Source organism: Peromyscus leucopus, chromosome 12 (genome assembly GCF_004664715.2).
Source record: "Peromyscus leucopus breed LL Stock chromosome 12, UCI_PerLeu_2.1, whole genome shotgun sequence".
Taxonomy (NCBI): Eukaryota; Metazoa; Chordata; class Mammalia; order Rodentia; family Cricetidae; genus Peromyscus; species Peromyscus leucopus.
Window position 1 is genome coordinate 81,229,696 of NC_051073.1, and position 104,900 is coordinate 81,334,595.

General features: G+C 41.6%; 1 protein-coding gene across 1 annotated transcript; it reads right to left on the reverse strand.

Moving 5' to 3' along the window:
- Positions 1-1,637: 1,637 nt before the first annotated feature.
- On the reverse strand, positions 1,638-71,350 carry Pkp2 (plakophilin 2). Its single transcript, XM_028894699.2, has 13 exons — positions 71,068-71,350; positions 60,222-60,334; positions 59,310-59,878; positions 55,224-55,359; positions 46,519-46,726; positions 40,344-40,521; positions 19,440-19,557; positions 18,095-18,259; positions 17,118-17,291; positions 9,587-9,740; positions 7,866-8,055; positions 6,894-6,981; positions 1,638-4,098 (listed from the first exon to the last, which is right to left on the reverse strand). The coding sequence occupies exons 1-13, from the start codon at positions 71,288-71,290 to the stop codon at positions 4,030-4,032; spliced, it is 2,385 nt and encodes a 794-aa protein (XP_028750532.1). The 5' UTR covers positions 71,291-71,350; the 3' UTR covers positions 1,638-4,029.
- Between the last annotated feature and the right edge of the window lie 33,550 nt (positions 71,351-104,900).

Genomic DNA, 104,900 nt, shown 5'->3' on the forward strand with positions numbered 1-104,900 from the left:
CTCTGTCAGGTCACAATGCACCCAGAGCTTTCGAAGGAAAGCAGGCCAGGCTTCCATAGGCCACAGACACAGACAGAGGCACTCCTCTCTTTGGTTTCGGGGAGAATCCTGGAGGGCAGCCAAGCCCTCTGCCTCGGACAGGCCCTCTGTAGCTTTGCATTGTGACTTTAGGAATGTGATTCTCTCTGCTTCAGATTTTCCCACGTGTAAATTTTAAAAAAAAAAGCATGAGGAGACTGGGATACCACTGAGTGTCTGCTGGTCTCGCTGGCACAGCCTAGGACTGTAGTCCAGCTACTGGGTGCAGTAAAGCCACAGTGTGGTCTTTAAACACTTAAAGTGGTAACACAACACCCTGCCTCAGCTTCAGAATGGCTGGATTGTCTAGTAAGTCTCCCAGTCTACGGTCTTCAGAATGTTTTCCTTTCCGATCAGATTTTAACCACTGTGATACTAACAGATGGCAATCTCTTTTGTTAATGAACACACTTATCCCAAAGACATATTTTGTCATACAGGCCTTCAAAGGCTGGCGTTTACTTCATCAGAGACCACTGGACCTCTGCAAACTAAACTGTTAACCTTAAAGCAGAATTGTATTTTGAAAAGTTGGTTCCTCTTTTTTTCCTCTCCCAACAAATATCTTCATACCACATTACTGAATCTTAAAATGGGATTATACTGGGTGTTAGCTGAATGAATGAGTGCATATTTGCTGCTGCCATTAGGATTGAGTCTTTCTTCATGCAAGAAGATACTCCAAAAACGACTGGGTGTCTTCTGAATTATCTCCTAATCCTGAGTCATTCTCACTTCAGTGTGAAAATTTGTTTGATCTTCGTTAAGCAGAATTCTCACAACATATAATATATATATTATATATATAAAATATATAAGTTATATACACACACACACACACACACACACACACACACACACACACACATATATAATTTTGTTTTCTTTTAAGGACTTACTTCTGTAGAGGGTGACTGACTCGGCATTAGTTTGTCTGCCCTGGCTAATTTTTCTCCCTTTGACATGTTAACTCCCTATTTATTTTGTGGATAACCTTTTCAAGATAAATAGGGGTGACGACCGGTCAGGTGAAAACAAATGCTCCTGCATTGCAATCCCAAGCCAGAAACCCCCCAGTCTAGAAAACTATTTAGTATTCTTGGACACAGAGCGGCCCTTAAACCTCAGAGCACAAACAGATGAGGAGGGATGCAGTGCTTTTGGGGCACAGTCAGGAAACAACAGCCTTAGGTGCAGACCATTGGTCAAAGCTGGTGCCCATCTGTACGAGGCCCTCCCTAGATGTGCTAACCAAGAGCAGAGGAGGGGCTGTTTGTAAACAGAGGAGCCAAGCAAGAGACGAGGATAAAGCTGGCTAATTTCTCAGAGACTCAGACCCATCTAATGTACAAAGCCTTGTAAGAGTGAACACAGTTGTGCGTCTTTCAATTTTTATATACTTTGGTCATGATGGGAAAATTTTCTTGGTAAAGAATTCAGAACTTTAATTTGGAAATAAACATAAATAACTTCAGGCAATGTCACTTTCGCTCATTTTGTATTTAATATAACTGAATACTGTATTAAACACCTTAAGACACCAAAAGCAAACAAAGAAATCCACAGAAACTTTTAGGTTTTTATTACTTATCTGGAGAAATAAATGAACCCTAAATGCTTATTGTTAGAGCTTTGGTGAAATATTTAGTGTTTTAAAAAAAAATAAACTTCTCAACCTAGGCTAATTACCGAAGCTGAAACTTTTAAAATTAAACACATTTAAAGTTCCAACATAATACAGAATTAAATACACACTTAAATAGATAGAAATGGGGATTTGTTTTGTGTTCCTTTTTTTTTCCCACCAAAGTAGCCGAAGGGTTATTTTCTTTTACTTTCCTATGCAAATGATGTCAGACTTCAAAGGATCAATAAACAGCAGAATTGTAGTCGAGGACTAATGGGAAGGGAGGGCTCTAATTACTGTCTAGTTAAAACTGCATTTCCCACAGACGCACCTCCCTGGCTGCTGAAGGCTGGTACTTCTCAGGTTCAGCTACAATAGCTTGCTGTCCCTTCTCCAGAGCCCCCTTGCCTTGTGCCAGCGGGGAGGGCATGAGCTGCAGCGGCCCTGTACCACATTTTCAAAGCTGGACAAAGTTGACACTATGACTCATTAAAACCAGCTGCCCTCGGTGCCCTTGTCTGGTCTCACTGCCTCGGTGGCCCTTGGCTCCTCTTGGAACCTTGCTGAAGAACAAAGCGTTTTTTATACAAATTCCAATGGGCAGAAAAGTCCAGATCACACTGTACCTAGCGAGATCAGCACCCAATAGTGACATTACACGTAAATGATTTCTTGAAGTAAAAACCCCATTTATACAATGCATAGGGAGATCATGGAATTTCATAACCAATATTTGTTTTTATGCATAGCCAGACTTCCTTTTTAACATAATTTTTTGAGAATTTCATATCCTGCACCCCAATACCATTCATTTCTGAGTCCTTCCTTGTCCACCCTCCATCATTGCAGCCTCCTCCTCAAAAAGAAAAGAAAAAATAATAAAAACGACCACTTTGCTCCTCCTTGCCCACCTCTCCATCATCATTCATTCATCGTTGCAGTGGCATTGGGAGCTGCAGTGTGTCGTGCAGCATACCTTTTGCCCAAACAGCTTTACTTGCAAATGTTCACTGCAACAAGCTGTTGGTCTGGTTCAAGGTCTGGCTTTTGCTACACCATCAATACTGGACCCCGCTGAGACTCCCCTGGGACACCTGCTGCTGCAGTTATGGAGATCCTGTGCTATGGTCCTGCAGGACCAGTCCCTTCACACGCTCCAGTGGGTCATAGATGGGGTAGATGTTGGGGTGGGCCTGGGTGGTAGCTGAGTTGGTCAGCCCAGGTCTCCACTGGGAACCCCCACTCAGGTGAGAGGCAGGGTCAGCTTCCCTGCAAGCAGCAGCCACGGAGGGGTGGGCCAGCTCCCCTGTGAGGGCCAGGCAAACCCTCCCAGGGCCATGGAGGGGCAGGGCCAGCTCAGCACAGCCCTTGGGCATCAACATGGCTTTGGGTGGCAGTCCAGGCCATGGGTATCCACGTGGCCTTTGGAGGTAATAGGGGCCACAGACATCAACACGGACCCCCGGCTGCCATAGGGCCACCTCTGGAGCAACACAGGCCAGGACATGACTTGGCTTCAGTGGCAATGTAGGCCCCTCACATTAGCCTGTTCCTCACCACGATAGTGTCTCCAGTTCCGCCTCTCTCCACAGCACATGAAGCTCGCTTCTCTTTCTCTCCCATTTCTCCACCACATATTTGCTCATCTTAGTGGTGCCTGGTGGGCAGACCTCTGTAACCCGATGGTTTTAAGTTTGTTATGACCACTTCTCAGTTCCCTTGTCTTATTGCCATGCAGCTCCGTAATCTACATTTCTTACATTCATTTGAATTACAGGAAGAAAGATAAAGCAAAGCAAACCAACCCAAGAGGGTTAAGAACAATCACAGATTAAACAATTTGCCATCAAAGCTTTATTCTTGTCATCTCTGTTCTGTTCAATGTCATTGAACACACGTCTGGGGTTCAATGAAGTAACATGCAGATGAGTGACAAGAATGAAAACCAGACAAAGGGTAGAAATGTCAATCACACTTTAAAAGTCTAGTCACACAATCTCTTTCCTCAGGTATTCCTTGGATGCTCACTCACATGAACTCATATATACCTTAACTGTGGATAATGGTGTCCATTACCTCTACAGGGAAACACAGATTCCATAGCAAGTTCTAGCAGCAACCTTGTAAAAGTCTTCAGGATGCCTAACAAAATTATATCGTGATTATTCATTCTCTAGATTTGGGGGATAGAAATAGAAAAGAATATAAACAAAGCATGCTTTTGAGGTTTCTTGGGTCAGTTAGTAGAAAAATAGGTGTTTCTTTGGGGAGTTTTTATAGTGGAGAACTCGGAAGCTGAGTCTCTGAGCTGATTTTCACCTTCATCAGTCTTTAAGGGAGTGGTAGGCTTTGGTGGTCCGGCTGTTGACAAAATCTGTCTTCTTAAACTGAGCCTTTGGAAGAAGCAGACAGAAATATAAAAGGCTATTAAACCCTCACGTAAGAAAATGTCTCATCCATTCATCAGCTGAAGAACATTTAAGTTGGCTCCATTTCACAACTGTTGTGAATTAAGCAGCAGTAAACATGGCTGAGCATGTGTCTGGGTAGCAGGACGTCAAGTCCTTAGGGCATATGTCAAGGAGTGGTATAGTTGGCCAGAGGTAGACTTATTTTAGCTTCCTGAGGATTTCCCACACTGATTTCCAGAGTGGCTGCAACGGTTTGCAATCCCAACAGTGGATGAGGGTTCCCTTCCCCCAGTCCTTATCAGCACTTGCTGTCAACGGTACTCTGGATCTTAGCCATTCTGATTAGGGTAAGAGGAAATCTCAAAGCAGTTTTAATTTCCATTTTTCTAATTGTTAAGGCTGTTGGAATATTATTTGAAACAACCTAAATGCCCTTCAGCTGATAAATGAGTAATAAAAACAAACACATGTACACAATGGAATTCTATTCTGCTGTAAAGAAAAATGAAGTCATAAAATTTGCAGGTAAATAGATGAAACTAAAACATATTATACTGAGTGAGGTGACCCAGACCCTAAAAACAAGTTACATGTTCTCTCTTATTTTGTGGCTCCTAGCTCTTAATCTTTAGGTGTAAGTAAACAGCCTGGAGTGCCTGCAGGATCAGGAAAGCAAAAAGAGGCCAAGGTGGTTCCAGGGAGTGAGGAAAAGGTGGGGGCTGGGGAGTGAGGGAGAGGTGGGGAGTGAGGGAGAGGTGGGGGAGTGAGGGAGGGGTGGGGGGTGGGGGAGGGGTGGGGGTGGGGGAGAGGTGGGGGTGGGGGAGAGGTGGGGGGTGGGGAGGGGTTGGGGGAGAGGTGGGGGTGGGGGAGGGGTGGGAGTGGGGGAGGGGTTGGGGGAGAGGTGGGGGTGGGGGAGGGGTGGGAGTGGGGGAGAGGTGGGGGTAGGGGAGAGGTGGGGGGTGGGGGAGGGGTTGGGGGTGGGGGAGAGGTGGGGGGTGGGGGAGAGGTGGGGGGTGGGGGAGGGGTGGGGAGTGGGGGAGGGGTTGGGGGAGAGGTGGGGGGTGGGGGAGGGTTGGGGGAGAGGTGGGGGGTGGGGGAGGGGTGGGAGTGGGGGAGAGGTGGGGAGTGGGGGAGAGGTGGGGGGTGGGGGAGGGGTTGGGGGTGAGGGAGAGGTGGGGGGGTGGGACAGGGGTGGGAGTGGGACAGGGGTGGGAGTGGGGGAGAGGTGGGGTGGGGAGAGGTGGGGAGTGGGGGAGAGGTGGGGGGTGGGGGCGGGGTGGGGGGTGAGGGAAAGTTCTTGAATGGGAATGACAGGACAGAGGTGACATGAGGTAGAAATGGAAAGCGGGGCGCTTTAACGGGGAAGGGGAGGCAATGCGGAGGAAAAGTGGAGGAGGAGGATAAATAATACTAAGGGTGTTTGAAAAGACACAGGAAGTCACACTACTTTGTTTCCTAAATTACCTGTGATATCTGTGTACACATACATATATAGCTTACAGAAGGTACACCACCTGGACTATCTTCAAACCCCCTGGAACCATGCATGAGAAATCTCCTCTTGATTTGTTGGTCAGAGGAGTCAAGAGACTCCCAAAGCAATGTAAGCTATGACTGTTTCGGTGGCTGCCTCCAGATTTGAAGGTAAGTCCCTAGTGCTGAAGACACCATATGCTTCGGGACACAGGACTTGGAGGAATTGAGCTGGAACTGATTAGGAAGTCTCTTTCCTAAGGAACGGCTCTCACATATTGGAAGGTGCTATGCAAGTTTCCAACAGAGGAGATCAGTAGTTCTACCCAGATGTAAAGCCTGTGTGCCACGATGACTGACCTGGCAAGATATCCATAATGCTGCAGAAGTGGCACTTTCATCTTGGAGATAATCAATAACTGTCTAATTGGACTTAAGGATCACTCAATAGGACTGATATCATATCTGGTATTGTAAACTCTGGAGAGGTCATTTCACTGAGAGGAGAACCTACTACTGCCAGATCCTAAACCAATGTAACTTTCAATTGTATTCTAAATACTTTTCCCTATAGCCACAGATAAGTGTAGTTCTTACTTCTCATCAAAGCTTCAGTTTGCAACATACAGAGGCTATTTTTTCCTCTATACAGAGACTATTATCAAAATCTGCATTGGTCAAAATGCATAGAATAAGGGACTGTGGAACGCCTAGCCATAACTGATAAATCTTCAGTGCAACCCCTGTATCTAAGGCTCAGAGAAAATCATGGAAGAAGGGACAGAAAGATTTTAAGAGCCAGAGGGCCTTGATAGATTGTATCCCCTAGATATGGCAGGGAAAATGAACCCATGGACTTTCAATAATAGTATTGTTTGAACAAGATCAGCAAAATGGCACTACCAGTTGACGTACCAATGTGGACAGGTAATTCTACATCATTCTTCTCCTAGATGAAGAACTGAGAGAGGGAAGCTGAGAGAGGGAGAATCAATTGCTTCCAGGGATGAACTCCTATGTAGGCTGACAATTGCATGTGGTCAGCCTTGGATACAAGCAAAGCTAAGTGGACTCAGTAGGTTACGTGTACATGTATATATGTACCCATACATATATGTATATACATGTAACAATAATACTTAAAGAACGGAACCTGAATTTGGGAGGGACAATGCAGTGCCCATGTATGAAATTTTCAAAACACAAATCTAAACAACAGCAAAACTATTTAAATACAAAAAAGAAGAAAGTGCAGCTGTATGGTGATTTCTGGTGAGGGCAAGGCCAAGTGTCAGTGTTCTTACCTTCTTGTAGGCGGTATGGAGTTCCGTATGAGCCCACAGAGAGTACAGAAGGACCGAAGCAGCTTTGCTGGCCTTGTTGGGGGCATAGCTGAAAAGAGAGAGAGGCCTGTGGGTCAGCGAGAGCGTGGAGCTTTGGCCATTCCCTTCACATTCCTCAAGTGGCTTCAACAGTTGCCACTTGTCACACACAGAAGATGAGCTTTGCAAGCCAGATTTCACCTTTTAAGAGGCTCTTTTATAACTCATAAGGGTAGCACTAGTAAATAAGTGATTTACAGAGAAAAATCCACACTATTTATATATGTTTTAAATCTTCCAATTTACTTATAGTCTTTACATTTGTATATTTATGGTATATATTTACAGATTCTAATGCAGAAAAACAAGTGAAAATGTGTATGCCTCTGAGACTAAAGGACCCTACCATTGTAGGGGCAAACCAATTTTTTCCATTTAATAAAATATACTCTGTGGCAGTACTTGTTCAAATAGTTTTCAAATCACTATGTCTGTAGTACAGAGTGACAGAGAACTTACTGTCACAGCCCAGTCCCCACTGCATTTGACACAGCACTGGTTTCTGATGTTCCAATTCTAAATGTGTCCTCAACTTCCCATTTCTGGCTAGAGGTCAGTTTCTTTTTAGATTTCATTACCTTCTATTACCTACTAATACACAGCTGTATTTTCTTAAATCGTAACCATCGCTCTGCGAAGCTAACTCATTACATCAGTAATTACCAGAATTCACAAGAAAGAAAAATGATGGCATCTGACTTGATCTTCTAAAAGAGAATGGATGGCTGTATAGCTTGGTTGACTCAGTTCTTTCCTTGCCCAACCACCAAGAACTAGAGGAGATACAGCCCAGATCTGTGATGCAGACTCAGCGAAAGGTCCCTGCAGCTGGAGCACTACACAGTCATGGTGGCGGGAAATGGAGACAGTGATGGGCAGGTACTAAGGACTTACCCTTCTCCTATGCTGATGGTCATAATCTTCTGCAGGCCTCCAGTGTTCAGAAGGTCTCGTGCATTCTGGTAGCTATTCTGCATTAAATTGTTCAACGTATAGCAAGCAGAGGCTGTAGTTTCAATGAGGAGGTCAGTACTTGGGACTGTATCAGGGATTATGGAAACCAAATCTGGTAAAGTTTCTTTGGCTACAAATTGAAAAAAAAAACAATGCTTTGTTAGAAAGATTTTTTTGCGGGAGGACAGGTGTATGCGTGAACATGTGTGCTGCACACACATGAGTGTTCAGTTTGTGTGCCTCCTGCATATGCACATGGAAGTCAAACAGGGTGTCGGCTGTCTTCCTTACTCCCTCTCCACCTACGGCTTTGAGACAGGGTCTCTGACTGAACCAGAGCTTGCTTTCTAGGGCACTGGCTGGCCAGTGAGCTCAAGGGATCTGCCTCTCCCACCCCAAGTGCTGGGGTCACAGGGCATTAGGTGACAAATGTATGGAAAATGCTGGGTCTCTGTAATCAAATTCGACAACCTAACCCCCACTCTCAGTGTGCTGAGAACCCTTCCAAAGAGAAAAATATCAAAAATTTAAAATTTCATACTCTTCAATCCAGAAATTCCATTCCACCTTAAAAGTGGAAAAAGATTCTACAAAGATATTTTGGATAGAGTTATCTTGACTGCAGGGTGGACAAGCTATCCCCTCTCTGATGAATGTCTCTAACTTTAATACTGAAACGCTACCTTCCTCCACAGGTTGTTCTGAGTGAGCTCAGGAGTCCCATTAATCGTGGCCACACATACTAAGCTCTTAAGAGGTGTAAGTTATTATATGAAGGTTAAACCACAGACTAAAAGACCTTGGGAACATGAGTATTCCTTTCACAACTTATGTGGACAACAAGGAAATAATTCTGAACCAAATAACAGGAAGGCTCCAGCCCCGCACCGAGAGCTGTGCTACATCCTTTTCATCACCGCGGCAGCAGGCCCCTTCTAAAGTCCAAGGTTAGGGAAACACATACTGTCAAGGCTGAGGGAGAACAGCAATTAAAGGAGTTGTCTATTGTATTTAGTTGTCTTAGGAAAGTACACTTACCAATAAAATGCATTCTACAATATACTATGGGAAGGCATCCATCTAAACCTATATCTACAATATATTCATTCTCTCTCTCTCTCTAAATAGATAGACATACATACATACATACATACATACATACATAGATGAATAATGAAATAAATGAAAACCTACCTGGCTAGAAATCTCATTAAAAACATAACATGTATTGAAATGGATTTTTACTTATTCCTGGTTTTATTAAAACTCAGAATCAAGATGAGTCCTATTGCTTAAATTACATATGGAACATAAAACCAATTTGCAATTTTAAAATTGCAATTACACAATTATGCAACTGCAATTATGTTGCTGACAAACACACACATGAGACAGACCCACTGGATGGAACTGCCAGTGGGTGAGAGGCGGCACACAGATCGAGGGTCTCACTAATGAGTACGGTCCAACATTTCTTTTCTGCAAATAATCAAAGCAAATGAACGAAAGGCCGGATGTTAGGACAATCCAATGTCAGTGAGGGAGGGAGCTTGCCCCACACCCCACCCTCCCTCACTGGAGCAAAGCCAGGCCTGTTGATCACTGGCTCTCCTGCACGTGTATGTTCAGTAAGCACCTATGACATGCAGCCCTCAACTCACCAATTTCATTCTGCAGAGAAAGATTCCGTGACAAATTCCTCAGCAGGGAGACGGCAGTCTTCTTCACACTGGGATCACCTACGTGCAACATTTTCCGGGTGTGCTGAAGACCATTTTCCTTCTGGACAACCATTCGAGCTACTGATGTGGGCATCTGTTTTGAGACACATCCTATGAATGCTACCACATCTGCTATCAGAGAAATACGTTCTCTGTAGAGTTCAGAGGCTGAGAGACAATAAAAGCTGGAATGCTAATGAAGGCACTTTACATATATTTTCTTTAAATTCTTTTAGATTTTCAACATAATTGTTGAATAAAAATATTTTTCCAGCTGGGCAGTGGTGGTGCAGGCCTTTAATCCTGGCACTCAGGAGGAAGAGACAGGCAGATCTCTGAGTTCTAGGACAGCCTGGGCTACACAGAGAAAACCTGTCTTGAAAAACAAAACAAAACAAAAGGTTACTCGTCACTTTTTGCATCTGTGTTTGTAAGTAAATAGGTCTGACTTTACTTTGTACTACACTTAAAATTTTAATTTGTGTGTGTGCCCACCCTGTACACGCTTGTGGAAGACAGAGGAGGCCAGCACGTGTTTTCTATCATCTCCACTTTATTCCCTTGAGCCAGGGTTTCAGTGAACCTGAATTTTGGTGTTTCTGCTAGGCTGGCCAGCAAGCTCTGGCCCATTCTGGCTTGGTGTGGGTGCAGGGCAGTCAAACTGAGGTGCTTGTGCTTGCAAGTGAGCACGTGTGGCCACTGGGCACCTCCCAGTCCTCTTGTACTGAGCTTTTGAAATCAAGGTTTGAGCCATTCAAACTTAATAGGACAGCATTTTTCTATCTTCTTGAACTATTCATCTAATACAAGCTCATCTTTGTGGATTCGGTCAAATTCGGCCAGGTAGCTGCTAGCCACTGCTACACTGACCCAGACTCTTTGTTTTCCTAGACTGCCCACTGAGGTGCGAAAACAAAGTTTCCTTTGTTACCACTTGGCTTCATTCATTAGCTGATGTTTACTTAATTATCATTGCCGTTTCTTCTGGTTCAAGATTTGGTAACTAACATATTTCAACAAACTTGTTTACTTCTAAACTATAAACCCAATGCATTATAAAAAGAGAATTGGGATTTTTGAGAAACATTTTTATTAACTCTGGGAATTTCATATGATGTATTTTGGTTATATTTATCTTTCTCTCCTAATTCTTTCCTGAGCCACCCTCACCTCTGCCCTACCCACCCAGCTTTGAGTTTTCTTCTTCTTTTAAAACCCCATCTTGATATACTGCCTCTCTGGTGTACCCACCAATGTATTTTAAAGTTGCCTTGGTTTATGACTTCTTTGTTCTGTAAAACTATAAAAACTTCATGAATTGCTTCCGCACTGGAATGTGGGATTTGGGGTGACCTAAATCTGTGTTCCCGTGCCATGACCACTCGTAGTGGCTCCAGAATAAACTCTCATTCTCCTTTAAAAAGAAAAAGAAAACAGACGGAAAGAAACTCATTGAGTCTAATAGGTGCTGCCCAACTACTATCAGATGTGGGTCTGCCTGGGGATGGCCGACTCATCAGGGATCATAGCACTAAAGAAAATTGACTTTCTTTTCCTCAGCAGCTATCAAATACCAACAGCTTTTCAGCTAGAGGTGGGACTCTACGGTGTCCCTCCAGCCCCACCACTGGGGTTTTCTTCTGGCTTGAACGTGTGTAGGTCTCACGCATGCTGTCACGCTCCCTGTGAGTTCCTGTGTGCAGCTGTCAGGTGGACATCGCTTTTGAAAGTCAGCATGCTGCAGCTGGATTACATTTCCTTACTGTGTAGCCCCTACTTCCACTGGACGTGCTCTGCAGACCAGGCTTCCCTCGCACTGAGGTCTGTCTGCCTCTGCCTTCTTAGCACTGGCAGGGATTACCGTAGTCTGTTCATCCGTGGCTCCCGCTGGCCCAGGTCTAGGAAAATCTTACTCAGGATCTAAATACTGACCTGGCTCTTTCTAGCATCAAGAGATCTCAGTGCTGTAGCCTTAACTTGTGTCTGTAACTTTATATGAAACTTCCGTTTGAAGTTAATATGAGGCTACCATGACAATAATTCTTGTGATTCTTAATCATTCTTTAGGATGTTTATCTTTTTTTTTGTCTCATATAAACACTGACTCCTACCACCATCTGTATTCTTCATTTTCTCAATTCTATTTTCTAGAATTGACATTCTTAATGTAAAGCTGAGCACAGATGGTGGAATATGTAGGATCTCTAAAACTATTTTTGTGTTTATAATCAATATTCCTCGGGAAATTGTTCATCACTTTACTAGAGTGTCAAAGTTTCCATGGCTCAAGGAAGTGAATTATTAGTACTTTAAATAGTTGTTATGTTGTAATAACTATTTGTCTTCCTCCACCTGTTATCCTCTAAGAAGTTTCCTTCTCCAGAGCTACCCAGAGAGGAAGCTGTTTATTATGTACTATCTCAGGCCTCGGGTCAAGAGGAAGGAGGGGCACTCCTCTCTCCCCAACGCCATCTCAATGCACATTTTATCTGAAGTCTACGAAGAGTGGCTGTCAGCCAGTCCTCTCCTTCCTGTGCATGCAGCTGAGCAAACGAACAGTTTCACACTCCTGGGCTTCCAGCTTCGATTCTTTCCATATATCAACTGCTCAGTCTCACTGTCACACAGAACCAGAAAAACATCGTCCTATGTGGCGTAGAGCTCCAAATAGCTTCTTGTTCTTGTTCTCTGCCCATTTATCTCCATGATTAATCCCTTTATCCCACCCTTTAATCCCTAAACCTCACATCACCAACTGTCTCCTGTTAGCATCTGTCCTAAAGCCAGAGTTCCCTGAGCTATTACACAAATGCCGTCCGTCTACCCTTAACAATGTTGTCATTCCAAGAAAATAAGTGAGAAGTTTAGGCTGTTTGTGTTGTTTTGTCATAGTATAGTTAGAGTAATTACCTAATCAGGAAGCTGTGGGAGGTTATGCTAATTCATATATTTTTAAACTTGAGAGTCAGATCAAGGGGAGAAGTGTGAGGGAAAAATAATTTCTAGCGTTGTAGTAGGTTGAGATTTTGTATGTAATCTGTGTCGTATGTGCTGGATACTTTAACTAGAAGGGCTAGTCCTACAGCTGCTTCAAATGCCTCAAAGACTAAAATTACGATGGCGGCTGGGAGTATTATTATTGAGTGGGAGTTGAGGAATGTAATTGTAGCTGTGATGAATAATGAAAGTAGTATGCCTTCAGGACATAGGAGGGTTGATACGAGGTGAGATCTGAGTTCCTAGAAGGGAGAAAGTGAAGGCGAATGTGATGCTGAGAGCCACAGATGTCATTTTGGTAATTATGATTAATATCATAATCTAATGAGTTGAAATCATTAGTTTTAGTTAAACTAATTACTAATGTTATTTGGTCCATTCTGGCTTTTTTGTAGTCATTTGTAGTTGAGGCCCAGATATATACAAGGATAAAAGCGGTGAATGTTATAGTTTTAAGATTGGGTGTTTGAATAGCTCAGGGTAGGGGGAGTAGGAGTGCAATCTCTCTCTCTCTCTCTCTCTCTCTTTTTTTAAAGATTTATTTATTTATTATGTATACAGTGTTTTGCATGCATGTATCTCTGCAGGCCAGAAGGGGGCACCAGATCTCATTACAGATGGTTGTGAGCCACCATGTGGTTGCTGGGAACTGAACTCAGGTGCCACACCAACTCCAGTGTGGTCCGTGTGACATGAACAATTATGTCAATAATAGTGGATGGGAGATATGTGTCCCATGGGACTAAGCTCCCTGGAGGTCCCTGGCAGAGTGCCCGTGTTATGCCTCCTTCTCGAAGGAGACGTGCCTCACCAATCATGAGCTCTCTGGGCTATGGGTTCTGTATAACTGCTTTTCTGATAATGTTCTAATTAATCTATAAAACACAGCCAAAATTAATGAATGCTTGGGTTGTGAACTGTGGAGAAAAGGGGAAGCTGGACATGGACCTTATTTAGATATAGCAGAATGAACTATTCCTTAAAGACCTCAAGCCTCAAGCCGCTAGATAATAGAAAGTATAATAGTTCAGGCACTTCTAGGGAATGAACACTCACCCACTAGGAATCCTTTAGGAATCCCAACTAAAGTGATTTATGGCAGAAAACATTATCTCATAGGAGGCAGATGGTGGGCCCCTCTGTTGAGGAAGTTCAGCATAGAAAACTTAAGGACTACAGCAGAACCCCTTCCCCTTACAGGTGTAAAAGTACAAGTGTCCATATTCCAGCAGGTAAAAAGGTTTTATATTAGAAGAGATTTATGGTAAAGAACTGAAAAAATACTTAGGGACGATCTGCAGCATTCAAATTGGCTAAGTGGGTCATGAGAACCAGAAAAGTAAAAATGAATAATAAACTAGTGAGCGGCTGAGATAAAGATGAAGGACACAGCTGCAAGAAGCCTACACAAGTCTAGGAACTGTACTAAGTTTAAAAAACAGACTGCTCTTTGGGTCATAAAGTTCTTGTGGGTGAAGGGATATGTCTAGCGCCGATTAATAATTATATGCTTACTGTTTTTAAAGATGATGTAATTGAATTATTGCCAAGCTCTTATTTTGTTCCTTGTATGACTTGATAGTTTTCTTTTCTGTATATAAACTACTGATTTGCAGAAGTAAAATTGCAGCAGATTCAAACCACTTTTGAGTGTGTTGTCTGTCTGTCAGTCACCAATTCCTTGCCTTCCTGACTACCCAAGCCCTGATTCTCCTACGGTTGTGGTGCTCCCGGTGGGCCAGTCCGTGGCACTCAGGACCTTTGGAAGAGCAATCAGTGCTCTTAACCTCTGAGCCACATCTCCAGCCCGAGTGCAATCTCTTATGTCAAATAGAAAGAATGCAATTGCTACAAGAAAAAAATTTATAGAAAAGGGAAGACAGGCTAAACGTATAGGATCAAATCCACATTCGTATGGATTTGCTTTTTCTGAATAAATGTTAAGTTGGGGGAGTCAGATGGCAATGGAGACCAGGAGAAGTGAGAGGGAGACAGTGATGAAAAGTACAATAAGCACATTAATGACCTTCTTCTAGGTTAAATTTTAGTTCTAACTACTGGAAGTCAACTGTACTGGTTATACTAAGGAAGTAGGATCCTCACTAATAAATAGATACACATAGTAAAAGTCAAACTACATCTACGAAGTGTCAACATCACGCTGCTGCTTCAAAGCCAAAATGGTTTTTGGATTGAAAGTGGAATTTGAGTTATCGAAGGAGGCACTATAATAAATGTAGACCCAATAATTACATGGAGGCCATGGAATCCAGTTGCTATAAAGAATGTGGATCCATAGATTCCATCTGAAATGGAGAATGGAGTTTCAAAATATTCTGTGGCTTGAAGATTTGTGAAATAGAGTCTGAGTGTAACTGTAATAAGTAGGGCTTGATTTATGTGGTTGCATTTACCTCCTATTGGGCTATGGCAGGCTCATGTAATAGAAACCCTGGATGCTAGGAGTACTGATGTTTTGAGAATATGAGAAACTGATCTTGGGTTCATTTAGCTTTTGCCTTGTCTGATTTTTAGATTTTTACATTGCTAGAATAAATAGTACATTTTCAGATTAGCATCTCTGCAATCTCATTCATCCAACCTCTCCATGACCTCAATGGTGCTAATAAATTTGATGCTTTTAGGCCAAGTGGTATTGACGCACACCTTTAATCCCAGCACCTGGGAGGCAGATGCAGGTGGATCTCTGTGAGTTCAAGGCCAGCCTGGTCTACATAGTGAGTTTCAGGACAGCCAGAGCTATGTAAGAGACCTTGTCTGAGAGAGAGAGAGAGAGAGAGAGAGAGAGAGAGAGAGAGAGAGAGAGAGAGAGAGAGAGAGAGAGAGCGCTTTGTAACCAAGGATCTGGAGGGATATAGCTCTGACATCTCTTCCAGAGGACCCAGGTTCAATCCTAGCACCCACATGGCAGCTCACAACTGTCTCTAACTCCAGTTCCAGGGGATCTGACACCCTCACACAGACATACATGTAGACAAAACACTCATACACATGGGAAAACAACAACAACAACAACAACAACAACAACAACAAAACTTTCTGATTTTAAACACAATGGCAGATCTGGACTAAACCTTCTTTCAAACCCCATCTGATTTAACCTGTAATGGTGTCTGCTGCCTTCAGAATGGTGCTCAGACACTTTGGTGTGGCTCATGCTGTCCTTCCTCACATGGCTCCCCTTCCTTACCACTGGTCTGCAGTTACCTAGGTAAATTACTTTAGTCCATATTTCCCTTGCTAGACCCTGAGTTTCTGGAAACAATGGAGTTCTTCCTTTCTCTTTGTTCATAAGCATACTTATGACAAATCAAATAAATGATGGTTTGTATTCTTAACGGCAGTGTGATGGTAAGATGGCTTTATCATTTCACAGTTTCATTTAAAACAAACAAGCTTCTATGTTAAGACACTTATATTGGGAATGAATACATTTTCTCAAATGTTTCTGTTCCCTTGATGAGTGTTTTAATCTATGGGGATATATAACTGAAGACTGGCTATGTAATGAACTATTTTGGACTGATTACTTCATGATAAAGGTAACCATAAGCTTAGTTCTAATAATGATTTAAAATACAACATAGAAACACGTAACAGGAACACAATATACGGCACAGACAAAAACCTTCCGCCATACGCTTTGACTTTGATGACAGAAAGTAAGTCACTGGAAAGAGAATGAGCTTTGCCCTGTGGATGGGTTCCCAAGACACAGATGCGCAGACGCCCTTTCAGATCCCAAGCTATTCTAGACAGCACTGCTTTTACCACGAAGAACGCACGACTTCTTTGGTGTGAGCACACTGTTCTGCAAGGGAGCATTTCTTTACAGGCAGTGCAAGAGGCAAGTGACCCTGCAGGGCAAAGTGCTGGGCACTTTACCCAGACCAGGCCAATGAACATCACAGTCTCCTCCCAGAGCCCAGCTGAGATACAAATTGGGCCGGTGAGACACCTTTGCTGAGTTCTTAATAGCACTATTTGTGAGGACACCAGGTTGTTAAGATGTACGTCTGTGGTCATTCCTAGCTATCCTCATTACCATATGGGCACCCAGGAAACAGAATCTAGAGACAGAGTGAGGCATTCAAGACTAATCTTGAAAGAAGACAGACACACCCCAAACATTTGAGTTCCACGATATGAGAAATTCCTTCCTTTCCCTCTATATTTTTCTTGACTAGCTTGAGGCAGGATTCTGAGGACTGTAATGGAAGAACTAAGCAATATAAAAGTCAATGTGCTGTTTTTGTAATTGTAGTCTGATGCAGCTTTACAGAAACGGAGGCTCAAGGTAGTGGAGGGCTGAGCCCCTGGTGGTTTCTGAGAACTGTCATGGCTGGAAGGAGGAAATCCTTGCTCCTGCCTGGTGGCTTCACCTCCGCACCTAAGGTGGATAGGTCTACAATGCCCTCATTTTAAGAAGTAGAAAAGCTGGCACAAGACTTACCGGGCCACTTCCTGCTGTGAGATTCTGGAGAGCTCCTAATGACGCCTCTTGGGTATAGTTTCGGGCACTCTTGGCAATTAAGGACAAATACATCCTTATCACAATGGAATGCCACAGCCACTCCATGCCCCGGGGGCTACTCTTCTCCTCTGGCATCGGTATGTCTTGGTATTGCTAAACACACAGAGTAAATGGACTTCAAATGGTGTCTGCAATTCTGCAGCCATACCAACAGACCAGAAATACTGTCTAGAAAGACTAGCAAATCAGAAAACCAGTACACATGATTTTCAATTACTTAACTTTTAGCTCACAATAATTACTTCTTTCTAAGAAACTCTCACACTCCCCAACTTTACACTTCACAGTCAAGGGATTAAATACAGGTCCTTAAGATTTCCAGTTGCATTTAACCTAGATTCTAAATGGTCGCTATCACTTTGAAAATAAGGAAACAGGTCTGTTCCCTCAAAGGCTTATAGAATTGCTTGGGATGGTGGGATGGTATCAAGGGCCTTCATTTAGCAGCCATTTTCCAAATTCAAGCATATCGTAGACTAAGAATACGGTAGTTCACGTTCTTTTCACTTTTATGTCAGTTCTGAAAGAGATACGCTATCTTTTCTGGGAATTTGCTTTGAATGTGTTCACAGTTTATTTTTAGGATGCGAAATGAAACATGGGGGCTTCTGGTAATGCTTAGACAACGATTCTATCATTGCTCACAAAGGACACAGGGCAGCATGGTTTAATCACTAACTGCACAAATCTGGAGCCAGATTAGTGGGGACTGAATTTTATCCTCTTCACCCAGTCACTGAGTTGATGTAGGAAAACTAGCGAGCTTTCCTGTACCTGTCTCCTTACTGCTGGAGCCTCCTGGGAGGACTGCTGTGAGAACTAAATTAGAAACAGTAGGTGACATATACTCAGGAGTCCTTCACCCCCGTCTGTCTCTCAAAGACCTCCTGACGTACCTCTTTTACTTTCCTACTTCGACTGCCAAAACACCCAACACTTTTGTTACTGTTAGTCTGGATAGTCCGGTTTTGCATGTAGATACTCTGGGAATACTTCTCCGGGAGCTCTGCCTCCAGCTGGTAGGAGAGGTTATGAAGAATGCACACACAGTTCTCTGTGGCCTGTGGAGAGAACATGAATACTGTTCATATTCATATTGACATACCTTTCACATGACTTACCACAGGTTATTTAGGCTTCAGCTCTTCAAAGGCTTACTGCATGCAATTTAGTATGCTTGGACAATACGGTATGCAGGAGTTACTGAGGATAGCTGGAATGGCTAATGTTAGACCATAAGCAAATGGTCATGAGTACTATGCTAAAACACAGAATCTAAGTTTCTCAAAATAATGGGTAACCTCCACCAATCCTTTTTTTTAACATATCTGGAGACTGAACCCAGGGCCTCTTGCACAGGGGACAAATGCTCTACCCATGAGCTACAGTTCTAACACCGTAGAGTATTTCTAAAAGACGTATGTCCAGAACAACGTCAACATCCCATACATAAATTAGTAGCCACACTAATATGGAGAATAGGATGGAACACTGCGATCAATTAGGAGGCTACTATAATAACCAGTGTAAAGGACACACAAAAGGAAGGGCAGATATGGCACTGGAGAAGCAGCATATGGTGTACAGCTTGTGCATGCAGGGTGTGAGGAAGAGGGACAGCCCACAGTCATTCATATCTCAGTCTTCTTGGTAGATGGTGAGAGTTCATCTGTCCATTCATTCTGTCTAATTGAGGTGTTATACATGTCAGGCCAATTTCACCGCCAACCTACAATCTCTAGCCACTGATATGCTGATTATTAGAAAGATTAGAAAGAAGATGCACAAGATTGGGGGGATGGAAGAAAGGATTTTTTTGTTTGGTTTTTCGAGACAGGGTTTCTCTGTGTAGCTTTGTGCCTTTCCTGGAACTCACTCTGTAGCCCAGGCTGGCCTCGAACTCACAAAGATCTGCCTGGCTCTGCCTCCCGAGTGCTGGGATTAAAGGCATGCGCCACCACCGCCCGGTGGAAGAAAGGAATTTAAGCATTTATTGTTAAACATGCAGTGTTTGTGTTCCTGATGAGCATCCACATTGAGTTGTTAAAAAGTGTGCTGGAAATTTGGGTCTGGAAAAAACTCTGAGCCTAAGGCTAGAGACAGAAATTTAAGCATGTAATGAAAACCTTGGGCTTGGAAAGTAAGTCAAGGCACAAAACTACATCAAGTTAATTTTAAGTTTGAAGCATCTTAGTAAGTCATAGTGGGTAATCTGGTGTAAGGATGTTTAATTCTTGTTACCTTATCGTCTGGCTGGTAGTCTGCAATAGTTCCTCTGACATAATGGACCAAAGAGTCAATGAGCCCGTCACATCTTCTCATTGTCTTCCTCCCATCAGGGCCAGCTGAGCTCATGTTTCTTTCAAGAACAACAAGAAACTGTAAGATGTATTTTATCTAATCCCACAAAGGCCTGTGTAAGTCATGTGCTATGCGCCCCAAAGGCCTGTACAAGGCCTGTGCTGTGAACCCAATAGGCCTGAGTTTCAAAGCTTCGTTTAAGGCTTCTTCCAGCTCTTTGGAAACTGGCAAACAAGCAAAAATTTGAGAGCTTATCATCAGTACAGTAAATCATCAGCTGCCTAATGTCAAACTTGAAACCATAAGCACACAATCACAACAGTAAGTTTTCTACCTGCTGCATTCCATGTTATCAAGTCCCAAATATGATTTATTAAATCTTGCCCATATTTTTGAGAAGCAGATATGAGGCAAATGTTTGTAACTAAAGGAACACAGCACACTAGACATAAGCAATATGCTGTGTCCAAGTCCCAATTTGCTCCATGTCTTAACTCTAAGTAACCTGAAGTTGTCCTGGGTCTCATTTTCCTCATCTGTAAAAGTGTATTGGACTCTGTTGCTTGAGTCTTGAAGGTTTTATACAAACTGCTATTGACAAATATTAAAAACTGACTCTTAAACATGACGGTTCTCTCCTTCGCACACTTTCCAGGGTCTGTGACGCCTGACCTATAAACATCTTTGTGCTTAACCTTCTAATTTTGCTAGGTCATGAGCACAAGCAGAGGCTGCTTCCTTATAGAGAAATGCAGCTCATCAAATATGGTAAAGCAAAGTATTTGGTGATCACACTGCAGACTCAGGTCATATCTACATTTGCTGCTAACCGCAGGAAAACGTAATGGAATTCAGCTACTATCACAAAGCTACTACTTGGAAAAGCCAAGGACTTCTCCTAAGGTCAAGCCATGGCTTAAGAAGTCTTGCTGATATTTTAGCTTTTGTATGTATATTAGCTGGTTCCTAAAATGATTTTCTTGTGTGCTTCCAATAACTCCTAACAGTGTATTTATCTAAAATACTTCTCAAGCATCCAAGGCCAAAGGAAACAACACCTGTCTCCTAGGTCAGGGGATAGCTTTATTTCTTGGGCAATTTAGGGTGAGACCCTCCTTTCTTATGCAACCTTACTAATAGTCTCCTAACTTCTTACCTAACCACTTCTACAAATATAGACTGAGCACATAGACCCCCTTTTTGATATACTAACCCATCACTAGCACTCAGTTGACCTCCTCTTTTACCACTCCCATTTTGGCATACACATAAAATAAAAAGAATACTAAAAAAAAAATAGGGTTTGGAATTTGAGAACTGCCTCCTATTCCTTTTGCCAACTTTAACTGAAAAAAAGATTGTAAACTATGTCATGCCTGTTTATGGACAAGTAGAATATCAAAAATACATTAAGGAGTTCTTCATAATGTTTCAGACAGTGTTACTGTAAGACTAATAGTTCAAGAACTTCTGGGGTCTTATTTAAAAATATAATTGCATTAAGTGATTTCAAAATACTTTTGTATCTGCAAACACTGCTTTCAAAGGAACAAATGTGCCCAGCATTACAGCAAGAGCTAAAGGGAACGTGTGTGTGTGTGTGTGTGTGTGTGTGTGTGTGTGTGTGTGTCACATTGCAGTTGACGGGGGTCCTATCTATAGGCTGATCTCTGTGAAACCAACAATGCTTGGCCCCTTTTAACCACGCAAATGGCGCTGTCACCATTCATTCCGCTTGGCAGTGGAGAGAAGGCAGCACTAACAATTCAACGGCTGTTCAATGGACACAACTGAACAACTGGACATTAACAAAATCCCTTCAGTGGTTTTGATTCCTCAAAAATTTCTTTATGTTAATTTTTGCTGCATGTGAAAATCCCTGTAACTTTGTCAATTACAAGACAAGATAATGAAGGCAGTGAGACAGCTTAGAGGTGAAGGAGCTTGCTGCCAAGCCTGAGACCTGAGTTTGATAACTGGTACAAGTTGTGCCCAGGTTGCAAGACCCCCAAGCAAGACCACCACAGAGCCAATATCCGATGCAAGCACACAGAGGTTTTTAATAACAAAACAAGCAAGCTTGGTCTGCCATCCAACATCCGACACAGTGGGTGGAGGAGAACAGCCCTGAGCACTCACTTGAAGGGGTTTATATAGGAAAAGTTTACATGCAGTTTAGGATTGGTTAAGGGGGATAGGGATGAGGCAGTTCTTTGAAGTTACTGGCTGAACTATAAGCATGGGGTTACTGATGGCTAACAGGATTCAGGGTATCTACAGAGACATAAATTTTTACTCCCTATGCCCTGCTTTTGTTGAACCTAGGATATAGACATTCAGATTTATTGTTCCAGTTCTACTTTCCTCTAAGGTCAATTTCTGGTCAGTTGAGTCCATTACTCCCCATATCTTGTTTTGCCAAGTCCAGGATACATAGATTTATTGTCCCAGCCTTACAAATTCAACTTCTAGTCACTTCTAAAACTGCTGGTCAGCAAATACCTTTGGAAGAGGGGAGGGGGAACCGTCTCTCAAGATGGCTACTGATTTTTCCCTTTCAGTACACACACACACTGGAGAGAACTGACTGGCCAACTTTTCCTCTGACCTTCACACACACATCCCTCCCAGTAATAAATACATTTTAAAAAGATAATGAATGAGTTTACTAAGTGGAAACAAAATCTCTTAAGAAATGGTCATTTAAACTGGCACCATCTATCTCTGTCTGCTTGGGGCCATTACGAATCCTGTAGTCTGTTAAGAAGCATGCTGATCATTTTAATCCTTCATTATACACTCCTGTTGGGTGTCTCAGACCATGAAGGTAGCTAAAGTTTATCATTTTTCTTTTCCACTGTCAAGGCCAGATGAGGGTCTGGTCCTTGGAGATCCCCTGGGCTTAGGAGGAGCTCCTGTCTCCTTTAGCCTTAATTTTTTTTTTTTAACCCTCTGTTCATCTGTTGAGAAAGAACATAGACTTTGGAGGCAATGAGAAAGTTCGGCAGTGTCTCTCCTGTACAGAGTGGACACCAGGTAGAGTCAGCCTGGGAAGAATCATAACAAGCTTCACAGGAATTGAAAACACATCTTTTTCAGTCTCCCAGTTTCTCACATGAAGAAGCCACCAAGAAGAGTTTAAGTTACTTTTCCTGCTGACAACAAATAAGTGGTCATGTAGGACAGGAGGGCAATTTTTTCCATTTTATTCTTACTGTATGGGTCTGTGAACCATGTCCACGCAGTGTCTGTGGGGGTCAGAAGAGGGAATCAGATCCCCGAGAGCTGTTAACTGCTGAGCCATCTCTCCAGTTCTATAGGAGAACTATTTTTTTATTCTATGCAGAGTGGTACAGGAGAGAGAAAACCTCATCCAACATTCATTCTTCCTGCTCTTTGTTTAGCAAATATCAGATGTCCCCAATAACAAGAAAATGTTCTTTATGTTTCAAAGCTTCTGATATTTTCCAACCTCTGGATTAGAGAAATGAACCTTTAAAATTGCCCTGACAAGTCAAAGGTCAGTCTTGTTCACTAGCTGGATCTCCTGCACAGTTTGCAAAGGGGTTTAGCGTTGTGTAACCTGAAGTGTTTACTCTGGTCCGGATGGTAACGCAGGGCACTGCTGCCAGTCTCCCAGCAGAGCTGTTATCTGGTCGTCTTTATTGTCCAGACACTGCTTGTTGGAAACAGGACTTATCAGGAGTTTCTGGCAGTTGATACCTTTGCTGACAGGAAGTGCATGGAACCCTGATGCACAGTACTGCCCCTGCATATCAAAAATATTTCCCATCTCACTCAGCTATCCAAAAATATAACCAAGGCCAGATTATCCCACTTTACCTGTGGACAAAAGTCATTAGACAGAAAGTAATTTACTATTTACTACTCTGATAAAAACCAATTCATGTAAAATGACATTTATCTGAAAGCATTTCTCAACAGTTAGTCTTTAAAGTCTGTAGGAAACAGAATTAACTTAGACAGAATGTATCCTTTTACAATGTGCCTCCTGAATCCTGAGAAATACTTCTTATTATTCTTTCTTGTATGTAACCCAATGGAGACTTAACATGGAAAATACCTCAGAAGTATAAATTAAATACAACAAAATAACCATCCTATTGCAAAGTAAGAATGAGCTTCTAAAGCAGTCCTCAAGAGCAAGTGAGCAGCAGATGAGTGGACTCCACGAAGCCCAAATGTGTTATCTGCAGCCCATGACTGATCCAGGGCTCCCCTCCCTCCCCCTCCCCCTCAATACAGCTTTTACTAGAGTCAGGGGATTGATTCTGACCTCTGTGCATCTCTGAAGAAGTCTCAGACTTCACAGTTTTCAAATATTTCAGATTCCTTTTCTGGGAGCAAATCTGTGATTCTGGACTAACTTCAAGATCGTTTACCCTCACACTCCTGAGTCAAATGAAGAGAGCAGAAAACACCTTGGCCCTTGCTAATATGAAAAGGAAGGCTAGTATGTCTCTGTTACGACTAATGGTGTCATGATGGAATCACCATCCACAGAGTCAACTAAAGAATGAGAACAGAATTCCAATAGCATAGCAAACAGCCCCAAGAATTGACAAATGAAACTACATGAAATTATAAAGTTTCTGTAAAGAAAAAGAAACAAGCCGGGCGTTGGTGGCGCACGCCTTTAATCCCAGCACTCAGGAGGCAGAGGCAGGCGGATCTCTGTGAGTTTGAGGCCAGCCTGAGCTACCAAGTGAGCTCCAGGAAAGGCGCAAAGCTACACAGAGAAACCCTGTCTCGAAAAAACAAAAAAACAAAAAAAAAAAAAGAAAAGAAAAAGAAACAATAAACAGACAGAATGAGAGAAAAAAAAAGGTCCAGCTGCACCTCAAACAAGGGCTTAATTCTAGAACATATAAAGGACTTCAGAAGTTTAAAACAAAAGAAACAAAGCTGCCCATCAATAAACAAGCCAATGATCTGAACAGTTTTCAAAAGAACTGCAAGTGGGCAATAAACCACTAGGGGGCACTAAGTGGGGACCCTGCCTAGCATTTATGAAGTCCTAGATCCAATTTCCTGTAGCCATGAAACAAAACAACCCTCCATAAAACAAAAAAAAAAAATAGAGATAAAAGGTCCTAAAGGAGTGGCAACAATTTTAAAATTACTTTTGCTTCAGAGTATGAGAAAAAAAAATTCTTTTGATGATAGTTATAAAATCACCAAAAATGGTTTCTACTCATTTAGTAGAGCCCAATGCCCCTAATACAGTGGTGCCTTTCCGGACAGGGTCCAGCAGAGGAGGGTGGAGCTGGCTGGTGGCTGCTCCTAGGGAAGGGGAACCAGGGCAGGAATGTAGAAGCGGCACAGATGGGGTGGGCAGGCGCTGACAACTTCACAAAGACAACAGGTCTCTTCTGCTTCCATTCCTAACCTTCTCTTCCTTCTGCTAGCTCAGACTTCCAGTTCCTAAAACTCTCTCGTAGATGCTGTGAGGGCTAAGGAGCCTCCACTCGATCAAAACAGAGGAGCTGCTGTGGTCAAATTGTCCTGTGCTGTTTAAGCCAAAAAGCCGACTCTGGAATACGGATTTAGTCCTCCCATTTCAGACTGAAGCAAGGTTGTTTTCTCTCCTGGGTTAGACAGGCCCTCTGGCTCTGTGACAGGGAGGAGAATGAAATAGCCCAAATACAAAAAAAAATAAAGCTAAAACTGCGCTGGTAGCTTTGCTTAGAGAGACTTAAAGCTATCTCTCTGTTCCCTCTCTGCCAATCACCATATCTCTGGGCTCAGCTTCCTAGAGCTAAAAAGATATTTATTTTATACTTTTAATGTTTTGTTTTAATTTTGATATAACTTTTGCATAAAAAACAACACTAACATTTTAAGGTTGACAGATTAAAAAAAAAAAAAATCAGGGCAGTCGCCACCCATAAGTGAGTTCCTGGCTTCAAGCTGGATCAACATCACCTACTGGATTATGTTCCCCCAAGACCCACTTGTCTGCCAACCCCACCCATTTTATCATCCTACCCGTGGCCAGCCCGGCCTCGCAACTTCTGCGGATTCCACGACACAGGTACAGCCCACACCAGTCTGAAGAACTGGTCTGGTCTCCCAGCTGAGCTGCCCCAATCTCTAGGCCCCAGGGCACATCCCATGCCCCGCCCCCTCCCATTTTAGCACTAGCAAGGTTGCTGGGCCCTACCCCCCAACTCTGGTGGAATTCTACTGCTCTGGTGAAATCCCCACCAGCCCTTCCCGCAACTTCAGTAGACTCCATAGGCCCATGTACAGCCCATACCAATCAGAAGAACAGCACCTGCTCCACTGGGCTCCATATTCTGGTCTACAACTTTGGCTTTACTGTAGCCCAGGCTGGATCTAGGCACCCAAGACCCCACAAACACCAGTGGAGTCACCCTACTGAACCTGAAGACTTGCCAGTCACCAAAACCGTTGATCACTTAGGCTAACAGACAACAGAGGAAACAGAAAACAGAGGAACAAAACACCTTTCTAATAAAGACAAACACAGGAATCAACACCTAGACCTACAATCATCCCAAATCTAGATGCCTAGACACCAGTGTAAGAAACAATATCTATCCATAAACCCAGCCCTACAGAAGGTACTAGAAGGAAAGCTCCAACCCAAGCAAGTTAGCTGCACACACACAAAAATATAGGCAACAGTCTAACATCAGTAAAACCCAAAGAAGGGAAACACACACACACACACACACACACACACACACACACACACACACACACCCCACTACACCACCACCACCACCACCACCAACAACAACAACAGCAGCAGCAGCAGCAAAAAATAACAGGAATTAACAGTCACTGGACATTAATAACTCTCAATATCAATCATCTCAATTTGCCTATAAAGACACAGGCTACCAGAATGGATAGAAAATCAGGATCCATCCTTCTGCTGCACACAAGAAACACTTCAATTTCAAAGACAGACATTACCTCAGAGTAAAGGGTTGGAAAAAGATTTTCTAATCAAATGGACTTAAGAAGCAAGCTGGTGTAGCTATCCCAATATCTAACAAAATAGACTTTAAACTAAAATAAATCAAAAGAGCTAGAGAAGGACATTTCATATTCATCAAAGGAAAATTCATCAAGATGAAGTCTCAATTCTGAACATCTATGCCCAATACAAGGGCACACATGTTTGTAAAAGGAACATTACAAAAGCTTTAATCACACATAAAACCCCATACATTAATAGTGGGAGACTTCAACACCCCATTCACCAATGGACAGGTCTTTCAGACAGAAACTTAACAAAGAAATAAAGGAACTACTAATGTCATGAGTCAAATAGACCTAACAGACATCTACAGAACATTCTACCCAAACACAAGAGAATATATCTTCTTCTCAGCACCCCTTGGAACCTTCTCTAATATTGACCACTTACTTGGTCACAAAGCAAATCTCAACAGATACAAAAAAAATGGAATAACCCTCTGTATTTTATTGGATCGCCACAGGATAAAGTTGAAGTTCAACAACAGCACAAACAACAGAAGCCTACAAACTCATGGAAACTGAACAACTCTGAACTGGGTCAAGGAAGAAAGAAAAAATTAAAGACTTCTAGAAGTCAATGAAAATGAATACACTCTCGGGGGCCTAATGAATACACGACCAGGTGGTGGTGGCGCACGCCTTTTTTTTTTTTTTTTTGGTTTTTCGAGACAGGGTTTCTCTGTGTAGCTTTGCGCCTTTCCTGGGACTCACTTGGTAGCCCAGGCTGGCCTCGAACTCACAGAGATCCGCCTACCTCTGCCTCCCGAGTGCTGGGATTAAAGGCGTGCGCCACCACCGCCCGGCTGGTGGCGCACGCCTTTAATCCCAGCACTCGGGAGGCAGAGCCAGGCAGATCTCTGTGAGTTCAAGGCCAGCCTGGGCTACAGAGTGAGTCCCAGGAAAGGCGCAAAGCTACACAGAGAAACCCTGTCTCGAAAAACCAAATTAAAAAAAAAAGAAAGAAAGAAAGAAAGAAAGAAAGAAAGAAAGAAAGAAAGAAAGAAAGGAAGAAAGAAAGGAAGGAAGAAAATGAATACTTAGCACACCCAAACTTATGGAACACAATGAAAGCAGTGCTAAGAAGAAATTCATAGCACTATGTGCTTGCATAAAGACTTTGGAGAAAGCTCACACTAGCAACTTAACAGCACATGTGAAAGCTAAAGATCAAAAAGAAACAAACTCACCCAAGAGGAGTAGAAGGGAGGAAGTAATCAAACCAAGGGCTGAAATCAATAAAACAGAAACAAAGGGAACAATGGAACACGGAGTCAATGAAACAAAGTTGGTTATTTGAGAAAATCTACAAGATAGACAAATCCTCATCCAAACTAACTAAAAGGCAGAGAGAATATCCAAATTAACAAAATCAGAAATGAAAAGGAGGATATAACAACAGACACTGAGGAAATACAGAGAATCATTAAGTCATACTTCAAAAAACTGTACACCACATAGTGGAAAATCCATAGGAAATGGATAGATTTCTTGATAGGTACCACATATCAAAATTAAATCAAGATCAGATAAACAATTTAAATAGACCTATAACCCCTAAGAAAATAGAAGCAGACATAAAAAGTCAAAAAAAAAAAAAAAAAAAAAAAAAAAGGCCAGGGCCAGATGTTTTCAGCACAGAATTCTACCAGACTTTCAAAGGAGAACTAATACCAATACTCCTCAAATTATCCCACATAATATAAACAGACAGAAGGTTGCCATGTTCCTTTTATGAGGCCTGTCACCCTGATACCCAAACCACAAAAAGACTCAACAATGAAAAAAATTACAGACCAACTTCCTTTATGAACATTGATGCAAAAATACTCAATAAAATACTTGCAAACCCAATCCAAGAGCACATAAAAAAAGATTACCCAACATGATCAAGTAGGCTTCATTCCAGAGATGCAGGAATGGTTCAACAAACGAAAAATCTATCAATGCAACCCACCATATAAACAAACTGAGATAAGAAAACAACAAGATCATCTCATTAGATATTGAAAAAGCCTTTGGGAAAATTCAACACCCCTTTATGATAAAAGTCTTGGGGAGATCAGGGATACAAGGACATACCGAAACATAATAAAAGCAATACAGCAAGCCAACAGCCAACATCAACTTAAAAGGAAAGAAACTGAAAGCGATTCCAATAATTTCAATATCAGAAAAAAGATAAGGCTCTACATTCTCTCCATATCTATTCAATAGAGTACTCAAAGTTCTAGCCAGAGCAATAAGACAACAAAAGGAGATCAAGGGGATACAAATTAGAAAGGAAGAAGTCAAACTTTTACTATTTGCAGATGATATGATAGTATACATAAGTAACCCCCAAAATTCTACCAAGGGAACAGCTGATAAACACCTTCAGCGAAGTGGCTGGATACAAGATTAACTCACAAAAATCAGTAGCCCTCCTTTATACAAATGACAAATGGGCTGGGAAAGAAATCAGAGAAACAACACCCATTACAGTAGTCACAAATAACATAAAATATCTTGGGGTAACTCTAATCAAGAAAGTGAAAAACCTGTATGACAAGAACTTCAAGTCTTTGAAGAAAGAAAGTGGAGAAGGTAGCAGATGATGGAAAAATTTCCCATGCTCATGGATAGGTAGGATTAACATAGTAAAAATGGCAATCTTACCAAAAGCAATATACAGGTTCAATGCAATCCCTATCAAAATTCCAACACAATTCTTTCCAGACCTTGAAAGAACAATACTCAACTTCATATGGAAAAACAAAAATCCCAGGATAGCTAAAACAATATATTATTCTGTATAATAAAGGAACTTCTGGAGGTATCACCATCCCTGATCTCCAACTCTACTACACAGCTATAGTAATACAAACAGCATGGCATAAAAACAGACAAGTGAACCAATGGAATCAAATGGGAGACCCAAAAGTAAATCCACACACCTATGGACACCTGTTTTTTGACAAAGAAACCAAAATGGAAATACAATGGAAAAAAGAAAGCATCTTCAACAAATGGATGTCAACATGTAGAAGAATGCAAATAGATTCATATCTATCACCCTGCATAAAACTCAACTCCAAGTGGATCAAAGACCTTAACATAAATCCAGATACACTGAACCTGACACAGGAAACAGCCCTGAATGCACTGGCACAGGAGACAACTTCCTGAGTAGAACACTAGCAGCACAGACACTGAGATCAACAGTTAATAAATGGGACCTCATGAAACTGGAAAGCTTCTGTAAGGCAAAGGACACAGTCAATAAGACAAAATGGCGGCCCATAGAATGGGAAAAGACCTTCGCCAATCTCATTTCTGACAGAAAACTGACCTCCAAAATATATAAAAAATTCAAGAAACTAGGTATCAAAAAACAAAATAATCTAATTAAAAATGGGGTATAGATCTAAACAGAAAATTCTGAACAGAAGAATCTCAAATAGTGGAGAAACACTTAAAGAAATGTTCAAAAACCTTAGCCATCAGGGAAATGCAAATCAAAAGGACCCTGAGATTAGATTCCATCTTATACCAGTCTATGATTATACCAGAATGTCTATGATTAAAAACACTAATGACAGCTTATACTGGAGAGGGTGTGGAGCAAGGGGAACACTCCACCACTGCTGGTGGGAGTGCAAACTTGTACAGCCACTTTGAAAATCAATACAGAAGTTTCTCAGAAAATTGGGAATCAATTTACCTCAAGACCCAGCTATATCACTCTTGGGCATATACCCAAAGGATGCTCAATCATACCACAAGGACACTTGTTCAACTATGTTCATAGAAGTGTTATTTGTAATAGCCAGAACCTGGAAACAACCTAGATGCCCCTCAACTGAAGAATAAAGAAAATGTGGTATATTTATACAATGGAGTACTACTCAGTTGTTAAAAACAATGACTTCAGGAAATTTGAAGGCAAATGGATGGAACTAGAAAAATATCACCCTGAGTGAGGTAACCCAGACCCAGAAAGACAAACATGGTATGTACTCACTCATAAGTGGGTATTAGTTATGAAGGATAACCATGCTATAATTTACAGTCTCAGCAAGGCTAGGTAGCAAGGAGGGCCCAAAAATGGAGATAATGGAGACTATTGTGGTCCAGCCCCTCATAGTCCTCTCCCAAGGTCCAGGAAGAATCTGCAACCAGCTGATAATTTAATCTTTGAACATAGAAAATAAATCCATGTACACGAAACTCCTTAGTCCATACACTTTATTATTCTGAGTCAGTTCTCTTCTACAAGCTTCTATTCTACTCTTATGCCTAGCTCCTTTCTTGTCTGATTTCTCTCTACATTTATCTGCTGTTCCGGCTAAGTTCTATCTTAATTCTCTCATCTTAATTCTGCCTCATCTAGGTACTTCTCATCTTGTTCTTAGCCATCTCATTCTTCCCCATCTGGCTCTTCCTCATCTTCCATCTCGTCCTCTAGTCCTCTCTTCCAGCCCTTCAATCTAGTTCTTCCCCATCTAGTTCCTTCCTCTTCAGTTCTTCCCCATCTAGTCCATTCCTCTCCAGTTCTTCCCCATCTAGTCCATTCCTCTCCAGTTCTTCCCCATCTAGTTCTTCCGTTCTTTTTTCCTCTCTCCTCCTCTTAGTCTCCTTATTCTCTCAGTTCTCCATCCTCAAGTTCTCCACTCCTTTCTTCCTCTTTGGCTCCTTATACCTCTAAATCCTCTCAAGTCTCTGAGGTGTACAGTTATAAGCCCAAGCTATAGCGATCCTCTGGCAGAGTAAGGTCACCAGGCTTGAATTCTTACAGGTCATAAACACTTTTCCTTAGGCAGTGACCTTTCTTTTACAACCCAAATGAGTGCTAATGATCAGTTAGTCAAGAAGAGAATTTATGTGCTCAATCTACATTCCTAGAAGTGGTCAGGTAAGAAGTTAGGGGTCTATTAGTAAGGTTGAATAAGAAAGGAGGGTCTCATCCTAAACTGCACAAGAAATAAAGCTATCTGCCTGACCTAGGAGACCTAGGTGTTTTGTTTGGCCTTAGATGCTTGTTAGGTATTTTAGATAAATACACTATTAAGAGTTCTAGGAAGCACACATAGCATTACAAGAAAATCACTGTAGGAACCAGCTAATATACACACAAACGCTAAAATATCAGCAAGACTTCTTAAGCCATGACTTGACCTTTGGAGAAGTCCTTGACTTTTTCAAGTAGTAGCTTTTATGATAGTAGCTGAATTCCATTACATTTTCCTACAGCTTACAGCAAAAGGATGCATGGATTTCCTTGGGAAGGGAAAATAGAAGAGATCTGGGTAGACTAGGGGCTGGCGGGGACGGGAACATAAGGAATTGGCTTGGAAGGGGGTGGGTATAGGAGAAGAGCAATGAAAGAGATGTCTTGATTGGGGGGGAGTGCATTTTGGGGTCAGGTAGAAATCTGGTGCAAGGGAAACTCTCATCAATCTATAAAGATGATCCCAGCTAAGACTCCTAGCAATAGTGGATATATAGTCTGAACTGGCCATCTTCTGTAATCAGATTGGTGACTACTCCAATTGTCATTAGAAAGCCTTCATCCAGTAACTGATGGAAACAAATGCAGAGATCTATAGCCAAGATCCTGTAGAAGAAAGGGAGGAAGGATTGTACGAGCCAGGGGGGGGAGGTCAAGATCACACAAGGGAACTCATATAAACAACTTAGTTGGGCTCATTGGAGCTCACAGACTCTGGACCAACAGCTAGGGAGCCTTCATGGGACCTACCTAGGCCCTGTACATATGTGTGACAATTGTGTAGCTTGATCTATTTGTGGGACTCCAGTGGTGGGAGCAGGGCCTGTCCCTAACAATCTGGCTGGATTCCAGGAGCCTATTCCTCATACTGCGTTGTCTTGCCCAGCCTTAATACAAGGGGAGGAGCTTAGCCCTACCTCAACTTGATGTGCCATGCTTTGTTGACACCCATGGGAAGCCTGACCCTTTTAGAACAGAAACAGAGGAGGAGTAGATTGGGGGCGGGGGAGAGGGAGCAGGGAGAAGATGAGAGGAGAGGAGGGAAGGGAAACTTCAGCCAGGATGTAAAATAAATGAATAAACTTAATAATAATAAATAAAGTTCTTTAAAAAAAAAATCAAAAGATAATTACAGTTGCTTTCATCAAAGAACTGCTAAGATTGGTGACTACCCTAATGTCATAGAACCGTCATCCAGCAACTGGTGGAAGCAGATGCAGAGATCCGCAGCCAAGCAGAGGACTAAACTCTGGGAGTCCAGTTGAATAGAAGGAGGAGGGATTATATAAGCAAGGGGAATCAAGATCATGAAGGAGAAACCCATGGAAACAGATGACCTGAGCTCACAAGGGAGCTCACACTCTAGACTGAGAGTTGGGGAACCTCCACGGGACTGACCTAGGCCCCCTGCATGTGGGTGACAGTTGTGTAGCTTGGTCTGTTGGTTGGGCCCCTAGCAGTGCACCCAGGATCTGTCCCTGGTGCACGAGCTCTTTGGAACCTATTCCCTAGGGTGGGATGCCTCGCTTATCCTTGATGCAGAGGGTAGAAGCTTCATCCTGCCTCAACTTGATATGCCATGCTTTGTTGATTCCCATGGGAGGCCTTACCCTTTCTGAGGAGTGCATGGAGGGGAGGAGAAGTGGGAGGGGAAACTTTGGTTGGTATGTAAAATAAATAAAAAAAAAACTGCTAAGGTAGGGTCTACTGGGTCTTCATGACTGAAGAGATAATTGCCCCAAACAGGCCAGCCAGCCAAATTTTTATTTCAGTAGAAAAATGGGACAGATGGATCTATATGATTATATTATCTTATGGTATTAAATAATAAAAATGCTATAAACTATAAAAAATATTTTGTAAATAACATTTATTTTGTATACACTTTTGTTTTAGTACCCTAGGACTGGAGTTACAGACAGTTGTGAGCTGCCATGTGGTTCCTGGGAATTGAACCTGGGTCCTCTGGAAGAACAGTCAGTGCTCTTAACCACTGAGCCATCTCCCCAGGCCCAACTACAAAATATTTAAATAAATAAAGGTTTAAATATAAAATTGAGATGGTTATATGTTTACAGAATGAAAACTCAAAGCCTCCTGCAAGTTATAAAGGTCTGGACAACTTATTTGAGGTACATAGAAGATCAAAGATAATATACATGATATAAAGTTTGTAAGGTCTAAGATAAGCAATTACAAAAATCTGGTTAAAATGTATGTCAAACCAATGTTTATTTAAAAATATTTAGCTATTAAAATATTATATCAGAGTTGCAAATATCAGATTGGTGTAACTGATCTTCTGTTATTCCTCATGTGGTACCTATACTACTTTCTCTAAGTATACTGAGATATCATCTACTATTCCTATTTGACTTTTATGGGTCTACATAAATGTGTCCCTCTCATCTGAATGACCCATAAGGCTTATGGCTCAGGAGTCTGGGAGGGGTGGTATTACAGTTTTTCAAACATTACCAATTCATTCATTTGAGTTTTTCCAGTTTCTAATCACCCACAGGTTACCCCACTGGATAGACATTTTTCAATAGGTAATGACAATCCAGCATCCCGATTTTTAATGGAATTCCTTTTGGGTGGCATGTTCCATGGTTCTAAAAAACTCTGGGCCTCTGAATGATATGCTGTTTGACTTGTCCTGTGGTAGTTTGAATGAAAATGGGCCCCATAGACCCATAAAAAGTAGCATTATTTGAAAGGATTAGGATGTATGGACCCATTGGAACAGCTGTGGTTTTACTGGAGGAAGTGTGTCACTGGGAGTGGGGTTTGAGGTCTTAGAAGCTCAAGCCAGGCCTAGTGTCTCTCTCTTCCTGCTGCCTCTCTAGCACCATGTCTGCTTGCACCTGTCATGTTTCCCACCATAACAACAATGGACTAATAAACCTCTGAACTGTAAGCCAGCCCCAATTAAATGTTTTCCTTTATAAGAATCACAGTGATCACAGTGTCTATTTACAGCAATAAAACCCTAACTAAGACACGCCCACTTGCTCTGGATGAAGACAGCTTCCTAAAATCCCCCCACTGGCCACATCCCATTACAATGTCTCCAGAGAAAAGGCTCAATCAAACTTCTGATTGTCAGCCACAGCCATGGAAAATGTGGTTGTCTAAGGGACAGATGGAAAAGATAAACAACTGTCACACAGACATTCTTTTGTTTGGATTCACTGTTAGTGTTATCCCTCCACATATATTGGGAGTCCCTCTATACCAAAAAGTGGTAGGCATTTCAAAATTATCTGTATCAATTGTTCTATAATTGCGTAGAGTCCCCCTATAAACTGACCAAAGATTTGTAGGCCAGTTATGGGGATTTCACCCTTTACATCCTTCAACCTTCACTCAGTATTATGATTGGAATACTTATGTTGATGATCCTTTTGATGATACTAGAAGGCATTTATTGGTTTAGGGGATATAGGAGTCTCTTGGGCATCCAAACATGAGTAAATGCATCTGCCTTTAAAAAACAAAGAGGGGAATTGTTGAGGGCTGGACTGATCCAAGGCTTTTCCTAAAGCCTGATGTATACAGAGAGGGGACACAGCTCCTTGTTTAAAACCAGAAACATGCTGGACATAACTCAGTGCTTGTGCAAAACCCCCTGACCCCAGTTTTTGTCTTCTCCATTGTCTATCTTCTATCCTTCCCATCCTCTGGCACTTCCTCAATGAAGAACGACCTGCTGGTCCAGGTCAGTGCGGTGAGCTGAGGGAAGACAATAGAGCAAAGAAGTGGAGAATACTGGACAGAAGAGCACCACAACTATGGAAAGGCAAGGAGATAAAGAGGGAGTGGGAATCAACCAAAATGAAATATAAGATTCCATATGGAAACCTACTTTATAAGCTAATTAAAATATAAAAATAAAAAAGTAGTTTGCATTAAACTGATAGGAACAGCTATAATTTAGTGTGCATGCTAAACATGATGGTGGACAATTCATCTGTAAGTTTCATAAATTTTCTGAAGTGATGGTACCTTAGAATTTCACTTAGAATGATGATAATAGCATTTAAAGTCAGAATTAACTGCTTCCAATGATATTTCCTCTGGTCCTTCCATGCATGGATGTCTCTAGTAATGCTCTGGTAAGTTCTCACGGGTGTCTTGTATGCAGTATGAGGGGGGAGAAGGACCGAGGGAGGGACAGGGAGATCCTTTAGCTCAGCTTTTCCTATATTTTTTGAATTTTTCAAAAATCATCTGAATATTCAATTCAATCAGAAAGCATGGAATATACATTGTTTGGGGTAGAACATCAAGTTCCATTTAAAATTGATTATAAATAGTCAACTGTAACTTAAACAATATATATTTGTATAAACATTTTTAACACCTAAAAGAGATGTTTGGATTGCCAGTGGATGGTCAAAGGATTTATCTAAGAGTTAGTCATAATATGCAGGTATTTTCTACCTCTACACCCACTGAAAAAGTTTCCAGTTGTTTTATATAAATCTACTCAATCTGTTGCTTTCAAAGAGAAAGGCTTCATGTATTTTTGGAGGTTCTTTGTCTTATAACACTGAGTCAGGGAATCCTACAGGTCCTTTGTATATACATCATGGCTTCCAGTTTTGTGTTTTTATGGGATTTCTGCGTGTGAGAGCATGTATGTCTCTGTGTCTATCTGTGTTTCTTGTGCTTTTTCTTCGGCTGTTTGTTTTATCTTATTTTATTATTGTTCCTTAATTGCCTAAGACAGAGGGTGCAGCTCCAAATGGAGGGAAGTGGGAGGGAAGTGGCAGGAGCAGAAGAAGGAGAAACTGTAATAAAAATACACTGTATAAAAAATCTCTTTGCAACAAAAGAAAAGAGAGTCTTGAGGATTGGGGAGGGTGTTTCCAGGCAACCTCCTGTTTTAAATCTATTTATTTTTCATATGTGTGGGTGCCCTTGTGCCACGGAGTGCATATGGGGCCAGAGGACGACTTGCAGGAGTCTGCATTCTGGAAATATAAGTCAGGCTGTCAGTCCTGGCAGCTCTTTTACCCACTGAGTGATGTCATCAGCCAAACCTACTAATTCAAAAATAATAATGAAATTTAAAATGTTCTGGTTAGGATCAGCCTCACATTTTTTATAAAAACATATCTGCTGTTATAAAACACAGTTCACAGGATACTACCTATAATTTAAGTTATATATACACAGCCATCTTCCTTAACTCTTAGGATGCTTTTAAAAATATTTGACAATGACATTCTTGGGAATTTTTTCCCCCCAAGATTCAACTTGTAAACTAATCAGCGAAGAAAGACCAGTGAAACAAATTCTCATTATATAAGTAAAAATTCTTTTCCTGTGGCTGGTGAGATGGCTCAGCAGTTTGTCTTTGCAGAGGACTAGAATGCAGTTCTTTAAGCACAACTCCAAGAGACACAATGTCCACTTCTGGACTCTCTGGGCACCTGCTTCCATGAGAACATACCCACACACAGACATAATAGTTTAAAAAATTAAATGGAGACATTCTTTTTCACAGAGTTTCTAGCATCAGTATTCTAAATGAAACTGCTTCTAGAGCTGGGGATGTAGCTCAGGATGGAAGCCCTGATATGTGCGTGTGTGTTTCTGTTAAGGGTGATGTACACGTTGACTTAATCCTCAGTACTGCACAAACCAGGATGGAAGCCCTGATATGTGCATGTGTGTTTCTGTGGTAAATTTGTCTCAATAAATGTATAATAAGCTTTATTAGTATAACATTCTTTTATAAATTTTACAGCAAAAAGTGTAACTTAAAAGAAACACCCAATTCCATTTTTCACTATAAATCTAGCTGTGTTAAAGGAAGCAACTACTTTTTGAAACAAAGCTGTATCAGTCTTATTCTCAATCAGGTATGAGTATATTTTTTAGACGAGATCTCACTGAACCACCAAGCTGGCCTTGAATTCTTTCTGTTGTTGAAGTTGAGCTTCCTCCTACACACAGATGTGTGCTCCTCTGCCTGGGTTTGTGCAGTGCTGAGGATTAAGTCAACATGTACATCACCCTTAACAGAAACACACACGCACATATCAGGGCTTCCATCCTGGGTTTGTGCAGTGCTGAGGATTAAGTCAACGTGTACATGCACCAGATCACATTACAGATGGCTGTGAGCCACCATGTGGTTGCTGGGAATTGAACTCAGGACCTCTGGAAGAGCAGCCAGTGCTCTTAATCTCTGAGCCATCTCTCTAGCCCTGCTTTTCCTCTTTCAAAATAAAATAAAAATTGTTTTATTTTATTTTTTGTAAGTTCTGAGGACTGAACTCATGAAGGGTAAACATTCTACCACAAAACTATCTCCCACACTGTGTTTTGAAGCAGAGTCTAACCACTACCTGCTCCAGACTAATCTTGAACTTAAAATCTCCCTACCTCAGTCTCCTGAATGCTGACACCAGAGGGCCATCACCAGCCTGGACTGCATTTGCTCTATAACTGGCACATAAACAAATGAGAGATGCTGGAGTGGCTTTGGCTAATGCAGAACCAGATTGCTTTGATAAGTTTAGGGCAGCAATTTTATACAACCTTCTCTTAAGCCTAATATTAATAATAGTTGTAATTCAGGAAAATAATTTTTGAGCTTTATCAATAATAATGCTAATAATAGTAAATATTATTATTTGTTTTTTTTGAGATGAAAACCAAAGTGTGGCTTAGGCTATTCTGGAACTCAAGATTCTCCTGTCTTAATCTCAGTTCTTCGGACTAATTAATATTTTTAATATTACTGTACTTAAAAGTGATAGAAAAATGAAGAATTGGTTCTTTCAAAAGGTAAACAAGGGGCTGAAGAAACAGCTCAGTGGTTAAGTGAATGTATGGCTCTTGCAGGGGACCTGTATTCAGTTTCCGGTCACCATATTGGGTCCTCACAAATGCCTGTTTTCCCAGCTCCAGGGGTACACCCATAAATTCTCACCTTATTTATGACTGCCCAAACAAGAGATGAACAGGACACAATAATAGACATGTCAACAAGGAGGGATAAGCCCACAAGGCTTTAACCCTACAGAAAGAACTACAAGCAACTAAGCAATGTTGGGAGCAGGAAAAATGGTCTTCCAGGGAAGAGCTCACCCAACTGATAACCCAATACCAAACAGTCAGTCCTGAAAACACACTTACAAGTAACTTTATACAGACAGAGCAGGCTGTTAGAAACATGCATATACATATGCAATAACAAGTAATACAAAGGGGGTCATTAATTTGAAAAAGGACAAGTAGGAATATATGGGAGGGTTTGGAGGAAAGGGAAGGTAGAAATGTAATTATAATCTCAAAAATTTTAAAAAAGGTTTAAAAGGGAGACACAGCTTTAAAAGGGTTTATCCTTTAAATAGGTGGCGATAGGACCACTGAGTTTTCATAATATCTTTATCTGTTTCTTCTTTGAAAAAGGATGCTTATGGAGAAATATGGCTGTACTCCCTACTTATTTTTTGATGTTAAAATAATCAGCTTCTGCAAACAAGTACGGTAGTAATCATCTGCGGCAGTTATAGGACATGGGGTACAGGGTATGGCAGCTTTCACTTTCCTCATGGAAACACTCTCATTATGGCTGGTTCGTAGCTACAACATAATGTCCCTCAGTTGCAATGACATGTCAACAATTACTTGCTAGCTCAGTACTCACACTTGTCACCCTTTACTGACTTGGATTTTACCACCCACTGCTAGTCTAGTGTCATAGTAACTTTCCTGTCACTACTATATTTTTCTTCTCTAATCCATTCTGACTCAGTGGGTTTAACATGGGACACCAGCTAATTTTGCTGACAGAAAAAAGAAAAATTAACTCCTTCCTATCACTCCCAGTGACTCTGCAACCTGTCCTTAGACGATGTTTCCAGCTTCTGTTTGATGACTTTCTACTACTCCAAGCTTCATAGGCTGAGGGTTCCTTCAACCTAAGGGACTGTGCATGCTGAGCAAGACTCCATCCTGAGCCTCAGCCCTTTGTTCTTGTCAGAGGCGATGGTTCCCCAGTTTTCCACATACTTCATTTGTGCATTCACTCTATCCAAATACTTTATGGCTACTCGTTATTTTGTCACTGTGGTTTATTTTACTATTTTATTTAAGCCAAGATTAAGTAAATTTATTATTTACTTATGTATTCTCCGTATAATCCCCAGCAGTGAACACAATGCTTTAAATAAAAGTGATATTTGATATCATATTGGATGGTTTTACGTCAACTTAACTGACAAGCTAGAGTCACTGGAAAGGAGGGAGCTTCAACTGAGAAAATGCCTCCATAAGATCAGGCTGTAGGCAAGCCTGAAGGGCATTTTCCTAATTAGTGATTTATGTGGGGAGGTCCCAGTGCATTGTGGGTGGTGCCATCCCTGGGCTGGTCGTCCTGGGTTCTATAAGAAAGCAGGTTGAGAGAGCCAGTAAGCAGCACCCTCCATGGCCTCTGCATCAGCTCCTGCCTCCAGGATCCTGACCCGCTTGAGTTCCTGTCCTGACTTCCTTCAATGATGAACAGTGATGTGAAAGTGTAAGCCAAATAAACCCTTTCCTCCCAACTTGCTTTTGGTCATGATGTTTCATCTCGGCAGTGGTAACCCTTACTAAGGCAGGTATATATCAGTGCGATTAACTAGACAGAAACATCTTCCTATAATAAATTTCCTCAGTTACCACCCAAGCAGAGTCTGTCAAAACTAAACTGCATAATTAGAAAAAGGATCCAAAATAGAATACATTTGACTTCTCTTTCGGTGCCTAATTGATTACATCTTCTACCTAAAGGGGTGGGTGGGGGCACAAGGTGGCATTACCTTAGGCATCCAGTGACATTGTAGAATATATCAAAATCCAGCAAGCCATTTGCTTTGGGGTAGTCTCCTTCAGGCCACCCTGAGAAGGGGATGATGACACTCTCTGTCAGGGTGAGCAAGGCTTCCGTTATCATGAGATGCTTGAGTTTGTCACTAGAGGACAAGTTCCAGAGCAAACCTAGAAAAACAGCTACAATGAGAACAGTGCTCAACACTCAAGGCCAGGCCACCAGCTTCAGAACTATGAATGGGTACTTAAAAAAGGATGCAGGGCGAGAACCTGTTTGGAGCTCAGTTGATGCTAATAAAAACTGATTCCTAAGAACAATTATCTACTGCTTAATATGCAAAATCATGCAGCTTTAAATTAACCAGGAGTGTGAATAAAATAGCATGAATTTGAAATATCCCCCAAAGGATCATGTTTTGAGGCTCACCTCCCAATTTGGGAGGCTGGCTGGAGGAAGTAGGTCACTGGGGCAGGTCATTAGTGGATTCTTATCTCTTGCTCCTTCCTTTCTCTGTGTTTTCCACCAATGTGTAGAAGCAGCTCCATGACTCCACTCCCATCACGATGAACTATATCTTGATGCTCTGAGCCCAAATAAACTCCCTTAAGTTACTTTTGTTTGGTATTTTATCTCAGCAGTAAGAAAACTAACCAATGTATACATAAGCTTTTATTGCTATTTACTTTACAGACCCTACCACAAAGCTGACCTCATACTCTGATACCATCACAAAGCTGGTAATATACTCTCGGTCCATCAACATGGAGGTGAGAAACAGCTGTTCTGTAACTACTATTTCAATAGTTTAAAGGATTTTTTTTTCTTTCCAAGAAACAAAGGGAGGCAAGCAATGTTCCTAACCACTGCTCCTCACTACCTGTAAAATTGACCTGCTATTTTCTGTTCCATTCATGGAAGGAGTTCCTGCAGAATGCTTTTCTCTATCCCATTGCAGTAGGCTGACCAACACTCCCAGTTAATGTTTACTAACTGCAGCCCAAAGATGGGATTTGTGCCTTCTATACTAAGCATCATTTAACTTCTTTTAGAGTTTGGCAGTAAAAGACAATGTTATGGCCAAATACAACTTTCACTTTCCCCTTGAAGCCATTATTAAAGGGAAAGGTTTTATATCCAACCAGGAAAAAAATTAAAATAATAAAATACCAGGGTTTTCAGGGCATTTACACATAGAAACTGGAGCTTGGTGCTGAAAGATAAGAGAAAATCACATATACAAGTAGGATTTTTAAAATGTAGCTCTGGTACCCAAATACTTCTCAGTGGAGGAACTATGGCCGACTCTTTGCTGTGACAATGGTCCTGCCCATGTGTGACATTGCCTTGCTCTTTTGTTCCTCAGGAGGTTGCTCCAACTCACTGCCATCCAGGAAAGGGCAAAGAGAGGCAGAAAAGAGAAGGGTGATCCTTCCTTCCATCCTCCTGTCAGTGATTCCTACTTCTTAAATGCACTGCAATGAGAGCATAGACATCTAGGCTATCTACTTTATGACAGGAGGTACTGTCCCCCTGGTACCACGAGGGATTTTAATGACTGAATTAATGGTCTATGTAGTTAAAGCTTTGTAATTATTCAACACTATGTGTATTTGGTCCAATCAATTAAAACACATCAAGCCTAATGTCTCAGGCTTGAACAGTTTGCTTTGGTTGTGTATCATAGTTAAGTTTTGAAACAGCAACCAGATTTCCATGCAGCCTATACACAGCTTCCATTAGATATGATCACGGTAGGACAGATGTCTGCTGAGAACAGGATTTCTGGACTTCAGGAAGTCTTTTCCTGATCAAACTAGTGTTTGGGGTTAGTCGGGAGCAGTGTCTCAGCCGTGGGTTCTGCAATACAATGGCTTCATCCCTCTCACTTCATCTTAAGAGGCCCTGGAAGGGGGACAGAGAGAATAACACTCAGAAGGTAGTTGGAGACAATGCAAAGGCAGGCCTGAGGCTGAGTTTTGGTTACTAAGCTACAAAAGAAAAGAGGAGAGAAACAGGAGAGAAAGCAAGAGAGAAGGAGGGGAGGGCGGACGGACGGGACTTCCTTGAGTTCAAAATAAAAACAAACCAACAAGCTTGTCTGCCTGCCAGTGGCTTAAAAATTCGACACACAATGAAGTTTCCTCTTTCTACAAAGAACCACACAAAGCACTCATAGTGAGCTTACATAAAAACCAAACAGGATTACTTTAAACAAAGGGAATGGAATTTTCCTTTAACAGTCAATATATATTCTTTTTAGCTTAGCATGCAACATTATTTTTACAGAAGTATATAAATTTAGGAAGTTTTGGTGTAATTAAAAAAAATTAATGTAAGATAATGTATAATTAGGCCATGGCCACCAAATTTCTGGATGGCATGACACCAGAAGAAGTGTATTCTTTGGAGATAGAGTTATGCACGTACCCTTCTGCACATACTCACACAAACTCGGTAAACAAGCAAGTAGAAATAGGGTTACTATTTAGCACAAAACTTAAAGATGTTAGGGCTACTGTACATGGGGGTGCTTGTTACAGACCCTAAGAAAGGCTGAACTAAAGGGATGAAGAACACCCTCTGTGATTATAGGAGGCAAAGCTAGAATTACTAACTGAAATTTTAAGGAGGGAAACTTTGGGGGACCACTCTGTAGAAACCAGAAAGATCTACTTAAAAGATCCAGCTTTATAACTGGGGTCAGTAGAACATTAGCCCACTTCTTACTGAAATGTTGAGAAGGATTTTAATCCTTATGTTAGTGTTAATTGCACCAGAATCTCAAAATGGATTAAAAAATTCATATTTCTGAATGTAAATTCTGGGGAGGGGGAGGGGTGGAACCCACATCTATATTGAACAGTCTATGAGACTGATTAAGATTTCAATGATGGCAGTGAGTTAGGAGCCAAGTTGAGCGATCTTTAGTACCTTTAATAGCCTGTTATTAACTACTATGGATGGCCTAAAATCCCTGAGGCTTAGTTAAAATCCTTCTGGAATATACAGACTCCAGTTTCTACCAATTCAAAGACTAAAAATGTCATCAGGTAGTATCTGAGACTTCCAGAGACTTCTTCAGTTAGCTTTAACCCACCCATCTGATGCTTGCACCAATGTATTTAACAAGTACCTTGATTCATGGTTTGTTTGTTCTGTTACTGTCAAAGCTTCATGAAATCATTATCACATTGGAACATTTGGAGTAATATATATCTGGGTTCAGGTCATGTCAGTCATATCTGGCGCAGAGAAAACTACACACGCTTTGGGATGAGAGCCTTGCTTTTGTGTGGACAATTAAGAAAAATTTTTTAGCCCAGCAGTGGTGGCACACGCTTCTAATTCCAGCACTTGGGAGGCAGAGGCAGAGGCAGGGAGATCTCTGAGTTTGAGGCCAGCCTGGTCTACAAAGTGAGTTCCAGGACTACACAGAGAAACCTGTCTTGGAAAACAAAAAGAAAAAGAAAAAAATTCTTTCTGGATATGGTGCATTTGCTTATAATCCTGACACTTGAGAGAATGAGGCAAGTTTAAGGCCCGTCAGGGCTACTCGGCACACCTAGGGAAACAACGTGCATCCTTAAAACCCCCAAAATTTTGGCACCAGGAAACCAATGATCTAATGAGTGCTACTGTATAGCCTCATGACTCAGAATAGATGTCACTAACTCGTTAGACTACAGAATCAGCAACAAAGTATTTAGGATTTAAGTTTTTATTTGCCTCTATTTTAACTTTTTGTTAGTTTACTCATGGAAACTAAGTTTTCTCAAAAATTTTTCCTTTTCTTTTCCTTTCTTTCCTTTTTTTTTTTTCCTCAAGTAGATTGACCTGATTTCTACCAATAGGTTCTCATTTTAGCCCAAAAGAAAAGGAACCAGATTCTGGCCAGTGATAATCTGATACATAACAATTATAAGGGCTATAAGAATTCCACTGTCCATAAATTTATGACCAACTGTGATGATATAAATAACTGACAAACTAGTAAAGGCAGTGAAGGGATCTTATAGCTACTAAAGCACGTTTTACTAATATTCCATTCCCAGAGGAAATATAGCTATTTAAATAAATCTCCTTTAACTTTTATATAGCAAAATACAGATTTTTACATTGAAGGAGCCTTGTCATCTTCACTGAAGAGTAAACATCAGAAGTGCCAGTGGCACAGACAAATGAGCAGGGCCAATAGAGGGAGGACTCACTACAGGAGTCTTACTACGCAGACGTGTCTACGTTAGAGCAACAATTCCTTCCTGAGGCCTAGAAACCACTTATTTAGTTGTTCTAGAGCTAAAGGGAATAATTTAGGACAATTTGTAGCAAATGCCAAAGTATCAGTTTAGTTCAATTAATAAAATTAAATGCCCTCCTGTAGAGGTCTGGCTTGCACTCCATTCATCAGCTGTACATATATCCCATAATGCCTGGATGGTTTCTGTGGCAACAGCATCACAGAATGCTCTTTGATTTTATCCTTCTATCATATGTACAGGAGAAGTATGGTTTGATGGATTATTTTCTCAAAATAACCCCCCTTTCCCAATTTTCCCTGCTACTACGTATCCTAACCCAATCACTAATTTCCAGGTTTCCTTTACATGACCAGACTTGCTCCCACCTCCCTTCTAGTCATGTTCACTTTGCCAAGAATAACTGTCATTCTCCTTCAAAACACCACTAAGGCCCTTACATCCCTTTAAAGACCCACAGTGAGACAACCTCCTCCCAAGAGTCTTTTCTGACTATGAAGAGGAGAATATTCTTGATTTTCTTTTTTTCTTTTTTTTTTTTTTTTTTTTTTTTAAGATTTATTTATTTATTATGTATACAGAAGAGGGCGCCAGATCTCATTACAGATGGTTGTGAGCCACCATGTGGTTGCTGGGAATTGAACTCAGGACCTCTGGAAGAGCAGTTGGTGCTCTTAACCTCTGAGCCATCTCTCCAGCCCCCTCTTGATTTTCTTATGGTTCATTGCTACATGAAGAAAATGCTGGGCTTTTATCACAGTCTTTCTTTATGTGCTAGTTGGACAGATGGGAAAACAAAACAATTCCCCCAACCCCAGGCTCAGTGCCTAACACCAAAGGTATGCTCTGAATGTTGGCTGAACGAAGGCATCACTGTTAATTTCTGCAGATATTCCCATGTAAGTGACAGACCTGAGAGGAATCATATGGGACACAGCATGTTGACAGCAGGGCAGCTTTGTGTTACCCTTCATATAGTTTATACTGTTAATATATCAAAGTAAGGGCTAGGTATCCCCAGCTCAGCGTGTGCAAGGGCCTAGCAGAGTTATCAGAGTTATATATATATATATATATATATTAGGATATATTGGTAAATTTTATAGAAAAAAATAGATTTGTCTAGCAACAAGCTTGTCAAGCATGAACAAGGGCCTGGGTTCAAGCCCTGATAGTAAGAAAAAAAGTATTTGCCAGAACACTGACAACTACTATTAATTCTTAAAACCTTTTGATAACTTCATTCTTCGAGCCACAGTTTCTTTGACAGTAAAACTGAGGTTTAACACCTCATACTATCTCAAAAATCTAAAGTGATTTTGGTGATGACTACATTTCAAAATCACTGGAGCTATGAGGCTGCAGTAAGCTGAGTCCAGGTAACAGAGGATACGAAAATGGCTCTGTGCACTTTGAACAATTTGAACAATGAACATTTATGAACCAATCCATTTCACTCCTCTCACAGATTCAGAGTGCTGATTATTGAATAAACACTTGGATGGACATGCTTCTTCCCACATTCTAAAACATTCTAGAAAACATTCTAGAAAACATTCTAAAGGAATGTTTTGAGATACCCAGGATAACATCACATCCCCATACATTCTCAAACCACAGAGCTGGCTATGAGTAAAGCTAAGTAGAATTTTCACATAGTCAACCTTGTCAAAAAGTTGTTTTGAAAACATTCAGTCATAGGTGTACAGAGTTTCCAATTTAAAATATTAAAATCTTCAGAATATTTTCTCCTTCCAAAGAAAAGAGTTCAGATTCTGGATATAAGCCAAGTGGCATAGTTCAATAATCCTATTCATCATCTGTTCCAGGAAATTTAAGAAAAACACATGACATAAAGCCCCTGGCTGGTCGCCGCATTGCTGGGCTCTTACTGGTTAGTGGGAATACCTGTTATTTGCTTTTTTGTCTCCAAGTCTCTGGTCTGCTTCAGCACCTGGAGCAGGCGAGGTACTCCACTCAGCTCAGCCACCTCCAGCTTGTTGTCATTGTCTTCGAACACCAAGTTCCTCAAGGCCCCACACACAGCCCGCTGAACATCTTCGTTCTGAACTTTGAGCAGCTGTAGGAGCTTAGGGATGCCTCGAAGCTGATTAACCTAGGGAAGAAATCAATGTACATACCCTCTACTTATTAATTTTGATGTGGCATTAAGGCATTCAATATCTTAGGAATAGCTGTTCACTGATTATAATACTTGTCAGTCAGCAACTATATGTGGCACAATCGGAGACTCATACTGTACAGATGACCTGTTCCGATAGCAAAAATCTGTCAATGAGCTTGAAGAAGAAAGGTTAAGTAACAAAGGATGGGTAAAAGAAGTTTAAATAGAGGAAAAAGAATTTGTTAATAAAGCCTGGAAAACAATAAAAATAGGATAACCTCAAATCTGGAGACTAGGAAAGTTTGATGAAAGAATACAAAATTATGCAAATTACATGAGTGCTTTTGCCAGAATGAAGTTTTGTAGTTAGTTAAAATGAGTAAAAATTACCATCAATAGTAGGAAAAATGCTTTTATTGTGGCAACAGTAAGAGCCTTGAAATATACTTCCAAATCTAAGTTACTGTCAACTGCTTAGAGTATTTAAAAGGATGCCATTAGCTATATGAGAATTTTAAGTAAAAACAATTATATCTTTTAATGTGCTATTCAAAAACATTTCTTCTACTCATACATGCAAGGAAGAACATGCATGCTGTCTACTAAGAGAAAGAGCCACAACTAGGAAGGGAAGAGAAGAATAGACCACATCGTTGAGTATGCCAGTACACGCCTTAGTGAACTACAGCATGTAACCCTAGCCTTTGTTCTTCACAACTGGAAGCAGAAGGCTGGCAAGCTACAAAATGAGACCCAATCTCAACAAACAAACAAACAAACAATAAAAATAAAGCAACCAAGATAAGTGAAAATAAATGAATTAGATTCATACATTGTGGAAGATGAAAAGAGACTGAACAGTGAACAATGTCAATTTGAGCAGTGATTTCATATTTTAGGCTGCAAATACCATAAAAGAAACCAAAAGGTGGACACGTCATCTGGAATGTTGGCTTACAGTCCAATAGTTGTCCTCATCATTGCCTCCATCTACACCTGACTTTTAAATGTTCAAGTTGGCAAGGGCTTTTGTGCAGACCTCACTCATTTGCATCATCATAATGTAGATGTTCTTAGATGTTTTTATGACTGACCCTGGGTTTTGCTATCAAGTGAGGCACACAGGAACCTGAACAGCCAGCTCTCTGCACAGCTGGTGCCAATGGCATATTTGCATGTTATCAAACTCTAGCTACCCTCCTTCATACAGAAAGCATAAGCAAGGACTGGCAAGATGGCTCAGTGGGTAAGGTTACTTGCTGCCAAGCCTGATGACCTAAGATTGACCCCCTGGAACTCACACAGCAGAGGAAGAGAACTGACTTTTACAAGTTGTCCTCTGATTGCTACTTGTGTGCCATGATACACGTGTGCAGGTATACATGAACAGTAAATAAATATGAAAAATTAGTAAAAGCAGAATTTATGGGAAGAATCTTCCAATCTTACAATTTCTTTTGTTAGGATTGGGGAAAAGACCAGCAAGACAGGAATAAAGACCAGCATTATACAATAATCTAAATAGTAAATAATAATAATAATAATAATAATAATAACTATTAAAATAATAGTAACAACTCTCCCTTCCATTCTACCTGCTAGAGGTATCAGCATAGTTTTGAGTTTCATATGCACTATCTACTTCACAGCTTGTGATAACATTAAGGAAAGTACTTTTTATAAAAGAGTTACATAAAATCCAAAAATGGGGCAGACATTGTCCGAGTGCTTGGGTGGAGATTAGGTCAAATTTGGGCATCACAGAGAGGACTTCTATGGGGAGTATTGTCTAATATACCCCAGCCTGAAGCACAAAATGGACTAAGAGATCAAGGTATAAATAGATGTTAGGCTAGTGCTCACGTACTGGAAGGTCCGCTATATGTTACCACAGGAAAAAGGTAAAGTCCAACCCCTGCTCAGCCATTATTGGAGAAGTTTCTTCTTGTAGTAGATGGTAATTAACAAAGAGATCAACAACCGGACAATGTGCAAAAGAGCAAGAGATTTTAGAGCGCTTGGTCCTAAATGGGATGTCTCCTCTAACCCCCCTCAGGGCTCAGGGAGCTATGTGGAAAAGGAGACAGGAAGACTGTCAGAGTCAGAGGTGAGGTGATGGAGACTCCAAGGAAAGTGTCTTCCAAACACAACAGGAGTGATGCACATACGAACTCACAGAGACAATGGGCAGCATTCATAAGGCCTGAACATGTTCAAGTCAAATAAGGTCCCAGCATTGAGAAGGGGAAGTGGACACAGCATCCTGACCTGATGAAGAAGCTATCTACAGCTGATACCCACTGACAAGTGGCAAATCAACATAATATTTAATAATGAATTGGTCATTAAAGAAATCAAGAAGGAGATTTTAAAAAGTCCTGGAACTGAACAAAGACAACACATACACAGTGTGTGGTTTGAATGGGAGGGGCTCCAGTGGGCTCCCACTGGAGGAACTGTTTGGGGAGGATTAGCAAGTGTGGCCTTGTTGGAGGTGTGCCACCGGGGAGGGAGGGGTTGGGGGCTTTGCAGATGAGGGACCGCTCAGGTACTGCTCAGGGCCATGTTGGTCTGCCTGCCTGCTGCCATGGTGTCTGCCATGATGGTCATGAACTCACCCTCTGAAAATGCTAATTCCTAATAAACTCTTCTTTTTGTAAGTTGCTTTGGTCATGGTGTTTTGTCACAGTAATAGAAAAGCAACTAAGATAAAAGTTAGTACCAAGAAACAGGCTATTGTTGTGGCAGGCCTGACCATGCTGTTCTTTAGAAGAATGTCGAAGATTTGGGGATCGTGAACTAAGAAAGTAGCTGATCTCTAAATATCGCTTAATGGACCACCTTAGTGGGAATGTAGAAGACAGTAGTGCTAAGAATAATGTGGACTACAAAGGTCAAGCTCTAGGGATTTCAGAGGGGAAAAAAATATTAGTAACTGGACTAATTGTTATTTCAGCAAATAATGTGGCTGCCTTTGCCCTTTTCCTAAGAATCCATGTCAGGCTAAATTGAAAGTTTTGGACTAACTTTATTGGTTGAGGAAATTGTGAGATAGGCTAATACTGACTCTGCTGCATGGCGATTAGTGACCACTTGCTGCAGGGCTACAGGAAAGGAGCAAGAGAGCTTCACTTCCCTTTCCTCCTCCAACTACCATCTCCTAGCTTCATCCCCAGCTCTATAGAGATCACATGCTGCAGCCTCATCTTCTCTGACCCCATCTCCAGAAGATCACATAGACCTTTTACATCCTTCTTTACTACCCATCCCTTTGACTCAGACACCAGCTCCCTCATGCATTCCCTGGGACCCACTGGCTATACTGGCCAGGAAAGCAGATAGGCAAGCTTCACTTCCCCTCCTTCCTTCCAAATCCAATCCCTCAGCCTCATCCCCAGGTCTGTAGAAGACCACCTGCTGTGGCCTCTTCTCCCTCTATAGCCCCACTCCCAGGGGAATATTCAGATCCTGGAGGCACATTCTGCTTCCTTCTCTCCTGTGGACCCTGTCACCTTTAGCCCATCCACATTCTTGTCAGATCACAGTACCTAGAAACATATTCTCCCTGAAACCCCTAGTGGCCACACCTATCAGGATCCCAGAAATATTCCCAACCAGGCACACCACAGCTACCATATTCTCCTAAGAACAAGAGAGGGCAACAGAAACCAAAGAACAAAATGCCCACTCAACAAAGACAAGATTAGGTATCACCACCAAGAATTACAATCTTCCCGAACACATCTGCCTAGACTCCAGCATAAAGACACAATAAATAATAGCCAATACAGTATCTCCACTAGAGCACAGCAACCCTAAAGTAGGCTCCAGGAAATGCAATATCACTGAAGTACAAGATAAGAGCTTCAAAATACTCTTCATGAATATGTTAGATGTCCTTAAAGAAATTATGAATAAATCATTAAAGAAATCTATGAAAACACAAACAGTGGAATGAAGTGAATAAAACAGCTCAAGACTTGCAAGTGGAAACAGAATCACTATTTGCTTGATATATACCACTTACCAAAGTTAAATTAAGATTATATGAGCAATTTTAACATTTCTATACCTCCTAGTGAAATAGAAGCAATAATTAAAAGTTTCCCAACCAAAAATAAACCCCAGGGCCAGATGGTTTTAGTAAAGAATTCACCAGACTTTCAAAGAAGAATTAAAGCCAATATTCCTGAACTTAGTATACAAAATACAAAGACTATACAAAGAATTCTACAAAATTCTACAGAATGGACATTGCCAATTTATTTTATGAGTCCATAGTTACCCTGATTCCGCAACCACATAAAGACTCAAAAAAGAAAGATAATTACAGAGCAATTTCCCTTATGAACACAGGTGTAAAAATTCTCAATAAAATATTTGCAAACCAAATCCAAGAACATATTTAAAAGATCATAAATTAATAGATGTAACCCATGGTATAAAAAAACTGAAAGAAAAAAAAACTAAATGACCATCTCATTAGTTGCAGAAAAGGTGTAAGAAAAAATGAAACACTTCTTCATGATAAAGACCTGGGAAGAAGAGGTGTACAAGGGACATATCTAAACATAATAAAGGCAATTTACAATCAGCCCATAGCCAATGTCAACGCAGACAGAGACACTTGAAGAATGTCCACTAAAAATCAAGAACATGACAAGGCTGTGCACTCTCCCTACACCTTGTCAATATAGTACTTGAAGTTCTAGTTTTATTGCTAGAGCAATACAACAATGGAAGGAGATCAAGGCAATATAAAATAGAAAGGAAGAAGTCAAAGTATCTTTATTTGCAGATGATGATATTATACAAAAATGACCTGAAAATTCCATTAGGAAACTCCTACAGCTGATAAATACAAAGTAGCTGGATACAAGATTAATACACCAAACTCAGGAGCTCTCCTATACAAAAATAACAAACATACTGAGAAAGAAATCAGGGGAACACCTTCCACAATAACCTCAAAAAATATAAAATATCTTGAAGATAATTCTAACCAAACAAGAGAAAGTCCTGTATGATAAATTCTTTAAGACACTGAAGAAAGAAATTGAAAAAGGATCAGAAAATGGAAAGAGCTTGTGGACCAGTAGACTTAATATAGTAAAAATGGTCACCCTACCAAAAGCAATATAAAGATTCACTGAAATCTCCATCAAAATTCCAACACAATTTTTCACAGAACTTAAAGGAACAATTTTCAGCTTCATATGGGAACACAGAAAACCCAGGATAGCTAAGACAATCCTGACTAATAAAAGAACTGCTGGAATTATCAACATCCCCACTCTCACATTTTACAACAGGGCTACAGTAATAAAAACAACATGGTATTGGCAACGAAACAGACATGTTGATGAACTCAATTGAACTGAAGACCCAGAAATAAATTCATACACCTCTGGACATCTGATTTTGATAAAGAAGACAGAAATATACCCTGGAAAACTTCAAAAACTAGTGCTGGATGGCTGTACACAGAAAAATACAAATAGATCAATACTTACCACCCTGTACAAAACTCAACTCTAAATAGATCAAAGATCTCAACTTAAGACCAGATGAACTGAATTGGATAGAAGAGAAATTAGAGAATAGTCTTGAACACATTGGTACAGGATAAGACTTTCTGAACAGAACATCATTAGCACAGGCACCAAGAACAAAATTAACAAGTGGGGACTCATGAAATTGAAAAGCTTCCGAAGGCAAAGGACACTATCATTCGAATAAATGACAGGTTACAGAATGGGAAAAGATTTGTACTAACTATATATTATAACGAGTCTTTCTCTGTCCCACCAGCCAGTTCCCAAATAATGACGTGGAGACTTACTATTAATTATGAAAGTTCAGCCTATAGCTTAGGTTTGTTTCTAAGTAGGTCTTATAATTTAAATTAATCATTTCTATTAATCTACATTTTACCATGTGGCCTTTTACCTTTCTTTCATTTTGTATGTCCAACTCTCTGTGTTGGTATCTCCTCTTACTTTTTCTCTCTGCCCAGAAGTCTCACCTGTACCTCCAGCCTAGCTATTGGCCATTCAGTTCTTTTTTAAACCAATCACAGCAATAGATCTTTACACGGTGTATAAACATTCCACAACAACACAGCCAATAGAGGGCTAATCCCAAAACATACAAAACGTTAAAAAATGAACATGAAAAAAAAAAAACAACTAAAAATGGGGTACAGATCTAAACAGTTAATTCTCAAAGGGGAAACTCATCAGGAAAATCCAAATCAAAACTACTTTTGAAATTTCATCTTACACCTCTCAGAATGGCTGTGATCAATAAAAATAAATGACAGCTCATGCTGGTGAGGATGTTGAGTAAGAAAAACACTTCTCCATTGCTGCTGGGAGTGCAAACTTGTACATCCACTATAGAAATCAACGTGGCAATTTGTCAGGAAGGTAGGAATAGTTTTTTTTTTTTTTTTTTCTTTTTCCCCTGAGACAGGGTTTCTTTGTGTAGCTTTGGTGCCTGTCCTGAATCACACTCTGTAGACCAGGCTGGCCTTGAACTCACAGAGAGATTCACCTGGCTTTGCCTCCCAAGGGATTAAAGGCATGCGCCACCACTGCCCAGGAAGGTGGGAATAGATCTACCTCAAGAATCAGCTATACCACTCCTGAGCATATACCCAAAGGATGCTTCATCCTGCCACAGAGACACTTGCTCAACTATGTTCATTGCTACTCTACTCATAATAGCTAGAAATTAGAAGCAACCTAGATGTCTGTCAGAAGCAACCTAGATGTCTGTTAACAGATGAATGAATGGACATTATAAAATTTTGGTATAGGTACACAATAAAATATTATTCATGCATTTAAAAATAACATCATGAAATTTGCAGGTAAATATGAGGCACTAGGAAAAAATCATCCTATGTGAGGTAACTCAGACTCAAAGATAAATATGATATGTATTCACTTGTATGTGGTGTTGGCTGTTCATTCTTCAATAAGCAGGCTATAATCCTTATAACCACAGAGGTTAGGTATACAGTAAGGGATTAAGGGGAGGGATGGATCTCCCTAGGAGTGGGAAAGAGAATAGATATGGATGGATGGGGGTGGGTGGGTACTGGAACAGAGGATCAAATAGGGAGGGGAAGGAAAAGGAGGGAGAGAAAGGAAATATGGAGGACAGCTAAAACTAAGGGCCATTTGAGGGGTCGTATGGAAACCTAACACAGTAGAATCTTCCTAAGATAGATCAAGTCAGTCTAAATAAAATTCCCAAATAACAGGGAGACAGAACTCCAACTGGACGTCTCTCATCACGACACGAAGCTTCCAGTGCCAAGAATGGGTTACGTCTCCTTGTATTTGTCTTAGTTAGGGTTACAATTGCTGTGATGAAGTCTCATGACCAAAAGCAAGTTGGGGAAGAAAGGGTTTATTTCACTCACAGTTCCATATAACAGTTCATAATCAAAGGCAGTGAGAGCAGGAACTCAAGCAGGACAGGAACCTGGAGGCTGGAGCTGACTCAGAGGCCAAGGAGGGGTGCTGCTCACTGGCTTGCTCCCTACAGCTTGCACAGCCTGCTTTCTTACAGGATACAGGACCACCAGCCTAGGGATGGCACCACCCACAGTGGGCTGGGCTCTCTGTCATCAATCACTAATTAAGAAAATGCCCTACAGGCTTGCCTACAGCCTGATGAAGGCGGTTTCTCAGTTGAGGTTTCTTCCTCTCGATGACTTTGGCTTGTGTCAAGTTGACATAAAACTATCCAGCACAGTGTTCTTGGCCAAAGGGGTCCCATGGGAACCCTCAAACAACCCAGGCTGTTGTCATACATATTTGTTGCTCTCCACAAATTGACAGTAAGGCCCTATTATTGAAGACAACACCTACACAACTCACTAAACACAGAGAAGTCAGGGTACCTACCTAGAACCTTCACTCTTACTGACTAGACTTTATGATACTAGAGGGTATTGTGCACACTACCAGAGAAGAAAGGTAAACACCAACCGAGCCGCAAACCCTGTGATCTACAATATATGCTGGTATAATTGTGGGTCAAAGCTTTGTAGGAGTAACTAACCAAGATCTGATTTGATTTAAGGCCAAGAACCTGAGACTAGATAGGCTAGGAACCTAGGGAAAAATCAAAAACTACTTTTCTGCTAAAAGAATGTAGCAATAAAATGAGTCCTAATGACTTTCTACTATATTCATAGATCAGTGCAGCTTAAGATCTCCTTAAATTCACTGTGTAGGCAAGAATGAGCTTGAGTTTCTGATCTTTCTGTCTTCACCCCAAGTGCTAGGATTACAGGTGTGCACTCTGGTCAGCACTCTGGGTTTGTGTAGTGTTGGGCTTTGTGTATACTAGGAAGCACAGTATCAGTCTTTGGTGAAAAGTTTTAAGTTTACATTAAGGACTTGTTTTGGTGTGCAGGGTCAACACATCACTGACGGTTTGCTAGATTTACATGGGCTTAGAGGATACTCACCCTTTTCCGTGCTTCAGATTTTTGGAAGCTCTCGTGCTGTATAAAAGTAGCTGCGGCAGAAATCCTGGGCAGCAGTACATGGTCTGCATCGAGCATATTCACAGCTCTCTCCAAGGTCATCTCCATGTCTGCATTCCTAGACAAATAGTCACAGCTTTGGTGAGAATGCAAACCATGCCCTCTTGATTGTCCGGAAGTGACTTAACTAGTATTAGAAGCACCTTCAACATCTGCACTCTAAATTTTCTTTAGCCTAAGAAATATCAGCACTGGAAATCAAAAGGTATCAGGAGCTAGAGGTAGAATTTCTGTGCTTTTCCTTAACTGGTCTCTGAGGATGTTGTAGAAGAGAGAGACAAAAAAATGCAACTCTCTAAGATAAATAGGTATAGTGTGATAATTATACACAAAAAAAAAGACTTAAAAATCCCCAATAAACCATTTCAATACAATTTAAAGAAAATTCGTTCACAGAAAGTAAAAACCATCCCTACTCTGGGAATTTCACAACTATAGTAGAAACATCTCCCCCACAACCAACCAAAAAAATTTAGATTTTTCTCAGAGTTGCTCAGAGTCTGCTCTTTCACCTGAAAATACAACAGCAACCAGAACAACTCACTTTTGTTGTGGTGCACTAAGTTATGGTGGTGTGACAAAAGCCCCAGGAAAGGATGCTTAAATGACTTCCAAACCCACTCTGCCCCCTTCGCACTGCCACCAGTGGGTTCCGGAGCCTGAAGGACATTTGTCCTTTACTCTCCGGTGATGATGAGTCATATGTAGTTGGACACAGAGAAGCTCCTTTATAGAAGACATGACTTGTGAAACAATAACCCCCAACTGATTCACAGAGCAACACTTTGCTCTCTTTTTTAATTTCTGCTGTGAAGGTGACTAGATTACTAGTAATACAAACACAAAAGACATCTTGGGAGACTGTTTTCTAACATCTGCTAGCTTATAAGTTCAGTATGGATATTCTCTATCAAAACAGTCAATTACTACATGCCTATGTGAGAAGTGAGTGTCAGTGGAACAGGGGTGTCCCTGCGTGGAGGGTGTGCAGAGGGGAGGCAGTGACCACTGCGAGCGGTGTCCCTGTGTGGTGGGTGTGCAGAGGGGAGGCAGTGACCACTGCGAGCGGTATCTCTGTGTGGTGTGTGTGCAGAGGGGAGACAGTGACCTGGTGGGTGTGCAGAGGGGAGGCAGTGACCACTGCGAGCGGTGTTCCTGCGTGGTGGGTGTGCAGAGGGAAGGATATAAGAAGCAATGTAATGAATTTTCTGTAATACATTTTCATACACAGAAATTCAGAATATGCCACCTCAAACTATGAAGCTCTGGCTACTGTTCATGTTGAGCTGAAAGGCTCTTCATGAGTATAAAGGTATTTAAAGAAAAGCAGATCACTGCTGGCCTCTATACTGAGAACTATATAATAACCTCAAGTTTGAAAACATACTTCAGAAGACGATTGTAATTAGCTAAAAAGGAAGGCAGGCCAGAGCTAGGTTCAGCCTGGCATGCACAAAGCCCTGTGTCCCCTCCCTATCACCAGTGTGGTAGCACAAACCTATAATCCCAGTGCTTGGGAGGTAGAGACAGAAGGATCAGAAGTTCAAGACCAGTGTGGGCTACAAAATAACACTTCCAAAGGCCCACAGAAATATGACTTGATAGATGCTGTTGGGGAGATGGGTGAGAGATCAGAAAGAACCGTTGTCCCCTGACTGCTATCTTCCAAAGCAGGACCTCAAAAAGTGCCCCTTTCAACTTCTATAGTTATGACTCTCAGTGTAGATCAGCTGAGGTGAGAGCTTGATGATGGCATGCTTCCATGGCTTCCACAGCAACACACACACACACACACACACACACACACACACACACACACACACACGGGGGGGGAGAGAGAGAGAGAGAGAGAGAGAGAGAGAGAGAGAGAGAGAGAGAGAGAGAGAGAAACTTAACAAATGTAAATAACAAATACAACAGGAAGAACACAAAATGCTATTGGTTAGAATAAGAGTCATTACAGAAAATACTGCGCCCCCGTCCCCCAAAAAATCCTAGAGATTTTTTTGTGTGTGGAATGCCTGACTTATGTTCCTGCCACACGGTTCGCCCTAGTCTGGCTCTTCTGACATAAGCATCTCTGGAGCCATTGGCTCCTGCAAGTGTTGTCAAAAGGAAAAGTCACCCGGCTGCCCAGAGTGCAGTAAGAATGCTGCCGTGGAAACGCGCCTCAATCCTGTCAGTGCTTCTGAGAGCACAGCAGAGTCGAAGCCCAGGCAATAAACCTTCAACTAGGAAGTCTGACAGGAGGAGCCCAGGGAAGGCAAGTGGCGGAGATGTGGTTCCTCAGCGGCCCTAACGGACGTCTGCACAGCATGTCAACGTGAGGAGAACCAGGGACAAGGAAGACAGCAAACAATGCGGTTGGCATTACATAGCAAAAGAACAACTGATTATTATTCATAAATTATTGATTAAAAATAAGAAACAGAAGTAGAAATAAGAACAACAAACTCTGAAGTTCAGAATGTGCCCCCTCATTCTAGGCAGTGTCGGTTACCGACTGTCGGCTGAAAGGCACTGGAAACAGCAGCTAAGAAGGGAGTCTTGGGCCTCCCTGCTCTACTTAGGTCAGGCCACGAAACTAACTTCCCAGGAGATAGGCACCCTTGCACAGAAGAGGATATTCCTGATCATTAGAGACAAGGGACGAGGCTAAAACACCCTTACAAAGGATTACAATAACACTCATCTTGTGTTAGCTTTCTGAGGACGGTTCCTGGTCTCTGCTCCCCAGCTCACTACACCGACTCAAAGGCTCTTCCTCTTGCTATACACATTTATCATTCTTGGGTGTAAAAGGTATATAAACACAGGGTCCTTTGGGACCTACTTTCCTTTCTAAGGACTTCTCTTTTATATGTTAAAAATGAGGATATATGATTTTCTACTGTTAAAATAATAATTATAATAAACATGATGTGGAGGACAGTCAGTGTGACCTGTTCTTTGCTCTCAAAACCTTGCCTGGTGATCTGCTGGAGATCCTCTCCTTAGTCTCCATTACTTGGTCCCAGGGTGCACTGCTCTGCATTCTCTGAATCATTTGGCACAGAGCTGTTGCTTACAACACACCGTGCAGATTTTCTGTCCCTCTCCCAGATGCTCACCCGTCATTCAGTTTTTCTCTCTACGGGGCTTTATAGCAGTGCAGGACACAGTGGGAATGTCTAAGGTTCATTTATTGAATTATTCAATTCTTAGAAGTACAAAAATTCCACTTTTGGAAAACTCCATACAGAATTTTTCACTTTCTCATTAGTCTGTAGACAGTCAATGAGTATCTCCCCTACCCTGAGACTGTTTCCAGCTGCATCAGCCACTGCCCGATGCATTTCCATTCTTCTGGAAGGACAAACCCAGAGTTTAGTACTGTGCATCAAAATGCCCCACATACATGAAAAAAATACTTGGTGGGCATAGAAAGGTAGAGACTGGAAACAGGGTCTGGCCAGAGGTGAAACGTAAAACAGTGGAATAAGGGGAGAGGACTCGGAGGGGTGTGGGGCAAGTGTCTCTGGGAGCAGCCAAGAGCTCTGAACTGAGTAGGGGCACGTCAGCGGGAAGGGCTGTGCCACTGTTTGCTTCCCCGTTAGAGGAAAGCCTCTGGCTTCTCTCCCTCCATAGAAGTAAAACTTTCCCTTCAGAAATCAGAGTTACTCCTAGTCTCTAGAACTTGAGGATCTCAGGAAGAAATTATTCTTTGAAATATAATTAAATAATCTATTAAAATTACACTGTCTGTTAAAACTATCTTCTGACACAGCCACGGCTAGTGATTGTAGAATTTAAGCAACAAAAGGATCCAGACAGCAAAAGTAGTTATTTCATCTCACTCTTCTTTCATGATACATTTTTACAGTGTCTACTGTGGACCCGCATTGCTCTTAGGGTTCTGAGAATAGAAGGATGAATTGGACATTAGCAAAAAGCTAAAGACTGGGGGTAACGGGTAAGTTATAATACATTAACACAATGTAAAATGTGAGGCAGGTTCGGGAGGCTCACCCGAGCTGGGCATCAGTGAAGGCGCTCCTGTCCACATGTGCGTCCCCGCTGCCCACAGCCGCCTGGCCAGCGGTGGGCAGCATCCTCCCTGGGTCCCGCAGGGTGCTGCGGACTGAGCTTCGGGGCCAGGAGGAGCGGGCAGCTCTGCTTTGCGCGCCCAGAGGCCGAACTTGGCTCACGCGCACGGTCTCCTCCAGCAGGCTGCCCGCGCTGTGGCTGGTGCCCGGAGGGTGGGGGGGCATCGTGGGGTTGAGTGGACCATTGTCGAAGACAGCATCACTAAGCGACCCACACGCGGGTGGCCTGCGGACTGTACCCGCCTGGCGAAGGCCCAGGATCTCTGAGCGTGCGTAGCGTGGCAGGGTGAGGCGCCCACCAGACACCCCTTGGCTCCTCCAGGCAAACTGGTACTCGCTGTGCGCACAGCGGGCCCTCTCCGGGCTGCTCTCGGGGGAAATCTCAAGTCTCCTCAGAGGCTGCCGCCAGGATCTCTCCTCCACTGACTTCTGGGAACTGTACTGCGCTGTGCCTCTCCCCCAGCGACTTCCGTAAGTGGCAGTCATGCCCGCCTGTGTGAGAGAAATAAAATTTAAATGAAGTATAACGATCGACTTTGGCACCAGATCTCATTACAGATGGTTGTGAGCCACAATGTGGTTGCTGGGAATTGAACTCAGGACCTCTGGATCTCTGAGCCATCTCTCCAGCCCCCAATGATCAACTTTGGGATTACAATTTAACAAGTCTATTTCTTTGAATAAGATGGAAGTCAGTCCCTTTGGGCTGTCTCAAGTCATATTTATTTGAATGAGACCACTTTAGAGGATAACACCCCCCACAACCTCTCCCCCCACCAAAAGATGTCTGAAATGGTTTTCCTGAAAATCTGATCAGAGATCTCTGATGTCCCACCTTTAGCATGTCATAGTCCCTAGTGACAGGTGATTGCCTTCCAACAAAGTCATTCTCAACCAAGTGCAGTTTGTAGACATACTCAGGAACACTGCTGGTTCGGTGAAGATTCCCTGAAATTAAGAAAACATTAAAATAATTTACAATAAAAGTGTACCAATCAGCAATTATCAAATGCACGACAAGCATTTAAGTTTACATATAAGTGTTTGGAAACGCTGGTTGAAAGCTGTCATCTGGAAATGACAAATGATCAAAGGTTATCAAAACATTTACAGGGTGTTTCCAAATGCCAGGAAGTGACATTACAGCATGACTGTAATGCTGAAGTCCTGATATCTCTCTCTTCTGAGTGGAGACAGCCTGAGTGAAATCAGGCAAACTATAAAAACCAAACAAACAAAAACTCCAGACGAAACAAGAAAACCACGGAACCAGTACAGGTGAGAGAGTTTTATGAAAATGCAACATGTTGTGATGCTGACATTTTCTATGAATCACTGATTGGCCCAGGTGCCCCGTTAGGTACTGGAGAGCTGGGTTTCTCAGGTCAGAGGTAAGTTCTGCTCGCAGGGTAAGAGCTCAGGAATTTTTTGCTGCTCAGAAGGCACAGGCAATGAATACATCCAAGTGCTACTAGATAAGGGAGGCTGTGTGACCAGGCAGTGGGGTCAGCCTAGGCAAAGAGAACAAACGCGTACCAACCAGTCTAAGGCCGGTTAAGGTGTTGGCAATGTGATTAGGTAGTTAAGAAACGAACCTCTCCTCTATAATGACTGTGCCTGTGGAACCAGGACACTAGCCAACCATCTCACACACACTTCAGGGGAAAGCCAGGTCCTGTGCTCAGCGGTGCATGTCCCATGCATCTTGAATTACTCATCTCTAAGGAGTGTGGGGTGAGGACAGTACCGTGTCCCTCTCCTGCCTCTTTAGCCTTTTCCTGGCATCTGTCTCGTAATCTCTTTAAAAAAGAGTCTAAAATCTTTTTCCATTTTTTATTTTTGTCACATAGCATTCTTCTACACACATGAGGAAGAAAGACACTCTACTGTCCGAGACTTGAGAGCCTCAAGAGATGCTTGAAATAGAAGACAGGCAGTCCCTTTCAAAGTGATGGAAATGATCAACATACTTCCCAACAAAGTGTTTAAACGTTACAGTTTCAAGAGACTAATAATATATTCTCAAGTTACTCGGAGGAGAATGAAGATTGTTACCAGAAAGCTAAACAGTCTGAATCCATTTGAATTATGTACATGTGTCTATTTCCTGATGCCAAGCATTTGGTCTAGTTCCTGAGGGGAGGCATCTGCAGGCTTGTAATATCATTTTCAAGACAGCAAAGTATTGGTTAGTCAGAAATTCGGATTCTAGGAAGCCTGCATTTTCCATGGGGCCTGGAGAGGGTGATGCAGCAGGACAGGACAGGGTGACCAGCTTCTCTCTGAGGGATTCACTGAAGCTCCAGCCAGTGAGGAAGCAAGAACTCCAGCACAACTAGCAAGTTCTGAAGGCCTTTCTCTGGAAACTCCATTTGCAGGGAGAGGGTATGTACCAATCTTCTAGTGCAGCCCTGGTGGCTGCTCTTTTATCTTATCAGATCATAATTCTATCCAAAGAATCTCTGGAGCCACCCCACTTATGTCAGTTATAAAAAGAGGAAAGGGTGGGGTGGAGGGGGGTAAAAGGCTTAGCAACTTTTTGAGGTAAAACTTCAGAGAGCCACAAAAATGGCATGGATGGCTAATGCTACACAACCCTGGCTCTCCCTTGAGGAGCCTACACCCGTGCTTGGGTGTGTCTCGCTTCTCATCTCCATGCTCTCAGGCATATGCAACTTCTATCTGAGCACCTTGCTTTCTCTCTTAACCCTAATTCCCAGGCCAGTATTGAAATCTTTTTTTAAATAAAATCTCTAATTTTACTTCACATCTGCTATGTCTGAATTTCTTTTTTGAGTTCAAGCAACAAACACTAGTTTGCCTTGTATCAAGGTCTCTAAACAATTAAGGGAACTTCTCAGGCTGCTGAGGGAGAATGCATGTGGAGCTGTCTCAGTCCCCATACTGATGACACAGTGGCTCCTTAGCTTTTAGCTTCTAGGACAGAGTGCCTAGAATCTGGACTGAGAATGAGGGAAAGGAATTCTTCAGGCTAGGAGAGGTTTCAAGGACCCAACTCTCAGGACCTGGCTCCTCCCAGGCCAGCTAATCGCTCTCAAATCTGAATTCCTGGCTTTCCTTCACTCCCTGGTCCAGCCCACACTGAGACCACCAGGAAACAGGCGCAAAGGTCCTGCTGGCCCAGGGCTGGAGACTAGCAGATAGATTCAGGGAAGCACAAGGGCTTTGAGCCTCTGAGGGAGGTATAATGGAAAAGGTTCTAGTCCTCCTGTCTCCAAAGAAACAGAAACTTCCTGCAGAGGCTGTAACTGGCAAATAATTACTAATTAGCTGATGGAGAAGAAACCACATGTCTATTGCTATGATGAGACAGACACCATGACCGAGACAGCTTATAGCAGAAGGCATTTAATTGGAGGCTTGCTTACAGTTTCAGACAGTGAGCCTGTGATCATCATGGTGGGAAGCATGGCAGCAGGCATGCGTGGCACTGGAGCAGTTGCTGAGGGTCTTATCCATGGAGGCAGAGAGAGGAGGGAGACTGGCCTGGTGTGGGATATTTGAAACTCAGAGCCCAGTGACATAACTCCTCCAACAGGCCACACCTCCTAATCCTTCCCCCAAACTCTTCAAACAACTAGGGACTAGATGTTCAAATGCGAGCCTAAGGGGCCATTCTCATTCAACCACACCAGATTTACTGTTTTGTTTTGTTTTACAAAGTAATTTAGAGCTGGGTGTGGTAGAACCTGCTCCCTGCCACTAGGGAGGCTGAGGCAGGAGGAACATTTGAAGCAACAACCAGAATAGCTGAGACTGCCTCAAAACAGCACCCAGATACGGGTGACAACAACTACAGTGTGTTAATTCTATCTTCAAGCAAAGGACTAAAATCAACAATAAGTTATTGATTTGCTGTCCAGTATCATCACTGTTTCCAGCTGCCACCCCACCCTCTGAAGTAGTTTTTTCTGGTGCTGTGGGGATTCACTGGGGATCTTAGCTGTCTGATTATTGTGGCTGTATTTTTTTTTTTAACAAGTTTGTTTCATTTTATTTTTTTTTATTTTTATTTTTTTTAATTTATTTTTATTTATTATGTATACAGTATTCTGCCTGCATGTGTCCCTGCAGGCCAGAAGAGGGCACCAGATCTCATTGCAGATGGTTGTTAGCCACCATGTGGTTGCTGGGAATTGAACTCAGGACCTCTGGAAGAGCAGTCGGTGCTTTTTAACCACTGAGCCATCTCTCCAGCCCCTGTGGCTGTATTTTTAAGCCTCCACATAGAGATGGTATGACACTGGGCATGATGACATGTGTCTGTAGGTTGAACTGGGAGGATTATTTAAGTTCAGAATTTATAGTGCCTTCTGGCTCACTGAGAAAATCTCACTTCCAAGAGGAAAAAAAAGGATCACTGTTGAGATATTAGTTTGAAGATGGAGGTAGCCTTCAAGGAACTGCCTGAATTGCCCTTAGAACGTGAGTGGTAGGCAGGGTAGCACAGGCCAGTAATCACAGTACTTGTGGGCAGATCTGTGAATCTGGGGTCAGTCTGTCTACATCGAGTGAGTTCCCGGCCAGCTATCACAAAGGACTGGAAACAAAAAACACGAGTAATTCTTTTTTATTGCAGAGCTGGCTACATCCCTGTGGTGATGTGTCCCAACAGTCCCAGCTGCTCAGGATGTGAGCAAGGGTACCTGTCCAGCTCAGGGGGTGAAGGCTAGACTCTGCAAAACAGCAAGTGTCCATGAAACCTTCAGGTAAAAAAACAAACAATTACAATTCTTCAAAATGATTTTTTTTTTTTTAAATAAGGAATCTCAAGCCATTACATCTCTTAGCTTTTCACGGGCTAGGACCAACATCTTTCTTTACTGAGCCTAGCTGCTCTTCTTTTAAAAATATTCCTTATATGACAAAGGCATTTCCATAGACAATTTGCATTTTTATGTTTATCTCTTGCTGAAACCTATGATTCATGATTATCAAATTCTTTAATTAGTACTCAAAATATTCATCTCCTATATACAGCAGAAAAGAATGGGGAAGGCCACATACAAAGTCACACAACTGAACTGAGTTAACTAGGCAAAGGGAAAGGGGAGGAGGGAGCTGGGGAGGGTGGAAATAACAAGATAACTCTGTGTGTGTGTGTGTGTGTGTGTGTGTGTGTCTGGTGAGCAGTGGGGTGGTGGTGACAGGAATGAAGTGTGAGAAGTTGCAGGCCTCACATCACAGAGAACTTGGAATGCCACGCGGAACACAGATTCTTCTCCCAGAGATAGCAGGGAGACCCAAGGCATTTAAGAAACAACCAACGAGAATTTAAGAGTCTTCACTTGGCAGCTGCCTGGGAAATAGGCCAGATTAGAGCAGCCAGGGGTCCTTATCTCAAAGTGGACTTTTCCTCCTTGACATAAAGAGTCGTTCGTATCTCATACTATACTTCTAACAGTCCTGCAGTAGCACGTGACAAGTTAAATGTTCATTAGTTATTCTACTCAGACATCCAAAATAGCCTACCTACACAAAGTCAGCACGCAATCTTGCAGGCTGACATTTCTTCTATGCATCACCACAGCGAAGCCAAAGATGTGAGGTCAGTGGTCACGCATGTCCTTGTCTTAGGCGAATGGCAGGTGCCCGAACATCACTTCTCCTCTATTTCTGGGTATGTGGTAAGGGAAACTGCTCTCTACAAAAATGTAGAGGACTCTTCCTGGGTTATCAGAAAAACTGATATTTTGTCTAGGTTGATTCTATACTTAGATAATATATATTTATTATTTTCTTATTTGTATGACTTGTACATTTACCTGTGGTCTTTTGGTACTCTATGATGAATTTATTTTACCTATCAAGAAAAACGTTCATTAGTTTCTATCCTTCAATTTAAAAAATGGCAATCTGGGGTCTGCTCTTTCAGAGGACCTGGGTTCAATTTATAGCATCCACATGGCAGCTCACAACTGTCTGTAACTTAAGTTCCAGGGGATCTGACACCCTCACACAAACATACATACAGGCAAAATACCAAAGCACATAATAAAAATAAATAAATCTAAAAAAAAGTTTTAAAAAAATTCTTTAAAAGAACAATAGCAATCTGGGACTGAAGAGATGGCTCAGTGGTTAAGAGCACTGGCTGCTCTTCCAGAGGACCCAAGTTTGATTACCAGCAGCCACATGGTAATTCACAGCTTTCTTTAACTTCAGTCTCAGAGTATGTGACGCCCCCTTCTGGCCTCTGTAGACACTGTACCCATCCACATGGTGTAGACTTTCATGCAAGCAAAACATCCATACACATAATAAAACAAATAATTTTTTGAAAAACTTACAAGATTCAGTAAGTTGATGTGACACTCAGTTCACAATCCCATCTAATGTACATGTGTGAGATTTAGGACTCAAGGAAGTAATCAGTAAGCTTCTAATGTGCAATGTACTTTCATTGAAATTCTGGAAATAATGAAATTATAGAATTTGGTTATAATTGCTCTGGCCAACTAACATTACAATACTTAAAGCTATATTGCAGTAAATATGTGCATTCCTTGGACAGTGATGGTGCACTGTGTTTTTAAATGTGTAGACTGTTTCTAAACATTTTTATTAAGGCCTATATACTAAGCTGCCAACCAGATCTTTAAACACTTAAATTTGTACTTCCCAGCCCCATAGCCAATGTATAAAAGGCATATGGTAGATTTTTTTTAATCTTTCTGTTATAAAAGGACTTTAGACATTGCTTATTCTTAACTTAGTTAAAGGGAAGGTGTTCCTCTGATACAAAGATTTAAAATTCTCTTAATTTATGGTCTATATCCAATCTTGCTGGTGCTATTTAGTGTTTCCTTCCCAAGAAGGAACATGGGACTCATGCGTAAATACATTTGGATACACGCACACAATAGAGTTCTGCATATATCTCAGAATTAAATAACTCAGATTATTTTGAAGACCATTTGAGCTGGAACCAAACACTCTCATTGTAGACCACATTAGTCAAGACTGGGGGTTGAGTCATGTTATTTGTTATTAAGTTCCATATCAATATTAATGTTGAACCATCTGAAGACAAAATAAGCCTTATTTTAATATATGAGAAAAAACCATTTTAAAGTTTGAGTAGGAATGGCCCCCACAGACTTATGTGTTTAAGTGCTTGGCCCATGGGAAGTGGCACTATTAGGAGGTGTGGCCTTGTTGGAGTAGGTGTGGCCTTGTTGTAAGAAGTGTGTCACTGTGGGGGTGGGCTCTGAGGTCTCCTATGCACTCAAGCTATGCCCAGTGTGGCGCACAGCTGCTTCTGCTGCCTGAGGATCGAGATGTAGCATCTCGGCTCCTTCTACAGCACCATGCCTGCCTGCACACCACCATTCCTGCCATGGCCATAATGGACTGAACCTCTGAAACTGTAAGCAAGCCCCAACTAAATGTTTTCTTTATAAGAGTTGCCGTGGTCATGGTGCCTCTTCACAGCAATAGAAACCCTAACCAAGACAACATCCAAAAGGAAACTGTAAGAGAAGGAGTCAACAAGCCACAGATAGCTAGCATAAATCAGTTGTAACGACTGGCCGTCAGTTCCCATGACCTCAGCGCAGCCGGTACAGGGTGGCTATGATGGAAGCAAACACATTTCTCTAAGGTAATTCCTGCTCTAATCTGTTATAATCAGATTCTGTGGCTCTGGATCTTTGTGTGTTCTTACAGTTCCACTCATTCTGAAGCATTCTTACCACTCTCCAACTCAGCATTTTACCACAAAAGGGTATGTTCTTCCCATTGTAGTGGTGAATCATTCTTTCTAACCATTATTTTGTTGGTATTCTGTTTTATTTGACAGAGTATAATAAAAAGTTTGTAAAGAGAGAAAACTGTCACATAATTTTTTTTCTCTACCAAATGTGCCAGAAGTGAATGAAAAAGTGTCCTGTGGGCTCCATGAGGCTAACATGGAAGTCACTACACCCTGAGGTGTGAATGACACATCACATTCAGAACAGCATGACCACAATCCTGACGGCTTTTCCCCATTCCTGTTTCCTTCTACCTAGTAACTGACTAATCCTCTCTCCAGAATGACTCATTCATGTAATGCCCTTTAGCAAAGGAGTCTTACAGTGTAAAGCTCTATGCTATTTTATCTCCGGATAGTTTACCATTGATTTTACATTAAAATTGAATTTCTAATCTAGTTTAAAAAAATCATTATAAGCTTTTCTTTCCCTCTCTGAAAGGGCAAGTCTATTACTGGCAATTATCTATGACAGTTATGAAATAATTTCTCTTTGTAACAGCTCCTATTAATTGCCTTTGTTTTAGGAACGTGGTTTTATGCTATAACTTAGGCTTGCCTTGAACTCACAGCAATCCTCCTGCCTTAGCTTCCTGAGTGCTGGGATTATGAGCATGAGCCATCACACTTGGCTTTTGTTAACTGCACCGCTTGACACACAGAATGAATTTCTATTCCTCTCTCCAGAACCTATGATAATCGCCAACATTGAAAGCAGCTTCACCAGGAAATCATGTAAGTAGACAGGATGGTTGATGTTTTTATAGTAGATTTTCAAAGACCTTGTAAAATGAATTGGAATATTGTTCACTGTGTATTATAAGCATTATAATACCACAATTTAAAACAGAAGTTTCTTCATATTTAGGCACTCTAAAGAGAAAATAATGATGTAATACACTAAATAGTATTTTACAGTATAATAAATTTCTCTTTGCTAATCTTAAATGTTTCTGCTCTGACTTTTGTAAGATTTAAAAATTTGATACAATATATGGATATTTTATAACGCAGCCACACACCTTTGAACCTAACCCCACCTAAGATAAAACTGACTTTAAAATATTCAAGAGTTTAAAATCATACCAAAAGCCAATGAGTGGTTCACAGTGAAAAACACCCACTTGTAAAAAAAAAGAGACGGAGGGTTAAAGAGCCTTACAAGGTATTAACTACAGATCTGCTGCGTTTATCTCCTCTCTTTCGCCAGACTATCTGCTGCCTCATTCTTTCTGGTATGTCAACAATCCAGAATTCTCCTGGGCACTGGAGCTAAGAGCAGTAACATCAGGGTCACTTTTTCCAGATCAGCCCTGTTTCGGACATGGCTTGTGTTTCAGCATTAGAGACACAATGCAAATGTAAGGAAAATATAAAAATAATGCAGCTACCCAGAGACTCAAACCCTTTCAAAGTGCTTTTTCATTAAACAACACGAGAATCACCTCATGTTGCTGTCCCACAGCACATGGATGTTGGCTCCTTGAAGCCGACTTCCTCTCAAAGAAAGGGTCCATTACCTTGCCTAAGCTGCACTTCTGCGCAGGCTGCCAAATAGCTGCTCTTTTAATCAAAACTAGTTCAAGGGCTTTATTATATCTGAGTTGGAAGAGCCACTAATTTGAGCAGAAGCACCAAGGCTGTGCCTTTGGTCAACCATATCAACTCTATGAAATATTACTATGAAACATTCATGCTCATCTCTCCTAGAACAGCACATCTCCAACTACCTCTCATGCACAATCCTAATGAATTTTTGAGATTTAAAAATCTCAGTTTTGGTGTAGGGGGCGGTGAGGGGCTAATATCACAATTCTTCCAAAGTTATCTTCAGCTAGGAAAAGTTAACACTCACATTCCGTAACACCCTTGCTGTTCTCTGGATATGCTTATTGCTTTTGATTCAGGGCTGCATTTCTTTGGATTTAAACTTCTTATTACAAAGCACACCAAATGTGTGTTTAATTCAGCACCGAAAATGCCCTGCAAAAATAAACATATTCAGTGGCAGTGGCTGAATTCACCAAACAGCTCCTGTATTATTTTGGAGAGGAGAGACCAATTTTGTGGTGCTCGGACCAAACACCCTATGACTGTTGATAGACACACACCTCACACTTGAAAAGAATCATCTTATCTATCTCCTCTACCTTTCCAATGCCATCTAAGGATATAAGAAAACAGAATACATGAGCTTGTAGAGGAGAGTCTGCCATGATCGGCGCTTAGCAGACTGTTCCTTCTGCCCTAGGCTCCACACTGACCCCTCCATTTGTTTACTAGTTGGTGTCTGCTTGCTCTTCTGTGCTAGCCACTCTTACAGGATAAGAATGAACCTCTAATATGCACTGTGTTCCCTGGACAGAAGAGGGAGGCTACTTTAGTCCAGTCTAGCATCGGGCATGAGGGCGTTCAGACTGCAGGAGCAATGACAAGACTAGCCAAACACTGGCCTCAGGGTCCTCATATCTTTAGCCAGAGTCCTAACCCTCAACTTTGGATCTTCTCCCCCAGGGACTACAGCAGTTCTTTCTTAGGCAAACCTCCCCATCCTCTCAGAACTTCCTCAGTTTTACTTAAGAGGAAAATGGGAAGGAGTCACAAGGACACTTGGGACCCGAATAATCTCATTTTGTGTTAGTAATCAAAACACTTAATGCCATAACTAAGGACCAGTTTTAAAACTCCAGGTTTTGGCATTTAAACACCAGCTCTGCCACTTTCTATCTGGAATCCGAGTGTGATTTATTTGCTTAGTTTCCTTAGCTCCAATAGATTCCCCAGAAAACCCAGGTGGTTCATCCCTGTAATCCTAGCACATGAGAAGCAAAGTCAGGAAGTTTGAGACTGCAGCTCAGAATAATAATAATAATAATAATAATAATAATAATAATAATAATAATAATAGAATAATAATAAAAATAAAGAAAAGGAAAGGAAAAAGACAAAACTAAAATGCAAACCACATAGCCTAATTAGGGACATTATAGACACTCAGTTACATGAGCTTACAATCATTAAACATCTCTATTTTTCAAGTATGCAAACATCAACTGCCTTAACCTTTAGACAAATTGAAGAGGGCAGCCTTCCAGATTCTGTTTGAAATCCACAGGATGCACTATTATTATTAAAATGCATTATTATTCCTAATGGGAGCTACATTTGCCAGAGCTTGTGATGATCAACCACACTTCTGTCAACTAATCTGTGTACTGGAGTTTAATATTTTTATTTTATTTTATTTATTTTGTGTGTGTGAGCAGTCCTGCACCCACGTGTCTGTTGGTGCTCATGCTGGTGTGTGGGTGTGAGGTGGACAGGCGCGGTTCAGCCCGGCCAAAGTCTCCTTCTTCCTTATCCTCTGCAGGGTGTTGAGGTTGTTCCCAGGCCCAAAGTCGCCTCGCCCAATTTGCTCATGTCCCAGACCAAACACTGGCCGCAGATACTAAGTGGATCACTCCCAAGTACCTGGGCGAGGTAGCCCTACCTCAATTTAGAGGTTGTAGGAGCTGCAGGGCTTTCAAGATTTCTTTCTAAAAATATTTATGGAGAATCATGAACTCTAAAACATCTAAATAAAAGCCAAAAAGCGCTATTTTACAGAACAACCACGCACACGAAAAGTCTGCATACAATTTCCAAGTGCTTTTGGAATCCGATAGCACGGACCGGGAGCGGCGGCGCAGGGTGAAACCGACGGAACTTATTAATAAAGACAAGTGTGTGATTAACATAAGAATAAGGTAGACCTGAGCCAAAGTTCAGGAGAAAGAGCGTTTCCGCGGAGTTAAGCGGCCAGTCAGGAGGCGCGGCGGGTCCTGAAAGGGACGGTGAGCAACAGGTGGACGGGCGAACTCGGGTCGCACCGCCGGGCGCCGCGCGCCGCGGGTGGGGCTCGACTCACCGCTGACCGCAGAGCTCCGACCCCGGCGGGCCAGGGTCTGCTGCACTTGCTCCTGGATCCGCTGGCTCCGGGCCGCCGCGTCGCCGCGGCCGCTGCTGCCCACCAGCCTCAGCCTGGCCTCGGAGGGCAGGGCCAGGCTGGAGCTGTCCAGGTGTCCGAGGATCTGCTGGCCCAGCACGGTCCGGATGTAGCCACACTCGGCCAGGGAGCCCGGGACCGCCATCGCGTCGGCGAGGTGACCGGCGAGGGACTGCCAGGACCTGCCGGCAGAGCCGCGGAGGCGTGGGGACCGGACGCAAGTCCCGCCCCGCCCCGCCCAACGGGGACCCAGGCCCGCAGGGGACAGGGGCGTGGCTCCGGCAAAGCAGGCGCACTCAGCCCGGGGCGAGCACGTCCTCCCAGGCCCCACGTACACAGCGCTCGCCTCGCGAAGGATTGTGGGAGGAGCTGCCCTTAGGACAGGTGCAGCTGGGAACTTCGCCTCGTGAAGTGAGTAGCACGTCTAGTTAATGAGACTCAGTCACACGGTTCCAAATGTTCACTGGCGATGGAAGGTGTGTGAAATACAAGTCTTCAAAGCCTTTTTTATTCTTAGTGCAACTTCAGTACGACGTGCTTTCCGCACAGATGGAGTCCCAGAAACATATGTTCTTCCTCAGTGAAAGCCTCTGCTTGCTCTTGCAAACACACAAATTGTACCCAGTGCGCTCTTGTCCACCCACTTCGTTCTTAAGGAACATGCCCACACAGAGAAACTCCAATAAGAGGCTCAGAGAAGAGATGAGTTTTAATATGCTTTTTAATAGCCCTCCTAACGTTGAGTAAGTCCTCTTTATGACAAGCTCTTTGTAGGGGAACCCATGCAAGGGGCCTCTGACATTAAATCCTCCTCAACTTGAGTTTATCATGCTATTAATTATGGTTCAAATGCAGTTAAGTAGTGAGAACTTAAGAGCTACATGCAACAGAAGGATCCTTCACCTTAAAAGTTAACAACCAACGGCACTCCTCATATACTGGTATTTAGACTTGGGAGAAGAAAAAAAAAAAACCATCTGTGTTTGGCATTGGAGCGAGGTCTTCCCTTTGGTTGCTTGGGTTTGTACCTTTGTTGGAATGCTAGAGAACGCAGTCTCTCTCCTCCCCAGGTTCCTAACCAGACAATTAATGTGCTTCCTGTTTTACTGAGCATCAAGGGAGTGAAGAAGGAATCAGGGACTAGTCACCCTTTCTCAACAGGCCTCATGGTCGGAAGTCATACAGAAGGCACTGAGAAAGTGGGAGCTATGAGGACAGCAGCTCTTGGAAGCAATTATGCCAGTCTTTGGGTAAATTACACCTGCGAAGCTCGGCTTGCCCAGCCAGGTGTAAATGTGCAATCGTGATGCTGAGATTTTTACCGAAAACAAAGAAGACAAGAATGAGCTTGAAGGCTATAAAGGTTAAGTTACAACCATAAGTTCTATTGCACGTGTCTTTAAACCCATCCCTCTTCCTCTCCTCTCTTCCAGCTCCTTCTGAAAGTCCCAGGTCTGTTGCTTTAAAAGATGACCCCACTTCTCCAGGGCCAGTAGGTGTATTCCCTGGCTTTTGTACCTGGAGAACTGTGACTTATGAGGTCCCTCTCCGCCTTCTGCCGCAGGGAACTGGCGAGTAATTTCCCATTTATCTTAGGAAAGTGTAGCTTCACTGTCCTGTTTCCTTTCATATCACTTTTTAAAGTGCTGTTGTAACTGTTCCAATAAATGAGGACATCTTTATTGGCAATTAAATGATTTGATAGAGAAAGGCAATTAGCTTATGAGTGAAGGATATAGCATCCAATGTTAGCCCAACTTTTGCAAGTGCTGTGCCATAAACCATGTTCTATATATTTTTACACCTCAATTCTCCTGTCTGCATATGGGAACAACAAATATACGTACATAAAGTGTTGCTGTGATCACTAAACAAAGAATTGTACATAAGAAGTGTTCAATAGCCCTTAGGAGTCCATTCTGGATTCTCTGACTTTCTTCAAGTCTCTTCCATAGATCACCATCTTACTTAAAAGTTATGCTTTCACAAACACACATGATTGAGCATTGGTATGTGCATGCTGGCACACACACCGTTCACAATGCACCATTCACACATACATACACACACACTATTCACCATTCACACACACATACCATTCACACACACACATTATTCACCATTTACACACACACACACACACACACACACACACACACACACACACCATTCACCATTTCTCTTCTCTGCGTATTTCTTTTTCTATAGCTCTTATCTTCATCATGTGTTCTGGTGATTTGAACCAAAATGACCACCATAGCCTCATATGTTTGGATGTTTGGTCCCCAGTTGGTAGAACTATTTGGGAAGGATTAAGAGGTGTGGCCTTGATGAAGGAGATGTGTCACTGGGGGTGGGCTTTGAGGTTTCAAAAGCCCATACCTGGCCCAGTCTCACTCTCTTTCTGCCTGAAGCTTGTGGATCAGATGTGAACTCTCAGCTGCTTCTCCAGAGCCATGCCTGCCTACCTCCTGCCATGATGATTATGGACTAACCCTCTGAAACTGTAAACAAACCCCCAATTAAATGCTTTCTTTTAAAGGGCACCTTGCTCATGGTGTCTCCTCACAGCAACAGAATGGTGACTAAGACAGAGGCACTTCATGTTTTACTTGTTAATTGCTTCCTTACTAGAATATAAGTTCCAGAAAAAACAGCAGGTACTTTCTTTTGTCCATTGCTGTTCTCCAGGACCAAGTAAGGAGGTCTACATTGAACGAATGGGTCAACCAGGAGAACATGCAGTACCTTACATACTGAATACACAAAACTGTTAGTATAATTATTTATGTTTTCAAAACTCTTGCTACATAAAGTTACATAAATATCAGTGTAACTCATTTGCTCTTAGAGGTTAAAAAATAAACTAAACCAAGGTAATGCTTTAAAGTTTGAACTCACAGAACTGAGGGATTTAGTAAAAGACAGTCTCCTTGAAACTAAGACAAGCACACAAGCTTCTGAGAGGTACTTTTGAAAGCAAGAATCTGCTGCAGGAGCAATAGCTTAAAGACCGGGAGAGGAAGTTTTCAGACCTCAGCACCGTGAACCCAACTGTATTGTAGATATTTCTATATCTGAGCAGAGTGCGGGCCCCGCCCTGTTCTCTTTCCTGGGAAAAGGCCTATTGACTTCCTAAAGAATGAGCAAGCTCTGAGATAACTCTTGAAGGTAGCTTCTTCCCAGCAAATTGAAACATGGAAACAAAATGCTAGGCACCCTTTATGGTGCCTGGCTGTTCTGTAATCAGCTACCTTTTAGTATTTAGGTTCAGTTTCAAAAACTTCTCTTTTTCTCTTGACTTTCAACAAAATACAATTTTGAAAAAGTAATCCACAGAAATGTTAAAGTGAATGTGATGGGTAGCCAGATGATCAGGTAATGTCTTATCCTGATTGTTCGTTTTGTCAACTTGACACAAGCTAGAGTTACCTAGGAAGAACCTCAGCTGAGAAAATGCCTCCATGAGATCCTCTATGGGCAAGTCAATAGGGCATTTTCTCCATCAATCCATGTGGAAGGGCCCGGGCCACTGTGGGTGGTGCTGTCTCCCGGCAATTGTTCCTCTGTGGATAAGAGGCAGGCTGAGCAGGTCAGTAAGCAGCACTCCTCCATGGCTTTTGCTCTAGTTCCTGCCTTCAGGTCCCTGCTTGAGTTCCTGTCCGGATTTCCTCTCATGATGGACTACAAGCTGTGAGGTGAAATAAGCCCTTTCCTTCCCAGGTCCCTTTTTATTGCAGCAATAGAAACCTAACTAAGACTAGTCCCTTTTGCTGTGAACCTGTGATAAGAGTTCAGGGATTCTTGAGTTTTCAACTTACTGTATTTCTTGTGTGTGTGTGTGTGTGTGTGTGTGTGTGTGTGTGTGTGTGTGTAGACAGGATGTTTAACCTACACTCACTTTGAACTAGGTATGTAGCCAGGGAAGACTACGGTATTGAGGAGTCAACTCACTGCGTTATGCAGGCCACCAGCTAAGCTACATTCCAACCCCATGATTTACATACACACTATCTACTTGAAGCATTTTTCTGTCATTGTTTTCAATTATATAGTTAGGTTTTCTCAAAGTTATTTTTATTTTTGTTAGCCATATACAAATTCTTTTATGAGAATTAGGGTATATTAAAAATTCAGAAAGTTATTTGAATACTAAATCTATCACATCTTTGTGTGTCTGTGTGTGTGTGTGTTCCTGTGTGCACATGTGTATGCAAATGCTCCTTGTGTACATGTATATGTGGAGGTCAGAGGTCATCATTAGAAGTCTCCCTTATTATTTAGAACATGGTCTCTCATTGGAATTCCCCTGAGTAGACTGGCTAGCCAGCAAGTCCTAGGGATAGCCCTTTTTCATCTTCCCACAGAACTGGTGTTGTAGGCATGCACTTATGATATTTTTAGACTTCAAGCATGTCCTCCAGTGTAGATGTAACCAACCGTCTTATTAAATAAGAAACACAGAACCAATGTAAAGAAGAAAGCCAAGAGGTCAGAGCTCAGAGCTAAAACCTTACCCTTCCTCCTGCGGTGGTCCTACCTCTCCAAAAGAGACCTACTTTCTGTGTGTTTGTCTTGATATATTCTTTCTGTTCTGCCTTCTCATTGGTTGTAAACCCAAATACATGACTGCCTTGTCACTGTCTGTATGTACAGCCCTCCAGGTTTTAAAGGCGTGTGTCTCCAATGCTGGCTGTATCCCTGAACACACAGAGATCTACCTAGCTCTGTCTAAAAGTGCTGGGAATAAAGGCGTGCACCACCACCGCCACGCTCTTGCTATGGCTCTAATAGCTCTGACCCCCGGGCAACCTTATTTATTAACATACAATTAAAATCACATTTCAGTACAAATAAAATACCACCATACTCCAGTCATGATGGCCATTGAGGTGGAATGAGACAAGGAAAATATGCAGACATGGGAAGGGAAAGAAGCCTCTCACCCTGGAGTCTAGTGATGTCTCTTCCAGGTGAGAAGCAGAACCCCCCCCCCAAATAACATTTTATGTAAAGATTGTGGACATAGAGATAGTATTTGTTTCATAGATAGATATTTTATGTTAAAATACCAGTGAATACATTTTAAGGACTGTGCTGGATAGTATTATGTCAAATTGACACACGCTAGAGTCATCTGAGAGCAGGGAACTTCAATTGAGAAAATGTCCCTGTAAGATCCAGCCGTAGGATATTTTCTTAATTTGTGATTGATGGAGAAGGGCCCAGCCCACTGTGGGTGGTGCCATCCTGTCTTCCTTCAATGATGACCAGTAATATGGAAGTGTAAGCCAAATGAACTCTTTCCTCCCAAAGTTCACTGGTCATGGTGTTTTATCGCAGCAATATTAACCCTTACTAAGATAATGAGGTATTGCTCTGACAGACCTGAACATGTTTGGGGAGGATTGTGGAAGGACTTTGAAACTCTGTGCAAGAAAAGCCATTGAATGCTCAGTGCTTGTTGAACTCTTCTGAAGAAGCTTAGAAAATAAGAATGTTGAGAGCAAAGCAAAAGATGGAGGCCTGGCTTGTGACATTTCAGAGGGAAGTTTAAAATCTCTATCTGGACCATTTGTTATTTTGAATGAAGATTCTGGTTAGCTGGGACTGAAGAATCAGCTCTAATTGACAAAATACCAGAACTACTGAAGTGAAACCTTTGCTTTGCTGGGATACTTGATGTTGGTCAGCTAGAGCTGAGAAATTAGTGGTGATTAAGAAGAGACCAAGATTGTTGAGGTGAAATCTTCTGGAAAGTGTTTTCTGAGAGCACAGAGAAGCAGTGTTAAAGAGGTGGCCGAGGCTGTACCTCACTCTAGCCACCAAATGTGGTCATGTAAGAGTCACCAAAGTGGTACTGGTTTTGAAGGCATGAAGGGGTCATGGAGAGCAGCTGAGGTTAGGCACTGTGATAAGCCAGGCAAGGCCATTGGTGAAGTTGTAGCCTCAGTTGGCATTTGAAGGCCCAGAACTGAAGGGGTCATGCAAAGAAGTTGAGACTTGGCACCATGAGGTGAAAGTGCAGCATGGTTGCAACAGAAGACCCCAGATTTTGGAGATGACAGTACCATGGGATGACCACCAAGAACAGCAGCAGCAGTAGAGTGGAGCCAACCAGAGCCTAGAAGACAAGCTGTGTGTGTTTCAGAGGGCTGAGCCAAAAAGTGACCCAAGCATCTTGGAGGAGTCCTGTTGTGGAATATTACTTTAACTATGTAACAATGTGTTACATTGGTTTATGCTGCATTTGTTTAATGATGTGAAGATGTGTTGCTTTACCTGCCTATGGCACCTGATTGGTCTAATAAAAAGCTGAATGGCAAATAGTTAGGCAGCAGAGGGATAGGCAGGACTGGTGGGCAGAGAATATGTAGGAGGAGGAATCTCAGCTGGAAGAGAGAGAGAACAAGGCTGGAAGAGAGGGAGATGCGCAGGGCCAGCCAGCCAGGCAGCCACCAACCAGCCAGCCACACAGAATGAAAGAAAGGTAAAAAGCCCTGAGGCAAAATGTAGATGAAAAAACAAAACAAAACAGGTTAACTTAAATTATTAGAGCTAGCAAGAAACAAGCCTAAGCTAAGGCCGAGCATTCATAACTAATAATAAGTCTCTGTGTCATGACTTGGGAGCTGGTTGGTGGTCCAAAAGAAAGCCTGCTACATTTGGCATTCCAATGTGGGGCCCAAATTTCTACATAGGGCCTGAGAAAGCTGAAAAAAAAAAAAAAGAAGAAGAAAAAGAATTTAAAAAAAATGGATATATAGCCAGGCAGTGGTGGTGGCGCACGCCTTTAATCCCAGCACTCGGGAGGCAGAGCCAGGCGGATCTCTGTGAGTTCGAGGCCAGCCTGGGCTACCAAGTGAGTTCCAGGAAAGGCGCAAAGCTACACAGAGAAACCCTGTCTCAAAAAAAAAAAAAAAAAAAAAAAAAAAAAAAAAAAAAGGATATGACTCCTTTCAGAGGCTCTGCTGTACAGAGAGCACTTGAGTAGCTGGCACATAGAGTAGAAACAACAATCTAATCTAAGTAAAACACCTGCCACGTGAGAACACCAGCTTCCTAGAGCTGGGGCAGTCAAATGCAGGTGCCGATTAAACACTTAATGGGCTTAAGGCTAGAGACATGCAGTAAAGACAGGTTCAGATGGAAAAAACAAAAAACCTATAAACAGGTTACAGTGTGTTTAAAAATGTGCGTAGGCTTAAGAAAAGAAAATAGGTATAGACAGTCATAGGAAAAAGTAAGTAGTTTAAAAATAATGAAGTGAAACCTTTAAAGAGAGAGTAAAGTAATATAAAGGGGGAAAGGCATGTACAGATGGGAAATACATTGGGAGTCTGGATCCTGTATGATGTTGTGCTGACTTTAAATTGTTTGAATGCTGATGAGTGAATGCCAGCTGCTGAGTGTCATGGGACTGAAAAGGGACTGCTGAATTAAACCAGCCTAGGTATTTTAGGGATGTCTTAACTTTAAAATGGAATTTAAAAAATGTATTGTATTGAGGGAGAGGTTATACTTTTGTTTCCACAGGAAATGAAAGGCTGTGGATTCCTTCAAGGTTAATGGAGATCAGATTTGATGGGAGAGACCTGAAAATCTTGGCTACAGATATGAAGAAATAAACCAGGAAAAACTACAAACAGGTGACACATGTACTGATCCCTCTGCATGGGAACAGTTCTGAGACCGGACAACGAATGTTACAACTAGTTTTCCCAGGATTTGACCATTATCTAAATTTTTTCAGGGTTCCTCAAAGATGCCATCACCCTCAGACAACAGGAAGCAGTCTAGAGAACACAACACCCACATTCCCAAGAGATGGGGTGGGTGGTTCTTGGTCATTCGGTGAGTTATGGATGTCTGTCATCATTTAGTGGGGATATAGGATAAAAAGAGCTATTAGCTTCAAATATCTAACATTTGATATGGATTTGGTATATTGATACAAATTTAAAGTTATTTCTGTTATACTGTATATATGTCTCTACTCTTATTTGGGGTATTGTGCTTAAACATCTCATTTTAAAATGTAATGTACAATTTAGAAATACAGGTTAGTAGTTGGTCATCTATAATAATCAAACTTACAGTAGTCATGTTAGGTATGTTTTCAAAGTTAAATAGATATATTTTAGATAGATGCTCTCCAAATGCTTCAGAGACCTATAGAATATGGCATTTAAGATGTTTCATAACTTAAGGCTTTTCATGACAGTGCTCCTGGCAGCTCCAATGTACTTCATAAAAGGATGATGGGCATTGAAGAACCTCCATATGGAGTTTGTTTTCATTATGGCAAAGCTAGCCATTTGGGCAAGAAACTGCCCTTCTTGCCTTCAAACTGGTCATGCAGGACACAAAGGAAAAAGATGGCTGAACTTTGTTAAAACAAGGAGGGACAGTCCTTCAAAATTCCTGCTTCATAGAAAAGTCTGCCAGATATTCTAAGCCTGTAGGCCAAAGAGCAGAACCTTGGGTGACTGTCCAGGTAGCCAAATGTCTCTGTCATTTCTATAGTTTTGGAGGTGGCTTGCATTGTACTTCCTGTTTACTGGGGAAATATTATATTCTTCTGGGGTCTTTGATGGAGTTGAAGACTACATAATTATAATTACAGTTTTCCTTAAATATGATAGAAGGTAAATTAGATAAAAAAAAAAAAACTTTGAACTCACCAAGATAGGATAAATAATGGAGTATTTTCTCTGAATTTGCTAAATGTAAATGTAATTCTTACTTGATAATTGTTCTTATTGCATATAGTGTTACTATGTTAAAGTTAGAACCTTTCTTTTTTATTTAGACAAAAGGGGGGAATGTTTGGAATATTACTTTAACTATGTAAAGATGTATTACATTGTTTATGCTGCATTTGTTTAATGATGTAAAGATGTGTTGCTTTGCCTGCCTAAGGCACCTGATTGATTTAATAAAAAACTGAATGGCCAATAGCTAGGCAGTAGAGGGATAGGTGTGGTTGGCAGGCAGAGAGAATAAGTAGGAGGAGAAATATAGCCACGGGAGAGAAGAGAGAGAACTAGGAAGGAAGAGAGGGAGAGATATCTGGGGCCAGCCAGTCAGGTAGTCACCAGCTAGCCAGACACAGAGGAAAGACATACAGAATGAGAGAAAGGTTTAAAGCCCCGAGGCAAAATGATGAGGAGAAACAGGTTAAATTAAGTTATAAGAGCAGGTGACATAAGCATAAGATAAAGCTGAGCAGTCATAACTAATAATAAATCTCTGCATCATGATTTGGGGGCCTGAGTCCAAGAAAGCCTGCTACAGAGTCCTGAAGATCCTCAGTAGATCCAGACATTGGAGTTTGATTCTGCTTTGACATAATTGTGACTGTGCCCTGTTTCTTCTTTCTTGTTTTACTTTCTTTTGAAATAAGAAAGTATTTAACTTAATTTTTATTTTTACAGCAGCCCACAGTTCAGAGACCTTGAATTTTAAAAGACTTTTTATTTAGATTTTTAGCATTATTTACATTTTTAATGTGAGATCTTCAGAATGAAAGGAAGGAAAGGTTGTGGCTTAATGGTGATGTGTTTGTGTGTCAAGGTGACAAGGGGTCAACTGTGCTGGATAGGTTTATGTCAACTTGACACAAGCTAAAGTCATCTGAGAGGAGGGAACCTCAATTGAGAAAATGCTCCATAAGATCAGGTTGTAGACTGTTCTAAGGGCATTTTCTTAATTAGTGATTGATGGGGGAGGACCCAGCCCATTGTGGGTGGTGCCATCCCTGGACTAGTGGTCCTGGGTTCTATAAGAAAGCAGGCTGATCAAGCCATGGTGACCAAACCAGTAAGCAGCATCCCTCCATGGCCTCTGTGTCAGCTCCTGCCTCCAGGTTCCTGCCCTGTGTGAGTTCCTGTCTTGACTTCCTTCGGTGATGAACAGTGATATGGAAGTGTAAGCCAAATGAACCCTTTCCTCTCAACTTGCTTTTGCTCATGGTGTTTCATCACAGCAATAGAAACCCTGACAAAGACAAGGACCAAATGTTCATGTCCTTGGGTAGAGTCTCATTCCTTTCCCTAGACACTTTCTGGGGATCTAAAACAGGACTATTACTTAGTTCTCTGACCATCCCTATGCCTCATCTATAGCTTCAGCTCATCAATTGTGATTTTGACAGGCTTCCCTCAGGAAGCACCCTATAGTTTCATTTAGGTTCCTTGGGAACCCTGTGAAAAGAATAGCTTTAGACTTTATAATAATCTGATTATTGTAAAGGCTGTGAAGTGTGATTTTTCTCTTAGAGAAGCCCACATAAACTTTCTGATGTTTTTCTTTCTGAATACTTCTCTTTCTCTTGACTATTGTTATTAAAATCTATAGCAAAATATATTTGTCAACCTTTTTGTTTTATTACATTTCTTATTTGCATGGATATGTGTGTGTAGCACACGTGTTCCATGGTTTGTGTGTGGAGGTTAGAGACTACTCCAGGGGTTGGTTCTCTCCCCTCATTCCACTGCGTGAGTACCAGGGATCCAGCTGAGCTCACCAAGCTTTGAAGCAAGCACCTTTACCCTCTGAGCCATTTTACTGGCCCTAAAAATATCTTTAATAAACCCCCAACTCTTATGTTTCATACTGCCTAGTCCTGAATTTTTTCTTTTTGTCAAACTCAAGGATCTGGTTTTACCCAAGTCAAGATACATAAAAGATAAGGTAACTCCACAGGCTGTGAGGTGGCAGGATAGAAACATCTGTCTTCTGCTTTTCTTTGGGAACTCATCTGGGATTCCTATGAAACATTTTGATGCATTTCCCTAACTTTTACTTAACATGTCTGTATGGTTTGTCTACTTCTGTTTACTGTCCAGAGACTTACATAATGTTTAATGAGTGCCACTAGGACCAAAGTTAGAAATCCCTTTGAGAAATCCTTACCTCATTCTTGGGTCAGATGGAATAGTGGATAGTTTGCTCAGAAAAAAATTGAACTGTCTCTGGGTGAGAGCTGATGGAGTTATCCCACAAAGAAGCATAGTCTGAATCTAAAACACATTAAAGACCACTTGTCTACTATTTCTTGATCATTGTGGTGGTTTGAATGAAAAGGGTCCCCATGGACTAATATATTTGAATGTTTGATGCCCAATTGGTGGGACTGTTTGAGAAGGATTATAAGGTGTAGCTTTATTGGAGGAGATATGTCACTGATGGTAGGCTTTGAGGTTTAAAAAAAAAAAAACCCACACCATTCCCAGTTAGATTTCTCTCTATCTTGTGGTTGCTGTCTCAGTATGTAAGTTCTCAGCTACTGCTCTAGCACTACTTGCCACCATGCTACCAGCCATGGTGGTCATGGACCAACCTTCTGAAACTGTAAGCTCCAACTAAATGCTTTCTTTTATAAGTTTCCTTGGCCATGTTGTCTCTTCACAGCAATAGAAAAATAAGACAATCCTAATATCTTAAAAGCATCCACTATTCTGCTTTACTTTCTGTGATGATAACAGCCTCACATATGGAGACCCTGGTGTTCTTTTCCTTAGCACTGTGTTACCAGTTTGCCTTTTCTCTTTGTGAGGATATAATCTCTTCAATTATGTATTCTCACTAGATAAGGAAGAGTCTTCTATAACTATCCAGGCTGCCCTGGTTAGTTTTTGTCAACACAAGGTAGAGTCATCTGGGAATCTCACGCCTCCATCAGATTGGCCTGTAGACAACTCTGCAGGGGATTTTCTTGATTAATGAGTGATGTGGGAAGGACTTAGCTACTGTGGGGGTGCAATCCCTGGGCAGGTGGTCTTGGGAGGTATAAAAAGGTAGCTGAATATGAGCCCGAGGAACAAGCTGCAGAGGGCACAAGGTCTTTGTGCTCAAAGATAAGACAAGGGAAACCAGGAATGTTAAACTTGCAGGGCTGCCTCTTCAATGGAATTGATGCATAACCTGTTTTCTGCCCAGAAGGCTGGGGATGGATGTGGTTAGTAGCCTGGTGATCCATGCTATCTATAGGGCTGGGCAACACCTGACTCCCTCAGATACTTATGTCTATCTCAGTCATTCTCCAGAGACCCTTGTCTTGAGCATTGTTTCTCAGTCAGTCTGTAGAAACCACTTTGCAAAGAATTTTGATGTAGTCATGCCTTAAGCTTTATTAACACAAAATTGAGTTAATTATCACCAGGAGACTTTTTTCCAAAATTTTACTGTACTTAAATTTGCATAAAATAAACTGTCAGACTCTAGAAGTTTGAACCAACACTGACTTCTGAGTTGTGTTGAAACAGACTTCCTTCTTGCCTCCCATGGATTATAACCCTGCCAGCCCTGGTGTTTGCAAAGACCCCCAAACATGCCATTAAGCAGCATTCCCCCATGGTCTTTATGTCAGTTCTTGTCTCCAAGTCTCTGCCTTGATTTCCTGCCCTTGCTTCCCTTGATGATACACTGTAATAGGAAGTGTAAGCCAGATAAATCCTCTCTACCCCAAGTTTATCACAGAAAAGTCAACTGTGACAAAGACCATAACATGTTTAGATTCCATGTGTTCTCATATCACAGCAGGTTATAACCTGCCTGCTATTTGCATCAATGTCTTTAGACTTTGCACTGTCTTATTCAGAGTGAGGATGTCCCCAGAGATGCCTGGAAAGAAAAATGGAAACTAGCACTTTAGAAAATGTACCATGGGAGTTAATGGCTACATGGGTGGGCCTATGGTATCTGATTCAGGAAAGGAACTCAGCTTCAGTTATCTCAGATGTGGTGATTTGAATTATGATGGCCCCAGAGGCTCATGTTTGAATACTGTCTCCCCTTGGAGGGACCCTTTGGGAAGGATTGGGATGTGTGGCCTTATTAGAACTGTGTCACTAGGGGCAGGTTTGCTGTTTCAAAATACTTGCACCCTGTCTCTTTCTCTACCTTGTTGTTATATCTCAAAATATGAGCTCTCTCCTATTCCTTTGCTCTATCATCATGGATTCTAACCCACTAAAACAGTAAGCCCCAAATAAACTATTTCTTCTATAAATTGCATTGGTTATGATGTCTTATCATAGTAATAGATAAGTAACTAAGATACCATGTTTGTGTTGGACAGACCAGGGTGTCTCCCCAGGTAGGGACTCACTGTAAGAATGTCCGGCCATTTTCTTTCTTCTTTCCCTTTTCTTTTAGATACACAAGTGAGCACTGAGAATATAGCTTAGTCTCACTACAAATTAGAAAATAAAAGTTTTGACCTGGGGCTGGACAGATGGCCCAGTAGGTAAGAGCACTGGCTGTTCTTCTAGAGGACCAAGGTTCAATTCTAAGCACAAGACGGCTTACAAACATCTTTAACTCCAATTGCAGATCTGACACACTCTTCTGGGCACCAGGCATGCAGATGGTACACAGACGTATATGCAGGGAAAATGCTCATGCACATAAAATAAAATATGAAAGTTTTAGAGCTTTGACTGAGAGTGACATTGAGGAAGGTGTTTCCATTGTCCGCGGTTTTGCTCGTATGTTAGAAGTCTCAAAGCTACACAGCAAGCTTGTGCTTTTTCTCTTTGTGCCACTGAATGTTTCTTACATTAGTCTAGCTTAAGTCCTACTAGACTGTTCACACTTCCATCCATTTTCCTGCAGATTTCAGTTTTAATCAGTAAATAAGATTCTACTGCATTCGTATGCCACATTTCATTATCAGTTGGTGTATTGATGGATAGGCTGCATATTAGTTACTTTTCTATTGCTGTGATAAAACACCACAACCAAGGCAACTCATAAAAAAAAGCATTTGTTGGTCTTGTGGTTCCAGAGGGTTAGAGCCCATGATAGCACCAGAAGCAGCTAAGAGTTCACATCTCAAACCTCAAATGAGGCAGAGAGCACACCTGAAATGATGCAAGTCTTTTGAAACATCAACACCTGCCCCCAGTGACACATCTCCAACAAGGCCACACCTTCTAATCCTTCCCAAACAGTTCCATCAACTAAGGCCTATGTGGGCCATTCTTACTCATACCATCACAGTTTATCCCATTTCCTTGCATTGTGAAAAGAAGTGCAATAGATACTTGTATCTAAAATAGACCAAGTATCTAGGCAGTAAAGTGTAGACTCCTTTTGGTATAAGCCCCATATAAGTGGGTGTCTTAGTTAGGTTTTCTGTACCTGTAATAAAGAGCAAGACCAAAAGCAACTTGTAGAGGAAAAGTTTTATTTCATCTTATACATCTAGGTAATAGCCCTTCACTGAGGGAAGCAAAAGCATGAACTCAGTGTAGGAACCTGAAGGCGTAAGTGCTGCTTGCTGGCTTGCTCCTCATGTCCTGCTCTACCCTTTTTCTTATACCACTCAGGACCACCTGCCCAGGGATGTCACCACTCATTACAGTGGTGACATTACAGTGGCCCTCCTACATCAATCATCCATTAATCATTAATCAAAAAATGCCCTACAGGACACTTGGCTCAGTCTGGGAGGAAGGGACTGAGTCTACCAGGTTGATCGCAGTCCTCGGGGGAGGACTTGTCCTGGAAGAGGTGGGAATGGAGGGTAGGCTGGGGGTAAGGGGGGGGGGGGGGGGGGGGGAGAATAGGGGAACCCATGGCTGATATGTAGAACTGAATGGTATTGTAAAATAATATATATATATAATATATATATAATAAATAAATAAATAAATAAATAATGCCCTACAGACTTGCCTACAGGCAATCTGTTGGAGGCATTTTCTCAATTGATATTTCTCTTCTAAGATAATTCTAGCTTCCAAGATATTGTCAAATTCTGTCAATCTGACAGCAAAACCAACCAGGACAATGGATCATATGTTTGTTCTGTATTTAGTTTTTGAGGAAGTTAAACAAAGGTTTCCACAGTGTTCTATCAGTTTACATTCCCACCAACAGTAGATAGGGGTTCTTTTTTTCCTACCCATTTGCTGTCATTTCTTTTTTGGTGGTGTGTTGGGAGCATAGCATGAAGGTCCTTGCACCTACAGATCTCCAGAGAAACACAGGAATGTTAAACACACAGGATTGTCTTTCCAATGGGAAAGATATAAAAAACAAAAACATGTTTTTCCATCCAGAAAGCTGGGAATTGGAAGTGATTAATATCCTAATGATCTGTGTTATCTGTTGGACCAGGCCATGTCAAACTCCTACAACCAGGACCAGAGGTGGCTAGTAGTCTAAATGACCCTTATAGCCAGGGCCTTCCCAAGCTCCCACAACCAGGACCAGAGATACCTAATAGTATAAATGACCCTTGCACTGTCCATATAGCCAGAGGCTCCTCCAAGTCTCCATAACCAGGACCAGAGGTGGCTGATAGCCCTAATGACCTCTATACTACCTGTATGACTTGAGACCAGACCAGCCAGAGCCTTCCCTAGGCCCTTAAGCTAGCACAGGTAGCCTATCTCTAGAACCCATCTTCTTGGAGGAAATGACATGTACCTTGAATGAAGTTTCAATGTAATTATGCTTCCTTGTACACAGGGGATTGTATTATACCAGGAAACATTTTTCCAAATTGTACTGTGCCTAAATTATGTTGAGTATTGGAGAGCCCCGCTATTAAGGTTTCAGTCGACCATGTTTGATCACTCTCTGAGCTCACGCAAAATGGAGAACTCCCTTTCTCAGCTGGACTTCCCCTTCTCCACTAACCTTATTTGGAGAGTGTCTCTAAGCTCAGATGCCTGACCTTATTTGGAGGATGAACCTGCACTAGCGCCCTACAAACGCTGTATGACTCAGCACATAGGTCCTGCAGATTATTCCTGCCCGTGTGATAATTAGGTGCTCATTATGACCAATCAGCCCTTCCAGCCCATACCCTAAGAACCCTTACATACCTTACCCCTGGAATAATAAAATGAGCTGTCTCTTTGAAGCTGAGTCCCAGAAGTTCTTTCCATCATGATCACGGCCATCTGAATCCTGATCACCATTTCTGTTCCCTTCACCCTTGTGGGCCAGTGGCCAAAGACCCCTGAGGAAAAGGAGACCCACAGTTGGTCTGAGATCAGCTCTTTAAAAGGTTGATGAAGACAATCTGAACTAAGTTTTCATTCTTATCTCTTCACAGTTCACTTCCCTGCCTGGATACCTGCAAAGACCCCCTCAGTGGTGGCCATGTGGGCTAGTTTTGTTTCAAGTTAATACAAGCTGGAATCATTTGGAAGGAGGAAACCTTAGTTAAGAGAGTGTCCCTACCAAACTGGCCTGTTGGTAAGCCTGTGGGGTATATTCTTGATTGATGTTTGAGGTGGGAGGGCACAGGTCACTGTGTGCAACGCCACCCCTTGCCTCGTGGTCCTGGGTACTACAAGAAAGCAGACTGAGAAACCTACAAAGAAAGCAAGTCAGTAAACAGCATTTCTCCATGGCCTCTGCCTTACTTCCTGCCTCCAGGTTCCTGTCCTGCCTTCTCTCAGTGATGGAATTATAAGTTATAAAGCAAAATCAAACAACCACAACAAAAAGAAACAAATAAAAAACCCCTTTCCTCCTCGACTTGCTTTTGGTCATGGTGTTTTATCATAGCAATAGAAACTCTGAGACAGCACCCATTCTGACTAAGGTGGGGCAGACTCTCAAAGCAGTTATTTTATTGTATGTATATGAGTGTTTTGACTGCAAATATGTCTGTATAGCATATGCATGCCTGGTGTCTGTGGAGGCCATTAGAGGCTGTCGGATCCTATGGAATTGTAGTTACAGATGGTTGGTTGTGAGATGTCTTGTGGGAGCTGGGGTTAAACCCACCTCCTTTGGAAGAACAGCAAGTATTCTTAACTTCTGAGTCATCTCTCCAGTCCTTCAAAGTAGTTTTTTTCTTTTCTTCTATTTTTATTTTATTAAAAATAGATTTTTCATATAACATTCTGGTTACAGTTTCCCCTCTCTCAACTTCTCCATATCCTTTCTGTTTCTCCTTAGAAAATAAACAGGCATCTAAATAATAATAATAAAATAAAATAAGATAAAACAAAAACAAACTGTTTTAGTCTACATTTTACTGAAGGCTGAAGATGCTAAACACATTTCAAATGTATGATCTTTTTTGTTTCTTTTTTCAAACTGTCTATTCAGTTCATTGGCCTATTTACTGATTCACAGATGTGTTATTCTTTAATTTCTGCAGTTCTTTTAAAAATTATTCTTTTACACTTTCCTATATATATGTAATACACCTTGATCAGGACATCCCCAACCATGTTGCCCTTCTATCCCCTTTGTCCTCTCACTGAACCTTTTCTTCTTTCCAACAAGGACAGTCCAATTTTGCATATTCTTGTTGCCCACTGAAATTAATTAGTGTTGCCTGCATGAAGCTGGATGGGATTATTTTCTTGTGCAAAGGCAACTTACTCCTGGCTATACCATTAATGAATGGGATACCCTCTTCTTAGCAGCCATTAGCTACCATACCACTCCAGGAGTGGTAAGGAGTCATGAGCCCACCTCCCCTCCATGAGAAAATGTTGATGGACCAATTCTTGTGCAGGTAGCTGGGAATCCTGGAGTTAATCAGTGCAGCAGTCATGCCATGTGTAGAGGGCAACATTTTACAGCACCCTGTTCATCTTCCAGCTCTTACATTCTTTCTGGCACATCTTCTGTGATGGTCCTTAAGGCCTGAAATGGGGTTCTACAGATGTCCCACTTAGGACTGAGCACTCAACATCACTTATTCTTAATATTTTGACCAATTTTGATTTTGACACAATGTCAACAGTAGCAAGTTTCTCCTATTATGAGGCATCAATTCCTTCTATGGAATGGACCACAAATTCAATAAGAAAGAGGCTGATTACCTCCATATTTATGTTTGCATCCATAGATAGGTGTTGCTTTCAGCCTAGGGGAGAGAAGTTCCTTTTTGAGAATGGTGACAATTAATGTAGAGACTCATATCTGGTTAACACCCTAATACTATGTGACTGTTAAGTGTTCAGCCTTAGATGGGACATCTATATAACTCCCTAAAAGGCCTAGAAAATATCACATATAATATTCAGGAAGATTATAGGAACCAGAGGATGGAAGAGGGTGTTATGAAACTCTTCTAGTTATGGCATGCCCATTGAAATAATACACAGCAGCAATGGATACCAGCACAGAATTGGGATTTTTACCTTTACATCATGGAAAAAAGAAGTACTTAGGAGGCTCTCTCCTCCTTCCTGAGAAGCCATTGACTGCTAATAGTTTTTGTGGCAGGGAGTGGGGGGGGTTGGGGGGTAGGGGTGTTCTTTTCTTCAATGTGTACGCAGTATAGCCACTTGAGGACTTGTTGGGAAGAAATAGAGGGAAAGGAAGGAGAAATAACAAAGATTAATGGAGGGTGACTGTAATCATAACACTATATATGAAATTATTAAAAAAAAAAAAAAAGGAGGCCAGGTGTGGTGGCACATGCTTTTAATCCCAGCACTTATGAAGCAGAGGCAGGAGGTTCTCTGTGAGTCCGAGGCCAACCTGGTCTTTAAAGTGAGTTCCAGGACAGAAAGGGCTGTTACACAGAGAAACACTGTCTCAAAAAACAATCAATCAATCAATCAATCAATCAATAAAAGGAACTGAAGTAGAAATTAAGCACAGGAGCACACAGCAGTTCAGTATAGAATACAGAGCACAAAAGCAACAGGATAGCAGAGGGTGGCAGGGAAGGAAACAGCCAGCTCAACACAGCAAACCTGCAAATACCAATGCTACAAGGAAAGGGAAAAAAGAACAACAAACAAAATCCACACAGAGAAAACAATCAAACCCTTTTCAAATTATAACCTTGAATTTAAATGGCCTTATCTCACCAATTAAAATAAACAAATTTAAGGATTAGATTAGAGAAACATAACCTAACTATTAGCTTTTTTCAATAAAGACACTTAGCTTGGAAAGATATCCATAAACTAAAGGTCTAACCTAGAAGTTAAACTATGATGCAAACCAGAAAGCACAAACAAACTGTGTAGCAACTCTCAGATCTGATGAAGTAGCCTTCAAACCAAAACTAATCAGAAGTGATAAAGAAGGCCACTATAGTTTGATAAAAAGGAACCAACTCACCAATAGGACATAATGATTGTAAAGACTCATAGACCAAATATTGGTGCCTTTAGACCTCTAATGTGGACATGATAAGGCATAGAAAAACCTGTATAGGTCCAGTTACAACTTAATGAAAGACTTATATATCTAACTCTCACATCTAGATAGATGTTCCAAATTAAAAAAAAATCAACAAAACACCCTCAGAGCTAAATTATTCAACAAATCAATTGGGCTTTATCAATGTCTACAGAATGTCCTACCTAGTGTATATGGAATACACCTTCTTCTCAGCAGTGCATCAAACCATCTTCAAAATGAGCACGTTATAGGGAACAAAGCAAACCTAAAAAAATAAAAAAGAAAGAAGGATGATAGACCCAAAGAAAATAGCATCCTGTATCCTATCAGATCATAGTGTGTTATAACTAAAAATCATAGTAAAACTAACCTCGGAAACAGATGCTTGGAGACCATCTCAGTTAGTTACTATTGCTGTAATGAAACATACCATCACCAAAAAGCAAGGTGGAAGGAGGAAGGGATTTGTTCAGCTTACACTTCTACATTGTAGTCCATCACTGCAGGAAGCTAGGACAGGAACTCAAACAAGACAGGAACTTGGAGGCAGATGCTGAAGCAGAGACCATGGGGGCAGGGTGCTGCTTACTGACTTCCTCCTCATGGCTTGGACAGCCTGCTTTCTTATAGAATGCAGGACCACCAGCCCAGGGGTTGCCCCGCCCACAGTGGGCTGGGCCCTCCCCCATCAGTCACTAATTAAGAAAGTGCCCTACAGACTGGCCCACAGCCAATCTTACGGGGGCATTTTCTCTGTCAAGGTTTCCTCCTCTCAGAAAACTATAGTTTGTGTCAAGTGGACATAAAGCTAGCCAGCACGGAGAATGAACAATACTTTTTTGAATGAGCATTAAGTCACTGAAGAACTCAGAGGAAATTAAACTCCTTGAATAAAATGAACTTGTACACACCCAAGGAACCCCTTAGAGGAAGTTCATAGCTCTAAGTTGACAGGCTTTCCCAAAGAACATTAGCTGGCCTGCTTTTGTGTTGTCTCTGTCTCAGCCTCCTGAGACCAGAGAACCTTTTTAGTTTTCTCTTGCAACTTTACCTCTTTTTGTTCTACACTTGCCAACACTGCTCCATCCCTCTACGTCCCCATTGTTTACCTTTTCTACTTACTTTTCCCTCTGTCAATCCCCCAGTCTCACTCTGTACCACCATTCCTTTATGTTTTAGCAGGAATGGAGTTTAAAGACTGCTTGCTTTTGTGTGGTCATAGTGGACTCACTATAGTGGTTGTGTTGTGGTCACTGTTCAGCTTTCATCAGAGTATTGGGGTCTGAGCTTAAATGGCCAATAATGTCATCTTATTACAGAAAATGACAGCTGAGCCATATTCCAACCTAGTTCTCCTTTAACTGTACAAACACTCCCACTGAAAAAATAAGAATGTTTAAAAAAAAAAAAACTCTTACCAATACAAATAAAGAAGTCAAACTTTCTCTATTTGCAGATGATATGATACTGTACATTCGAGATTTCTGTCAGAAAACTAAAAACAATAAGCAAATTCAGTAATGTGGCAGGATTCAGAGTCAAATTGCACTCACAAATCAATAGCCTTTCTGTACACCAACAGCAGACATAACAAGAAGGAGATCGACTGCTTTCGTATGTTTTTCAGAGCTCCCTTTTTTCTACACACCACCAACAAACTACAGAGGAGGAGATCATGATTGTTTTCATGTGTTTTTTGGAGCTCCCTTTCCAATTTCTAGACCACCTGCAATTCACATCCCATTATGATAAAACACATTTTAGAAAAGAAAATCTTCCTCAAATTAGAGCCTTTTTTTTTTTCTTTCTAAATGCATATACTTTGACTAATGTCTGTGAATGAAGTTGCTAGCAGGTACTTAGCTTCATTTTGGCTTTATGTAAGATAAAGTTTTAAAAGATTTTTTTTTAAAGGAGATCATGGACATATCCCCAATTCACAATAGCTTCAAATAAAATAAAATAAATATAAATAAAAAAAGAAGAGACAAGAAAGAGAAAATATCAAATAAAATAAACTAAACCTAACCAAGGAAGGAAAATCCTTTACAATGAAAACACTTTAAGCCCCTGAAGAAAGGGATTGAGACAGATACTAGAAAGTGGAAAGACATCACAGAATTAACATTGCAAAAATGATCATTTTACCAAAAACTGTTTATAGATTCACTGTAATCCTAATCAAATTCCCATCTCATTTTTTTTTTCACAGAAATAGAAAAAAACTATCATAAAGAAGGAGGTGCCTGGGCTAGAGAGATGGCTCAGTGGTTAAAAGCACCAGCTGTTCTTCCAGAGGTCCTGAGTTCAGTTCCCAGCAACCACATAGTGGCTCACAGCCATCGATAGTGAGGTCTGATGTCCTCTTCTGGCATGCAGGCATACATGCCTATAGAGTACTTATATACATAAAAGAAATAAATAAGTCTAAAAAAATAAATTTGGAAAAAGAAAGGAGTTGCCTATCAAGGTACAAGAGGCATACAGAACACCAAAATAGACAGGACCAGAAAAGAAGTTCCCCATGACACATAATAATCAAAACAGCAAATATATAAAAGAAAAGATGTTAAATATAAAGGCAGATCCATCAGAATAATACCTGACTTCTCAATGGAAACTCCGAAAGTCAGAAGGGCTAGGACAGATGTTTATACAAGTGCTGAGGTACTACAGATGACATCCAAGACTACTATACCCAGAAAAACCTTCAAGCACAATAGACACAGGAAGTAAAACATTCCATGACAGAACCAAACTTAAGCAAGTAAACAGAAATGCAACAGATAAATAATCACATAAATCACATGGAGACATCTTCAAAATATTTTGCCCAAATACAAAAGGATGTACTTCTTAGAAGCTCATGGAAATGTCTCCAAATTGACCACATACTTGGACACAAAGAAAAGTCTCAATAGATACAAGAAAATTGAAATCACACCCTGCTTCCTGTCTGACCAACCCACATTAAAGCTGAATATCATCAACAGAAAGCTACAAACTCGTGGAACTTAACAGCTCACTACTGAGTGGGGGAAAAATGGGTCAAGAAGGAAATTAAAACCTTAGAACTGAATGAAAAGGAAGCTACAACATACCCAATTTATAAGACACAATGAAGGCAGTTCTAGTCCTCCACAATGGGAGGTCCAGAAGACATGTAATCCTGTAAGACGTAAAATGGCAAGAGGGACATGAACACATCAAAGAGCTTTGTTATTGCCCTTTCTTTGTGCCAGACTTTAGGGTTGGAGATGCTGCTGCTCAGTTGGATGAATGTAGTGGGCTTAATTGGGCTGCAAAGTAGCAGGGGCCAGGTGGCAGCATTGAATTGCATGGTGGCAGCAGATGGTGGCCCATTGTCAAACGTTCAGTTTCTACTAAGGTTCAACAGCAGGCCAAGAGCTGTCTCTCAAAGGGAGAATAGTTGTCTGCAGATGATGGTAGTCTTGCTCCCAAATCCCAAAGGTATCCTTTGTGATTTACCTATAGGAGCCTGCTAAAGACTCCAACCAGCATCCCTATCTGCCACTGACACCCCAAGTACCATCAGGTCTCCTGAATCATATGGTACAAGTGGTAGAGCAGCCTGTGCAGCAGCAGCCTGGACCTGCTGAAGAGCCTCCTCCTGTTACAGGTGCCACACAAAGCTAGCAGCTTTCTGGAACACTTTGTGTATGGGTCAGAGTAACACACCCAAGTGGGGAGTGTGCTCTCTCCACAATAGCCCACTGAACATTGTGTTTGTTTCTTGGTGGTGGGAGGGGCCAGGTGCAATACCTTGTCCTTCACCTTAGAAGGAATATCTCTGTATGCCATATACCACTAGGCTCCTATGAATTTCACTGAGATATAAAGTCCTTGAATTTTTGTTGCATTTATTTCCCATCCTCTTACAGACATATGTGTTACCAATGAGTTCAAAGTGGTTGCTCCTGCTCACTTGCTCCAATCAGCACAATTCCATCAATATAGTGAACCAATAATATTTTATGGAAGAGACAGATGATCAAGATCCCTTTTAACTAAGTTATGACACAGGGATGGAGACAATATATCCTTGAGGTAAAACTGTAAATGTATACTACTGTCCTTGCCAACTGAAAACAAATTGCGTCTGGTGGTGCTTATGGACAGATACTGAGAAAAAGGCATTTGCTAGATCGATAGCGGCATACCATGCATCAGGAGATGTGTTAATCTACCCGTTAGGACACTATATATGGTACCACAGCTGCAATCAGAGTCACTACCTCATGAGTTTTTAATAGTCAGCTGACAGTCTCCATGTTCCATCTGTCTTCTTCACTGACCAGATAGGAGAATTAAAGAGAGATGTGGTGGGAACCACCACCCTTGCATCTTTCAGTCCTTGATGGTGGCTTTAATTTCTGAAATTTTTCTAGGGATGCAATAATCTTTTTAATTGATTATTTTCTTTGGCACAGGAAACTCTAAAGGTTTCCATTTAGCCTTTCTACCAATAATAGCCCTTACTCCACAGGTCAGGGAACCAGTGTGAGAATTCTGCCTATGTTTAAATATATCTATCCCACTTATACATTCTGGGACTAGGGAAATGACCACAGGATGAGTTCAGGGACCACTGGACCTACTGTGAGTCAGACCAGCCAAAATTCCATTAATCCCCTGACCCTCATAAACTCTTACTTTAACTGGAGGGCCACAAGTTTTCCTGGGATCATGAGGAATCAGTGTCAATTCCAAACCAATGTCCAATAGACTCCAGAAAGTCTGATGGTTTCCTTTCTCCCAGTGTACAGTCCTTCTCGTGAAGGACCATGTGTCCCTCTGGGGGAGGACTGGAGAAAGGCTAACAGTAAAACTTTTATGTGTTCTATCAAGGTCCTTCCTCGGGGAAAAGCTGGCTATCTCTGCATTCAAGGGGTCCTGGGGTCTGCAAACTGGCTCAAGTCTGGAAATTGGTTTCCAGGCTAAAATTGCCTTTTGCCACAATTCAACTGTAGCTAGAGTTTTCCTGCCTTGCCCACAGTCAGGACAAATCTTTGTCACCCGCCAGTCCCACAGCTGCTCAGACCCAACCAAGTAAACACAGAGACTTATATTGCTTACAAACTGTATGGCCGTGGCAGGCTTCTTGCTAACTGTTCTTATATCTTAAATTAATCCATTTCCATAAATCTATACCTTGCCACGTGGCTGGTGGCTTACCGGTGTCTTTACATGTTGCTGGTCATGGCAGAGTGTCACTCTGCCTCAGCCTTCTGCTTCCCAGAATTCTCCTCTCTCCTTGTCCCACCTACTTCCTGCCTGGCCACTGGCCAATCAGTGTTTTATTTATTGACCAATCAGAGCAATTTGACATACAGACCATCCCACAGCATTCAATGCAGCCTTTCTTTCATTTGCTTGAGAAATTTTCTGCTTATACAGGACAAGCAAAAAATCAATAGGCTTTGTGTGGGGCCTGGAACAGGAGGAGGCTCTTCAGCAGGTCCAGGCTGCTGCACAGGCTGCTCTACCACGTGGACCAAATGATCCAGCAGACCCAATGGTACTTGGGGTGTCAGTGACAGATAGGGATGCTGGTTGGAGCCTTTGGCAGGTCCCTATAGCTGAATCACAGAGAAACCTTTGAGATTTTGAGCAAGGCTCTATCATCATCCGCAGACAATTATTCTCCCTTTGAGAGACAGCTCTTGGCCTGCTATTGAACCTTAGTAGAAACTGAACGTTTGACAATTAGCCACCAAGTTACTGTAGACCTGAGTTGCCCATCATGAGCTGGGTGTTATCTGTCTCACCAAGTCATAAAACAGGACATGCTCAGCAGCAATCCACTATCAAATTGAATTAGTATATATGTGATTGGGCCCAAGCAGGTCCTGAAGGGACAAGTAAGCTACATGAAGAAGTTGCTCAAATGCCTCTGTTTTCTACTCCTGTTACAATGCCATCTGCTGCCAAGCATGCACTAGTAGTCTCATGGGGTGTACCCTATGATTAGTTGACTGAGGAAGAGAAGACTAGGGCCTGGTTTACTGATGGTTCTTCATGCTATGCAGACACCACCCAGAAGTGGACAGCTGCAGCATTACAGCCCCTTTCTGAGATAACCCTGAAAGACACAAATCTTCACAATGGGCAAAACTTGGGGCAGTACACATGGTCATACATTTTGTTTGTAAGGAGAAATGGCCAGATGTGTGGTTGTTCACTGATGCATGGACTGTAGCCAATGGATTGGCTGGATGCTCAGGGACATAGAAAGAGCATGATTGGAAAATTGGTGAGAAAGACATCTGAGGAAGAATCATTTGAATGGATCTCTCCAAATGGGCAAAGGATGTGAAGATACTTGTGTACTATGTATGTGCTCATCAAAAGGTGACTTCAGCTGAGGAGGAGTTCAATAATCAAGTAGATAGGATGATCCATTCTGTGGACAGTCAGCCTCTTTCCCCAATTATCCCTAGTCATTGCCCAGTGGACTTATGAACAAAGTTGCCATGGTGGTAGAGATGAATGTTATACATGGGATCAACAACATGAACTTCCACTAACCAAGGCTGACCTGGTTACAGCTGCTGTTGAATGCCAGATCTGCCAACAGCAGAGACTAACACTGAGCCCCAGATGTGGCACCATTCCCCGGGGTGATCAGCCAGCAACCTGGTGGCAGGTTGACTACATTGGACCACTTCCTCTGTGGAAGGGGCAATGCTGTGTCCTTACTGGAGAAGATACTTATTCTGGTTATCAATTTGCCTTTACTACATGTGATGCTTCTGCCAAAACTACCTACCATCCATGGACTTAATAATTAATCCATGGTGGATAATTCTTATCCACCAACATGATATTCCACAAAGTATTGATTCTGACCAAGGAAATCATGGCCGGAGATCATGGAAGCCACTGGTCTTATCATGTTCCCCACCATACTGAAGCAGCTGGCCTGATAGAAAGATGGAATGGCCCTTTGAAGACATTGTTACAATGCCAATTAGGGGGTGGAAGACGAGAGGGCTGGGGTAGGGTTCTCTTAAATCAGCCTCCAATATATGCTGTGGCTTCTCCCATTGCCAGGCTCCATGGGTCCAGGAATCGAGGGATGGAAAAGGAATAGTTCCATTCGCTATCATCTGTAAGGAGCCACTAGGAGACATTTTACTTCCTGTTTCCATGAACTTAAGTTCTGCTGCCCTAGATGTTTTGGTTCCAGAGAGGGCAGTGTTCCTGCCAGGAGCCACAACAAACATTCCATTAAACTGGAAGCTCATGGTCCCCACTGGCCACTCTGGTCTTTTGATGCCCTTAAGCTTATAGGCTAAGAAAGAAATAACAGTGTTAGGAGGGGTGGTAGATCCAGATTACCAAGGGGAAATTAGATTGCTTCTCCCCAATGAAGGAAGATAGATTATGTCTGGAGTGTAGGAGATCCTTCAGAGTGTTTCTTAGTCCTACTGTGTCATGTGATTAAAGTCAATGGGAAACTACAACAACCTGATCCAGGCAGGATGACAAAAGACACAGACCCCCTCAGGAATAAAATTAAGGGTTACTCCTTGTAGTGATATATTGTGTACCCTAATAAACTTGCCTGGGGATCAGAAGACAGAGCCAGCCACTAGATTAGACATAGAGGCCAGACAATGGTGGCACACACCTTTAATCCCAGGAAGTGACATGGCTGGGCGGAGAAAGGTATATAAGGCCTAAGGAAACAGGAACTAAAGCAGTTCAGACCCTATCAGGTGAGGACTCAGAGGCTTTCAGTCTAAGGAAACAGGATCAGCTGAGGAGTTGGCAAAGTGAGGTTGGCTGTGACTGTTCTGCTTCTCTGATCTTTCAGCTTTCACCCTGATATCTAGCTCTGTTTTTTTTTATTATTATTATTATAAGACCATCTAAGATTCAAACAACCACTCCTTCAGGAAAAGTCAAGACCTGCTGAGGTACTTGCTGAGGGTAGAGAAAATACAGAGTGGATAGTAGAGGAAGATGGTTATAAATACCAGCTAAGGCCATGTTAACCAGTTACAGAAATGAGGATTATAGTTGACATGAGTATTTCTGTAATATTTTGTCAAGAATGCATTTGCACAGATATTTGTGTTTCCTTTCCTCAATTTCTTCATCATGTGATGTAACATCCATTAAGAGATATCAATGGTTATCATATTTAAATTTGAGATACGAGAAGAATATCACTTAAGGGAAATTGCCACCTATTTTAACATTATAATGCATTTGCAGTTGTATAAAGGATAGTTGTATAATGTTAGGTATAATTATGACCTGGTTAAATATATACTGTGTTTGTATTGTAAGTAGGATGTTTAGGTGTTATTATGCCCTGGTTATTGTTTTCATTTGGAAGTTAATCATGCCATAAGGAGATATGATTGTGTGTCAAGTTGACAAGAGGTGGACTTGTGGTGGCTGTTCTTGGTTGTTAACTTGACTACATCTGGAATTAACTAAATCCAAATCTGGAAAGCACACCTGTGAGGGAATTTTGCTTAATTTGAAGTAGGAAGATCCACTTCTGATCTTGAGGCGAGGTGGGAAGACACATGCTTTTACTCTAGGTTACACCTTCTGTTATAAGCCTATATAAACACATGGAAGAAATAAGCTTTTGCTCTTTGCCTGCTTGCTCTCACCTTGCTAGCAAGACCTTTGATTCCCTGGCATTAGCTCCTACTTCCTCAGATGAAACATCCACCTTCATGGACTAGGCAACTTCTGGATTCTTGGACGTTCCATTCATAGCTAACCATCTTTTGATTAACTGGTCCACAGCCTGTAAGTCATTCTAATGAAAGCCCTTCCTATATATATTTAGAGAGATTCATTTTATAAGTTCTGTTTCTCTAGAGAACCCTGACTAATATAGGAGACATTCTTATTCAGTAAACCACAGGAATTTATTTATTTATTATTAAAAATGTGCATTTTTATTTTGTAAATTTATTTTATTTTTTTTCATTTTCTTTATTAAGAAATTTTCTACTCTACATACCACCCACAGATCTCACCTCCTCCCTCTTCCCACCCCCTAACCCTCTCTCCCAAGCCACATCCCCACATCCCCCAAACCAAGGTCTCCCATGGGCACCAAGGTCTCCTAGGCACACTGAGCCTAGGCAGGTCCAAGCCCCTTACTACTGCACCAAGGCTGCACAAGGCATCACACCACTGGCACTGGATTCCCAAAAGCCTGCCCATGCACCAGGGACAGACACCAATCCTCCTGCCTGGGTGCCCCCCCAAAACAGTTTGAGCTAAACAACCGTCTTCTGTATCCAGAGGGGCTACTCCAGTCTCATGGGGGCTTCACAGCCACTATTCTACAGATCATGGGCTTCCACTAGTGTGGCCGGTCATCTCTCCACATCTTCCCATCATGATCTCGACGTCCCTTGCCTGCAGAATCCCTCCTCTCTCTCATCGATTGGATTCCCAGAGCTCAGCCTGGTGCCTGGCCATGGATCTCTGCATCTTTCTCCATCAGTCACTGGACAAAGGCTCTATGATGACAGGTTATTCACTAGACCGGTCACCAGAGTAGACTGGTCCAGGCACCCTCTGGATCACTGCTAGCAGTCCAAGGTGGGGTCAACCTTGTGGATTCCTGAGAGCCTCCCCAGTACCTTGCCTCTTCCTATTCCCATGATGTCCTCATCATGGTATCCCCCTCCCTACCCTCCCACTCTGCCCCTGTTCCAGCTCAACCCTCTCATTTCCCTATGTTCTCATCACCCACTCCTTGCTCTCTGCCACCCCCCACACACCCAGTCCACTCGTGTAGTTCTCGTCCACTTCTCCTTTGCTGGGTCACCCATGTGTCCCTCCTAGGGTCTTTCCCTGTTAGCTAGCCTCTCTGGAATTGTGGGTTGCAGTCTGGCCATCCCTTTCCTCACATCTAGTATCCCCTTATGAGAGAGTACATACTATATTTGTCCTTATGAGTCTGGGTTACCTCACTCAAGATGATATTTTCTTGTTCCATCCATTTGCCTGCAAATTTCATGATATTTTTCTTTACTGCTGAGTAGTACTCCATTGTGTATATGTGCCACATTTTCTTTATCCATTCTTCATTTGAGGGGCATCTAGGTTGTTTCCAGGTTCTTGCTATTACAAATAATATGAACATAGTTGAGCATGTGCCCTTGTGGTAAGATTGAGCATTCCTTGGGTATATGCCCAAGAGTGGTATAGCTACTTATTCCCAATTTTCTGAGAAACCGCCATACTGATTTCCAGAGAGACTGTACAAGTTTGCATTCCCACTAACAGTGGAGAAGTGTTCCCCTTGCTACACATCCTCTCCAACATAATCTGTCTTCAGTATTTTTCATCTTAGCCTTTATGACAGGTGTAAGGTGGTATCTCAGAGTTGTTTTGATTTGCATTTCCCTGATAACTAAGGATATTGAGCAATTCCTTAAGTGTATTTCAGCCATTTAAGATTCTTCTGTTGAAAATTCTCTGTTAAGCTCTGTAGCCCATTTTTTAATTGGATTGTTCAGTATTTTAAAGTCTAACTTTTTGAGTTCTTTATATATTTTGGAGATCAGCCCTCAGTCAGATGTGGGGTTGGTGAAGATCTTTTCCCATTCTGTAGGCTGTCGTTTTGTCTTATTGACCATGTCCTTTGATCTACAAAACCTTCTCAGTTTCAGGAGTTCCCATTTATTAATTGCTGCTCTCAGTGTCTGTGCTCCTGGTGTTATATTTAGGAAGTGGTTTATATAAGTGCAAATGTGTTCAAGACTACTTCCTACTTTCTCTTCTATCAAGTTCAGAACAACTGGATTTATGTTGAGGTCTTTGATCCACTTGGACTTGAGTTTTGTGCGTGGTGACAGATATGGATCTACTTACAGACTTCTGCATGTTGACATCCAGTTATGCCAGCACCATTTGTTGAAGATGCTTCCTTTTTTCTATGGTACAGCTTTGGCTTCTTTGTCGAAAATCATATGTTCATAGGTGTGTGGATTAATGTCAGGGTCTTCAATTCAATTCCATTGGTCCATGTGTCAGTTTTTATGCCAGTATCAAGCTGTTTTTATTACTGTAGCTCTATAGTAGAGCTTGAGGTCAGGGATCATGACGCCTCCAGAGGTTGCTTAATTATACAGGATTCTTTTAAATATCCTAGGTTGGTTTTTTTTTTCCATATAAAGTTAAGTATTGTTCTTTCTAAGTCTGTGAAGAATTGTGTTGGTATTTTGATGGGGATTGCATTGAATCTGTAGATTACTTTTGGTAAGATTGCCATTTTTACTATGTTAATTCTACCTATCCATGAGCATGGGAGATCTTTCTATTTTCTGATATCTTCTTTGATTTTTTTTCTTCAGAGACTTAAAGTTTTTATCTTACAAGTCTTTCACTTGCTTAGAATTACCCCAATGTATTTTATATTATTTGTGGCTATTGTAAAGGGTGATGTTTCTCTGATTTCTTTCTCAGCCCATCTATCATTTGTATATAGGAGGCCTACTGATTTTTTTTAGTTAATCTTGTATCCTGCCACCTTACTGAAGGACTTTATCAGCTGTAGGAGTTCCCTGGTAGAATTTTGGGGGTCACTTATGTATACTATCATATCATCTGCAAATAGTAAAAGTTTGACTTCTTCCTTTCCAATTTGTATCCCTTTGATCTCCTTTTGTTGTCTTATTGCTCTAGCTAGAACTTCAGGTACTATGTTGAATAAGTATGGGGAGAGTGGACAGCCTTGTCTTGTTCCTGATTTTAGTGGAATCACTTTGAGTTTCTCTCCATTTAATTTGACATTGCTGTTGACTTGCTGTAAATTGCCTTTATTATGTTGAAGTATGTTCCTTGTATTCCTGATCTCTCTAGAAACTTTATCATGAAGGGGTGTTGGATTTTGTCAAAGGCTTTTTCAGCATCTAATGGGATGATTATGTGTTTTTTTCCTTCAGTTTGTTTATATGGTGTATTACATTGACAGATTTTCGTATGTTGAACCATCCTTGCATCCCTGGGATGAAGCCTACTTGGTCATGGTGGATAATTTTTTTTTTGATGTGTTCCTGGATTCGGTTAGCCAGTATTTTATTGAGTATTTTTGCCTCACTGTTCATGAGGGAGATTGGTCTGTAGTTCTCTTTCTTTGTTGCATCTTTGTGTAGTTTGGGTATCAGGGTAACTATAGCCTCATAAAAAGAAATTGGTAATATTCCTTCTGTTTCTTTTGTGTGAAACAATTTGAAGAGGATTGGTATTAGTTCTTCTTTGAAAAATCTGGCAGAATTCTGCACTGAAACCACCTCGTCCGGGCTTTTTTTGGTTGGGAGACTTTTAATGACCATTTCTATTTCCTTAGGGATTTTTGGTCTATTTAAATAGTTTATCTGGTCTTGATTTAACTTTGGTATGGGGTACCTATCCAGAAAATCGTCCAATTGTTTCAGATTTTCCAATTTTGTGGAGTACAGGTTTTTGAAGTATGACCTGATGATTCTCTGGAATTCCTCGCTGTCTGTTGTTATGTCTCCCTTTTCATTTCTGATTTTGTTAATTTGGAAGCTCTCTCTCTGCTTTTTGGTTAATTTGGATAAGGGCTTGTCTATCTTGTGGATTTTCTCAAAGAACCAACTCTTTGTTTCATTGATTCTTTGTATTTTCTTTGTTTCTATTTTATTGATTTCAGCCCTCGATTTGATTATTTCCTGGCATGTAGATGTAACCAACCATCTTATTAAATAAGAAACACAGAAACAATGTAAAAGAGAAAGCCGAGAGGTCAGAGCTCAGAGCTAAAAATCTCACCCTTCCTCCTGCGGTCTCCCAGCTTCCCGAAAGAGAGCTATATCCTGTCTGTTCGTCTTTTTATAGTATTTTGTTCTGCCTTCTCATTGGTTGTAAACCCAAACACGTCTGCCTCGTACACGAGAGAAAGGAAAGAACAGCGAGAAAAACTCTGTTCAACCAGGTTTTAATTCCCCTCTCATGTGCGTCCTCTGTATGTCCTCTCAATCTGGTGACACTGAGTCTGAGGATCCTGGCAAACCAACTATCTTAGAGTTCACATGTATAACACAGGGATCAAACTCTCCACTGAATTCCAGGATGACTAATGATGACTAAAAATTCGCAATTTACATAAAATTGTTAAAATAAAAAATTATTAAATATATATTAATATATAATTAAATATATATTAAAATAAAAAACTTTGGAAAGAAATTTTAAAAAAATCAATACTATAAACAGTTGTATCACCTGAACCCATTCGAATTCATAAGTGGGGGTCCACTTATAGAAAACAATGACTCACAAGACGATTGTCGTGCAATACGAGAGTGTAGCCTACCACCTCGCCACCGGTAACACATTCTATGCTACATGGCCGGTAATCTGAATAGCTCGATAGTACACCATTCCTATGAAACCCATGTTTCCGTGCAAACAACACCCCCTGATCATGTGATTATAAAAAAACAGTCCAATAACTACACACAAATCGGAATACATATCTCTAGTGGTTCCAGACATCAAAAAGCAACAACAGAAGGGATACATTAGCTAGTATATCACCCAGCCACACAAACTACTTCCACGAGCTCTTCATAGTTTAATTGAACACAAGAAAACACGCAAAGAAAGGTTCATCAACTAACAAAGACGAAAAACTAATATGACAGAAAGTACAATTCCACTCCATATATACAAACACAATCTTTACAAAATATGATAATACAAGTAGAGTATTGAATAGCCTGCCTAAAACACTAGCGTAAATTCCGTATACTTTGACACACTAAGAAAAATAATATTCAAATATATTCTATACTCACCCATATTTTATTTGTTTAACATACCAACCACAAAAAGGGTACCGTCTCAAAAATAGAGCACTTGTCTCCAACTCTACTTTTATCTAATTACACAGTTGTTTCCTTCAATCACTTCTGTCCAATGGAACTATAACTTATCCACAGACTGAAAATTGTATCAACCCAATTAACCTAACCACTAATCTTATGCTAACTGCCCTCTATGAATCTGCCCATATGAATACGGCTGAAATTGAGAGAAGTTATTTGATATCTAGGTGCACTAAACAAAAGACAAATAAAAACGGCAGGAATTACATCAAGGCAACTTCCAACTTAAAACATCTATCAGTGCTAATCCGAGAACTACTCGACAGAAAGAGCAGCCAATGTTGTCACGATGGCAGGGCATGTGTTTAAATGGGATGAAAATGACCCACAATGAACCAGTCACCTCTAGAATACTAGATCTCTCGGTACATACTGCTCCCCGGTTTGGGGCGTTATCGATCTTCAGCCTATAGGCTTAGATGGCATCTGACAGACTCATTTGTGAAGTAGGATGTACAACAAGTCAACAGTGTTCAACACACCACCATCCAGCATTGGGTGAGGTCAGTTTTTTCTGACTTTGAAACAAAACTTAGATTGTCTCCTGGGAAGAGGTAACAATCAAACCTTGGAGGAATGGCTCCCATCAAACTTGACTGCAGAGCAGTCCACGTTATCCAGAAATACTTCTTGAATTCCTTTAGCTGTCTCGTGTCATAGTGATAGTGGTCCAGGATTATCATAAATCTGGAATTAAAATTGAATCGT

What these genes read in the sequence shown, in the direction of transcription:
- Pkp2 (XM_028894699.2), bottom strand. Translation starts at nt 71,290, where the DNA reads ATGGCGGTCCCGGGCTCCCTGGCCGAGTGTGGCTACATCCGGACCGTG. An exon ending in GGGACTATGACATGCTAAAG is followed by an intron (nt 59,879 to 60,221) that starts GTGGGACATCAG and finishes TCTCTCACACAG; the next exon opens with GCGGGCATGACTGCCACTTA. An exon ending in TCACAGCAGGAAGTGGCCCG is followed by an intron (nt 9,741 to 17,117) that starts GTAAGTCTTGTG and finishes GTCTCAAAACAG; the next exon opens with ATGCCCACATCAGTAGCTCG.